Source organism: Triturus cristatus, chromosome 12 (genome assembly GCF_964204655.1).
Source record: "Triturus cristatus chromosome 12, aTriCri1.1, whole genome shotgun sequence".
Classification (NCBI taxonomy): domain Eukaryota; kingdom Metazoa; phylum Chordata; class Amphibia; order Caudata; family Salamandridae; genus Triturus; species Triturus cristatus.
In genome coordinates this window covers 89,455,176-89,569,654 of record NC_140595.1, presented here as the reverse complement: position 1 = coordinate 89,569,654, position 114,479 = coordinate 89,455,176, and the positions used below count along the sequence as shown (strand labels likewise).

General features: G+C 44.3%; 1 protein-coding gene across 2 annotated transcripts; it reads left to right on the top strand.

Annotated features, from left to right (window-relative positions):
- Window positions 1–5,917: 5,917 nt before the first annotated feature.
- On the top strand, window positions 5,918–98,963 carry SCAMP3 (secretory carrier membrane protein 3). 2 transcript variants are annotated; one of them, XM_085638496.1, is made up of 9 exons: window positions 5,918–6,139; window positions 35,581–35,658; window positions 43,554–43,718; window positions 54,092–54,212; window positions 70,412–70,540; window positions 70,654–70,813; window positions 80,071–80,172; window positions 88,146–88,263; window positions 96,043–98,963. In XM_085638496.1, exons 1-9 carry the CDS (start codon window positions 6,080–6,082, stop codon window positions 96,187–96,189), a joined length of 1,080 nt encoding a protein of 359 aa, XP_085494622.1. In that variant the 5' UTR covers window positions 5,918–6,079; the 3' UTR covers window positions 96,190–98,963. The 2 variants fall into 2 exon arrangements, with proteins under 2 accessions (XP_085494622.1, XP_085494623.1); XM_085638497.1 differs by lacking the exon at window positions 5,918–6,139 and adding an exon at window positions 28,724–28,792.
- The last annotated feature ends 15,516 nt before the right edge of the window (window positions 98,964–114,479 follow it).

The window sequence follows — 114,479 nt, the reverse complement described above, 5'->3', positions numbered from 1 at the left end:
GAGATGAGTAACGCTAGCTATTAGTCTCTGGAATACAGTCCTTGGTGGGGTTATAGGGATGTTATTAAAGAGATAGAGAAGTTTGGGCAGAATGACCATCTTGACAATGGCCATACGATCTGCTAGGGATAGTGGCAACCGGATCCATCTCTCCACTTTCTCTTCGAGTTTACTGATAGCTGTCCCATAATTTGTGCCGGAGGTAACATGCAATGGGACCTGATGATATGCAGACCACAAATCCATAATACTGAATAACTTTGCCCCCAAAAGCATCGTCAGAACCTGTGAGATATTAGGGAGTAGCTGATGGTCCACTCCAATGTATTTGTTCAAGTCTTGTAGGTCCACACACATAATTATTTTTTTTCTCTCCTTCCTTAGGTGCTGATACAACTGGGGCAACCCACTCAAAGGACGCAATCTCCTCCCTAACACCCTGTTTTAGCAGCTTCTGTAACTCATCCTTCAGTGGATCATCATGTTAGGGACTTTTCCAACCCTGTGCACGCATTGCACGGCACTCTTCTTGAGGATGATCTTGTCCCCAAACCACTTTAGTAATCCTAGTTGCATTCTAAAAACATCTTAGATATCAGAGACTATGCCTATATCGCAGTTAGACACTACAAGGACTTGTTCATGTGAGTTGTGATTCATCATAATTCCCGTCTGGCCTGGCTGATGCCAGATTATCAAGCTGTTTTGCAATGTACACCTTGCCAACACTCTATCATGAAACTGAATCTTCTTGACCGTGTAACCACATACATCAATACCACCGTCCACCCTTACACCCAAAATTACTTCCTCACACTTTCAGTAACACATTCAAAATTGTGTATCTAACACTACGACAAACGACAAACCCTGGCATAATTCCAGTCTTGAGGAAGAAAAAAGTCTGCTCTTCTGGGGTAAGCCAGTGGCTCTGGAGATTGTCTGCATGGTTTTAAGTGAGAATTACACAGCTGGTAAGGATCAATGTCCAACATCTCCAAAGCTCTCTCTCAGTGCTAACTGATCAAATTTCTAATGCTGTTTTTACATTGCTGCTTATTAAAATCTAATATGAACCCACCTGCACAGCAGAAAAATACACTCTGTGCAATTCATTTCACTGAACAGAGATTAACCTGTCTACCATTCATCATGTTGTTTTTTCTACCTTCTGAATGTTGAAAGCGAGGACTCTCAGATTTGAACATTGCTCTTGCCTTGCTGGGGGTGCGGCAGGAGTTTGAGGGGTATTTCTACTTTCAGAGATGGCATGCACTACCCTTGATCTCACCCTATACATCTCTCAATATATCCTATCCCTCCATTCTCCGACTCATCCCAAACCTCATTCTACTACTCTCTCCAATGTACTACCCTATTTCTCACCCTATACCTCTCTCAATATATCCTCTACCTCCACTCTCTGACTCATCCCAAACCCCATTCTTCTACTATGATCCCAAAAATAACCCTTTCTAGACTCTTCCCTTTTCAACCCCTCCTTACATCATCTCAAACATCTTTTACTATTCAGATCTCCCCTCCACCTTCCCTTTACTCATCCTAAACCTCCTCCTACTGCTATGATCTCCAAATAAACACTTTTGAGACCCTTTCCTCTTCTATCCCCACACTATCCTTTTCAGTCCAACTAACAGACTCAAATGTCCATAGCTCAAATTAATTTCATATTTGCCTATGCAAATTCACCCCTAGTGCTGTTTTTGGATTCCAGAGTAGCTTGCTACTCACCAAAAAGCAGTTTGATGCCTCATCATGGATAACAAGCACTATATTAATGTAAACCCTTCTCTCTTCTACCCCTCCACTATCCTTTTTCAATCCAAATAACACTCACATGCCCACCACTCAAATTAATGTCATAATTCCCTCTACTAATTCACCACTAATCCTTTTTGGGTTCCAGAGTAGGCTGCTACTCGCTGAAAAGTGCTTCAACACCTCATCAGGGATAGCAAGCGCTTTATAAATGCAAACTCTTCCCTCTTCTAGCCCTACGTTATCCCTTTTCAATCCAAATAACAAACTCACGTCCACCGCTCAAATCTATTTCATATACCCCTATGCTAATTCACCACTAATCCTTTTTGGGTTCCGGAGTAGCGTGCTACTTGCCGAAAAGCACTTTGATGCCTTGTCAGGGGTAGTAAGTACTATCAAAATGCAATAACAATTACAATAATGGCCCCTTTTTCCTTATTTCGTGCACGTAGCGTTTTTGTATAAAAGTGGAACAATTGGATGAATTGTTTTCACAACTACATTATGTATGCAGATGCTAAGCTGCAGCTTAGATTAATAAAGATATTTATATTAGTACCTACCCCATGTCGAGTGCTATGTGGGGTCACCTTAACTACAGGGTACTCCATACCCTAGACAATTAATCCAATATATTTGTTCAACAAAAGAAATAAAAAAGAACAGGATGTTGTAGTGCCTACTTGGAACAAAAAAAACACTCTCAGGAGAGGATGTGGTCTTACAGCCAGACTGCCGACTTTGGAGCTGGGAAACCAAGGTTCGAGCCTCGGGTCGACTCTACATCCTGTGATTCTGGGCAAATCACTTAATCTCCTCGTGCCTACCAAAAAAATGAATGTGTCCTTGTGTAACGTAACTGGTGCTCATGTAAAGCACTCCAATACCTTCGGGTCCAGTTCGCGCTATATAAATCTCCAAATAAAACAAGCATTTGCAATGCAATAGGTCTCGCATTAGGAAAGTTTGAGCTTTTTGTATTGTAAATTGACTAATTTTTTATTTATGTGTTGGTATTGAAAATATTGAAATTACTAGCTTTCTCATGTACAATGTCAATAGTTTTAACTGTTGCAAATGTGACAACTATAGCATTTGTAATGCAATATGTGTTGTATTTACGTGACTTAGATGTATTGATATTACAAATAATAATGGCTTTTAATTTTTGCAAATAATTAATACTTAAATAAAAGTTAATGTAAATTATAATGGCAATTGTTTAAACTTTTGTTAATAACTCTTGTGAAGATTATGTTCAGTGTATTTAATTGCGCCTAAAATCCAAGAACAGAATTAAATATTATCATTTTTTTGTGCCATTTGTAATAAAGCCTAGATATTGAGAGAACATATTAGAGCCAGTTGTTGTTGAATGGTTGTACAGATTGATACTGTAGTGGCGGTGAGTGATGTTGTGGTGGTGTCGAGTGATGCTGTGGCGTTAATTGATTCTGTGGTAGCGCATAGTGATGTGGTGGTGCCCTTGAGTGATGCTGTGGTGGTGCTAAGTGATGCTGTGGTGATGCGATAGATAGATAGAGTGCAATAGTCCGATAGATAGATAGATAGATAGATAGATAGATAGATAGATAGATAGATAGATAGATAGATAGAGAGGGCGATAGATAGATGGAGTGTAATTATGTAGAATATAATTATGTGGCACTGAGTGGTTTTGTGTGGAGTGTATGTTGATTTTAGTGGCATGTAATTATGTGGCATTGAGTGTTATTTTGAGTGTATCTTGCATTGTTTGCATTGTAATTAATTGCCACTGAGTGTTATTTGAAGTGCATGTGGCATTGAGTGTAGTGTAATTATGTGGTGTGTAATTATGTGGCGCTGTGTGGTATTTGAAGTGTATGTGGCATTGAGCGCTGTGTAATTATGTGGTGTGTAACTATGTGGCACTGATTGGTTTTTGGAGTGTCTGTTGTATTGAGTGCATTGTAGTTATGTGGCATGTAATTATGTGGCTCGGAGTGGCATTCGGAGTGTATGTTGCCTTGCCTTGTATTTCTATGGTTCCTTAAACCCTTAGAGGCAATTCTTTTATTTTAACTAAAAGGATGGTAGTTAAATGGTGTTTACGGCAGGATGGTCGTTAAATGGTGGCTACGGAGAAGCTGTGTGCTGAAAGGCAAAGAGAACACAGGCATGAAAGTTAAAGCGAGGATGAAAATGGAATGAGTGTGGCAGGATGGTCGTTAAATTGTGGCTACGGAGAAGCTGTGTGCTGAAAGGCAAAGAGAACACGGCATGAAAGTGAAAGCGAGGATGAAAATGAAATGAGTGTGGCAGGATGTTAGTTAAATGGTGGTTACGGGGAAGCTGAGTGCTGAAAGGCAAAGAGAACACGGGCCAAAGCTGGAAGAAAACACGAGATGCGAGAGGCATGTGTGTGTGGCAAACACTGGTGGGGCTCAGAGCATTCTGTTGCTGCCTTGATGCCTGTGTGTGTGAGCAGTGGGGCTGTGTGTGTGAAGTGCCTAAAGTTGCAAGAAAACATATGGTTATTTAAATCCTTAGACGCAGAATTAATGGAGCTAGCGAATGAGCGCGGCATATGTTAACTTTGTAAGCGTAGAAAGCGTGCAGGGCAAACTTATTATTTTGGTTGTTTGAGACTCAGATCTGGGCAAAGCTGCAAGAAAACACGGAGGGGGGAGGGCGGGCTGTGTGCTGAAAGGCAAAGAGAACACCGGCATGAAAGTGAAATCGATGGATGGCAATGCGTCCATGAGACTAGCCCTGTGGTGGGGGAGGGACAGTTGTGAGAGGCGCCATGAGGAAACAATCTCTCGGCATGCTGTGGTGGGGGCGGGGGAGCGCATTCCAGGTGGGGGAGCGGACCCTTTGAAGTATGATGCCGAGGCTGTGGCTACATGTGCACTCGCTAGTGGGCTGAAGCGCTTCCCCAAACGGATTGCATGGCGGCACGATGCACGTGATTGTGCGCGTGCTCGCCATGCAATCCACTTTTGGGAGCATTTTGAAATGCCCCTCTTACTAGAGTCTCGCATAGCGATTGCGTAAACGTAATAGCTAGGCGAGACCTAAAAAATTATGACGGGGTAAATTATGACGAACAAAGCAAAAACCAAAGGAAATGATGGACGGAGTGTTGAACATTGCAAGCACTCACTCCCAGTCAACTGATCTGGGTTTAATCCATCACCGTTCTTTAGCCCACTCTGCCACCCCAGTTCAGACATGGCCAAATGCAAATCAGTCTGACCCTGTGCCTCATGGGAACAGTCCAGCTCGAACTGCCAAGCCATGTCTTCCCTGGACCGGAAACAAGCTTCCTAGGACCGGTTTCTGGAATTTCAGCCGTCTTCAGCCAGGCTTGCTTGAATCCAGTGGCAAAGTGAGCAAGGGACTCACGTCTGAGCATACCCTGCCAACTTATGGCGAACAAAGCAAAAACCAAAGGAAATGATGGACGGAGTGTTGAACATTGCAAGCACTCACCCCCAGTCAACTGATCTGGATTTAATCCATCACCGTTCTTTAGCCCACTCTGCCACCCCAGTTCAGACATGTCACCACCCCCTTTTGTACCGCGGGGTAAATTATGAGGCAAAGGGCCAAGAAGTTACCATATGTAATGTAACTGGTTCTATTGTAAAGCGCACTGACACCTTCAGGTAAAGCTCGCGCTATATAAAAACGCATAAATAAATAACTAAATAAGGAGGATTAGAATGGTAAATGGGGTTAGAAGAAGCTTGGCTTGAGCTCCTAGTGGCACCAATTTACACCCTTGCAGTGTGTTCCTGGACCACAAACAAGCCCTGAAAAACATAATTGAATCGTTTAAAATTTGCTCAGTTGAACAGCCGCTAACGAATTAATGTTTTCAGACCAGTAATAAGTGTTATTTATCAAGCATTACCCACTCAAACGCTAATCACGTGACCAACACCTAGCCTCTCTTCTATTTCAATTATTAGCGCAGAGCCTCTGTCAGAATACGGTATTAAAAAAAAAAAAAGTCCTGTACTTCCGGCATCCTTGAATAGAGCATGCGCAGAGCAGCTTGCACTTCGGCTTGACTGCGTTACAAGCCTCGGTCTAGATAGTAACCCCGCCCTTCGCTTGGGATAGTCTGTGTTATGATTGGATGTTCATTGGCAGGTGTGATTGGCATGGGCGGGCGGGTCCTAATGGACCCTCGTGACTGGGGCGGAGGGGGAGTGGAGTCAGGGAGAGCCGGGAGAAAAGCAGGGGGAGCTTAGGACAGCGGAAAGAGCCTGGGGCAAAACTAGGGGAGTTGGTGACAGGGGCCACCATGGCTCAGAGAGACATGAACCCCTTCAGCGATCCCAGTGAGCTGGATAACCCTTTTCAGGTGAGAGGCGGTGGCAGTTTGAGAGATGGACGTGAATGAGATGCAAAGGGGAACGACAACAGGCCAATCCTTTTCAAGATTATGGAGTTTTAAATTGGCACTGGGATGGGAGGTGGAAAAACCATGCATGTCAGGGGATATTTAAGAGAGCATGAAAAATTGACAACCCTTTCCGTGTAGGTAGACAGAGTGGTGTAGAGAATTCAGGTAAAACTCGGGCTAATGCGTCTGAGAGGAGCAGGGGTCACGGTCAACCCTGTCAAGTTCCCAGGTCCATGAATAACCTTCTGCTCTAGTCCAGGTGTTTTCTTTGAATTCTGGGACTTGTAGTCTTGTTTATTCCATTATAAAACAGGACTACAAATCCCAGAATCCAAAGAAAAATATGGACTAGCTCAGCACATCACTCATGGACCTGGACAACTTGGCTGCTATAACAGGCGCCAGTTACTCTGGGGCTCAGGTTTCATCTATATTTTCAGTGGGGCTGTTCAGCTTTTGAAGAGAGGGCAACACTGGTGAAGCTCATCCTGCAGCACATGTATCATCATGTCACACAAGTGCTGCAGGTGAGGCATTTGAAAGAACACCAAAGCTTGAGTCTGGGACAGTGGGGCCAGCAGAGGTTTTCATTTGATAGGAACTGCACTGCATGGGAGCTGTGGGCTCTCACTGTGATGGGTAGTAAGGTTTGTGACATACCTCTGTTGTGTTTTGAGAACTTTCAATGTTTGCCCCTCTGCATCAAAGCAAGTCCTTGTTGTGGAGATGAATGAGGTTCTGTCAGTCAATCTCTGTACATAAAACACTATGCTGACTGCTCAATTTAGTGCCAGAATCTGTAAAACATATATGTATATCTTTTAGGGACTATCAGGGGATACCAAGATATGACATCAATTTAAAACTTCCTTTATGTAAAGCTATTGGTAAATGATTGATTTGGCGTAAGCACTTTTATTGTGTTAAGTATAGGTGTTATTCTTTTTATATATTTGTGAATCAGTTCTGATAACTGAATAGTGGAGTCAGGAACATCTGGTAGCGTCATCGAAAAAGTTTTGAATGTGCCTTTGTTGTGTACCATGCCATCCCAGCGGAAAGCAGAGAGTGCAGTGAGTGTTCAGAAGCAGAGTAACATGTGGTATGTGAGCTGAAGGGAGAGGGAACAGAGAGGGCAGTGAGTGTTCAGAGGCTGCCGGGAGCAGCTGAGGCATTGTGACAGCAGAAGTGGAAGGGCACAGAGGAGGCAGTGTGTATGCACAGCAGAAACCAGAGATTTGGCAATCTTATTAGTAGTGTGGTCTAATCTTGAAAATGATTGAATTGCATATATCTTACAAGTGGATATGTCCTCCTCACTCCCTCCAACCTGCGTTTCATCCTAATTTATATTCAAAATTGGTCTTGTGACCAAGGCCTAAATAATAATTTTGTGTATGCGCCTTCCATTGAGGGGGTGTTGGGGTAATAGCAGCAATTGGCATAGACATGGGTCAGATAATTGTCAGGAATGATGCATGTCTAAATGTGGATTTATTGATAGTGGGAAAGGTCCAAAACAGAAATTATCCTATCGGATGAGGGGGCATTGTAGTGGGGTTCTGGTTGGAGGTTTAAAATATGTCACAGAGATGTACAGTACCCAAGCAGGAGAGAGGTTTCAAATACTTCGGGATATACATCACCCGAGATCCAGGTGAGTACTACAACCAGAATTTAGGGCGACAGTTAGATAGACTCATAACTGATGCAGAACACTGGCGCACGTTTCCACTGACGTTGATGGGACGTGCGGCATTGTTCAAAATGATGGCTCTTCCACGTCTAATATACATGTTACAAAACTCACCGTACGAGGTGCCTGCCTCCTTCTTCCGAAAGTGGGACTCGGAACTCTGTGCCCTACTATAGAGTGGAGCAGCCCCACGGATCGCTCTGTGTAAGCTCCAAAAGGGGGTCTTCGAGGGAGGCCTAGCGGTGCCCGACATTCGTGGTTACTACTGGGCCCTGCAACTGGTGAATGTAAATGTTCAGATAGTTCTAGATAGGACCGAACCAGCATATAGAGTTGACCGATTGGCCATGGGTGCATGAGGCCCACAGGGACTCCTGTACACATAGCAAGTAGATAAACACCTCCTGATACACACCAAAAGTGTGGAGAGCGGCCACAAGGTACCTGGGGTGGGAGAAAAAACATTCAGGGATGACGCCACTTTGGGCCTTCTTAGAGAAGTTAGTAGATTAGATGGCTTCACCAAGTGGGAGCTTTTGGGACTTGAAACGTTAGGGAATATCTGGAGAAGAGGAGAATACATACATTTTACTGATCTACAAAGAGACTATGAGATGGGAAAAGGGGAATGGCTTAAATACATCTAGTTAAGTCATGCACTATGAAAGCACATTATTGAAGGGGAAATATCAGCAGAGGCCTCCCTACTAGAGGATAGGATACTGACTGAGCAGATCCGGGAAAAGACCATATACCTATTCTTTAAAAAGATAGTCAATATTGCCCCAGACCCCACCAAAGCGCTTCGGTTGGCATGGGAACAAGATATAGGCATGTTGGAGGATGAGCAGTGGGTGGAGATGCTCAGGACCCAAGAGGGGTGGCGATCGGGGTGAGATTCCGTCTCATACAGCTTAGTGTTACACAGAGTATATTACTATAAGTCAGCGTTATTTAAGATGGGACGAAGTGAGAATACGAGATGTCATAGGGGGTGTGGGTCTGAGGGGTCCTTCTACCACCTGCTCTGGGTATGCCCGGTCCTGCAGGAATATTGGACAAAGACAGCTCATCAAATGTTGGAAGTACCAGTGGAACCCAAATAGCTCCTCCTGATAACTAGGGCACATGAGGATTGGCCACGACATGTAAAACAATGGCTAACATTGGCTGCAGTGGCCGCAAAACGAAATGTGGCAAAAGCATGTGGGGTGATAACTACTCATACACTGGAAAAATGGGAAAATTATTTAGACTAGTGCTGGCAAGCGGAATTAACGATGTATAAAAGCAGAGTGTGCTCCAATAAAGGAGTGAAAATTTGGGGGGCATGGCAGGCATATCGGGGACTGTGAAAGGGTAAAATAGAACAACTTGTTCACTACCAAATATGATTATGCAGTACTAGAGGATGAGATGTTATCAGCCTTAAAATGGGGTTGTGGTGGCACTATTCATGCTCTTTGTATGTACAGTAATTTTATATTTTAATAATAAAAGAGTTAAAGAAAATGTCAAAGAGGAAGGTGTCGGGCATGTTGGAGGTCTACTGTAGGAGTGGTCCAGAAGAAAGTATAAGCAAATGAACAGGGTCCGAAGAGGGTTTTTGGAGTGGGGTTCAAATGAGAACAGTCAGACATGACTAAGGACCAACTAGGATATGGTAACACAAGGCCAGGCTTCCCCAATGAGTAGCTTGTTAACTACTGGTAGCTCTCCACCTGCCTGTGAGTAGCTCTCCTGTGTGCAACCCAGCCGATTTAAATTAGAAACATTTTCTTTGTTGAATTAATATATGTATACCAAAATTAAGTGGGCGTATTTGAGAGGCAAATGTGTGGCATTGGACAGACTTCTTCCTAAGATCATATACCAGGGGCATTGCCGCTATCGCTGCTATGTAGAATCTATGTTGAGGCATTTGAAATTGATAAAGCCTTTTTTACGTTACTGCTGGCACTCCTGCTCAATGTACGGAGGTAATGACTGCTAGTAATCGTCCATATGGTAGCCACTAATGTAATCTTTTCTGATATGGTCACTATTATGTATTAAAACACTAATAATATTAGTAGCTCAGGATGATTTTCATTGAACAGAAGTAGCTCTTGTCATAGAAAATGTTGGAGACCCCTGCGTAAGGCGATTAGGTCAAATATTTGGTGTCTTAACTGGATAATGGATTACATTGATGCAATTTTATACTGGGAAATGTGATGTTGATTGGGTCCTTAGGGTGGAGGGGCTGGTTGAAAAGTCAGTGGCCAAATTGAATGACCAGAAGTGTGATAGATGGTAGGGTAGAGGCAGACTGGGTGAGGATCAGGGGAAGGATCAGGCAGCATGGCTGCTTTACGGAGAAGTGGTCTGCTACTGTGTGGGGTCAAATGGTGGGGCTCGTACAGGGTGACACATCACAATTGTGACGCTCAGACAGACTTAAGGTTCCGTGATCGGGGTAGAACAGGATGAGTGTAACAGGGCAAGAAATCAAATTTATGAGGTACCAAGCAGGATGAGAGGTTAGACTATGTGAAGTGTCCTTTGTTCGTTTGACAATGAAATGTGGCTTGTATACCATTGTTATGTTAGACTTGTGGAGAGACATCCCACACTACTAAGGGCAACTGGAAACAAGAGTATGACGTGAGTATGAGTCTAGAGTTGCCAGTAAATGTTGTTTTTATTATTTATAAATAACTGTGTTGCTTTGCGCTAGTATGTCACTTAGCAACCAGTTTCTCATGCTGACTGCCAAAGGCATATTACCGAGGTGAATTTGGATGTTTTGTTAATCAACAAGATTGTGGGCGACTGTCAGTTCAGTGGCTATCTTCAGCGTCGTACATCAACCTGGCCAGACAGTGGATTTCAACCTTAATATTTAACACAACACAGAGAAGAGGGTGCTGGTATGGTGTAGTTATGTGCAGTAGGCCTCCTTGAAAAGTTGAGTTTTTCGTTTTTTTGCAGACAGGGAGGCACAGAAGTTCTCTGGTTAACATTCAAAGAGCTCTAATGCTGACAGCCTTGCACCTTGATGATTTCACAAAAATACTTTTTCTCACTCAATTTAAGATTGCAAGTTACTGATGAGGTTAGAAACTAAAGACAGTGCTGTAAGGGAGACTCTATAGAATAAGTGAAAAAGTCAGTCCTAGTTAGTGAATTGCGGTGGATGTAGTAATTCCTTGGACCTGATCTTTTAGTGTTTATAAACGGGCCTTGATTCCTGGGCAGGATCTCGTAGAAATCGCTTATGTATAGTACTGGGTTGTTTGGTATCAATATGATATAATTTGGAATGTGCATGTTCCAGATAAAGGCTACTGGCGTCACTTAGGTGGCTATTTCAAGCCTGGTAGTAGTTCTTGGATGTTTTTTGTTAGAACATGCAATTGTTTTGTTGGTGAGCTGGTTCTGTGTGATTGGTTGGACTACACCTACTCACAGATTACTGCTTTATTCATTGGGCTCTAGTAGATACAAAGTTTGTACTGTGTAGTTTGTGAGTATGATACTTGGTCAGGAGGTATAGGGAGCCCCAGCAGAGGTGATAAGGTGGGCCTATGATCACTAGTAGATTTGAGCAGGTAAGCTGGCACAAGCATGGGTCAGGAAGTAAAAAGGCAACTCCTAATGTAGCTGTGGTGAAGAAAATTTAGAAGACCCCACAGTGCTACTTTGCTGTTCTGTTTTGGAGTGCACTACATCGCTTTCAGAATCTTTGCAGCGCTTGTTTATACCGCAGACTGTATGATGAACAAAGTTTGTGGACATTTTAGATTCCAATCAGATTAGAGCTAGATTGCTGATGCCATATTCCCCAGTCACTACTCTTAACGTTATGGTATTCAACTGGACCTGAACAGATCAGAAGGTTACTGAAAGGAAAGGCGTTTGTGTAATTAGACGTGGCGTCAATGAGATTGAGTCTGGAACTCCTGCCTCATGACAACACTACCATTCTGTGATGTATGTATGTATGTATTTATTTATTTTTTAGGTCGAGCCAGGGCGCATGCGCTGCTCTGCGAGACTTGTTGTGGTTGAGTAGCGAAAAAAGCCCCGCCCACTCTCCACCCATATTTGCCATTGGCTTGTGTCATTGTCTGTTGTCCTAAATGCTGGCTTCTGATTCGTAAATAGGCTTGTTAGTACCTCCTTAGTACCGCCTCTTCATTTGTCACCTCCCATGGCGACTGGCCCCTTTACTTCGGTTGTTACACGGTACATGTTATTTAGACTGTGAGCACCATTTTCTTTATTCAGTTTCTCTTACTGCAGGCCCAACATGCTTTGATGCCTTCTTTAACAACCCCCTGCCCCCCCCCCCCCCCTCTTCCTGTTGTCGTGCCTTCTGTACTGTAAGATCTACAGTGATGATTCAGGTGGAGCGAGTAATAGAAGATACCGCAAAGCAGATGCAATTTTGGACCTTGGGTAGCAGACCCTATTATTTTAACTGAAGTGGGGCCATTGGTCTGGTCAGTCAGTAATGGGAGACCCTACAGTGCAGGCAAGAAAGCATATGCCCTTATTCAGGAGGCAGCAGGAAACCTATCATGCAGGTAAGTCAGAAACACAGATCCCAGGTCAGGGAAGACATTAGTCAGTGCCCTGGTCAGTCGGTAGTTAGAGACCCTTCAATGCCAGAAAGCAAGCCAGGTTGGCTAAGGGTTTGCACAAGACCAAATTGTCCAAATATAGTGGTCATTAATATTCAGGAAGCTTTGTAGTGCAGGCATTATGGATTTAGTTTTGATATAAGACAGTGGGAGACACATAACCATGGTATGAGTGCTTTTAACCCTGCAACGTGGCCCCTTGACATGTTATGCCTTCAAATATTTTTGTTTTATAAGCTATCAGCACTTTGCATATGATGATATTTGAACCTTTACAATGTTAAAAGCAAACTACGATACCCAGCATGCTACTTGCTGGTGGCTAAAAAGCAAGATTGATTGAAAGTATCGCGCATAACTTGGCCTTGTGTTTTGACGATTCGCTGGAGATAGGGTTAGGAGTTTACAGTTGAGGTACATTTTAGCTGAGCAGTGGCAAATGGCTCATAGCAAACCTTATGTGTCAGAAAACCTCTGAATTCCATGTCTTGGAATTCTTCGGCAAAGAGATCATTGGAGAAGGTCTCTCTAAACGCTTCTTTAGCAACAGTGGTCCCCACTTTAAGTCTCCACCTGTTTCAGATACAATGAGATGTCTTGTTCCATCACTTCTCTTTACCATACCTCAGGTAACGGTACGGTTGAGAGATTTCATAGTGAATTATGGTTGTGTTACAACTGGCTAGCATTGGTAAGTAGGGTTGGGAAGAAGAGATTAAGAAAATGATTTGGGCTCACCAGGTCGCACTTACATTAACTAGGTTCAACCTCTTTGTAAACAAGAGCGTGAGAGTAGCCTTTATGGAAGACAATTTGTATTGGAAATCAACTCTACCAAACTTAGTGGTGGAAAATTGTGGCATGTGAGTAGGTTGGGCAAGTGACCTGTTTCTCTAGTGGTTAGAGAGGCAGCCATTGACTCAGTTATGGTGCCGGATGTAAATAAGAGTGTGAATCAGAAAGAGAAAGGATCTTGGCTGACCTTAGCACTGAAGCTTGTAATGCTCCGATGGGTGGTTTGCCAAGATCCAAGAGGAAGAATTTGGAAAACTGTAGAGTGTGACGTCTTGTGAAGGCATCACATAAGATTAAGGCTTGTGTAGTGGGTTAGGTTAGGCCTATAACAAACACATCCTATAGTAGTTAACCATTTATTTGTTGTTATTGTAAGTTATGTTTTTTTGGGTTGTTAAGAGGAGAAAGGTGTGTGTAGTGTTGGTTACTCGTTAACCGTTTGGAATGTTGCTTATATGCTCCTTCCCGTTAGAATACTGGAGAAGAGTTTGGATTTGAACTTCCCGCCAGTTACATATGTACTTCCCTTTCACCAGTGCCAGTTGTGTCTCTGTCTGTGGGACTGGCTTTGCTCCTGCTTCCAAGGTGCAATAGGTGCTTAAAGTTGAGATGCATTTTAGCCGAGTCCTGGCAGCACAGCAAGGCCACTGGAATTGTTATTCTTCAGCTGCAGCGTTTTCCACATAATTATGAATTTGCCAAATAATCTATCATTTGCTGAATAATCTGCAGATTTTACCAGAATATATGTTTTTGATTCGAGCTCAAATGGATCATATGTACTAAAAATATGGTGACACTTGTTCCCGTGCAGTAGACGGCCCTCCGCAAAAGTTGGCTGTCACCTTTCATTTGCTTATAATAGTTGAGTATTAAACGGGTTCTAAGGCGGTTATATCTTCTCCCAGTATTGATATGTAAAAAACAAAAATGACAAAATAATGAAGTAATATTATCACCACATGTGCCCCATTAGGCCTCAAAATGTTCATTTACTTGCTGCATAATTTAATTAACCCTGCCTCATAATTAGGCCCTCTTGCCGCATAATTCGAGTGGCCCTGTTTATAGGTAGGAAGACCTCTTAATTGACTTCCATTCCTACCCAAGTGCTAATTGCGTTAGGAATAGCCTTCCTTCCGGCTTTTGCTGCCCAAACACCCATTCGTGCCCAGTAACCGTTAAATCAAATAATATTTTTCTCGGCAGTGTTTGTCTTAGATTGAGAGGGGCTAAAGTCTGACAGAAGCCGAAAAGAAGAAAGGCGCGCTTGATTTTTAGCAGCCGGGCTCGGAATCTGATATCAGGGGAGCGTGCCGAGACTTTGCAGTTTTGGGAATGTGTCACAAACGTGATAAATGTTAGAGATCCCCGCGGCCACACCTATCCGAGCCTGGTCCGTCCACCCTGAGTCAACAGCCCTAATCAGAGGCAACATTTCCCACAATGCTTTGTGGCCGGGTCAGAGCACGCGCTGCGAAACCGGACCTTGATTGGGGCAACCGATCCCAAAGTGATGACATGAAAATGAAAGTCACTGGCAGCGGTTGGAAAACCGAGACAAGTTGCTTAAGTGGCTGCATGAAGCATTGCAGGTGACGAGGGCGTTGGCCTGATCCTACAGCTGGAGAACAGTTAGTGCAAAGGCCTCACGTGAACTAGGACATAAAATAAATACTTAAACAAGCATTGGCAATGTCTAGAGGTCTGGCTTTACTAAGTATACCTAGCTTGACCGACGAATACAGAGTTCGCACTACACGTTTCCCTATACATCGGTTTAAGTGACTCAATAGATATCAATGTTGCTTAAAACCACTAAGTATTTCTACTTAATGTGGAGAAAAAGCTTAATTCCCGCATTAAAAAAAAAAAAAAATTAGTACTCTCCTTCACTCTGTATCGGTTCTAAATAACAAAGTACAAAAACCTGAAAAATGTGGCAGAGATGACGTGTGAAGGGACAACATGTTTAGTTCATAAATCTTATGGTTGCTTACTTACTAAAGGAGCTATTCACATCCCTAAAAGTGCGCATTATGGGCGATGTGCTATCACATTGATGCATAGAGGTCCTGCGGAGAGAAGTGGCACCTTAGAAAGCATGCACCTGCTCCAGCGGAAAAGGGCTCATTTACATATCCTTCCTGCGTCACAGACCCGTCACCACCTTTACTTATTCACGCATACATTCATTGGTGGGGCCCATAACACCAACACTCACACGTCTCACTTGAGCCTGCACCCAAGAGGAAAAGAAGCGCTGGACATGTGGGAGTACATCAGTACCCATAGGATCCTGACTTTAACATCAAGGCACTCCACCACTTGGTCGATGGACCAATTAGTTGGACTGGTTGATGGTGATTTAGAACCAGCTAAAACACATTAAAGTTTCGGAACCTTTGGTTAATCAACACCTTATTAAAAGAATCACAGTCATTTTCTGTTAATCAATGTTTAGTTTATCTAACTAATTCACTTTCATTGGCATAGTCTGTCTTTAGTCAAATCAGAGTTTTCAAAGAATATAAGTTTGGCACAAATTTGTGTAACAATTATATTTACCTAAGTTTTGATACCGGTGACCATTTCCCGAAACCTGTCAGCCCTGCATAAATCAAATCCCTTCTGGTGAAATCGCCCAATCAAATGCAGGCTAAGACCCAAATAAGTCCTGGAAGAGTTCTTTCGCTCGACAGTCCCAAAGGTATCCAAAGGACCAGGCAATCGTGGTAGCAAATCGACCCTCCTCACCAGCAGTCACCAATGGAAATTCGGAACGCACTTCTACACCCTCCTCTAAGGTTCCCCTTATATAGTAAATTCAACGATAATCTACAACATTTTCTAGGAGTAGAAGAGTCCTGACTGGCTAAATCCCTAAAATTTGAAATACTGAACTCTGTTCCCAGGTTTTCTTGGTTCTCAGGGAATTGAATGTCATCCTTTTTAATTTGTACAGTTCTCATGCGAAAAGTTCAACATGTAGACCTCTGGATACAGGTTGCTATTGTATTTCCAGTCATTCACACTAGCTGAGTCCTGGCAATCCTCCACGTTCCTATCCTTGACAAGGGACACGTAGTCTGAGTTAGAGGTTGCCTGGAGATCTTCGGAGCCATCCGAGTCTGCACAGTAGACATCGCGCTCAAATGACGGTGGCCACTTCCGAACTCCATTTTGAATGTCGCGGCCTAGTGGGCCCGAATGCCAGCTTAAGCAAAACAAACATAAAAATAATTAATATACGGAAATGAAGATTCTAATGTTTAAACCCACACTAATCCCAATATATTTTAGTATTTTCCTAGCTTATAGCAACATTTAAAGCAATAATATTCACCATTCCGCACACCAGGAGCACAAACCATTACAAAAGCAAAATAACTCATGCAATTTTTATTACAACACATTCTACAGTTAATATGCGTACCACAGTTCATCATTAGAAATATTGGCCATGCAATTAGCTTTTTAGTCCCACGTCTAATTTGTATTTATTAAGGTGTATATATTGATTAATAATAACACTCCAAACAGTTAATACAGGTTAATATTTAGAATAGTTACGTAGTTAGTATTTTATCATGCAAATAGAGAAGGTATACAACATTTTTGCTTTACCTGCTCCACCACACCCTTCACTGAATGTAATATTTCACTTGCCACGGATTCATATTTCTTGTCTGACTGTTTGACCTGTATTCACCACACCCTTCACTGAATGTAATATTTCACTTGCCACGGATTCATATTTTTCGTCTGACTGTTTGACCTGTATTCATATATCTCCATGACTCTTTCTGTGTGCTTCTCTATTCCAGTGTCTCACTCAGAGAAAGAGGCAAAACATTCAGAAATTGGTGCGCAAATTCCTAATTCCACATTTTGTGCCTCATTCTGAGCTGGAAAAATAAAACTCTCAGAATGCGGTAAAACCTCTCTAATGGAAATTACTGTAATAATTGCAACCAGTGATAATGCTTTACCGGGTGCACTATTACACCGTCCTTCTACCAGGAGACTTATAATGAGGCTTCCTCCGTGTTCCTATTTCTCTCACTCTTTAACCTCTTCTCGCTGCCTCATTCGGCTCATTCACAAGTCTTTTTCTATCTCTTAATTCTCTTTCTTGCTCTCACTCTCTTCCAATTTTTGATCTCCCCATCCAACCCTCCTTATTCACTCTGCATACCCCAGCTCACCACCTAAGGTTCCCCTCTCTTCAGTCTTTTACCCTCAGTGCTTAATGTTTGGCCTTATTCCTTGTCTGCTGTTTCTCCTCCCTCTCCAGCATTAGACATTGCCCTTCTTACTTTCTGCTTCTCCACCTTTCACTTCATCTTCTTGCATTTTCTCTTCTTTCTATAAAATGATCACCACTAGCTTTTTTTCTCAGTCTTTACCCTTTCATTGTATTTTACTTTTCACCCCCCATCTTCCCTCATTGCGTCTCCATCTTGTTCCACCATTCTAAGATTGTCCCTCTGCTGTTCTAACCCTTTTCCTCATTTTTTTCCCCTCAATGCGTACAATGTCCCTGTCTCTCCACCCCTTTCTTCTCTCAAGACAAAAAATAGCCCTTTGATACATTCACCAGCGTTGGTTCTTTTGGGCTTTCTAATGCACTGGGAGAGTGAAGACAGATGCCCTCTGGGCTCTCACCTGTTAAACCCCAGAATAGAGTTAGCAGCTTCACAACTATGTATCCATAAGAGGCTGGTCTTAGTCAATGGAATTCAAGTGTTGTCTATTTGTGAATGAACCTTCAGTTCACCCTTCTTCAGTCCATTTAATTGCAGACACAGTGTGTACATCTGTGAGTGGTGGTGTGCGAGTAATACTGTACTCCTATGATCTGATGGAGAATGGGCATTTGCATTTTCACAAAGTACTCAAATTCCATATTTTGCAGAGCTTGAGCTGTAGGTAGGTAGGTTTCCCCCCCCCTTTTTTTTTCCCACTGGTAGATACGAACTTCTAGACAGAGGTGCACTGCTTTAGCTGGGATCCAACCATTTGATATATTTGAAAGCTGGGATTAAAATTCAGGTATGCACGTTCAAAAGGCCGAAACTTAGCTACTAAACAATATCTCCTCCACAGCTAATCCCCATTGCTAACTAACAGCTGTCAACATATAATGCAGTAGTTGGGACAGGCACAGAACCTTAGCTAAGTAGGCTGAATCGGTTTTCTTCCATTGTAAATGTCAAGTGCCTCCATGGAAGATTAAAGTTCTGTAACATGGTGCAGTTCCTGAATTACATTTTAAATATTTCCCTGATGAATTCCCCACAGTTATATTAATTGTGTGTGTGTGTGTGTGTGTGTGTGTGTATATATATATATATATATATATATATATATATATATATATATGTGTGTATGTATATATTAGTGTAGATATATCATTGTGAAACGTATTTATAGCAATGTTGGTTAATAACTAATTAGTTGGTGAACATTTAATTTGTTTGTCTTTTAAAAGTGAATTTGAGGGTAATTTACTTAAAGTTTGGCTATGTGCTGGATCTTATTATATGCTTGCTGTCTTCGCTGCTGTTCTCAGCAGATCACATTGACAAACAAGATAACGGACTGTTCAGATTAATTCAGGTCTAGCAATGAAAATACACATCACTTTGCTAAATTGTTGCATTTATCATTCATATTTATTCGAATTGTCTATTTTATTATTTTTTTAAAAGGAATTTGGGGGCAGCGGAAGGTGTTATGATGCAACCATTGGTCACTAAACATTTCTCGGAAACAGAAATGGTTATCTCTGAAACTGACCTTTCTTTTGAATCCATTTTGCTCTGATACATTCAAGAGTATAAAGCATAGAGGGAACCCCCCTCTTACCCATACTGCACCTTAGCAAGTGCAACACATACCGGGTCACTTACACTCTAATTCGACTCACTTTTCAATCACTTTTAACACATAAAGGTCCTGAAGAAAGCCAGTTCATATCCAAGGCCTGGCTGAAACCTGTTGACCACACAGGATGTGGGATACCATAGATAACTCCATAACACATCCACCGCCTTGCTTTTAATACTGCCAAAGGCCCACTAATAAAATATCCATGGTGGGAAATGGGAACCAAGGACAGTTTTTAATTCACACTTGCAAGCTATCACTGCACACTCGCTCACTACAATACCAGCTCTGCTGTAAACGGGCGTTGAAGCCTACCCGGGGCACGCTCGGTGCCACCGGGTGGAGCCCGATGATAAAGCATGCCACCAACTAGGTTGGTAGGTGAAGGCTTTCATAAGAAATAATATTTCTTCCTCCTGAAAAAAACACACAATTCCGATGCTTGTTCAGGCTAGTTCCTTTTGATTATACATATACTTTACACAACCATTTTGTATGTTAATCGGACCTTCCACAAAAGGTGCTGAGCCTGAAATATTACTGGGCCTCATAGTTCCATCCTCTTGTGCTCACTTAAAACCTATTGTTAGTGTGCCTGTAAAGCCGATGGAACTGTGGAGTGAGTACTTTGGAGAGAAAGTCACTTTCCCCTACCCATCTTCCTCTCTCTGTATTCTTCCGATAACTGTGATTGGGCTTGGAAGTGGAAAATGTGGGTGACCGCTATTGCTATAAACCCTGTAACCCCTGATAAAGTCTGTATGAAGCCCAAAGTGACCAATACAAGATATAAGTATTTTTGAATTGTATTTTCAGTCCTTCAAAAAACGCGCACAGGAAGGATTTTGACAGTGCATCCGAGACCACTGGCACTTGCCTGTCCCCGGATACTCCTAATGGTGGCTCCACTCTACCTACCCATTCTGTACTGCTCACCCTGGATCTCATACTTCCCAGGCTTCAAGCAATCATAGTCCGATGTGGCAGAGTCAACCAAAGGTACAGAAACCTCGGAAAATGTCAGTCTGCCGTAGGGCGAAATAAGGTTGTGGAAGGGCCAGGAGAAGTGAAATCCAAGTATGCAATGTCTTCAGTTAAGGAGAGGGCCTCACTAGGTCTACTTCGATTCCTGCCTTGAACTGCGAGCAGCAGAAAATAAATCTTATACAGTGCTTAATTTGTAGAAAAATAACAGTTGGAATTTAGTTTTCGTCAGAAGCCCGCAGCCGGCACTATTGAATGTTGGCATGCTGAGTACTGTGTTTACATAGTCTTGATTCAACCTCATGTCTCTTTAATCCACCACCAAACACTTTACCACTTTATCTCCCCCTTGCAGGCTCCTGCTTGCTCCTTAGGCCACTGCCATTCAGTCTTCCTCCCCCCCCCCCCCCCCTTCCCCACACGTGTGTGTTTTTTCACTCTCCAAAGGTGAAAGTCTGAAGAAGCAAAATAAGTGCCGGTCCCTAAAAATAATTGCAGGTGAGCCTCATCTGTAACCACTGGCTCAAATTATGCACTGCCCATATCGAAGGTCGAGCTTTGAGAGTTCTACCTTCACGTTAACGTAGATGTGACGTCCTTTGGAATAGCTTTGCTAAAGTCTGGAAACAGTCATTTGGGCTTCCACAGCCATGGGCATCTTCTCCCTGTCACACTAGTCCATGAAGGCAAGCAGGCTTGTCAATGGCTGAGCTCCAGCTCTGGGAGGTCATTGGACACCCAGCGCTTATGGTCTTTGGTTGAGGACATCAGCACCTGGATAGTGAAAACCTCCAGGCGTGAAGCATCGGTAAGTTGACGGCACCACCACAGCAGTTCTTGGAGAGGATAGCACGTGTTTATCTTGGAGAGGATGAAACCTGTTCTGATAACACTTACTCTATGTTGCGCACACATAAGTGCTCTTTTCGGAAACAATAATTACAAATTACTGTGAAATGCTGTCCATTACTTGGGCTAAAGAGCTTTAAAAAAAAATCTTAAGATCTTTTCTTTGTTTGACAGTTTCTTCTCTGCGACACTAGTGCTTGCCTGAGTTCAATGATACTGTTCTGTTCCTGATTAAACATTGAAACAGAATTGTTTCCATCTGACGAACCAATTAAGTGCTGATTAAAACCTGCTGGACTGAATGGGAATACTGTCCCTGGCAGAACAGTTGCGTAGATCCGTTTACTAAGTGGCACGTAGCAGTCAAACGAACACAGCTCTGAAAATAGAGTCCAGTTCCCAGCAGAAGACCACTTCTGCCGATGGCCCCCCTCCTTTGCACCTCACTCCGTGGAAGATGCCTTTGCTCGTCATTGAAGGGAGGGGTACAATCACCTTCCTCTAACCAAGAATCTGTTCTAAACAAGTAAAATTGATAAATATTCCAGAATGACTTCTAGGAGAAGCCAACAGTCTGGTCACAGGCAGGAGTAATGACTGTTTCCATTTTATAGCATCATCACAGATGTGCCTGGGGATGCGAGGTTCCTGAATCTTATCCTTAAACTCCAGGACCTACAAACGATGATGAGATCCTCAAACACTGCCTGCGAAGAAAATAAAGGGGTGCCCTTGTAAGAGGCTGGTATTTGAAAGGATCGGGCCCTGTCCGGTAAACCTAGCGGGATGATGTGAATATTTATTACCCGGGGCCAAATCGTGACATAAATATGGACGGCTGATGGAGAACCACAGGCACCATGTTCTATCCATTCCATGAAGAAAAGGACCAGAAGGCCTGTGTTTACTGCAAATACCGACTATGCAACAAATAAAGTATTTAAAGTCCATTCTTCTGCTCTAGGCCAGTCCACTCTCCCCGTTTCTATGTAGCCTGCTTTAAAGCTTTGTAAATCTTGGGTTAGGAGTAGTCCTCATCCAGTTTGTAAGGGTCTTTCTTCTGTGAAGTGGAGATGCCCCATCACCCTCAAAGTCATCGAAAGTTTAAGGCCTCTGTCATTATTTATGCTTTCCTGGTTTGCCTGAAGGCTAGTTTTTAGTTCATGTTTGAAAGTGGGTGAAATGATCCATCTTTACATATTTTAGATATACCCCCAAGAACAGAAGGTAAAAAACTGGAAGGGAGAGAACGTGGAAACTGAGTTTGTGGAAGGACCTGTAATGAGAAGTTGTGTAGTGATATACTGCCTATAGGTCAATAAACCTTTTGCACAGTTTTATACAATACATGTCTAAACCTCAGTTGCTATGCACACAAATGGACAGAATGCTGAATAAATCATACATTCACCCCAGTCAAGAGATCTGGGTTAAATCCATTGTTCTTTTGCTCACTATGCCACCCCAGTTTAGACCTAGCCATATGCAAATCAGTCTTGACCGTGTGCCTCATGGGAACAGTGCAGACCGAACTGCCATGCCAGGTTCTCCCTGGACCGGAAACCAGCATCCTGGGACTGGTTTCTGGGTATTACCCTTCGTCAGCCAGGCTAGCTTGAATAAAGTTTATTTTGGATGTGCTATGATGGCTTGCCCACGCCTGAATGAACAGTATAATCTCAAGTATATCCTTGTGATGCTAGGAGTGCAGAGGCACACAAGCTTTTAATTTCTCTTGCACATTTCCATCCAGTTGATACCTGGCATTCAGTAAGGTGTCTGGAAAAATACTCCCTTTAACCACTGTGAGAACAACCTTGACGTGTTTTTAATTATATACATATTTAAGAGTGATGTGTTGCTGTAACAAACTAGCCTCCACAAGGGGTACCCAAAGAGAGCATTTCCTTTTCCTATTGGTATAAACTGAGTCTGCCAGCTGCAATGCGTTCTTCCTGTTTTGTTTGACAGTTTCATGAGCCTATATGGTTTGAGGTCCATTGTTCGTGAAATCAAATGATACCTCGAATGGTGATCTGGAGCTAGGAATCTCGCGATAAATTGAGAAATCTAGCCGATGTTGGAAAACTGATTCAAGTAAATGGACTCAATGGAGAGCTCTCCCCCACAACAATAAGGAGGCTTCTTTATTTTGCATGACTGCGTGTGATTGGTCACATTTTGTAGCCAGAATGTTGTGGCGAAAATCCAGCATGGCTACAGTGGGACATAAAGTTCATAATTGTTGGTGATCATCTTACAGTGGTGCATTGTTCTGAAAAAAGATGCTTTGCGGATCCACTGTACCCTCTTAATTCCATTTAGAAAACACCACTTGCGTGTGAAACGCATACGGTTCCATAGTGACTACCATAGATCAAACACCACAATCAGTTGGTCTCTGCTAGACCAGACCTTGCCTTTATAATGAAAGGACTACCACAGTTCATCTAAGATCACTCTTTGGTACAAAGTAAATTTGAGCTTGTCTTTACGCAGGACATTGTATTGGCTTATAGGGGTTATAGTCAGTGGCAGCATAGCCCAGAGGTAAGAGGTGGGAGTCCTTTTTTGTAAATCTTCTCTGAGCATTGTTACGCAACATCAGACTTTAACTTAGTTGTGGACCTTCTTTTTCCAAATGAACTGACCACACACTAAACGGTGTACACTGGCTTTTTCTGTGGTACATATGTGGGTATTTATTGGTATTTCTGTAACACAAGCCTTGTTGGGAATCAACTGAACTACTTGGCATGGAAATGGGCCCAGGTGTGGAAATTGTTTCAAATCATGCACAATAGTAAGTGGAAGTTGAGTGAGGAGATATCTATTCACGTTCAGCATTGGTAGAGCTGGGTCAGTCTGAATTGCTGAGAGTTGAAGTGCTCCTTGAAGGAGTGACTTGTGAGATTTGTTTGGACTGTTGGCTGAGGATATATGCACAGCAAGATGTTATTCCAAATCTGTGATACATAGTGGGATATGGTTTGACTTCTGTGGGTTTTTTTTCTGCCTGGTTGTATTTCTTGTCTTGGCCACCAGAAGTCTCTAGTTTTTCAACCAGATGTGTTTGGGTGTTAATTTATATAACTTTGTATGGTGGTGCATCTAGTTTGAAGATGAAGAGGGATTGTAGCGGTCAACCAGCGCCGACTTTTCATGGTAGCTTTATGATGCGATCATTTTTCGCTTTTCAGTGAGTTTCATGGTGACAGGTACTTTACATTTCAGAGGAACATTCTGCAGCTAACGATACTGTTAGACAGGACATTGCATCATCCAGGTGGGAGAAGACCAGGGCTTGCGCAATAAGTCTCAAGTGTGCATCCGAGAAGTAGTGATTTGGTTTCTGCAACAGATTGGTACCATGCGGTCTGGATTTTCTTGGCAGTGTGTGTTTTAGATGAAGTAAAGTTTGTGTCCAGTGTGAATCCAGTCCTTTTGGCATTCACTAAAGTTGAGGTTTGAATCTACTAAATTTTCATGTTTGATACATATTTTTGGGTTTGAGCCTGTCAGTTTCTGTTTGGAATTCGGTTTGTGGCAGGTTCCATTTTAGGTAAACACTTGACATCCACTTCTGTATGAGAATGAGGCAGCTGTTTAATTCAGTAATTGACATCATACTGATGAATATCCATGCTGTTATCAGCCAGTAAGACCCAAAAACCCTCCGTACACAGTTCGAAACTGATCAGAGAGAGATTGGTCCCTGTGGTAATTTGCCGATGATGGGTAGATGTTTGGATTTTTAGGCCAGAGGTCGCTGGGGCCCAGGATCTGTTTTTTAACTGTTGGTAGAATCTGTCTGAGTTTTGCTCTTTTATGGAAGATGCCTTGGGTGACGGGGCTCTCACTGGTTCTCTGGTCAGGTGTCTCAAACAGTTGAGTAAAATGTGGTCTTCTTTCTTGGTGGCTTTGAGAGCTGCATGAATATCAGTGACGTATCCGAAGGCGAGTGATTTTAAGCAGCTCTGCTTGAGGATGTTCCATGAAGCGATTTGGTAGCAAGCTCGTGCTTTGCTTTCGGAGTGAAGTCTGAATTTAGCTATTTTGCTTGTTAATTGAATATCCTTTGGTGATGCATTGTAGTTTGGTTTGTTCTAAAGCTCGGTTGGTGCAGTATTATAGCACTTTAATGATGGCACTGATTTGTTTGATTCTTCCATAATGTTTGTAATAGGTAGCTTTGGCTGTCATCGATTGAGGCATCTAAGAAGTGGAGTGTAAACGTTTGTGATGGGTCATTTTGTGAAATGTTTTTCCTTTTATGGAATATTTGTATGCTGGATCGACAGAAAAAGAACTCCCCAAAATCAAATGGCATGGTTTCATGGGTCTTTATTGGGCCATTGTATCCATATTTGTTGTTTCTCAGGGTGGAGTGCAGAGAGATGAGGAGTGTGCTGATCACTTTTAGCTAGATCAAAGTTGCTAGTGTAGTGAGGCCTTCTTCTTCAAACCCATAAACTGATTTTTAAAAAGGTGGAAGTGTTTTTCTTTTTTTCTAGTTTAGGTATTGTGCGTTCAAGAGGTGGCATGTGATGAATGAAGGTGGCCTGACCAGGAAGATTGAGGTCTCGCTGAATCATGGTGGTGTTATAAATAGAATTGTGGATGTTTGCGTAGAGGTGGAATATTTCCTTGATGAAATCTTTGTCGCATCCAGGAGTTTGTAAATCAAGCAGAAGATATCTGTATTACGTACTCCAAATGTAATCCTGCTGCGTAGGCATTTATATTATTTAGGGTTTTTGTGGGGCAGGATTTTTTTGCTTGCGTTGTGAAATGCAGAAGAAAGCAATGAGAGTGCAAATCTCCATTACTATCTGTCTGACGTGGCTGAATAGCTTATTCTTTTTGCAGATGGCTGGCTACTGAGGCAGGATGCTAGCAGTCATGGGACACGAGATTATCAAATGCATAATGTGTTCTGGTTGTTTTTGGGGGTAATTTGAAGTCAGTCTGCAGGCTAGTGGACATTTAAGGATTGTATAGGAGTACTGCAGTGCAGATGACACTCTGGTTCAAACCTGTTTTCATGGAACGATTCAGCTATTCGGAATTTTTATTACGTTTATCATTGCAGATGCATATTTCGCTCTTTTGCAATCAAGGGGATCGAAGATGAGTGACAAATATATTTATCAATGTAGATGATTTTTGATATTTTTTTTTAACTTCCTTGCCTTGTTCGGAACTTTGGTGCTTTCGTAAGTGGCAATAGCATATTATGGTTATGTACATGTAATGATGGATTACATTCAGCAATATATTAAAGTTATTAGGAATGTTTTGTGTAAAGAGAGAACATTACACATACCTTGACTTACCCTTGACTTGCTTCCATCTTTTGTTACAGTAACCATAAAGAGCAGACACACAAAATTCGCAAACATTACAACTCCATGCTGCCACATCCAGTTCCCAGTCTTCACACGTTACCACAGATACACGTACTGGAAGTGGGCAGTTGTGCCCAATACCCCCACCTGAAACGTTCATAATATCATCTGAGTAACTTGGCAGTAAACCCTTGAGGCAAAAAGTCGGTGTCAGAAAGTGCACTATTAAATTGGGAAAGGGAAATCCTTCGAACTTAATGAACATACTCTGGTTAGGTATCAATATACGCCTCTGTGAAACTCTCCCAAACCCTTGGTAACTATGCCACTAGTAGCAGGCAATTCTTGCAGCAGCATCAATTTTTAAGTTGGTGGTGGTGGGGGGGGGGGGGGGGACACAACATTTCTAAAGCAATTTAGAGAAATGAAAATATTTTAATTAGTGTGATTGAACTAGGAGAAGGGGAACTGGCGATGAGAAAAAGTAAATTGTTATTTAAAAATATCAGTTTGCAGTTGATTGTGGCATAGGTGATATTTGAAGCAGACCATGATGAAGTGGAAGCTGGATACAGCAAAGGGGTCAATCTGGTCAAAGTTTTTACCTTCTGATCTTGGTTACTTTCTGCAAGTCAAGATCCTCCAACAGAGCAAGGTTCAAAAAGCAGGGCTGGTTAATGTCCGTCAATGGCTGATATGTTGCTGTCGAGCTCTTGCTGAAACAGTTGGTTTTGGCTCCAAAACCTCTAAGTAGGCAACACTGGACTTCCTAGCTGTCTAGGTTGCTTCATTGCTGGATTGATATGCCATCTTGCCCAATCCGAGGTCTTACTTTTGGACCTAGTCTCTTTTTTTGGTTCTCTAAATCCTCCGGCAGGGCAAGACTGTAGGCTGTAGCCAGCCGGGTCTCAATGAGACCAGATGTCTTTACCATGAATCTTCTTTGAATCTTTCCACGTGACAAAATGTACTGAGTGGGACAAACATGGCTTTGTCAGCCTACAGTGAGATCTTCCTTTGTAACCCTCATCACCTTGTCTTAGTCTCCCAGAGGTGGAAAATTAACTTAGTCTCACTTTTCTCTCAATCGTGGGGAAAATCCCTCCTTACCTTGTGGTCTTCAGGATAGGGCTCTAAGAAACCTGTCTCTTTGCAGCTAAGGCTCCTGCCGGGTCCAGTACTCTGTGGTCCGCTGGTCCCTCTTGGTGTTAGGAGTCTGTGGTAATGTGCAGACCCTAAGCTCTAGGCTTAGAATGTTATGAGGTCACTGGAGCACAGCATTCTCTATGTACATTCTTTCTACTGTCAGTTGCTCCAGTGCCCCTTCAGGAGAAGATGCTTGTTCCACAATAAACTTGCTTCTTCCACTACAAGCCTTGTAGTGTCATCATTACAGAGTCCCTCTGCCATTTGTGTCACGGGAGCAGAAAAACAGGAAATCTTCCATTGGAGAGCAATTCCAGTCTCCGGGTCCCTGCAGGAGTTAGGAGTCCTTGAGTCTTCTTTCTTCTTGCAGGGCCTTCTTCAGATGTAGTCTTCCCAGGATCAGGAATGTTCTGAGGAGAGTATGGATAAGTACTAGTATTGTATACTATCAGTGATTGGAGACCTTTTCCTACCAACTCCTGTCTACAAATATCACCCGTTGCCCAATTTATTTTGCACCACTTCCTCCTTTCTTTACTGTAAATGTTCCCAGAAGACCTAAATCCAAAATGGCTAATCTATTGTTCAACTTGAAGGGGTTCTGATTGTCCCTATACCACTTTCGTATTTACCTAGGTCATGGTCAAGAACAGTTTCCATCCTGCTGGAACTTGAGCCAGAGGGTTAGGAGGGCCCTGTGGATGTATGGGAGCAAATCTTGTCAGACCCATTTAACATTTCCAAGTCATGAGGTCGTATGAAGGCTGTCCTTTGTTATGATAGCTGCTTCCGCCCCTACCCAAGAGGCTATTCTCTGCTAAACAGCTAGTCGTTGACCACACTCGCTTCCTTCTTTCCTAGGCCTGGAGCATAGGCTATTGTCCTATGGCCAACAGGGTGAGTAATTTTGGTGAGGAATGCGTATTAGGCCTCCGGAGATGAGATAAATTTAAAACTGGTTGTAAGCCAGTTTTGGCTCTGGCAGGACAAATTCGTTTTATATAGTTAGCTTTCCACTAAAAGTCCTAAAACAATCTAGATTTTAGGATTGCCAATTGCAGTTTTTCTTGTAGCCCTCTGGCCCTAAAGTCGTCATATGAGAAAAGGGATGATCCTTATACTTGTAAAATGTGAGCTGCTGTGCTTGAACCATAAATAGTGGAGGGGGCGGAATTGACGTGTCCATTTCAGGACAGGCGTGTGAGGGTGAACTGATATGATTGAAGAGAAACTAGCACTGCAGAGGCAGCGAGGACGAGCTGCCTAATCATGTGTAAGTAATGTGTGTTTATTTTCTCTCTCTTGATTTTTATCCTGTGATTAATGTTCTCAGCTTTTTGTCTGGAGAAGGGTAAGGGATTTGGACCACAGCTTCTAGCAAAATCAGACTCTGATAGTTTATCTCCAAAAAGATTTTAATCGTTTCTGAATTCAGCAAGAACATCAAATGTCCTGCAAGTTGTTTATGATCTGTTATATTGAATACCAGCGGGTTCTCTTTATAGTCTTGTGGATTTTATTATGGTATTTTTTTTACTTTAAAAAAAAAAATCCTTTTTGATTGTACTGTATTTAATGTTTTTTATTGTGCATAAAAAGTTGGAACTAGTATAGTCTACATTTCTTTAACTGATGAAAGTACACCCCCTCTTTGTATGATGTAAAAGCACTAAGTAGCAGTATACAAAAACATCAAAAGTACCTGAAAATGTAGCATTTTAGTCTTGATACCTGTGTACAAATTCCGCTCCTTCAGCCTCATTCTTTGTTTAAATCTCTTTGGTATGCTACAAAAAGGGGGATTGGAGGGACTACAAAAACTGCTAGGTACCATCAATATGTGGAGCGACATTTATATTTTTTGTCATATAGAAACCTATGCATATTAGTGCTAATGTTGGTCTTCTTTATAACGTCATTGATCATCTAAAGTCTGTTATTTACTTCTTTCCAAACGGACATCTTGCTGACTGTAACAAATCTGAAAACTATTTTTGTGACACTTCGGAGATGCATGGCTTGGTGATAGAGAATTACCTGGTACCGTTTGTTTCATCATAAGCATCCAGATGGTCCGAGAATGTGTTTGTAAGGAAGAAAGATAACATTTGCAGGGTTGTGCGGGGGCGGGGTGTGGCTTGCATCTGTCCCTCGCATTAGTGTGGGGTGTGTTGGTTGCTGGCTTAATGGTGCATCGTAACTGGACAGACCTTTTCTATAATCTTGACAGATGTACATTACTCATTCTCCATACAATAGAAACTCAAATATTACAATTATTTAGAGTCCCATTCCAATATTTTATTTACAGTTCACTGTCACTCTTGCATGATTAAAAAGTGGAGAACTATTGCTGCACGCCCTATGTAGCAAGTAGGGTCCGAATGGAACCGACGTGAAACAAGTTGGGGGCAACAGAAACGCAATATTGTCGGGGCAGTCATGGGTCATAGCATGGAAGGACATTCGAATAAAGACAACATTTCAGTATTTTTCAATAAAAAAAATAAAAATATATAATCTAATCGGGAGCAGGTGCATTCTGTCCCTATGTATATGTAAAAAAATCTTGAAAAACCGAAAACTGGGCGTCCTAATCATAATATATCAGGGTGTGAAATTCTTGTCTCCCAGCCTATTGATTGGGTTAAGAACAAAAATATATTACCTATACAAGTGAGGAAAGCTTTGGCACCGGGATATCCGAGTCCCCCCCCCCCCCCCAAAAAAAAAGGAATCTTGCCTTCTTTTTACTGGCCTTATATATTTTTGTAATAACTTGTATTTCAACGATTCCTAAATGTGTCAAATACTACTTTAAATTTATTTTTAGAGGGCGATATTATACATGTCTTATCGACTTCCAGTGACAACACCAAAATAAGACCGTAAAGGACTGCCTCCCCAGACAGCCTTTGGAGCACTAGGGCAGGGTTGCAACCCAACCATTCTAGGTCTGCGTGGGGCACTGTATGTAAATAAGAGTATTATTGCGGTAAAGTTGAATAAGATCTGTCAAGCGATGTAAAGGATGGTGTCCTCCAGTGGTCACCCATGTAGCACATGGGCCAACTATCGCAGAATATCGGTGGCTGCTGGAAAGGTTTTACACATGTGGACCATCGGCTTGGTTTTCCAACCCTCTACATGGCTCAGCAGTGCTTCACCCAGAGAGATTCTGCTCAGTATCAGTGCTTGTCACTAAACTGGGCCTTCCGGCTGCTTCTAAAGGATGGTGCTGTGTTCCACCGATGCTGGAGACCGAAGTTGAATAATCATCCAAGCTGGTCCTTCACAGCACCATCAAATAGGCTTTGAAGCCTTCTTTAAGTCTCAGAAGGACTGTTCAACTTTTCCTGGATGCTCATTAGCTTGTATAGAAATGGAGTCTGGGGATTGATGCTTTCGTAAAAGGTTTGAAGGCAGCTCCATGCGGCATATGTGCTGAAGCGGCAGCTCCACGAAGAATTTTGGGAATATCCACTGATGATGTGAAGAATTTCCACTACGATTTACATATTTAAATTGTGAAAATCTGGCATCTTCCAGCTATGCTGAAACTAGGGTTGGCGCCTGTTGGGTATTTACGGAGATCGGCGACAAGACAAATTAAATGCCCTGCCCTGTCATTGAAGCATGCGTACTAGAGTGGAAATGAACAGATACCTTACCTAAAATCAGACACACCGAAACTCAGTCTAACTAAAACTCCCATTTTCTTTTTCAAAATGTTACTTTTATTTGATTGAATACTGACCAAGGCAGTCACTCCTAGGTTTAGTGCCTCTTCCCTTCTGCCAGTCATGTTCCATGCTCAAAACTATGGAGTTACTGTAGGCGCAGAGCCACTCAGGAGGAAATAGTAATTTACCTACTGTATCTTAGTGTGTTAAAGAACAGTGTCTACAAACTCAGCTAGCCCTAGCATCCCTTGGGGTGGATGGTAGCCTTTTACCCATGGGAGCCATCTTAAACTGTAGCGGCGGGAGTCATTTCATACGTGCAGCTCTACCCTGCTGGAACAGTGTGGCCGATGCGCGTAACACCTAAACGGATGACCGGAAATGACAAAACACTCCAAGGCCTTGGAAACTGCACCAGCCACCCTGGATGCCCGCCATTGAGTCCAATAATGGGTATGGTCCAAAAAGGATGTATTTTCACTGGGCATATATGTTAATATAGATGGGGATATTGTTTCAACAGTGGACCTAAAAGGGTTCTTGTAATCTTATCCATTTAATGCAAAATGAACTCCATTATGACCTTTTAAGTCGTTTAGCCTATCAGACATGGGAGTTAGACCGTTTTGTTTCTTGAGTCACAAAGAATAGACTTGGCGCAAGAGGAAAAACTGTTCTCTGTCTGTGCCTAGACTCTTGTATTTGGGACGCTTTTCGCTATATTACCGTTCATCTTGTTGTACTGTGGTAGCGGTTTGTACTTCACCATACAGTATTGAGTACACATATAGCTGCAAGAATGTGCATATATTGATCCCTCAACTTCTCGAACTGGCCATTTATTTATATTGAGTTTATGGTTAGCTAAAAGTTTAAAAAGCAGAAAGGATATTTTGTTCGAGTACAAACCAATCATTTTAATTGTGTTTTTGTATTTTTAGGATTAAAATTGTACCTGGGCAGATGTGCGAACATTGTAGCAATTCAATAAATAATATTAACTGATCAATTCAACTTTCTGAGACCTATTTAATCGAACAAGAAGTGATTTAAACGTGTGTCGTTTGCCTAGAAAGTCACATTGACTTATTTTTAGTGAATTTGACGAGACTAGTCTTTGTAGGAGGAAAGAGAGCAACCTATGTTTGAGCAGATAAGGCCCAGCTCGGCCTGGACTTCAGAGAGAGCCGGACAGGCTCAATAAAGTGAGTCAGCCGGCACATTTGTAAATGCTGTCCTGCCAGTCCCACCCTTAAACATGAACTTTTGGGGGGACGCGAGCTCCTTGGGCCAGTACAAAGTAGTGCCCATGCCACCCACATCCCTGTCCCCCCTTCTAGGTTTGATAGGCTCATTAGCTGGGCATGTGCAAGGGAACTCTTCACTGAGGCTGTTTTTTGGTTTTACTGAAAGGCCTGCAGAAAGGCGGAGATGGCTACTGCGCACACTAAAATGACCACCAGATAGCTACAGAGTTAGGCTGGAAGCCTAAGGGCTAAGTGCTGCCCTGCCTCATTCATGGCAGAATGTTTTTAAATGCACTTTGCTGACGTCTGCATACATTTCTGGAGATGTGCACAGTGTTTCTTTTCTTGCAGGCTCACTGGGTCTTTGCCAGTGGTAATGCAAGAGGAGGCACTGCAGTGCTGGCGCTGCGTCAGGTGAAGGTGTGATTCTCCTGATGCATTATGATCAGGGCCACTGGAATCATGCGGCAGGGGAAGGTCAAAGTATGTGGCATTGAATGCCAAATTATGTGGAATTATGCGGTGCATCTTGTGATAGTATTATTCCATTATTCAGTCATTTTTGAACTTGTTAACACTGTCTGGGCATTACTTAAACCTCATAAGTACCAATTTAGCTCACAAATATAGCAATAAGCTATAGAAAGGAGACCAGTCAACATTTGCAAGGGTTCTTCCACTGCGCGGAAAACCTACGTCACTGTGTGTTTTTGCTAACTTGTGAACTGTTTGAGCTAGAAATAATTTTTTTGTTAAAATCTGGAAATTATGTGGCAGATGATGGGTTATGCGGCAGATATACAATCATGAGAAAACTGCCGCAGCTGCACAATCTCATACTTCCAGTGGCCCTGATTGTGATATGGCTGGACTAAGGGGCACTGAGTTACAGGCCTTTTCCCTCGGTCTTCCTTTAAAGTGGTTATTTGCATCCAGGACCCCTGTGCACCATGGTTAGACTCTTGCCTGAGTCTGGTCTTATTTAGTTGTCAGCAGACCTTGGGGTGGGTGGTAGCGCAGAGGCAGTGGAAAAAATCTAAATTTATCATGGCATGGGTTGCCCCTACAAAATGGTGGATTGCAATGTTTGGATAGACCATCCATCCTTGCTTATCCTGGAGGAGGGTGTTGGCTTAATGCCTCTGTAGTACTGGTGTTGGGCAGGCCCAAGCACTTATCTGGAGATCTCTGCAGCACCTGGTATTGTTGGGTTTCTGCTGCACTTCATACAGGGGGTTGTACCCTGAATGTGGTGCCTTCGCCCTATTGCTTTCTCCTGCAAACACTGGACATAATCGTTTGATGGCGCTGCGTGTTTAGCAAAATATTCCCTCCCAAGCCCTTCGCATCCTGTCAATTTGCCCAGTCTGCTGAGCAAACCTGCAAGAGATTGCTTCCCGTCCCTCCTACCTCCACCAAGTCCTTTCTTCCTGCATTGTCTGAACACTCCGCCTGAGTCAGCCTCATGCAGTTTGTATCTGAAGTGCAGCCTGCTAATTACCGAATTGATCCCTGTACTCCCTCCTCAGTCCTGCTCCATAATTTATTCATCAAGCGTCTGCACACTCGAGGGAGGCTTCCTGAAAGAGAGACTGTCTGCTGGCCAACTGTGGGACTACATGCTTTGAATTTACTGCCGCATGCATATCGCTTCAGGCGTGAAGACCAGCTTGTCGGCTCTTGGCCATTGTGGCTCAGTGGTCTACGGTCATAAGACTAATTCAGCCTACGCTGGCTTATTAGCAAACAGAGCTTTTCCTTCTGTGGCATGAAGTTTCTCTTTTGGCATTTATGAAGGGTTCTAGGTTTTTTTTGTGGCATATATGGGATAGGGCGGGCTGGAGATGTTGTGCATTGTACGGCCAACTTGGCAGCTAAACATTCGGCTAAGGGGATAGGGCGGGCTGAAAATGTTGTGCATTGTACGGCCAACTTGGCAGCTATGCATTTCAAAACCCATTGAGATGGAAAGAAAAATGTATGCTCTTCCCCTAAAAAGATTACAAGTATCCTGTTGGCATGGGGGCCTTATTAGGTTTCAACAGGAATGGTGTTCTGTCCGACCTTGTGATTCTTGAATATCCAAGTTTTTTTTTTTTAACAAATTGTTCAGATTTCACAAGTAGTAGTGCACAGGTATATAGTAGCACGTATGACGTTAAACATCTTATAGTCAGGTTTATCTCTCGCTTATCGTAGTTTGGTGCGGAAAGGAATATTGTATACATAGGTATGCATCCAGCACACTAACATGGATTTGGAATATCCTTAAGTTGCGCTTACTAGTAATAAGCATTAGTAATCCATTGGGTTCGCCTATCTGATTTATTAAAAGCTGTTTTTATCAATCATCGTCCGAGACGAAGGTAAGATCTGCCTGACAAGTAACACAGGAGTGGAGAGGATGTGGCGCAGCAGGCAGAGCTGCTGACTCTAGAGCTGGGGATCCCGGTTCGAGTTTCTGCAACGTAACATCCTGTGATTCTGGGCAAATCACTTAACCTCTGGGTGATAAGTTGCTATATAAATGTGATGCAAGACCAAAAAGATGCAAAACTTTATGAAAAAATAATTCTAGTTCACCAAAGCGGATGTTAACAGTATTTCGGCTACAGGAAACTAAGAGAAGCAGACTAGGAACAAGCATTGGAAAATGCAGGAAAATATGATACAGCCAATAGAAATGGAGGAAAAGTAAGTGAAGCGCAGGAACCAATGAAAAGCCAGGAAAGAGAGGAGGCTGGATTTAAGCATGCGCTGTGCAGGCGAAACCTAAAAAGGTATTCTTATTCTCCAACCCAAATAAGGAAAGCCATCTGATATCTGAGTGGGGAGCTACCTTGAGAGGACACAAGCCTATCTAGGTAAAGCTGCGGGCCTGTTAAATGGCCACCACCTTTAGAGGCCTCGTCCTTCTCCGACATACTGCAGTTTATTAAAATAATTCTATTTTAAATGGGTCCTATATAGAGGAAATGTATGCTAGAATAGGTGCCTTGTGTAGCTGCACTTTATTGGGTTGGGAGTATTGTCTTTTTTATTTTCTTAGGGAAAGGCTACTCGCTCCCGGGGAGGGTTTATGTGGACACTGAGCTTTATATATTGACATGGATTGCTGTTTACTTTCTTAGGATCCAGCCGTGACCGAGCACAAGCCCAGCAACCAGTATGCGACCCTGGATGTGTACAACCCCTTCGACGACAAAGGGGTAAGAAACGCCTTCGTTACTTCAAGTCTCCTGCTGCCAGTTCATTATATTGTAATGGTAATTGTGGGTGGTCGAGGTGACTCACAAGCCTCTGCAACCTCCACGCTATCGTGCCTGACCCCAAAAAAAACTAAACGCAGCCACTGCCATCAACAAATTGAAACAGCGGCAATTAATCTTTGTGTATGTACAACAAAGAGTGGTCGCCTATCATTCACGTTTTAAGCTTATTGTTCTTAAATGTAGTTTCAACTTCTTTAATAGAATCCATTTGCCACAAGTAACAAAATCAGCGCCTTATTAAGCAGTTTGACCACATGAAGCGGTCATAAGGCCAATGCTGTGTCCCCTCCCTTAAACTTGATCTGCTTTTTCATAGCCCTCGGCATGTGAAGCCCGCTGGACTTTCAGTTCTGTTCTGCTTAGCAGCCTTCATTCCTCACCAGCATGGATCCTGCTCTAGGCTGGTAAATGGGGGGGAGTTTATACTCTGATGCCCTCCACATAGTTGTTGATGCCACTGGATGATAAACTAGTACCATTTCACCATCGGTGCCAATGGCGTCCATGATTGGCTAAGCAGCCACCAATGATAATTTCCTTGCCAGAAGAGAGAGACAACCAGGTGATTTACCTGTCCTGAATCTACACTAAAGGCTCACATATCTTGCGTCTTTTAAAGCTACAAGGAAAGCCGAGCTATGTAACAAATTTCCCCCACACCCTTAATGGCAATCTGTTAAGACTGAGATGACGATCCTTGTGCACCTGCAAATATAGAACTGCCCTCGTTGACCTCCTTTATTCAGCACGGTACCATGTTACTTCAACCAGATTGTGGTATGTCACATAATAACCCTAACCTAGATTTCTGTCACCCTTCCTGTACCTTTCATATATTCTATTCTGGCCAGCCTTAAACCAGCGTCTATATTAAAGTATTCATCCTGGTCTCCATAATTGAGCCAGCTCGTGCCTTTTTCCGACCATTCGCATCACATGGCAGATTAATCTTTGCTCTCATTATTGATATCTTATTGTAACAATGCCACTGCACTAAGTCCAGGGCCAACATTAGGCATGATTTAGTCCATTCTTCCTGCTTCTGTGATGCACAATGGATCATCCAAACCTACAATTTGTGACAATTGGAACTGTACCATCTACTCTTCATAACCTATTCTGCAGACAACCCTAATGCTACCCTTCTTACTCTGTCCTGCACCTAAAAGAATGAGTTCCAAACTGTTGATATCCCTAGCCACATTTGCACAACGGCACCTTCATGATTATCCTGAACCGGTGAGACTAATTCCTTCTTTATGATCAGCCCTTGACCCGGCATTCTCTCACCCGAAGTTTGCTGGGGTGTCTCCATATTGCCCTAGAGTGGATTCCAGAGCCACTCATTGGCCTTTTCTTGTCTACTCTATGTTGGACCTTCAAGGTCCTGAAACCCACCTGTTTTCTTTCACTTAGCAATATTCAAACGGCTCCACCTCACAGGCGTTGACGTTCCTTTTTATCGCGGATACCGGTGACTCGCTGATTCTGAGCAGACCCAACAATGCAGCATCTACTTCAGTCCAAAAAGTTTGGGTTCAAAATACAGCACATTCCAACGACCAGGAACCTATTCATATCCTCCAGCAGAGCTCAGTGAGCTGAAGAGTAGGTTATTCCCTGACCATTACCCATTCCTGCTGTTCTGGCGTTTGCTTTGTACATTTAGCCCATCAGTCTGCTCATTATTTTGCTTTGCCTTTGGAAAATCCCCAACCAAAAAAAGTAGTGGTATCCTCTTTGACAAGCCAATAATGCTCTCCCTCCTAGCCTCTCTACCAGTCTGTATACACTCTTCATACGTATCCCGGGCCAGGGCTGTTCGGTCTATCTGGGAGCACAGAACCAGCAAGTCCAAAGGTGTTCAGGAAGGAGGACTTTTTGTTATCTGCACAAGACAGTTTTCAGAGAGGATTAATGTTAAAAAACAAGAGTGCATCCTGCATTCTCTATCCAATAACCCTAAACAAACTTTCTGTAGGAATTTATGTTCAATTGCACGGGTTCCACGACCACTTCTCCCTGTAGCTTTGAATATTCACCAGCTGGCTCTGTGCTTGTTCTGTACTTACACTATGGATCAAGTGTTAGAAATGCATTGTCGTAGGTGGCTAATGACCACATTCTTTCATCCTTCAAAGTCTGAAATGATTTAACCAATGCAGTGGCTACCCTGATGAGTAACCGCTCCAGAAAACTTATTTTGGAGCCCAGTGACTTTCCTCCCACCACTCTGGCACATTCCTTGTTCTCCAGCACTGCATCCATGTAGTTTTTCTTCACCTTCAAAATGTTTCCCTTTAGAATTCGTTTAGACCCTTAACCCTCACTTTATCTGGGTACTACACCCCAAATAACTTTTTCCTTCCCCCTTTATATTCCACTATAGCCAGCCTTTTATACTTTATAGGTCCCAATTCATTCTTTCTTTCTCCTCTCTATTGAGGACTGGTAACTTCCCATGTTTGCTCTGTCATTTACTTATTGCTGTAACAATTCTAGTGTCTACCTTTCCTTTTTCTCTGCTTCCTTCTTCCCTTTGGCTTTTGCACACTTTTGCCCCTTCACTCTTTTTCTCTGTCGCCCGCCCATAGACTGTCTCTTCCTCCATTTTGCAATGCACCTTTAATCTGTGAGAGTTATTCAGATTGGTTCGAGGCAGACACGATCTTCGTTTTCTCCTATTCATTCCACTCCTCTACCATACCCCGATTGTTCTTATTGTGCACTGGCAGTTTAGTTTCTTCCCTCTTTTGCATTATGGCTTGTCATTTTTGCTACTTATGCCCTGATTTCAACTCAGTCTATATGAGAACAAAAAATTACACAACCGAGAAATGCAATAATGACCAGAAAGGAAGACTGCATGAGGACACATTTTGCGTTGAGCTTTACTCCGAATACAATGATGACACAACAGTGAAGATGATACACTGCATCACACCTATTCCCATCATTGGTCCCAGCTTTATTCCCAAGGTTTACTAATACAGTGGCCATAGCACGGTCTCGACTTCTAAAACTACCCCGTCTAACCCTTACCTTACATCTTCCTAATTTTAACTCTCCGCCCTTAAATTAATCTCACATGGCCTATAAATCAATAATGTACGTATATACAGCAAAAGAAATGTCAGTTTTTATGCATCATGTTTTCATTATAGGGAGTCTATTGTCATATAAGACTGTTCTTCTGCCCCGCTGGAGGCTTTCTTACTAGAGTCTTAACACTCTAAGCCTTTTTTGCCAAAACTCTACTGCTCTTAGGAGACCTTAATTACTCACTGACGATGGCAGCTCAACAGACCCCTCTCTATGTTAATGCTGTAATATCAAACGTCTGCTAAGAGAATTTTGCGTAGATGAGTGAGTTTTTCATTAATAAAATGCTGCTTGAAATAAGAATGTATGTGAAACGTATTGATATTCCTTATTGCTTGAGAACTCTACTCACATCAAATCAAATTAGGAATGTGCTGTTGGGGATCAAAGTGGTGTAAATACAAAAGCTAGTTTGAACATGCCGTTCTAGGAGTCTTCACAGGAGCCCAATATTAGGCCTGGATGGAGAGTCCCTTTGGAAGGAGCTCCCCTGGCTTTGCCTTAATCATGAAGATTGAATTTAGTGTTTATTTCGTTTAGATTAGCATTTCGATAAATGGGTAAAATGTACAAGAGGAATACTCCTCCGGCCTCAAACTTGTAAACATGTTATCAGACCTGCATATCTAGTGACTTAAATAATCTACTCGACCTAATTGTAATGCTCTTGACCCATAAACTGGTCTCAAATTGTGTGATCCTGGACGAATATTTTATTTCATGGAGTCACCATTTTCTTAGTTATCACATATGAGAGCACCTTCAAATATGTAAGTTCAGCATGTCTGCTGTACATGAGCTGTTTCATTTAATAGACTAAACGTTTGCTCCATATATAATACACATTTAGCCACATATAGGATAAGCATGACCCCTGACTTGCCTCTTAGTTCACTAACCCCATTTTCATAAGGACGGGGGCAGGAAAGTTTCTCAGTTCATGTTTGAAAACTTTGACTTTGAAATAATCTATAACTAAAACATGAAGTTGGAGCACAAAATCATTTGCAGTCTGCACGCTTTCCATGAAAATGCCCACAGAATTTGCCACCAACATGCAGTTTTATTGATAAAACTTTATAGCGCACAATGTTTTGAAATCGTTTTTCTGCAAATATTTATTATTTGCACATCACCAAAGAAAGCGTTCTGATTTGTTTTGCTCCTGTTTACATTTTTGTTTCCATCATAATTCTTGAATTACAAAAAATAATGTGCTTTCCTAGTTCCCGATATATTTTTTAATACTTATACTGTTCATATGCAAATTATTCCATCGCTACCCCCGAAGTATATCATCCATCTACTACACCATCTATTGTGTGTGTATATATATATTTTGTTTAACGCGGTATTTTTCTTCCTATGTATTCCTTGTATATGTTGTTTTGTAATCTCTGTAAAGCGCTCTGGTATCTAACTGGAAACATGCATTTAAATGTTTGTTAGAAAAAAACTGACATCCTACAGCCTTTTGCTTCCCAGTGAATTTCCGACAGTTCACATGACAAAATCCTCTAACTGCAGTCAGAGAAAGAAAAGTAAACACCAATCCCCATGATAAGATAAGCAGCGATTTTTAAAAAGACACAAGCTGACATTTGACCTCTCTCTTTAAACAGACATCAAATGTGTCAAGATAAAAACAAGATTTAGAGGCATCTTTAAGGCTTATTAACTTTCTGAATGAATAGAACATCTGTTCTTTTCCAGCTAAAGTTCCCTCACCAGAACAGACCAGTAGGCCCAAATAATAGCTCAACTAGATGAACACTGACTCACGGTAGCAGTGGATTTTTCGAGGCTTGCTTCTATAAGGGCGGTCCTCGTTTTCTGCACCCGGCAATGGTTGAATGAATCGACGTCGGAAAATACCTCCTCTGCAGACTGGTGCACTTTCAGGAAAAGAGCCTCCAACCTTATGGGAGCTTGCAAAAACCCATAAAGATGAGGTTTGTGTCTTGAAATAAAATGCAAACCTGGTCCTTGTGCTTAAAATTGCCTAAGGAGGATATTTCTGCTGTGAGTGCCTCTTTTGTGTCCAAGTAGACAATGTTTTTAATAAATTATGAATGGGACGCCTGTTTTAGTAGTTAGGAAAATACTTATGTTAATTATTTTCCATTTTATCCTTTGAGGCAAGCCTGAACTCCTCGGATTCAGTTAAGGCAAATACATAAAGCAGAATTTTGAAAAAAGCTCCTTTTCCACAGTTTGCTTCTGCTAAGTGAATGGTTTACAGAACAGCCCAACCCAGGCTTGCATGTCGATTGTCACTCGACGTGCCTTTTTGTTTTGATGTTATCTGTGTATTTAGCGCTACGCGTTGAGGCTTTTGTTAATCACTTTCATGTCCTCTAGAGATAGATGTCCCAGCTGAAGAGTAGATTTAAAAAAAAAAATGGATGATCCAGAGAATGGTTTGGTTGGAACATGTCTTTTGTTTTGCAGGGGTTATGCATTGTACTGTTTTTTAACATAGTCTGTCACTGCAGTTTTCTCTGGAGCAGTTGATGGTAGAGGATGTGCTCATAGAAGTAATGGCATCAAAGCGAATTCAGGGTCATGGAGAAGGAATCCTATACTGTGGTATTCGTTGTGCCCCAAACACCAAATCTGCCCAGGAATTTGGTGGTAGGGTGGATGCTCCACTCCTCACTAGCCTGGCTCAGGTGACAAGCGAGTAATTAATCCTAGCGGTGAGAACTTATGCTCCCTGTTATTCACCTCCCGAAGACCTTGAATATCTTGTACTGGCGGTCCGAAGCAGTAGAAGCCTCAGGCACTTGCAGTCTCCATAGCTCTCCTTTGGCTGTGGTGATGCAGCCCAAGGGCATCCATTGACCTGCAAAAGCCTGCTTTGTGTCGCCAACACCGGCTGGTGTTGGCACAACCTAACTATTGAGTGCATAACACTCACCAGCCATTCTGTGGCCTCCCCACTATCGGTAGGAAAGCCAGAAGGAGTTGTAGTGGTTTGTTAGTGCACATTCAGATTTCCTCCTGCTATAAAGAGAAGGGTGAGGCACACGGAGCATGGTTTTTGACAGCTTCATCCGTCTTCACCAGGTTTGGTTCGGACTAAAGACTCTCAAAGCTACATGGACTCTTCAATCCAGAATAGTGGGAATAAACATGGCATCGCACCTCGCCTCTCACCCATTATTGGAGCAATCTCCTTATTCTTATATCTGGTCATGTCAATGACAATAAGAAAATTAGTGACTGACATAGGACTAGGCCCTTGACTATCCAGCTGTATTCTGTATGATACTTTGAGGAAGTCCCCACCCATTTCTGTAAGTTTCATACCTGCTTTGAGACCTCCATAGCTCTTTGGTTACCAAAATATAATCTGTTAACAGAGTGGGTTGAACATACTACATGAACCATGTGACCTGAGAATGCTTCCAGATTCTCTTGCGATGACAACAGGAGAGCGAGCTGATCATCAACTTTTACAAGAAACGCCTATTTAAAAGGCTGAAGCCAGAGCGAAGATTTAGTGCGCCGCTTGAAAAGCATACATTTGAGGGAAAACAGATTTCCTACTTGAGTTCTTTAATGTGAATTGGAAATCCTACAATGAGTGTCAGAATTGAACTGATGCAGAGATTACGGAGAGGCATCATTATTGAAATAATAAAAGCCAAGGAGAGTTGGCCTTCTCATGGAAAAACATCTGGCTCCTTTTCCCACCAGGAAGTGTATATTTTCGGTGGAAAACAGATCCTGAAAACTGACAGATGTGGAAGCCAATATCAGACTTTTCTGCCTTTTTACTTACAATATCAAATGCTATACATATGCTTTGGAGTTTGATGTTTACTCCTTTTTCATTGACCTTCTTTCTCTCTTTAGTTATTTCATATGTACTGTGAACAGTTTTTGATGTCAGCCACCAACCTCAATCATGATGAGTCTTTCATCTGACTTTGTTTGTGTAAGGCAAATAAACCAGCCATAAAAGTAATCTGGGTTTTCCTTCATGTCACTGGGTTTTAGTTGGAGGGCGCGGGCTATCATATATTTTTTAAAGTTTGCAACGTGTTTTGAAAGTCTGCTATATTGGTGTTCTATAAATTAAGGCAAGATGACTTTGTAGGCCCACCTGAGTAAGGAACAGAGCAGTGCCTGATAATCTAGGCAACATGACCTTGTGAAGTCCAATCGGTAAGCACCTTCACTGTTCAAACAAGGAAGTGATTATCATTAAGGGTGCTGGCTGGAGGAGGGTGTCACCTTGTGTGTAAATGATCAGCAATACACTCTCCCTCAGCAGGTCCAACCACGGCTACTTGCCCTTCATGCACTAGGCACAGGAGCTGCAAAGCTCAAATAATGAACTTTCCACTTGTCTTCTGTTTAACAGGCCAAACAAAGGGGTTTGTTCAAGAAATACATACTCAAAACATTTTTTATACTATTTCAGAAAATGAACAGGACAGTTGAAATTGTCAAATTGGGCCTTTTTGTTGCTTGCTTAAAATTAATACAATCCTGGATGTCTGAGAATTTATAGTTGAACCAAACCTTGGTGAGCTCTTGTTAGGGCCTAGATAGGTTTAAGGGCTTTAGTAGAATTGGGGGCTGCTTCTGTGCTGTAGGGTGACAACCAACTTTTCACTTTTCTTAGGAAGCCCATTATCCACTTCAAAGTGTGCGATCTGCGGGACAAAGGGAATTGGATTACCTCTTTCACAACCACATCATGTTGCTTCTCTTTGCAGATGCCTCCCCCGTATCATCCACCCACAGGGGTGCCACCAGCACAACCAGCTATGAATCCTCCATATCCAGCAGCTGGCATGCCACAGCCTGCACCTCCAGCCGCACAGCCACCTAAGAAGACCAGCCCTACAGAACCCAAGAACTATGGGTCATATGGTTCTCAGGTATATGTGTGCATATGGTTGCAGAAAGTCCAGCAGTTACATTGATCACGTGGTGGGTTAATTGTTACAGGGAAGTGTGTGTTCTGGCAGAGCGAGCAAGAGAGTGCGAGATGTAGTAGCGGCTGACACTGAGCATAGGGGACAAGAAGATAAGAGGTTTTAGAGCACATGGAACTAAAAGTAGAGATGAATGGGACTTGCTGTGAAAATAGAACGTTGTGTACTAATGGGTGTTGTGGCGGGCAGAGGCCAACACTTGAGTAGGCTGGTAATGTGAAGTAAGCTACACGATGGACATCGGACGTGCAGCAGCACATCACGTGAAGTTTTCACTACCTGTGCTCCTTAATTGATGCTGTGTGCTGCACTAAAGGGGGGTTCCAGGCAATTTTTCTGAGCCTTCCTGGCTCCCTTAATCCCCCATGTTTCTTCTATTTGAAGCCAAAGAATGAGATAAAGACCTTTGTAAAGTCCTGCATGCTGAGCTCATGAGGTGACATTGTTGTGAAGAGCTTATGATCTCCGTATTGAAAACTGAATCAGCCCCGCCATTTTAATCTCACTTGTGTTAGTCAACGGGGTGGATGGATTGTTAGAGGGTTCCACATCTATAGAGGTAACACATTAAACCTCCAGTTTTTCAGTAGAATCGGAACGATGAGTTGGACAGCTTCCATCCAGGCAAGTGCTGGCTTTATTATTATTATGATTTATAATTATTTTTATTATTATACATCTTATATTGATAGTTGAAAACATGCTCTTGCACATTGAGCAAAGAGACATGAATTGGCACATATAAGTAAAACAAACTTTATTTGTGGATTTTGGGGAGACAATAAGTTCACCACCGAACCGGAAGGAGTTGAGGCTAGTTGTGCGGTTTACTATTTAAAGTCTTTTTTGAATCCTATATGGATTTCATGAGTCTTTGGACAATTTGAACGAACACCCTTTGTACACTGGAGCCTGTGAGCCAAACATGATGCCAATTTTGTCCCAGCCACTTAGCAAGGTAGAATGGGAAGGCTTTTGTGAAAGTTGGGTTGAAAGCCTCAGAGATTACAGAGCATCAAATTTCACTCTGTCTGGTAAAAAGGTAAACACGTTTTTACCATGCTGAATGAACCAGAAAATCTTCATCAAGAAAATCTACAATGTTTGTTCCCATATGTGAGGTTAATCAATTTGAATGTGTGGAGATCAAAAGGCACTACTTGGTGACAGGAAAATGTATTAGAGATGTGTAATGTGGCTGCAGTCACTACAAGCAGGATTGAGAGCAAACTGTAAATGCATAGACTGTAATGCTGTACAGAGAAATAGAGTAACAAGTATAGTAAATATGGCAAGTTGCTCCACTAGGCATGGACACGTGCATGATGGATGCTAGCAATCGGCACGATTGGGCATTGCCACTGGCTGGGTGGATGTTAGATAGCAACCCCACAGGTCATGGATATTTGTAGTTTGTGGGAGCCTTTTGTGCCGATGTGTGGTTCTTCATGAAGAATAAGGTAGTCAAGCCTGTTCCCAGACAACAGATGAACAACCATATCTTCTCCTGGTTCCTCCTCATCAAGAAGAAAGGCCCAAAACAAACATTTCTTCAGTTTTTAGGTCTTGCGAGCCAAAGGCTCGAAGAGACATTTTATATGTGGGCTTTTCAAAGTGCTGCCGTGGCCTAAAGCTACAGTGCACGTGAACGTGCACGCGCGCAGCGCCATGTGTCTTTCCTCCGTAGCGATCGTAATCACTATCACTTTCACTTTAGCGGGCTCCTCTGTTGCTGGCATTCCCCCCTCCCTTCTCGCCCAGCCCTTCTTGTCACCTCGGCTTGTTGATTACTTTCACTTTCGCGGCCGCTTTGATGTTTACCGCGATCACTTTCGCATGTAGTTCTTTCCCTCGTGTGCCTCTCCCCTCGTACCATGCTGCTCTTTCCTCATGTCTATCTCCCTCAGCACTCTGGTCACCCTAGCTCAGTGTCAGGCCACCCAGCGCATGACAAGGCAGTGACCGCAGCTACGAAGGCAGACAAACCAGCCAGCAGATATGTGCTACGGACCAGTGCACTGCCACAGCTGCTGCCGTTCTGACGTCTAATGTGCAATCGAATGTTGAGCCGACTCCCTGGTGTGGCACCACATGCCCTGCAGCCAGCTGCAGCAGTGTGAAGGGGCATCTGCAGTGTACACAGGTGTGTTTCGTTCTTTTCTATTTTTATGCGTGTTGTTGCTTGTTTTATTTCCTTCAGGCATAAATTGCGTTCCGATACAGGTTCGAGTGAGGTTCGCATATTCCGCCGGGCCATAGAAACAAAACTGTCTCTCAGTCGGTTCTAGAGGTGCACAGAGGCAGCCGCCCCACTCTCGCTTCTCACCCACGTGTTTATGCGGACCCGCCATTTAATAGCGTTAATTGCCTTCAAGTTAAAATGGCCTGACTGCAGAAAGGGAAGCAATGTGGCTGAGCGTTATCCGAGCATCAGCTGGATTGTTCTCTCCTCACCTCTGCAGAAAGGAGAGTGGTTAGGCCACCAAGCCTTGCACACAAATTAACCCAGGCTACCTGGCATCATTTGGGGACGATACAAAGGGCATTATTCCGACCGCTTTGAATAATTTAATCCGGCAGTTGAAAGCCACTCTCCCTAAAATTGTTACATTTTTTTTTAAAGGATTAAGAGTTTTCCGCAAACCATTCGTGTGTAGAGGTTGTAACCCTGGTAAGTGTGCTGCAGCTGCCATTTCTTCCTGCTTGCGACACACCTCCCAGCAGCTTCAAAAGCCCCTTTTCCCAAAATGCCACTGAAGGGTGTGTTCTGCTGCTGCACTCTCTTGGGCTCCCTCCCTCACTCTAACCTCACTTGTACTTATTTTGGCGCTTGCGGGCAAGCACGGGCATCGCCATCCCTGGCACTGATCTCCTTGTGGGACAAGCACAGCTCAGTGCCCGTGCCTACTCCCACCCCCCAGTACCCAGCACATCTTCCATTCCTACATCCATCAGCACCCCAAGTACCTCCTTTACGCTAGCATCCCTAGCTCCAGCTAGCCCCTAAACTTACTGACAAAAACCCAGACAAAAAGCTCCCATACTGATACTGCAGCAGCGGCTGCGTCACCTTCTCTCTAATGATGGACCCTGACTCTCTGACCATCACCTTTACTCTCCAAAGACCCGCACTCTAACTTACAGTACCAAATTGCTACTCTCGCAGGCCTTTGCACTGCACCATTTACCCAACCAGTCCGGGGGTACACCTGCCTCCTCCCCCACCCCCCAGGCCCAAATTATCACCTTGCTTACAACACAACTGCGCTTTTGTTGCACTGTTACTCACCCTGGCCCCAATTTTGGTAACTGACACCATTCCAATTCACATTGATTGCGTTTGCACCTTGCATGAGTTTGTATACACATGTATTTTGTGTTAACATAAAGATCGCGTCAAAGATTAGGTGTGAATGAATTGTGCTGCCTCTGGTCCGCTAACACCCACAACAGCAACAAGGGAATACGTATGGATGGAATTCGATGGGGTGCAGTTCAGGTAAGATGGAATACACACACACACTGGAATAATGTGGAAAGGATTCTTTAATGAGAGCGGTCTGCTCCATCAATACTCAACACTTACCACACCTTACATCCTATAGCTCCTGCCCTCACTAACAAAAGCATAGCAACCAACAATCCAATCTCCCGTAAGTTTGCATGTAAAACTACTCATCACAAAAGACCTTCGACTTAAACTCTGATGTCCAGAAAACTGCCCTAACATATTCTCCCATTATTATAAATCTGCTACCCAGAGGACTAGAATTTGTGAGCGCTTGGCAACTGTAATCACGCTACTAGCGCAGCACCACCTCTGCACCAGCGCAACAACACCTCAGCACTAACACAGTGCAGTGCCAGCTAACTAACAACGCAGCACTACCTCAGCATCAGTGCAGCACCACCAACTCAGCGCCATGACAGCGTCACCACAGCGTCACTCAGCGTCACCACAGCATCACTCAACGCCACCACAGCACCACCTCGGCATCACCTAAGAACCATCACAGCATCACTCAGCACCACCTGAGCACCAGAACAGCATCACCGGAGCACCACTAAAGCAACACTCAGCACCACCTCAGCATCACCTAAGAACCATCACAGCATCACTCAGCACCACCTGAGCACCAGAACAGCATCACCGGACCACCACCAAAGCAACACTCAGCACCACCTCAGCATCACTAAATAACACACCAGTATCACTCAGCACCACCTCCGCATAAACACACCACCACCTTAGCACTATGTCAGTTTAACTCTGCATGACCTGAGCACCAGTGCAGCACCACCTCAGTACCAGCACAGCACCACCTCACTACCAGCACAGCACCACCTCACTACCAGTCCAGCACTACCTCAGCATCAGTGTAGCACCACCACTTCAGCATCAGCGCAGCACCACCACCTCAGCATCATTCAGCACCACCACACCAACACTCAACACCTCAGCACCAACACAGAATCTCCTCAGCATCACTTACCACCACCACAGCACCACCTCCGCATAAGCCCAGCACCACCTTCGCATCAGTGCACCACCGCTAGCGAAGCACCAACTCACCACCAGTGCAGCACCACTTCAGCATTAGAGCAGCACCATTACAGCATCACCTTAGCACCAGCACAGCACCACCAAAGCATCACTGAGCACCAGCTGTGCACAAGCACACTACCACCTTAGCACCATGTTAGTATAACTCAGCAACATCTGAGCATCAGCACAGCATCACCTCAGCACCAGAACAGACAAACTAGAAGACATTCTATATGTTTTTAGGTCTCGCCTGATTCAGCGCTTGCGCTGATCTGGCCGAGACATTTTGTATACAAGCTTTTCAAAGTGCTGCCGTGGCCTAAAGCTACAGTGCACGTGAACGTGCACGCGCGCAGCGCCATGTGTCTTTCCTCCGTAGCACGCGATCGTAATCGCGATAGCGATCACTTTCACTTTCGCGGCCGCGTCACTTTCTCGGCCGCGTTGCCAAAGCTTGTTTGTTTTATTTCACGCATTTTTTAATTGGTAACGAAATGCTGACAGTGTTCCATTAGTTGTCCTTTAGGTGACTCCAGCAGGACGCTTGTGATGAGGTTATTTTGTAAAGTTTACAGCCAAAAAACGAAACTTGTAACCCCAGAGTCCCGATTTCACAAAATTGTGTGATTCTCGGCAAATCAACATTTCGACTAAGCCTCTCTATTCCCTTCTCTGCCAGATTGATAGCACTAAGAAATGGACTGCATAGTTCTTGATTTGTAAAATAATTCAGTGCCAAAGTTTTTTTTTTTTTTTCTGCTTGCCGCTCTTGCTGCCAAATGCCAGATACCAAGACTGCCTAGTCTTGAGTTCACCTCCTACCTCTTTATCGCCTCACCCTTCACATCCTTTCTCTTCATCTTACTGTTGGTTCTTTTCCGCCTCTCCTTTCTCCCTTTTTCACTGTTTATCTAATCTTTCGCCTCTTGTTCCTTTTCCGTTTTTTGCCTCTGGATTAGAGTCCGATTATTGCGGGAAAAGGCTCTGTCCTCCAAAATGAGTGCTGGTCCTACCACTGCAAGCAGATGCACAAATCTAAGCACCGTCTCGAAGCCTATTTGTGTCACTTTGTTAAAAAAAAAACTGGTTACACTTTTCTAACACGTGATGTTTTTCCATTTTCACAAGAAACCACACACTACCCGGGGTGTGTATTTTAGACCTTCATGGGTGACAAGGTGTGTTAGATATGTTTTTTTCACTGTGGTGTATTTACAAAAAAATGCTCATTTTTATGTTACATTATTTATTTTTACACAGGTTAGTCTATCTTGGGGAACATTTTAACGGCTCCATTCCTGAAATCCATCTTTACTACTTAAAATAACGCTGCTTCATTTCTTACCGACATTGCTGTTGGGAGGAGAATACGCAAACTTGTGTATACAGCACGGGTTGTAATCATTAGAGCGCAGTTGTACCGGTTCCTGAGGACCCAAACATGTGTTGCAAAAACGGGCACTGGGCGCTGTCTAATTTCATCGACAGCATCCCAAGTAGAGGCTGTGATTTAGTAGTTAAAGCATGTGATCTGAAGGTTTGGTATTCAGCATGTAATCTGTGTGATCTTGGGAAACCTTGCGCTGGAGAGGACAAGTTGTAAATTGTTAGCGCTCAGATCGGCTCGAGTATGGAGCACGGGACACAAAAAGGTTCCGCACGAATGATGTGTATTCATTTAGACAAGTTGGCGAAAGTTAGAAACCTTATGTGGAACATGTAGAATACATTTTACGTTTTCTCAAAGTAATATATTGCATATGGTGCTCATTTCCAAACGTGGTATGCTCGTTCCACAACAGCTCATATAACCGATTGCCTGTGTCAGTGTTTTATTTTGGGGCATAAACTTTTTTTTTGGTAAGAAGCAAAAATGTCATGTTTGCTGTATACCCAGGCCTTTTCTTGATTCTACCGCATGCTCCTTCCTTCCACCCCTACACTTCTGTCTTTGTCTTACTAACAGTTATTTTTCGATTCCTGCGTTCTCGCTGTTTTCCTGTGCTTCTCTTCCTCCGACTTTCTTCACTGTCTGCCTTTCTCAAGCCCGAAGTGAAAAATAAATTGGGTGCCTCTAAATGAGTGTCTATGCTCAGCACCTGCAACTGCCTGCACAAGTTAACCACCGGACTGTGTGGGGTTTGTGTTCCTTTTTACAGTGCTGCTTTTGTAGAAGTTGTGTGATTCTGCCAGTTTTACAACTGCATCTGTTCCTAAACTGTAGCTAAAACCCGTTGGAGAACAGTCTGTCAGGTCCAGAGAGTTGGCAGATTCACAAAGCCATTCACGGTTGTAAGTTCAACCTAAATGTGTAATGACTTAATTAACGTGTGCAAGGGTAAGTGTCATTCCTCGGCCAGGATACCCAGGGAAGTTTGTGAACACTCGCAAACGTGGGAGTTTGAGAGTATTCATAAACATTTTTCCAATCAATTTCCCCCCTAGAAAGAATCCTAGATTTGCTCATCACCCCAAAACTCTGAAACCTCCACTAGCTCCCAGTTCAGAAGAGATGCCAGTTAAAGTTCCTCATGCACGCCTACAAATACTTAAACAGCCAAGGACCGTCCTACTTAAACCAGCAACTGAAATTCCATCAGCCCTCAAGACACCTGCGTTCCACCTCACTTGCCCTCGCCCCACGCATCCGACGCAGTGCGAGGCGCTCCTTCTCCTACATCTCCGCCAAGACCTGGAACGACCTGCCCCTCTACCCCCGGACTGCACCCACTCTGGAAGTCTTCTAGAAGAAACTCAAGACCTGGCTTTTTGACTAAGCTCCGGCAGTCTCAGCACCCAGATACCCCTAGGGGTGATAGTTGCACTATTGATTGATTGACTCCTGTTGAGGGCAGGACTGAATCCCTTTACACAGAGGTAATGGGAAGGTAACATCCGCAGTTTGCGATGGTTAAGGGCAGGGATCTTCAAACAGGGGGTTGGGCGATTGGGGGGGGGGGGGGGGGGGAGCAGGCTCTAGCCAAAAAGAAGCATTATGCTGCTTCTCACACCACATGTTCTATGAAGAACGTCAATTGTGTATCCATCCTAAGCCTACTTCTTACCTTTTGACTTGCTAATGCATCACTTATGGCTGTACCATATGCTAGGACTGAAAAGCGGGGTAGCGGGTCGTTTTCTTTTCTGGGTCCTTTTGAGCTACGTTCAGAGCCTTCCGTAAAAAGTACCTGGCTATTCTCTCAGCCCTGGGCACCTTGTTTTCTGCGGCCCATCTATCATGCCCTATTTTCTATCTTCTAGTGCCTGGACACCCTCCATGGAGCTGTTTCAACTCTAAAGATATGCCACATAATTACACTCTACTCAATGCAACATAAATACACTTCACATACCACTCAGTACCACATAATTACAAGCCAAATAATTACACTACTTAATGCAACATAAATACACTCCACATAATACCACTCAGTGCCACATAATTACACACCACATAATTACACTCTACTCAATACAACATAAATACACTCCACATAATACTACTCCGTACCACGTAATAACACACCACATAATTACTCTACTCAATGCAATATAAATACACTCCACATAATACCACTCAGTACCACATAATTACACACCACGTAATTACACTCTACTAAATGCAACATAAATGCACTCCACTTAATACCACTCAGTACCACATAATCAGACTAACAATTACTCTATTCAATGCAACATAAATACACTCCACATAATACCACTCAGTGCGACATAGTTACACGCAAATGCCTTTTATTTATGTTTTTAAAATCAACACATAAATAAAAGGCAATGTCATTTACAATGCCAAAACTTAAACTCTTGTAAATGCGAGACCTATTGCATTGCAAATGCTTGTTGGAACTGTGAACAGCACAAAAATTAAGCGGCGTAGAAATTCAGAATATCATTTCTGCATCCCATACTTACTCACCTTAAACAAGGAGAGTGGATATGCACTATGCAATTAGAGGAGGTGTGCTTTCATATCCCTTATGTTTCAGGAGCACAAGCTTTCTCCTGTTTGCAAGAACTGCTATCAACACAAAGTACTTCCCTTATGTTAGAAGCAACCTTCATGAACATTCTGTAAGTTCATGGTGAATTTAACAACAATCATTTGTCGTAAAGGGATTTTAATCTATAAGAAAAAGTTCCAAAAGATATTTCATATGGTAAAGGAACTTCTTGAAGAACTAGATCTCCGTGCTAGGTCTAGAGGCTACATGTCACTTCTAGCTGGCTTCGTTGAGACCCTCAATCTCAACATCATATCTTGCGCCAGTGGTATCCAGCTCATTTTCTTGCTCTTAGCAGACCCCACCACCACAAAGAACATCTTCCACAACTGCATGAAGAATTTCGCAGACTGGATGAAGGCCAACTGTCTAAAGCTCAACACTGAGGAGACCGAGGTGCTGATCTTTGGCAACAACGCCTCCCCTTTTAACGACACCTGGTGGCCCGCCGAATTCAGACCTCCACTGACCGATCACGCCCCTAACCTCGGCATCATCCTGGACAACAAACTCTCTATGAAACAACAAATCCATGTCGTCTCCTCAGCCTGCTTACACTCTCCGCATGCTCCGAAGAATTTTTGAATGGCTTCCTATTGGCACGATAAACTCGCTCTCAAGTCCTAATCACCAGCCGACTGGACTACGGCAATGCACTGTATGTAGGAACCACTACCGAACTCGTGAGAAGGCTCCAGATGATTCAGAAGTCGGTGACAAGACTCCTCCTCATCCTGCCCAAAGGGACACACATGACCCCACACCCGAGGAACATGCACTGGAGGGGTGTGTGGAGTACATGTGAACTTCACCAGCTATCCATCCTACCACACTGGAGGCTTCTATAGAGTGCAGATATTCTCACCAGAGTATCTGACAATATGCTGCACTACAGCGTTGTATCTCTAAACTCAACTGATCGGCCCACAATACAGCCATTTAAAACTTGGAGATGAATGTATGATTATACTGAAGGAAATCGAGCATCTCTCTGCAACATCTGTAAAGAATTCAAGCAGAAGCAGTTCTGCAGTTGAGTGTCTGAAGAGGCAAGGGGGTCAAAGCATGCCCCAGTAAGATGTAGTCCTACCATGTCTTGTATACCTATCTCCATCTGACTTACAATTTGCTCTGTGGTGACATCAAAGTGGTCATGCAGCTATGCTGCCTTATTTTCCTCTGTGACCGATCCATCATTATTGCTTGCCTTCTCCGAGCAGGCATTCAGCAAAGTGATTGTGGGCAATGCATACGATGCTATATACTTGTCTTGTGTGAGCTACTCATCAGTGGAGCTGGTCTTCTGGGACATCATTGGGTGGATGTGGTCATTGTGTCAGATGCTGCATACTGACTTTCTGTGAGCTAGTCATCAGTGGGACTTATAAAGGTCAATTATGCAGCATCAGGTGCTAATCACCCAATTGTCCCACTGATAGCTTGTTTGCATATAGTTTCCTCCTGTGCTGCATACCTGCTTTATTGTTCGTTACCCATCTGTAGATAGAATGTGGATAATGCGTTGAACGGTGTATACTGATCTTCTCAAAACGTGGCATTGTAGCATGAATGAGGCATGTGCAACTCATGTTGCATCACTGTATTCTTTAAGGTAGGCTTTGATGGGTCAAATGGGTAATGCATATCTGATGTAGCAGACCTCTTCTTGTATCATTGGGCTCTCTTGAATTGCAGAAGCTTTTTTTTAATGTTTTTTTTTTTTCCATTGTCCCTGTTTTCGTATGGCTTAGGAGACCGCGGCAGCAGCTACTGCTGATCTTCTGCGACAGCAGGAAGAGTTGAACCGGAAAGCGGAAGAGCTCGATCGACGGGAGCGGGAGCTGCGGAACGCGAGCCTTGGAAATGCAGCAAGTACGATGCTATCTTCTGGCAACTGAAATTGATATTCCATTGTGTGGTAACAGGTGTCCGAGAGGGAGTCCGCTCAGTTATATTAATGTTGTAGAGTTTTCTGTTTCACATGCTGTGCCCAAAGTGTGGCCTTGCTGTGCTGTCCGAATTCAGGTACACTAACGGCCCGTTACAAGGACTCTATCGCAGACTGAGGTGTGACTTCTAAATGTTTTTGATGGATCATCAGTATTGTGAGTGTGATATGCACATAACTTGATTGTTAGACTGTGCCAACTGCTTCTGATAGCCGGCGCTGATGCTGGACGAATGATCAGCTAGTTGCAATACGGAGCTTATGTTGCCTGATGTATTTAGCGCTCATGTTCTCTGCCTGGAGCAGCTTGTAAAAAGATGGTTGCTATACTGTGTAGCATGAATACGAGAGAGCAAATGTCCCTGTTGAATATGCTTGGTGCTGCTCAACTAGGAGACACTTGGGAAATAACATTTATCAGCCGGTACAGTACGGTAAAGTGATCTCTCTGCATCCCTCACGTCACAGGTTTGTGGACTGGAGAGTTTTAACTCTTCATGAATTGAGTACCATCAAGTTGGGCATTACAATGGTCTGTTATTACTGTGCCGCCAATCCTTTGAGGTTGCATTGTCGGACATGAACATGTCTGATAGTGTTTCTTTTTGGTTTGCTTCACACTGCTTTCTTTTCCTACATAGTCGAGACATCTGCATTTTTTTGTGAGTTTTAGAACAAAGGTACTTCTGCAGGGATTCCCTGCTTACCCTACCACTGGGATATAAGCACAACCTTCTGATGGATACATCTGCCAGTGGATTCCTCACCTTGTGAATATCCCCTGCGCCAGCATTCCACTGAACTTTTTTTCCCCAGCTCTCTACGCTCAAGACTCCGTATGACGTCACTGGAGCCATAAGAGAGCCACGTCGGCGTGATGACGTCAGTTCCCTTTTTTCCACGCCGTCGACGCGCAACGGTTTTTCCAGCACTCTTCTGCTACTTTGTAGTCGTTTGGTGTTACTGTTGGAAAAAATTTGTCATGTCTTCGACAAGGAAGTCTGGTTTTAAACCCTGTAGGGAATGTGGGGGCCACATGTCTATGACAGACCCCATGATTGTTTGTAGTGCCTTTCATCCGACCACGACGTGGAAGATTGTTCCAGCTGCAGGAGGATGAATCCAAAGGCGTTGAAAGAAAGGGAGGCGAAGCTCTTCATGGCCAAGGCCAAAAAGGAGAAGAGAGGTAGGAAGAAGGAGAGATCGAAACCGGAGTCGTCGACTTCGCATTCTTCGAAGTCGAAGAAACACCATAAGAAGAGGAAGCATTCCTCTCGGCGCCGGTCTTCGAAGAGCAAGGCGTCGAGATCGACTTTGCCTCGACACCGAAGTAAGGGTATATCTTCTTCTCCTTCTAAGTCTCCTGGGGGATCTCCTTCTCCGAAGCGGGCTCCAGCGCAGTCCCCGGCGCAGTCACCGGCGCCGTCACCGGCGCCAGTGGAGTCTTCGGCTTCTGAGGCTGAGCAAGAGCAAGGAGAAGAGCCTTCTCTAGAGCCTGATGAGCCTGCGGCGCCTGTGGAGGATACTGCGGCGCCGGTACCAGGTACTCCGCAGACGGATTCGGGACCAGGCCATTATCCGCAGTTTTCGGCTCCGGGTATGGATTTGTCTCATTTTTTGAATACGATGTATGGAATCTTCCAACGGGCTGCCTTCCCATCCGGTGCACCTGCTGGTCCCGTGGGTCCTATGGCTTATACTCTGGGGGTGCCGCAGCATTACGCTCAGGCCCCGTTTATGCCCTTCCTGCCGATGGCGCCTTCGTGGCAGTTTCCGGCGCCGACTGGGGACCCATCTCGGCTTCGAATGGATCGACCTTCTTCGGAGCCTTCCTTGTTGCCGTCTACCTCGGCGCTGCGTCCGGCACCGCCGACCCCCGACTCCGGCGCCTCCGGCCTTGACACCTCTGGCTCCACCGACTCCGTGTACGGCGCCGGTGACGCCGGTTCCACGGATCCGCTCAAGAAGAGAGGCCCAAAGGGTCTTGGATGAAGAACGATATAGAGTGGAGGTGGAGGAAGGTGAGGTTGACACGTCCTCTGATGAGTTTGAAGGGATTCAGGAGGCTTGTGGCCTGGACACGACTCCGGAGTGGGAGCATTCTTCTACTAGGTCCTCTCCGCCGCAGGAACTGGCTCCCTATCATATGGTGATTAAAAAAGGCCGCAGAGCTGTTGGATTTGCAGTTGCCCTCTGCAGAGTATAAGCCTAACCTTTTGACGGAGGTGTTACACCCTCCTTCCTCGATAAGTGAGCCTTTGCTGCCTTTCAATGAGGCTATTTTGGAGCCAATTGTGGAAGTCTGGCGTAAGCCGCTATCTTCACCAGCGGTCTCTAGGCAGGTGGCAAGAAGATATAGGGTGGCTCCTGGGGATCCAGATTTTCTATCTTCGCACCCTTCGCCAGAAAGTCTAGTGGTGCAGGCGTCATGCTCGAAGCATGCTTCAGGGGCATTCCCTCAGACTCCTGCGGACAGGGAGTCCAAAAAGGTTGATCAAGCCGCTAAGAGAACCTTTTCATCTGGGAGCATGGAGCTTAAGTCCACTAATGCCACGTGCTTGCTAAGGCGCTATGTTCATGCTTTGATGGACTCGATGAAATCTTTAGCCCCTAAGCTGCCAGACGGTGATAAGGCGTCCTTTATGGAGGTGGTCGCAGATACTCAGGCCGCTGCGAGACAGGTGATTCAGTCAGGCCTTGATACGGCTGATTTGGTGGCGAGAATAATGGGGTCGTCTATAGCCGCTAGGAGGCAGGCGTGGCTTCGTTCCTCTGGCTTCTCTACGGACGTTCAGGCCACCTCGGTGGATTTGCCTTTTGACGGACAAAAACTTTTTGGTGAGAAGGCTGACTCTGCCCTACAGAGAATTAAGGAAAGTAGGGTAACTGCTAAATCTTTAGGTCTGCAGGCTCCTGCTAAAGGATTTGGACTTAAGAAGTTCAGGGGTTTCGGGAGGTCTTCGTTTCGCTCCTACCGGCAGCCTCAGCAGCAGCAGCAACAACAGCAGAATCCCCTCTACAGGTCCTATAGAGGGAGACAAAGAGGTCGGAGAGGTTCTGGCCGCAACCCCTCTTCATCTTCTGCCTCCTCTGTTCCCAATGAAGCTTCAGGGAAGCAGCCCTAGATCCCCCATCCTGGAACATGTAAGGCCTGTGGGGGGTCGGGTGTCCCCTTTCTGCGGGGTTGGAAATCTGTTACAATAGACCTTTGGTTTTTAAACCTCATGGAGACTGGGTACGCCCTTCCCTTTTGGGAGTTTCCTCCCCCTTACCCTCCTTGCCAAGGTTACTGCTCGGAAGACCATCTGCTTCTTCTGCAGAAGGAGGTGCTAGCTTTGCTTCAAAAAGATGCGATAGAGGTGGTTCCGGAGCAGGAAAGGGGTCAGGGATGCTACTCCCGGTATTTCCTGATTCCCAAGAAGGACGGCAGATTGCGTCCGATCCTGGACCTCAGAGTCTTGAACTTTTACCTGAAACAGGAGAAGTTCAAGATGCTGACCCTTGCACAGGTTCTTCAAGCGTTGCAGCAAGGAGACTGGATGGTGTCGCTCGACTTGCAGGACGCGTACTTCCATGTCCCAATCCTGAAGTCGCACAGGAAGTATCTCCGTTTTACGGTTGGGTCGCAACATTACCAGTTTGCGGTCCACCCGTTTGGTCTTACTACCGCACTTCGAGTCTTCACGAAGGTGATGGCAGTGGTAGCGGCCCATCTCAGGAGGTCGGGGATTCCGGTTTTCCCCTACCTGGACGACTGGCTTCTGAAGGCAGAGTCCCCAGAGATGGTGCAGCATCATCTGCAGGTTACATCTCAGCTGTTGTTCGAATTGGGTTTTTCGATAAACGTGCCCAAATCTCACCTGGTGCCCTCTCAACGCAACCTGTTCATAGGGGCGGTACTGGACACTACTGTGTGTCTAGCATTTCCTCTACCTCAAAGAATTCTCGACATTCAGGAGATGGTCCCTTTATTCCACAATGGAGCGGTTGTTCCAGTTCTGAAGGTCCTTCGCCTGCTCGGTCTGTTCGCTTCCTGCATTCAGTTGGTCAACCATGCACGCTGGCACATGAGGGCGCTCCAGTGGTGCCTCCGCAGACAGTGGTATCAGCACAACGGAGATCTCAGGGAGTCGATCAGGATCTCCAGAGAAGCTGCAGCGGATCTATCTTGGTGGAGCGTGGAGGGCAATCTGTCTCAAGGAAAGCCCTTCCATCTAACTCCATCGGTGGCCACAGTGATAACGGATGCCTCCACCTTAGGGTGGGGTGCTCATATGGGGGATCTGGAGATCAAGGGTCTTTGGTCTCCAGAGGAGAGGTTGCTTCACATCAACCTTTTGGAATTGCGGGCGATTCGTTTGGCACTCAAGGCCTTCCTCCCTTCGCGATCAGTCTGTTCAAGTCCTGACGGACAACACTACCGCGATGTGGTATGTCAACAAGCAGGGAGGAGTGGGGTCGCATTGTCTCTGCAGAGAGGCCCTGCGTCTTTGGTCCTGGGCTCAGGACCATCGGATTTTTCTGATGGCAAATCGTCTGGCCGGGGTGCTGAACGTGCGTGCGGACAGTCTCAGTCGGCAGTTCTCCGCCGACCACGAATGGAGGCTCCATCCGGAGGTGGTTCGTTACGTTTTTCGGACGTGGGGAACCCCTCGGGTGGACCTGTTCGCCACCCGCGAGAACGCGCACTGCCCGTCATTCTGCAGTCTCCAGTTTCCGATGCAGGGGGCGTTGGGGGACGCGATTCAGTTGAGTTGGGGCTCACAACTCCTTTACGCGTTTCCTCCCATACCCTTGATTCCTCGGGTTCTCAGGAAGATTCGCCAAGACCGGGCCCAAGTCATATTGATCGCCCCGGATTGGCCAAGAAGGGTGTGGTATACAGATCTTCTCCACCTCTCCTCGTGCCCTCTGCTCCGTCTCCCTCTGAGGGCAGACCTCCTCTCGCAGTCGGAGGGGCAGGTTCTACACCCCCACCTCCAGAGCTTACACCTTCATGCCTGGAGATTGAACGGGGCAACCTGAGTTCTTTCCTTCTCCCACCTGATGTGGTGGATGTTATTTTATCGGCCAGGCGACACTACACCAAGTCCATTTACTCCTACAGGTGGTCCAAGTTTGTAAAATGGTGTGGAGAGAGATCCATTGACCCTTTAAAAGCACATCTTTCTGAGGTGCTCCAGTTTGCCCTTTCCTTGGCTCAGCAGGGCTGTGCTGTGGCCACGGTCACGGGCTATCTATCAGCCTTATCGGCTTTTCTATGTCTACCTGATCAACCGTCATTATTTAAATCTCCGGTTGTACTGAGGTTTATCAAAGGCCTTACAAACCAGTTTCCACCTACTCCTTTTGTAATGCCACAGTGGGACCTTAATCTTGTCTTAACTTTTCTGATGAGGTCCCTGTTTGCGCCTCTTCATAGTTGTCCTATGAGGCTGTTGTCCTTTAAGACTGTCTTTCTTGTAGCCATAACCTCGGCAAGGAGGGCGAGTGAGCTTCAAGCTCTTAGTTCTAAACCCCCTTTTCTAACATTAAATGCTGAAAGGATGGTACTCAGGACCAGGGCCAGGGCTGCTTTCCTGCCCAAAGTCGTTACTCCACCTCCTCATCCCTCAAAGGAGGAGAATTAATGAAATAAAATTTATATTGCGCAACTAAAACCCGAAGGCATCAAGGCGCCTACAAAACAAATCAAAATCAGAAGGCAGAACACAACTACAAGTATGACCTCGCAAAAAGACGGGTTTTCAAAGCATTTCTAAATAGCTGTAGAGTGGGAAGGGACCTAAGTTCCAGTGGGAGATCATTCCACCACTTAGGTGCCAGAATGGAGAAGGCTTTGCCCCCCCATTTAGTTTTCCGGATACGGGGGACTAATAAGAGAAGTCTGTTGGAAGAGCGCAAGTTCCTGGAGGGGTTATAGAGAGAGAAAATAGATCCAACTCCGGAGGAGCTACCATTAGCTAAAGCCCTATAGGTCATGCACATGGTCTTAAACAGTATCCGGTCCTCTATAGGAAGCCAGTGTAACAGTTTTCTGGCAGAGGTAGCCGAGGCACGCCTGGGCAAATCCAGGACAAACCTAGCTGCTGCGTTCTGGGCCATTTGCAGGCGCTGCAGCAGACTTCTATTCAGTCCCGCATATAGCGCATTGCAATAGTCCAGCCGGGAGCCAATGAGAGCAACAGCAACTTGTTTCCTTGCCTGCTGCGAGAGATAGTGCCTAATTTTCCTCAGTATGTGTATAATGCCCCAACAGGTAGAGACAGTTCTATTAACTTGTTGACACATGTTGAGGGTGGAGTCGATCAAAACTCCTAGGTTCTTGGCCGACGAGGCGGGAACAGGACACGCTCCCAATGAGTCCGGCCATCAATCGGTTGACCATGCCTCTTCCTTTCCTCCAAACACCATCACCTCCGTCTTCTCCCCATTCAGTTTCAATGAATTGTGAATCATCCATTGGCCGACTGCCTCCATACAAGATCTAAAATTGGAGGCAGTCGAACTAACTGACTGGGAGAGAGAGACGAGGATCTGTGTGTCATCTGCATAGGAAACTACCTCCATCCCAAAAGATCTAATTAGTCTGGCAAGGGGGGTCACGTATATGTTAAGAAGGGTCGGACTTAATGCCGACCCCTGAGGGACCCCACATTGCACAGACATGGATGGAGATAGGAACTCCCCCCAACTTCACTCTTTGCTCTCTTTGGTCGAGGAAAGAGGTCAATAGACACAGGGCTGCTCCCTCAACCCCAATCTCCCTCAACCCCAATCTCCCTCAGACGAGATGATAAAACTGAGGGAGAGAGGGTATCAAAGGCTGCCGTGAGGTCCAGCAGGATCAGGAGGGCGGTCTGACCCCCGTCCACACGTGTGCGGATATTATCCAGCACTGTGGTGAGGGCCGACTCGGTGCTATGTTCCCTCCTGAAACCATGCTGGGAATAATCAAGGCAGCCTGAACTTTCTACAAAAGCTGCGAGATGTTTATTCAGATGAGTTTCTAACATCTTTGCAGGGGCAGGGAGCAGTGAAATGGGGCGAAAGTTCTTTAAGACCCCAGGATCAAGAGATGGTTTCTTGAGTAAAGGCTTCACTACCGACCTTTTCCATTGAGGGGGGAAAATACCATCCCTCATAGCCCTATTCATGATGTCAACGAAAGGGGGCAAGAGGGTTTCCCTGCATTGCTTAAGGATCTTAAGAGGACAGGTATCCAGTGGTGAGCCTGACTTGGTATTATTCAGGAGGATCTCTAAATCCTGCAAGGAGAGGGGAGGGAAGGATTCCAAACGTCCCAGAGAGGAATTCTCAGTAAAAGCAGTGGGAACCGGAGCCACATCCCCAAGTACAAGGGGCTCAGTTGTTAAAGTCCTCTGCAGCTCTAAAGCGGAATAAATGTCAGAGATCTTCGTCTGGAAAAAGACAGCTATGCTGTTACAGAGCTGCTGCGAAGCAGTAACAGGGTCCGGGGTTTGAAGGGACATAAGAGAGTCCACTATCCTGAAAAGCTCCTATGGGGAGGAGAGTGAGGAGGTAAGGGCCGTGAAATGTTCCTGTTTACCCCTTGTCACTTCCATCTTATATTTCCTCATCAGGGTTTTGTGGGCCTCCTTGTCCACCCGATCCCAGCTAGTATGCCATAGCTGCTCCCGTCTCCTAACTTCCTGTCTGAGAGATCTTAAATGCTCCGAAAACCAAGGGGCAGAAGGCTTTTTTCTCGCTGAGTAACATGCCCGGATAGGAGCCAACTCATCCAGCGCCTCAGTGACAGCCTTTTCAAATTGCGCGACCGCCACCTGGACATTCTCCTCATGAGGAATGGACAGGCTAGAAGCCCAAGGAGCAAAGGAACTATTAGTGATTTTCTTAAAATCCCTAAGTAGTTCCATTTTGCTCAGAACTTTTTCGTACCTGTCGACGGTCGAGCAAGACACCTCAAACGGGACAGCCAGATGATCGGACCATGAAAGGAAAAAGGGGTCCTTTACCACCAACCTCCCATCATTCGAAAAAATCCCATCTAGCGTATGACCCGCTCGATGGGTAGCACCTCTGACCAGTTGAGTCAGTCCACAGGCTGACATAACATCCAGCAGGGAAAGAGTATCAGTGGCCTCCAACAACTCTAGGTGATAGTTTAGGTCTCCCAGAACAGTTAAATTTTCGCGGCCAAAATAGGGTTCTAAAATATGGAGCAGCTGTTGTCCAAAGTCCCCTCTAGGACCGGGGGGACGATAAATCAGAATCCCATTAAAAGTGGTCTCATGAACACCTTTTAAAGAGAAATACAAGGCTTAAAAGTTATCCTTGGGGTCTGATAGAGGTAGGGTATGGCAATAGAAGCTGTCTTTGTACAAAATCGCTAAGCCTCCTGCCACATGACCCATTCTATCCTGCCGGGACAGGCAGTAGCCCACAGGGACCGCTTCAACAAGATCTGGACCAGAGGAGTCCTTTGCCCACGTCTCCGTGACAAAGACCCACGAGGGTTTCCTGTCCAGTACAAGCTCCTTAAAAGCAGTATTATTATTTATCAGCGAGCGGGCATTAATAAGAATACAGTCTTCACTCACCAGACTGATTCCTATATCAATATTGTGTCTTGACGATGGGGGAAGGATCGGATCCCCAGAACCTACCAATGAGCATCCACAGCCTAGAGGAAGTAGAAGATCATCCGGAGCGTTCTTGTGGGAACATGAGTCCGAATGGTTTCAGCCTGAGAAGGACGTGCCTAGTGATTGGGTCTATCATATCCGGAAAGTGATTAACTGTTTGTGATTAACCGCTTATTGTTCTATTTGTAATGGTTCTATTTTAAGTATTCATGAGTATTGTTTCTACCATTGGTAATGTTATGTATCATTATGTTTTGTCCTTAGATTGCCCCTGACGAAGGGACGCAACGGTCCCGAAATGCATTGGGCTACTTCTTTTTCTCTTGTGTACTGAAATGAATGTACTGGAATGCAATTCATTACTAATTTACATGTATTAGCTTCAAGACTGTTTTTACTGTGACATGTATTGTCTAAAAAGTGATGCTTATGAATATGTGTACAAACACTTCACATATATGAATCAATATATGTTTTGTCAATTCAATTGATTTGTTCGAGTATCATTGTTCAAGTGATCATCAATCAAGGGTCATAGTTACCCCCAGCACTGTGCGCAGTGGTAACTACCCCATGGTTAGTTATCTATCTCTATGACTTTTATGCTTGAATGACAGCAAGCATACCGCTGCAGCACCTTAGTCAGTAAGAATCAAAACAAAGTTCAAGTTTGAATTAAATAGGTGTGCGCTGCCCCCTTGTCACTTATCTAGAATATCTAAAGGACATAGGATTCCCCCTGCGATGACCAGACGGCTGGCCGGCCAGCCGGCCAGCCCGTCCTCAGCGCGGACGGGCGCAGACGGGCTGGACTCTGGCGTGACTCCGGCGTCACTGTGGCGCACAAGCTGCACGCAAACGCAGCGCGCCATGATGTCCAGTTAAAATAGGGCTCTGTCCGGACCACCTGACTGCTAGAGCGCAGAGTGAGGAGAGAGCTTCCCTAGAACCCACCCAAGATGGCGCCCAGTACTTGCAGAACGCGAAGGTCAGAGCCGCCAAATAGCGGTGAGGGGCACGATTATAGTGCGGCAATGCGGAGGGTGAGTAAAAGCAAGGAGAAGCAGTAGACAAAACTAAAAACAAAATAAAAAACAAAACGGGATAATTAAAATCGCTGAGGCGTCTTAATGCAAGCGCATCGCGCAGTAGTGTGGAGCCTAATGGGTTGTTCCTACCTCAAGCCGTGCTTATAAGAGTAATGCCCAGGAACTGCCTCTATCCAGTCCACCTGACTGCTAGAGCGCAGAGTGAGGAGAGAGCTTCCCTAGAACCCACCCAAGATGGCGCCCAGTACTTGCAGAACGCGAAGGTCAGAGCCGCCAAATAGCGGTGAGGGGCACGATTATAGTGCGGCAATGCGGAGGGTGAGTAAAAGCAAGGAGAAGCAGTAGACAAAACTAAAAACAAAATAAAAGACAAAACGGGATAATTAAAATCGTTAAGGCGTCTTAATGCAAGCGCATCGCGCAGTAGTGTGGAGCCTGTGGAGGAAAGGCTTCATCGCCTGGACCCAAAGAGAGCTATAAGCTTTTACTTGGACAGAACGAAGGACTTTAGTCTGGATGATCAGCTCTTCGTGGGTTATGTTGGACATTCCAAAGGAAGAGCGGTGCACAAGCGCACTCTATCAAGATGGATCATCCTTGCCATCAAGATCTGCTATGCCCTGCCTGGTAAGGTTCGTACTGAGAGTATTAGGGCTCATTCAACTAGAGCTAAATCATCTACATCTGCTTTGGCCCGGGGTGTTCCTGTGGCGGATATTTGTAAAGCCGCGACTTGGGCCTCCCTCCATACTTTCGCAAAGCATTATTGCTTGGACTCTGAGATGAGGAGGGAGGGCCACTTCGCGCGCTCTGTTTTTCAAGACTTTCTGGTATAGGAAGGTGGACACCCTCCTCCGGGAGTGGGCACTGTTGTGGGAATCTATTCACAAGGTGAGGAATCCACTGGCAGATGAATCCATCAGAAGAACAAGTTACTTACCTTCGGTAACGCTTTTTCTGGTGGATACAGTATCTGCCTGTGGATTCCTCACTGGGCCACCCGCCTCCCCGTTGTCCACCTGCATGCCTATTGGGCCGTTATTTCCATACACTATGGGATTCGGTTGCATAAGTACTGCTCATAGTCCCTAAGGAGGCCCGGACAATACTCTCAGACTTTTACAGAACGGAGAGAAATGCAGCAAAGTTCCCCATCAGATGTGGGCTTGACATGACCGACTCGCTAGGTAGATCGATTTCATCGTGTGTGGCCTTAAGGGTCCATGCCTGGCTGAGAACATCTGTTTTTTCAGGGATGTCCGGGCTTCCCTCAACGGCATACCATTTGATGGCTGTCGCTCTTTGGAGACAAGGCAGATACAGCGCTAGAGCGCTTCAAAGACTGCAGAGCTACGGCCAGGTCCTTGGACTGGTCTGTGGCCCCTCGTTAACTCTAAACCGCCTTGTGGCTACGGAAGGGATCTCCAACCAAGTCCATACCCTTCCAAATAATCACGGCCAACAGGTTTCCAGCATTTTCATGGCCGATGTCGTCTTTCCCAGAGACCACTTGGGACAGGCGGTCAGTCCGCATCCCCCACCCCCTATCAGCCACTAACTCCAAGCATCTTTAGTCTGCCCTCAGACCATCATAAGCACAAGTGGGAGACAAGATACGCCATCTCCTCCCCCATTGGCGGTCAATAACATCAGACCATTGGGTACTACAGACAGTCCAAAGGGAATACTCCCTTCCCTTTGTGAACACCAACCCACCCATGCCACCCACTTACATTTGGCTTACAGAGGACCATCTCTTCTTGCTCTGTCAAGAAGTGCAGGCTCTCTTAGCCAAGGGAGCCATATAGAGGATGCCTGCATCAGAAGGTAGGTCATAGTTGCTATTCCCTGTACTTTTTGGTTCCAAATAAGGACAGAGGACTTCATCCTGTCCTAAAGCTGCGTCTTCTCAACCTCTTCTTGAACTAAAAATTTAAAATGCTCATGCTCGCTCGAGTTTTGTCTGCACTAGATCAGGGAGACTGGTTGGTAGCACTGGACTTGCAGGTTGCTTATTTCCACATCGCCTTTTTGTCAGCCCACAGATGCCATCTGCGGTTCACGGTGGGCCACAAGCAGTTTGTTTGCTGTGCTACCTTTCAGCCTTACCATTGCCCCTCGGGTGTTCACCAAGGTAATGGCAGTGGTGGCAGCTCTTCTGTGGAGGTCTGGGATTTCAGTCTTCCCCCTACCTAGACAACTGGTTGTTGAAGGCAGGCTTGCCCCAAACAGATGCCACCCACCTTTAGACTACGGCGAACCTCCTGCACTCAGGGTTAACTATCAACGTGCCGAAGTCACGTTTATTTCACTCTTAGACACTCCCTTTCATCTGAACCGTTTTGGACAAAGTGTAGATTCTGGCCTATTCTCCTGATCAGGGAGTCCAGGCTATGATACAGATGTTTCAGTATCTATCCTGGATTTCGGGTGAGACTGACACCGACAGTGGGGCTCCTGGCCTCCTGCATCCTGCTTGTGACACATGCCCGCTGGCATATGTGGGCTCTGTAGTGAAAACTGAAGGCCCAGGGGGTGCAGCATCAGGGAAATTGCTGCGACACGGTCCCAATCTCAGAGGGACGGCAAAAGACCAACAGTGGTGGCTAACAAACCACAAGTGGGTCAGTGGCAGGCCCCTCTCCAACCGGAGCGATCTGTAGTGACCGATGCGCAACTTCTGGGCTGTGGTGGCCATTGGGGTTAGGTAAAGATTAAAGGACTCTGGTCTCCAGTGGAGTCCGAGCTTCACTTAAACCTGTTGGAGCTTCAGGCGATTCACTTTCTTTTAAGGCATTTCTTCCTTCGATCAAGGGAAGGCTGGTGCAGGTGTTCAGACATCATCACCGCCATATGGTACTGCAACAAAAAGGTCGGTGGGGTCGTAGATCCTTTGTCAAGAGTCTTTGCGGTGGTGCAAGGCCTCTTTCAGCAGTGGGATGAGCCATGGCTAAATCTGCTCTAGCCTCCTGTATGTTTTCCACCAATACCACTCTTGCCCAGAGTTCTTAAGAAGATCAGGAATGACCTGGTCCAAGTCATTCTTGCGGCTCTGAATTAGGCACAGAGTCTGGTATCTTGAGCTGTTGAGCAAGACCATATGCTCTCCAGTCAGGTTGCCTCTTTGGGAGGATCTTCTGTCGCAGCAACATGGCAGGGTTCTGCACTCGAAGCTACGCACCCTCCACCTGCATGCGCGGAGATTGAGAGGTGACAATTGACAGCTTTAGACCTTACTCCTCAAGTCTGCAATGTTATTCTGGCAGCCAGGCATCCCTCCACCAAGTCGGTATCTGCCTGCCGTTAAGAGAAATGTGTGTCCTGTTGGGCTTCCCACAATGTTGACCCCCCCCCCCCAATCTGTACCTCTCTCACGAGTTCTGTTGTTTGTATTGTGTTTGGCCCAGCAGGGCTATGCTTTGGACACAGTTAAGGGTTATCTGTCTAGTATCTCGGCATTCTTGCGGTTACCAGATCAGCCTTCCCTCCAATTCACCTGTTGTGGCTAGGCTCCTTAAAGGCCTGTAGCATATATTTCCACCTACGCCCTTTAACATGCCTCAGTGGGACTTCAACCTAGTCCTTACCTTTCTCATGTGTGCACCATTTGAACCTCTGCACGATTGCCCTCTTAGGCTTTTGACCATAAAAACTTCCTTTTTAGTGGCCATAACATTGGCTAGAAGTGTCAACGAACTGCAGACACTCTGTGCACCCTCCTTTTCCCCTAACAAGCTGGTTTTCCAGACCCATGCCTCCTTCCTTCCAAAGGCTGTGACTCCATTCCATGTAGGTCAGAACATCACCCTGCTTACTTTCTTTGCTCCACCTCATCCCTCCAGATAAGAGGAGACACTTCATTGCCTGGACCCAAAGAGAGCCTTGTTCTACCTTCACCATAGAAGAGCTCTGGGTGGACTATCAACTCTTTATGGGCTATGTGGGAGCAAAAAAAGGAAAGCTGTACATAAGACGATCATCTCACGATGGATTGTCCTGTGCATTAAGATCTGCTACATATTGGCCAAGGAACAGCCCCCTGAGGGCTTGCATTCTAACTCTACCAGAGACAAAGCTGTTACCACTGAGTTAGCGTGTGGCGTTCCTCTCCTGGACAGCTGCCTGGCAGCGACGTGGGCATCATTACACACATTCATAAAACTTTAAGTCGGGTCCTTCATGATGGCCATTTTGCTCATTCGGTCCTGCATGTCTTTTTGGTTTAATCGCATTTGCAGACCCCCCTCCAGGGAGGTATTGCTTGGGTATCTATTCAGAGGTAAGGAATCTGCAGCTAGAAGTTGTGCACGCGTGCTGATACTATTGTTTCTTCTGTCCTTCCCAATGCAGGTTTTTTTTAAATATATAGTACCCCTGGCGCAAACCTTTACCTTGGAGCCTCCCTGTTCCTTTCTGTTTTGCAACTATACGTGCATGTTTGCTAATTAGCCTAATAAGTATTACCTGTTGAGACATTGTTTGTTACACATATTCACTACCCAGGTCTCAATTGGGTATACGCGTATACTCCTGTAGCCTGATCTCTCCACTTATTATTGTAACTTGCCATCAGTTGAAGCATATTGGCAAGGTAGGTTCTGGTATTGCTGGGATCATCTGAATCCGTTCCACTGAAATTTGAGGGTATAGTTTTTGCAGCAGTAACACTTGCTATATTCCAAACTGCAAAAATATGGGTACTAAAAAATCCATCTACAACTGTGTTTTGATTGTATATAAAAAAGAAAAATGTAGAGACGTTTTATTTCATAGAAATGAAAGAAGTCAGGACATGACATTTAATGTAATGGAAAAATAACACACAAGTGTCCTTAGGTGAGATTTAGAGATTTTAGATAAGTAAAGGTCACTGTTTAGGCGTAATATCCTCAATCAGCGTTTGAGGAAATGCCTTTGTCAGAGCTTACATTTATTTTCTAACTTTGCTTCATTGAACAACTTAATTTTTTTTACATTCTAACAGTCTTAATTTAAAAAACAAATCTTTCCATTTTAAAACACATGCAAGTAAATTCTGCCTTTACAATAACAATATTGTAGTTGCATCAATTTCTTTGTTTTCATTCTAAAAACAATGGGAACAAGTGCGTGTGTCTATAATACCCATTTTGTACAGATCACTGGTCCTCGGAATAGCTCTGCGCTGACTGGTCATCCTGTCCTCTAGCCATTCATGTGTATCATTTTTTTGCTGGACTTTGATCTGACCGGACAAAAGTCCATATGTGTCCCAGTCTCAGAAAGGTGTCTCTGCTTTCACCTTAACCACCACTGGCAGTGCTGCCTGCTACCGGGATAAAAATGACTGGCTGTTTAATGCGGTGGGCAACTTTACAAGCCAGTCCCTGTGAGCATACCTGTAGAATAGCCCTGTTCTCAGGTATAGGGGTATTTTATCAGCTGGGCTTTTAGGCCACAGGTGAATTAATAGGCAGCTAACTTGGACATAGCACCCATTTTCGTTAACCAGGGCAACTTAGAGCTGTGTATGTGCCTTACAGCGGCAGCCCTAGCGACCCTGGCCTGGGTATTGGCCAGGGCTGCACTTACCTCCATATCTTTAGGACACCACATTTCCAGTCCTGGGGTTTTCTATTAACATTTATGTTAACAGTTGGTTCTGTGGAAACAACCGATTATTTGATTCCCCAAGTGCTTTAAGCTGTGAAGTTAAACTGTAAGACTAGAAATAAGGTGTCTTGATGACCTGAAACTAAATGACAACCATCATCTAGTATTTCATTGACTAAAACACATGCAGACTGAATACTGCATAGTGTACTCTATGACGACATTCTCAATTGTATCAGAACACTTGTAATAGTCTCTGATTTTGTTGGGGATCTTATTACATCAGGTTTTGGGTTCTAGCACAACTAATGTTGCCACCTTTTGCAAATCTACATAAAGGGGCTAAATGTAGGTGAGAAACAGTAGTTTCACGGATGGAATGCCTTGTGAGTCTGTGCCAACCCACAAAAGGATATGTTTAAGGGTATTCACCACCTAGTCTCCAATCTCTTCCCACATTTAAAAGGTTGATCATTTACCCCTGACAGGGTGGGTGGGTGGGTGAGTGGGTGAGAGAGAGAGTGAACACACAGAAAAGAGAGACAACGAACACATTAGAGTATTGCACAAATCATGACTCCTGGCTCCTTGTCTAAATGGTAGTTTTCTCTTTATTTAGGGTTTTCATCCACGTTACAAACACGCAGCCAACACATTTCACCTTAAAAAGGCTTCCATCAGGGCAATAGAGAGAGATAAAATAGGCTCATGTTAGTCTCCCAATAGTAATACTGGAAGTGTCTCCTGCCACAATAGTAATACTAGAAGTGTCTGGATGTGTATTTCAATAATAGTTAATGGTAGAATGAACCCCAAGCCATGACTTTCTTGTTAAGTGTTCCTTCTGATTTGCAGCGAGGCAGAACAACTGGCCCCCATTGCCGTCCTTCTGTCCAGTACAGCCGTGCTTCTATCAGGACATCCCATTGGAGATCCCGTTACAGTGTCAGAAGACTATGAATACCATGTACTACCTCTGGCTTTGTGAGTACGGCCCCCGAAACGTCAATCATATCCATCAAAGCAACAGATACTGAAGTACTCTATGGCGTTTTATTTCTCTCTAACAAACTGCTCTTCTTTTTGTACCTCTGCAGTTAGCACAGGAACGCTGCTGATGAATTTCATAGCCACAATGGCGTGGTTCTGCGTGGAATCTTCTGTTGGATCAGACTTTGGCCTTTCTATCCTCTGGGTTCTCCTGTTCACTCCTTGCTCCTTTCTCTGCTGGTACAGGCCATTGTACAAGGCCATCCGGTACGTATCCCCAAACATCAGAGACCGCGTCAAACTAACCGCTATACCCTCAAATTATCTAGACTAGGACACAAGTTTCTGTCTAGCATTCTAATATGTGTTATTGTTTAAGGTCCATGTTTATTAGCGTCTCTGTCCTAGCAGAGAAAGGACTGACAGGTTACTATTTAGGTGTGCTTTTCCTCGTATTGGAATGGCAGAGCAGTGACGCAGGGCTAGAATATGGTGCATTGAGAGAATGTATGGATCCAACTGCATGAAAAGCATGGGTGCTGCAGGACTGGGGTGCATTGGCTGAGCTGTGTGATCTAACACTAGAATAGCAGTGGATGTTGAAAGGTGCATTCATAGATATGTGTGCGGATGACCATCTAGAATTACCTCTTGTGTGTTGGTAGATTGCTGTGTGATATTAGGGACTGCTGCCAGTTCACCACCGTCTTGACCCACTGCTAATCTGCTCTGGGACTCACAGTTCTACCACCTAATCCTGACTGGCAGCAGTTCTAATTAGATCACACAGCTCTGCCAATGCATAAAGATGATTTATGCATACATTTGACTCAAGTGACCAATAAATGTGTGCCACATTGTGGCAGCCCTATAAACTACCATTTAGCAATAATCGCAAAACAACTTGTGCGCAATCAGTACCTGTGGATGTACATACATCTGCACCAACATGCTTATCTTGTCTACGCTTTTTCTGTGTATCTTTCAGCACTCTGAGCCGCATGCTGCTTCGCAGTGTCCTTTGCCATGTCCAGTAGGGTAAACTTGTCCCTTATCTCCAAGGCACCCACATCTTGAAAGTGCACAGCCTGTGGGTTGATTTTGCTCATTGGACCAATACGACTTGCTTATGCATCTCAATGAAGATAAATGTCAGAAGTAGCTAAGACTTGTGCTCAGGGAATTGCCGATGGTTCATCAATACTCTGACAGGATTGTGACCCTAAGGGTGTGAACAGCACTCAGTAAGGGTTTAGCTGTTTATCATAGTCTTGGCCATTATATCTGTTTAGCATATGCCTTAATCTGTCCCTGAATAACCGGCCCGTTGTGACTACATCTCAGTTGCAAGCCCTCCGTAGTCTTCGGATAATTATACACTTGATTAAGGATGTTCCCTTTTCTGTTGCTTCTGTTCTGAAAGCTGTCCTGCTTATCACAGTTTTCCTATATTTCCAGGGGCTTCAAATACTTGGAGATTATTGCTCATTATTAAGCATAAGGCAAGATGCCTGTTAGCTGGTCTTATGCATAATGGTATCCGGCAGTGATGTAGAAACTCGTGATAGGCAGGGAATGAAAGAAAAACATAGCCAACTCCATCTTCTGTGGGGTAAAAGAAGAGTCCTTCAGACAAAATAGCCTCCAGGTTCTTCTATTTTATTGGACACTATTCTAGACCCACCTGCATCTTGGAGCATCTTTTGCAATTTCAACCATTGGACTACCTTCACCATTAGCTATTTTGGTGGAGATTCCTCTTTCTCTCCGGAACACAGTCTCTGGTGTAAGAAATGTACTTCATTTCTACAAAGCTCAGTGACCTCTTCCTGGTGAATGAGATTGTTCCTCATGGTCCTTCAAAAGCGATGTTCCACCTGAAACTACAAGAGGGCACTCACTCCTATCCTCCACCTAGCCACTTAGGTCTTGGAGTGGCCAGTGACACGTGTATTAAACTTTTTTCTTTCTTTACACAGATATTTAGTATGCCTTCTAACCTATATATCAAGCATTTTTTACCACTAATCATCTTCTGTGACACTTGGGGCCCTATTACACTGTGAGTCGGAAAGCGTCCGACCTCCGGTTTGAAGCTTTCCGACTCACATCATCTGTTTCACTTCCGACCGCCTAATTACAATCTAGGTGGTCGAAAGTGAAACTGGCTGGTCATTCCGGCTGGATTCCGACAGGCTCCAGGAGCCCGTCGGCCGATCGGAGACCGCAACGTAATCCCATATGACGCCATTTCCGCCTTCGGGATTACGATGCTCGGTTTACAACAGGCTTTCTATGCCAGGCTTTTTGACATGGAAAGCCTGTCTGAAAGCTAGTTTGGGGGCCCCAAGCAGGGCCCCATTCACCTTGCGGCCTCCGGTTGGTGCCCCCCTCCTTGAGGTGCCTGCCATGTGGTGCAGTAATTAACAGAATCTCCTATTTCTCTATGGGAGCTTGTGTCATGGCCGGTTTACGGCCGCAGCAAAAGCTCCCATAGAAAAATGAGAGTATGCAACTGCACCATGTATGGTCGCATTGTAATTGCTTCATCGGAACCGCCGCACGAGGTTGGTGGGTCCCGAAACCGCGACGGTGTTGGTCAGAGGCAACTCCGACTGACATCGTAATCAAGCCCTTGGTGATTTTTTGGGGACCGCCGGTTCGTATCATTATTGTTAAGATTAGCCACTTCCCTCACATAAGCTAGAGAACATACACGTCTGTATAACCCGTTTCTGTACCTCCATCTGGGTGTGTTATTGTAGACTTCCATGACCGTGTGGACATGTATTTTGGATCTTTTCAAATACTGTACATAATAACTAACTGGGGATGTAGAGGAATTATTGTATCCCCTCCCTGTCAAGGTCATAGGCGCGTAAAAAGAACATGTGAGCATGTAACTACCATGAAAAACTAAACATGAGAATACGTATCAGTGGTGATAGTGCAAGTATTTAGGGTGCCATTAGTCCTAATGAAAGCCCATTAATGTGTCTGCACACTTGTGATGACTGAAACATGTTAACTATTTTTAGATGCTGAGGCAGGTAACGTGTACTAAGTTACATCCGCTTCTAGTTTTTGCTTTACATTTTGTAAAGGATAGGTGAACTCTATAATAAAAGTCCAGTCCGGCCGTGAATAAAAGTATATCAATTTAACCTACCTGAATACAACTTTAACAGTTACTCAGACAGCAACCATTTACAGAATTAAAATACTCCCATATTAACTTTACCAAAAACTCTCCACAGACTCCAAGAGCTCAGGATGAGTCCACTTAGCATCATTCATGCTGGCGAGGAAGCAGATCCGATGATGAAGTATGCTTTCTAATGTATGGCTGAGGGTGGGTACGTTCCTTTTTAAGTACCTCCTTAATATTGGGAAATGCACGTTTGGCATTCCAGGGACATGAATTCGTTCTTACCATCCAACAGGTTTTTTTCTGTCATTGCCAAGTTTCCCAGAGCCCACAAGTTTCGAAGATAGTGACTGCATTCAATTTATTCAGATAAAAAAATGCATGGGCTGGTACCATTCATGCACCTTCTTGTTAAATACCAAAATCGCACATAATACGCACAAAAGGTGATGGAGAAATGCTTGCAAAAAGTCTAACCATTGGCAACCGCTCAGGGTAGCATTCCAACTCATTGTTTTTCACCCATGGTGCAACTCATGACAAAGGCCTGCCTTATACAGACCAGTACCATGTCTACTCCTCATGGGAACAATCCACCCCAAAGTGCCAATGGTTAGTCTATTTGCAAGCATTCCTCCTGTCATTGTTTGTGTGTTTCAGGTCCACCACAGACCCATGCATACCTTGCTCGTGGCATTCAGTGTCAAGATACAGGTTAAACAGATAACTGGACAGGGTACGGGAGGAGGCAAAAGAAGAAAAATTGAGGACAAAAAAACCCCCAGTGTTAGCATCAAGTTAACTTATGATACTCCTACATCTGATTCAGTCAGAGACGTCTAGATAATCATTTAACACCAGTATACCAATACGTTGCCACAATAACCTCAAGATAAATAAGTTCAATCCTAAAATGGTTTGTTTCTAAAAGGAAGCTGGAAAGGGAGTTTGGAGGATAAACAGCCAAGAAAAATCGAAGTTGTGAACGAATACGCTTATCCTGAGATTACCCATTTGAGAAATGACCAGACATATAGGTGTTAATGTCTTATTGCATACATCTAGGATACATCCGATGTATCTATATTGTGGGCTTGGTTAGTTGGAGTGCATGGTTGTGATGTAGTGCCTGTGGTAACTTGTGCATGAGCTTCAGGGATGTGCTCTGAACTGGTCTTTGATCCGATGATACGCCTGTACATGCATATGTTATGAAAATAAGTAGTGTGTGTAGGAAAGTACCCTCTTTGACATGTTCAACACCGCTTTTTGCCTGGTATTTGATGTAATTTTGACAGAAGTGCACTGGGGTCATGCTATCCAGGTCCCCAGTGCCAGATCTCAATCCCTAAAACTGTATAATTGTTCCCATAATTGGCAATTCCTTTAGCACCCCTTAAAAGTCACTAATAAATGGGACCCCTGGTACATCGAGCTAGGAGGCTAAAGGGGGTCCCTAAGGGCTGCAGCATGAATTGTGCCACCCTAAGGGACCCCTCAGTACACTCACGCAAACAGCCATTGCAGGCTACGGACATGGTGCAGAGAAAAGTGAAGACACAGCAAGGCACACCTCCTGTGTCCCATGCCAGCTGACACTGCATGTAATAGTAGGAAGTCACCCCTACAGCAGGCCTTACAGTCCAAAGGCAGGGTGCATTATATTACATGTGCGGACATATCTGCATGCGCAGATATGCCCCAGTGATGTCCATGTTGATTCTTGGACTTTGCCAGTGAACAGGGAAGCCATCTTTAGTATATGTACTGGGCAGTGGTGATTATGTGTTCCCCCAGCTCCATGATGGCTTGACTGAAACTAAAGATTTTTGGTATCAAACCTATCATATTAATAAGCCCACACCGATTCCAGTGAAGGATTTATCAATACATGCACCTAGAGGGCACCGTAGAGTTGCACCTGAAAACCTACCAACTACTAGTGTACTGGCTGCTGACTGGTGTAGACCCGCCTGCCACCACAGACAGGTTTCTGACCCCCTACAGGTGAAAGACTCTGCCACCTTTCATATGCGACCAAGACCCCCCCCCCCCCCCTGCTGAAATGCCACTCCCCTGCCCTAGGTCCATTTGACATCAGGACAGGCGGGATAATTAGCTCATCAGGAGGCGTGCTCCCATCAGGCCAGTTCACACCCCTAAGGTGGGCTACCTGATGTGAACACGAAAATGAGAATTTCACCATCTTGGTTTTTGGTAGAATTGGGCACAGTGGGTCAAGATTATGCCCACTTCCCACAGGAAGTGGTCATATACTATGTGTACTCACCCTAACGGTTAGGAGCCCATTGGCTACTGCCTGGCACTACCTAATGCATCTAAATTGAATAGTTAGAAGGCACCCCTGATGCAAGGAACTCCGATTCGACTGATCCAGAAGAAGAGGACAAAGAAGAGCCATGAGTCAACGAGAACTGAAGACTACAGTGGACTTTTGGTGCTAAACCCTGCCTGCCTGCACCAGCCTTGAAAATCATGACAAAGTGTACTCCCCTGCGGTATGCAGGCACCAAAGAAGCAGAGTCCAGTTTACCATGTTGCCACTCCCCAGCCAGCCCGATGAATCTGCTTCCCAGGAAGAGGCACCTGTGACCCTGAAGGTCGGATCTGTCCCACCACCGAGTGAGAGGACACCAGGACCGACTGGAGCTCAAATACCTGGGGTACTGGACCCCTTGCAGCAACCAAGACCTGTTTAAGTCTAGTCCGAACGCTACAGCAACGAGTCCGAGCAGCTGTCTGGGGGCGTCTGCACCACAGAGACCCACTTTTAGAGTAGCCAAGCTGTCCTGATTTCTGCACCTGCAACCAGCAAGACCAACAACCCCGAGGACCTTGGATGCACAGAGCCCAGTCAACCAACCTAACAGCCCGGGTACCGACAAACTGGCTGTGCCCGCTTGCTCCCAAGACCTTTGTGACCCGAGACCCCCGTTGGGAGCTTCTGGACTTGAACCTAAGTCTGACCTCTGCAGCATGTGTCTAGGTGGCTCCCTTCTTTCCACTGGCGTAGCGCGCAAAGCTACCGACCCGACCAGCACCTCTTCACTTAGACTTCCCACGGCAGGTAACGAGTAACGTCTGGTGGTATTTTGGACCTTAGCCACCCCCCCTCCCCAAGTCTCAAGGAGGCCCCAGAGAAACACTGTAAATAATTGTATACAACGTATGCCTTTTTCCCCATGGGAAAGCAATGCTGCATAATGATTCTTTTAAGTGAACATTTTACTTACCTGTAAAAATCAATATTTAGAAAAGTATTTACTTGATAACTGGGTTCTTCTATCAAGATGTGTATAAAAATACGACTTTAGTTTGAATAACTTTATTCGTTTTTTTTCTTAAAACCATCGAAGTACACAAATGCAATTAAGACTTCTTGTTTTAGGACAATTAAACAAGATAAGTCATCAGACATATCTAAAATAGGTAAAAGAAAAAGGCATGACTAAAATTCTAAAAACAATGATCAACTAGTATCATGTGAATCATGCATTTAAACTGAACACAACACTAGGAACATTTTGATTAAAAAAAGATTTTAAAAAGTTTTTGTATACAACGTTCATTTCATTTGTGCTAATAAATCAACTTTTGGAATCACAAAGGTTTTAATTTTTAATGATCGGCTCCAGCTATGTGCAAAAAACTTTTCTCGTTTGATCCAGAACGAGAATAGGAAATAACTGACCACATAGACTATTGGTCCTGTGTTATCAGTTTTCAGGATTCTATATGCAACCTGGTGTTGCCTGGCTCCAATGTTCAAGCAGGTCGGTCGTATCTATCTCCTATGGATCTTTTGATATTTTATACAGAAAAAGAGGATGTGCTGTTCTGTCTTCATTGTTTTGACACATGCGGGGCAAAGTTCTAAAGATAGTCCTGTGGCCTGGTTACTGGGAAACCGTAATAGGAGGATACCATACCTAAATCTAACATATAAGCTTTTTGCAAGTGGTGGCGTGATTTGATCCAGGAAGGGTTCAAAGGAAGGGCATGGCTTAGCACATAAAAACGGTAAAGTTAATTGGCCGTTTGCTGACCTAGTAGCGTAACGTTCTTCCACGGCCGCCCAATACCTGATCTTCAGCTTTGGACAATCTTCTCTTTTTGCCTTCTCTGGGTGTTCCCATAGATCTGTCATACCAAGTGTTGTAAACCAACTTGCAACATGCTTAAACCAAGGTAGGCTTTTAGCACCACTGATCTTCAAGACCTACTTTAGAGAGTTGCAATAATCAGAAAGCTGTGGTGTTCTTCACAAGCGGTTTCAATGAGGCCATATCACCAATTCTTTTCGTCCCAAGGTAAAAAAAACAATGGAATTAAGGGAATGGTAATAGGTACTGAAATGAGTGATCTAGCAAAGATATTTTCAGATGTCGTCAATTTATATGTATTGATTTACCCCCATATCTCTGCTCCATACAAGGCACCTCTCGGAGCTTTTGCTCGATACACTTCAAGTGCTGGGTCAGTTATAGAGTATAAGATTGCCTGTAATGTCTCAGTATTGATTTTGACCTGTGAACGAGAGTTAGATGGCTCTTTTCCAATTGTTTCTCCCAGCCTAGTGTATTGCTCAGTCTTATCGCCAGATAGTCTAAACTTTTCACCTGTTCTGATGGTTCCAGTGCGATCCTAACCTCTCTTGATTTGCCCTTAGTTTTCCTGAGCACCATAAATTTAGTTTTAGCAACGTTTAGTTCCAAACTCCTGCAGAAATCCAAAAACGTATCCACTAGGATTTGCAAGCCCATTGGGGTTGTGGAAATAAGTAAGGAATCCTCTGCAAAGAGCAGGATTGGGACCTTCGTGCCATTCACAACAGGGGAGTCGTTCCTGCACTCTAGCTGCTTGCCATATCGTTAATAAACAAGGAAAATAGTGTAGGAGCAAGCGCACATCCCTGACTCACCCCACGTTGTATTGGTATTTTATCAGTTAATTTGCCTTGTGTTCCCCATCTGACCTGGGCATAATTATCCTCATGGAGTCTAGCTATCAAACTCACCAGTTCAGTTGGGGGTCCCTAGGTCAAGCATTACTTCCCAAAGCAATTTGTGTGGCACTAAGTCGAGCGCAGCTCTTAGGTCGACAAATGCCACGTAGAGCTTTCGTCTTTTCAGTAGCACATACTTCCAGGTAAGCAGAGTAAATCTAAAAGCTTGGTCACACGTACTAATTTTGGAGCGGAAGCCTGCATGGTAGGGGGACAGCACCATCTTCTCCATCCAGCTCTGGAGTTTATCCAGAACTTGGCGGAAGAAGATATTTTGCAAATTATCTATTAAACTGATTGGTCTGTAGTTGGATGGGACACAAGTGTCCAAATACGACTTATTTTTCTAAATTGGTCCTGGATTTATTCTTCAGTGTGTCTCATTTATTGCCTTTATGAGCACACCAAATGCTTAACACTACCCTCTAATATGCCTAAACTGCTCGCCCACACTACCACAAAAGGGAGCATGTAGTGTCATTTTTGCTTTTGTAAACCAATAAGAGTTGCCTGTACTCTTTACACAGTGTACCTCGTTTTGGTTCATTATATAAAGAGCCAGCTTCCTACCGGGTATTTGGACTAGCTTGCAATAATACATACCCTCACTGTTTCTTTCCTTATAGGGAAGAGTGGCGCTGCAGTATTTCATGTGTACAGTGAAGTATTTCTATCCATTCTACTTTTTGTTTTATAGCGGTATTAGGTATCTGTCAGTATACCTAAGGATAACTGGTTAATAGGTTTGTTAAAACCTGAGTAATGTAGCAAGACTGGGTACAGATATTTCACCATGTGAGAGTGTGTTCTATGTGTGACATGTTGTTGTTGTCTCTCTTGAGTTACTCTATAAAAAGCTCTTGGAATAGTTAAAGAAATCAGGAAACTGTATTAAAAGGTGCAGGTAAGAAAATAAGAGCTAAAAGTAAGGGTAATACGAACCGAACGGTGTCACTTATGAGAAAATTTTACTTAAAGGAAAGTGATAGGGAATGGAATTGTGAGCATCTTTCTATAGAGAAAGAAATTGGTTAGGGAACTGAATATTGAAAAGGATATGGGGTAATGGGGAATAAAGGAAGAATAAACCTAAAAGGCATGTATGTGGTGTCTACTTTAAATAAATAAAAAAAACGAAGGGATCTGAGATTAAGTCCGGATTAAAAATGCATAGAACAGTGCCTTAAAGTAGGTCTGTGTCCCAGTGGTATGCTATGTATTGTGGAAGTTAGGTGGTAAAACATGGGGATATTCTCATTGTTTTGCTCTGCAAAATGTATGTTTGCTTAATTGTTCATTGAAAGTATTAAATTCTACCTATTCATTTTTTTATTTTTTTTTCCTACCTAGGAGTGACAGTTCATTTAATTTCTTCGTTTTCTTCTTCATCTTCTTCGTGCAGGACATTGTATATGTCTTGCAGGCAATTGGCATCCCAGGTTGGGGCTTCAGGTAGGTCCTAGATTAAGCAGAGTAAAAAGAATGCAGAAAAAAGATTGAAGACTTTGAGTAAAATACATTTTGCCTGGACAGTATTGCTTCAAGTGTCTTGGTTGTTTGCCATGTTTCTTGGTGCTGATCCTTCCATATTGGACTGGAGCTGGATGTTGACCGAAACCGATGATTTGTAGTTCTGCTTTCTCATTTTAATGAAACACTAGGCACGTTTGTTTCATTTGGTTTTACCCAAAAAGTACTGAAATCAGTTTGCACAAAAATGCAACCTCAAACATTATAATTTTCAGAATTATAAAAAAATAGAACACTATTGAGATTCAACAACCTGACCAAGGATACTAATACTTTGAAACATGGGCAGTAAACCACAAATATAGTTTTCCCAATTAGTTTGCACACAAAGTTCTTTAAAAGGCAATTGGCAGATTTCATTATTTTTTTCAAGGTAAACAGCTCTCATAAAGCATCCTTTCAATTGACAAAGAAAAAAAACTGCAACACAATTTCTTGAACTTAGGTTTAGTGTTTGTCTTCTGCAGCATAAAATGTAGTTACTTTACTAATCAATGTTGCCAGATTAAGACAAGGCAATGAAGATCTTTTGAAGCATGCATCTCATTATTATAATTCTCCTTTAAAATGTAAGTTCCCAGAAAAATTGTAGTGTTTCACACGTTCACATTTTATGTCCTAGGGTACCGTCTTCCTTGTTACCTGCCCATCCTTTGTTTGGTATAGAGACAACTTGGACATCTTGACTTTGAACCAGTAGATTTGAAAAAATATTGAATTATTATTGTGAGGATCATACATTTAGGTAGATGTTACTTATATGCATACGATTATAAGGAACAAGGAGACCCTAGGAGTCAGAAGGGACCGAGGGTATATACATTTTTGTAAAGGAACAATGGTCCCATTCAAGTAGAGTAAATTAAGATGCCACAATTAGTACAATGGAAAAATTGGGTTTTATGTTTGAAGACAGTGCAGAAATTACTGGTAAATTACAGTAAATAGTGAGGGAGAAAAATATAAAACAGTGAGTGAGTTGGTGGCAGTGTAAGAGGAAATCAGCCGATTTCCGGTACCCAGGCAAGTGATTTAAAAGGTGACTTTTTGGTGCACGAAGGTAGTTATTAACAAAAAGTCAGTAAGACATTTCATACTCCGACATTTCAATTTGCAATACAATGGAGTTTAGAAATGGTTGTCGACGACGTTTCGATCCCTTTGCGAGTGGTGGGATCTCTTCAGGACAGGAGAATGACAATTAGTTGCCTGGGGGGAAGCCTGGTAGGGAGGGGGAGAAGAATAACAGTATGCAGAGTTAGGAAAGGAGGTTAAAAAGAAATAAAGAAGGCGCAAGGAGAGTGGAATAAAAGGGGAGCGAATAGTAATATACAAGGAGAGAGGAGTGCCCCAGAGGTGGTGGAGAACAACTTACTATCAAGGGGAAAAGAACTTACAGTGCAGGGAACGTGAAGGGGAGATGAGCCACACTAGGTGGTGTGTGAGGCGCAATTCCGTCTCATACGTCCGAACCGAACGCTGGTGTTGAAGGCGGGGACTCGTTGGATGGAGAGAACTCCGTGGAGGCGGGAAAGTTAACCTGCGGGGGAACCGGAGGGTAAACAAAGAGGTAGGGAAGTGCGTGAGCGCAAGGTAAGGAGTAGTGAGTCCTGCTAGGGCTTACCAGTGATTTCAGGTGAGCCACTATTTGAATAATATGGCCCGTCGGATACGAGTCCGGCCAATTCCTGGAAACGTAAAAGGTTCCGAGGGAGCCGGCACGTCCGTGTTAGTAGCGTTAGGAAACGCGATGAAGCCTGCGGGGAGGAAGGAGGGGTAATGAGCAGGGGTAATGAGCAGGGTGGGGGTTGGGGGGTAAAGGACACGAAGGCGGGAAAGTGATTTGGACTCACCTGGGGGCGAGAGCCCAGGTACTGACAACGTAATAGTTGCGATGTAGCCGGCACATCCGAGGCAGAGGTGTGTGATAACGCGAATAACCTGCGGGGAAGAGGGAGGGAAAATGAGCAGAGTGGGGGGGGTTTAAGTTCAAGGGACAAATTATGGGAAGAGCGACGTGGACTAACCTGGGGAGCTTGCGAGGATCCGGGTAGAACGAAGGCTCGGGCTGTGTGATCGAGGGGAGGGCCTCACTGGGACAGAAGTAAAAATAGAAACGCCCAGTAATCGAAAGAGAAGACAGCCAGAATAGGCCACGAAAGCAGCCATGATGGAATGGTCATATCCGCCCATGGATATATATGTAAATGGGGGAGAAGGGGACACAGGAGAGTAAAAGAAGGTGAAAGGAAGGTTGAGAAGCCGGAATAGTGGCGGCTCGGAATGAGGGTCGAGGCCCAGTATAGAAGAGGGGAGGTGGGTAAGGAAGGAAAAAGGGGAATTGTTAGTATAGAGAAAAGGATAATTAAAAAAATTAAAAAATTAAATTGTGAAATAATTAGTAATTGGGAAGGGAAAGAAGAGGGGTACAAAAGGCATGGGGACAACGGAGACATGCTCAGTAGTTGGTACATAAAAATTACAAAAAAATTACAAAAAAAATTATTACACTGAAGGAAGGGAACACATCAAAATTACGCAGGGCTAAATATACAAATTGAGGATGTTAAAAGGTTAGAGTAGATTGGACCAGTCCTCAAGTCGGTTCAGTCCTGAGTGATGGCTATCACAGCGAATTATCCATTTGAGTTCCTCTTTGTTGAGGACAGTCGCAATGTTCATGTTCCTTGTGGACTGTATGATAACGCTGATCACCTGCCATGTCATGTCGTCCTCGGTGATGTGAAATGTTCAACAAGAGGAGCGTTAGCCGTCTTGCAGCGGATTCTGCTTCTATGTTGACAAATGCGAACTCTGATTTTTTGCGTAGTTTGCCCCACATAGATCAAATTACAGGGACATGTTATGGCATATATAACATTATTAGTGTTACAATTAGAAAAATTATACAAGGTGATGTTAATGTTACCATGCACGAAGGTTTTGGTGTCCAATGTGAGGCAGCAGACGCTACAACTGGTACATTTGAAATGGCCCACCAGTCGTGGTAGATTACAGAAGGTTCTAAGGGTGGGATCCCTTTTAGGTTCTGGGAGTGCGGCCCTGACTAGATGGTCCTTAATGCTTTTGTTCTTTTTGAATGCAAAGAGGGGGCATTCTATATGGAGGTTGCCAGCATTCAGTGTTGGCCAGTGTCTCTTGATACATTTTTTCACTACGTTAGAGATGGGTGTGAAAGTGGTGACACAAACAAGTTTGTCGTTATGTTTCTTATCCTTGGAGGTGAGTAGAGTTTCCCTCGGGCAATACCAGGCTCTCTTGAGCGATCTCTTGACTAATTTTCGTGGGTAACCTCTGTCAGTCAATTTTTTGAGTAGCAGGTTAGCTTCAGAAAAATAGTCTTGTTTGAAGAAGCAGTTGCGCCGTATACGCAAAAATTGTGAGTAGGGAAGTGAGTCGCGAAGGGCTCTGGGGTGGTGACTGCTATATGCCAAAAGAGTGTTTTTCTCGGTGGGTTTGCGGTAAAGGGTGGTGTAGAGACCCCCATTGTAAGCAATGATTGATAGATCCAGGAATGCTATTTGTTCTTTGCCGCTGTTGATAGTGAATTTTAAACCATTACTGTGATGATTAAGCCAGTTATGGAATTGGGCAAGGTGGTCTGTGTTACTGTTCCATATGAGGAAAATATCATCGATGTAACGTTTCCATTCTTGAATGTGAGGCCTGAAGGGGTTGTGGGGGGATAGTATGGTATTAGTTTCTAGCCAATCCATGTACAGTATCGCAAAATTTGGAGCGAAAACTGAGCCCATGCTGGTACCTTTCACTTGTTGGTAAAAGGTACCATCAAAAAGGAAGAAATTCTTAGTGAGGCAAATTTTAAGAAGGTGAGTGATAAAGGAGGTGGGGACGGAATGGGGTTGTGGCCTGGTATTGAGAGTGGATCTTATAACGTCAATGCCTTCATCATGGGGAATGTTAGTGTAGAGTGCCTCCACATCGAGGGTGCAAAGGAGGTTACTGAGGGGATTAAAGGGGAGCCCCTCTATAAGGTTAACCATAGCCATGGTATCCTTAATGTAACATTGAGTGGTGGGGACGAAGTCTCTGATAAAGAAATCAATGTACCTCCCCAATGGTTCCAAAATTGAGCCACAACCGGACACAATGGGGCGACCCGGGGGGGGGGGTGGTAGGGTTCTTATGTATCTTAGGTAGAGTGTAAATTACCGGTGTCCGGGGGCTTTTGGTATTGAGAAACTGGAATTCATTCTTGGTAAGAAAACCTTGGGCTAGGCCTTCTTCAGTGATATCCAGAATGAGTTTTTGAGTTTCTTTGGTGGGATCAGAGGGCAATCTAAGATAGTGATCTGTTCTTGAGAGTTGTGTCAATATGCCCTATTTATAGGAGTCAGTGTTTTGGATGACAATCCCTCCACCCTTGTCTGCTGGTTTAATGGTCAGATTATTCATTTGCTTAAGATTCTTCATAGCTTTTTTCTCGGACAGTGAAAGGTTGTAAGGGATGTACGTGCGTTGGTGTTCAAGTGCAGCGATTTCATTGAGAATCAGCTTTTCGAAAGTAAGAACTTCAGGCGGGACGCTGTACAGCGGCGGGGAGAAGGTAGAGGGAGGACGAAATGTGGTAAATGCTGTGGTAAGCCCTAGCAGGACTCACTACTCCTTGCAGCTTGCGCTCACGCACTTCCCTACCTCTTTGCTTACCCTCCGGTTCCCCCGCAGGTTAACTTTCCCGCCTCCACGGAGTTCTCTCCATCCAACGAGTCCCCGCCTTCAACACCAGCGTTCGGTTCGGACGTATGAGACGGAATTGCGCCTCACACACACACCACCTAGTGTGGCTCATCTCCCCTTCCCGTTCCTTGCACTGTAAGTTCTTTTCCCCTTGATAGTAAGTTGTTCTCCACCACCTCTGGGGCACTCCTCTCTCCTCGTATATTACTATTCGCTCCCCTTTTATTCCACTCTCCTTGCGCCTTCTTTATTTCTTTTTAACCTCCTTTCCTAACTCTGCATACTGTTATTCTTCTCCCCCTCCCTACCAGGCTTCCCCCCAGGCAACTAATTGTCATTCTCCTGTCCTGAAGAGATCCCACCACTCGCAAAGGGATCGAAACGTCGTCGACCACCATTTCTAAACTCCATTGTATTGCAAATTGAAATGTCGGAGTATGAAATGTCTTACTGACTTTTTGTTAATAACTACCTTCGTGCACCAAAAAGTCACCTTTTTAAATCACTTGCCTGGGTACCGGAAATCGGCTGATTTCCTCTTACTCTGCCACCAACTCACTCACTGTTTTATATTTTTCTCCCTCACTATTTACTGTAATTTACCAGTAATTTCTGCACTGTCTTCAAACATAAAACCCAATTTTTCATTGTACTAATTGTGGCATCTTAATTTACTCTACTTGAATGGGACTTATATGCATACAGCTAGATTACCTTACTCAAATCACCACTTTGAGATATATTAGATTTTCAATTAATGTTTATTTTTCCTGAAGTGGGGGTTGAATATATTAATTCTGACTCTCCTGCAGTGACTTCATCACAACTGTCTATTCCATTTTTCTAGTTTCCTAGTAAGTTTAAATATGCACTTTTGAAGTGCCTTGATGCTGGCCCTGTCCCATTTATGATGGGAATTTAATTACAAATGCCCATAAGCACTCTGTTACTTTGCTTGTCTGTTCGTCCCAACTGGTTAGGATTGCCTGCAACCACAGGTCACATATGAAAAAGCTATTCGAAAAGATGCAATGTTCTTACCATTTTTCTGTAGGACTCAAGGCCAAGTGTTTCTCACCACACACCCAGCCTTATGGCATGATCAACTATGCTCACCCCTTTTCCATTCTTTTCCTTCTGTTATCAAATCTCAAAGATTGGTTGTGATATCTGCCTTTCCGTTTTATAGGTGTTGTTAAAAATAGATATTTTGAGAGGCAAAGTGGGCGTTACGGACTTTTCTACCAGGAGCAGACACTAGATTTGCGTACTGAACTCTAAGAATGTTTCTTCATGCGGTTTACAAACAGGAGAATGATTCTAAAGCTGACACTTAGACTTGAGATTTTCCTCCAGAAAGGTAGCATTGTGATATAGAACAATTAATCCGGACACAGAATGCCTCATCTCTGGGAGCAGTGGACACACTCCTGTTATATCTGTGTGCTCTTACAGTTCCACACCCATGCCGTAATCTACAGAAGTTCCGATTGGTACCAAACTTGAGGGACACCTAAAGATCCCATATGGTCGACCATTCCCAACTTAAATTTAGGATTTTGGTACCCCTGTGGTTTAAATCAGTTGTGCCTCCAAAACCTCAAGGGCTAGAGAAGTTTGAGATGGTTGTGGAATCAGTGCAACCAGCAACGGACAACAGAGTGCACACCGCTCTGGAGACATTGGGTGAAGACCAAAGGTCTCTGTCACTATTGATGTGGATGTAGGCAGATGTCTTTCTAGAATACATTTTTGCAGTTCCTTGACCCCTCAATGCCTCTGATCAGCTGGAGTGGAAAGAGGTCTAGGCTTCTTGACAAATCGTTTCTCAGGGGCGCATTGCATGCAGTGCTTAAGTCAGCTGGATCTTGCTGGTTAGTTCAGTATCCTCCTTCTCCTGGGCAGGTCGCAGAAGCAAAATTCCTCATGAGGCCCATTCACATGGGGAAAATAGCCACCTGCAAGACCAGGTCTTAAATCAACACATACGTGTACAGATGAAGCGTGAAAACCTACCAAGTGGGACAATATTTATTTTACAAATCATCCAAAGTGCTAGTTGATAGCTTCACAACACGGCATGCAGGGAGGGAGGTTCTATAACCGGAAGAAGGAAACTGGTTGTGAAGGGAGAGTTTGGAGACCACTAACTCGCAATGCAGCTGCAGTGTCGGGAACAAAGGATCTGAACATTGTCGGATCCACATAATCAAACCAAACCTGCAAGGAAATCGCTCTCTTTTGTGTGCATACACTGTTTCTATGCGAGGACACTCATTAAGAACCCGCCAAACCACAGTGTAATCATGCAAAGGCAAGGACCCCAGGTATGGAGAACTGGGAACCTTTACTCTAGGATGCAGAGTTCCTAGAAGCAGTACATGTAACCTACAACTAGCCAACTAACACTCGAGTTTCCTGCTGGGTCTCTCGATGTTTTTCACCAAAATAGGTTGTATCTCCCTTGTGAAATCCGCTTTGGTTTAAAAAAAAAAAAAAAAGACCTTGTCCCCCGCAACAAGGTGGACCTGTTAGCCCTTTCTTTGTTCTTCCAAGAGCTGCCCCAAACAAAAGCAAAAAATAACAAATTAAAAAGTTTCCCTGATGCGCTTGAAGATATATGTAGCATTTTTGCACTTTTCCTATCTCGGACCGTCGTGGTACATGATAACATGAGTAGGAGAGAAAAGTCAGCAGACAGGATTGTTGGACGAGCGCCTTTGAAGCATCGCCCTCTGACCTACCTCTAAATGAGGCTGGAGTGCTAATGGTTGGTGAAGGAACTTCTGCCAGTTTTTGCCCAACTGCCTGGTACCACCCATTGCTGAAGTAGGCCGTAGACCTTGCAGACCCTCAACTACCCAACAGTTGCCATACATACGATGGAATTTACCAAAACATATTGGAACGAGGAGGAATGGACAAGTGTGAACTGGATTGGAAATGTTGGTGATGAAACGCAAAATGAAGTACCTTGTAAGCACTTGTCCTGGTAAATTGTTTTAAGTGATAATACTTTAATATTTTTTTTTAAAAACAGCACAACTCCCGCTTAATGTTGCCCCCCAAACCCTTTCCACCCCCGTTAAAGGACTATGAGCGTTGCATTCTGACATCACGGTGGGAAAAACCCCTTGAAAACCCTTCTTCTGATTTGTGCTTTTCTTCTGTTGCAGTGGCTGGATAGCGACCCTCAGTGTCTTCAAAGCCAACACAGGGGTTGCAGTCCTAATGCTCCTTGTGGCCATGTCCTTTACTGCCACAGCGGTCCTGGGAATCATCATGCTGAAACGGGTGAGTACTGCTCCGTACATGTGACGGCAAACGCTTTCTGCAGATTATCGAAAGCTTGACAAGGAGGAGTTCGACTATGAGTCTGTTAAAATTGGGGCGACATGAGGTACACATGGCTCGGCCACGGGGAAGGCTTAAAAATTGAGAGAGTTTCTAAATGGTATGATTGACTTCTGAAGAGGCAGAAGCTAGAGGGGACATACTGAGAGAATATTGTAAATATTGAAATGTCATAGGTCTGTGTAATCCTGCGCTCTCTGAACTCACAGCTGGTCCACCAACCCAGCTGCGTGAGCATTGGTCGATGGCATTGCCTTACAGGTGATGAGTCGGCATTACAAAAGAACAACCTTGTGTGCAAATTTAAGTGGACGTATATTTATTCTCCATATGGTTTGTATTGTCTTGCTGACTTGTAGTGTTCTCATTATTTTTCACTTTTTTCTTTTCTGTATTTGCCTCTGTAACCAATGCAGTAATTTCTCATCAAACATAAGGGGGTGAGAGGCTTGGGTGAGAGTTTATCGAGAAGAGTGACGTATGCTCCCAGAATAATGATAACCTCGGTAGTAGTGAACTCATCTCAAAAGCCTTGGGCCAACTGTATCCAACGCAGCTTCATCTATCTAGTGGAAGATTCCACTCAAGGTGGAAGACTAAAATTACTCAATCTAATTATATAGTGTATACACATGTACCACTTTTTTTTATTATTAGAAAATCCTCAACCAAAGTCGTGAATGAGAAACTGGTGGTCCAGAATGTTTAAAAAAAAATGTATCTTCTAGTGCAGAATTTGGTAAATGGGATGGGAAAGAATTGGACAAAAATAAACAGATTCATAAAGTTCCCATGTATATCTAACTTTTGCCTTTACATTGTTAGTCCTAGCAACGACAGTGAAGAAGTGTGTGCCCATATACTCTGCAATCCATAAAAATCACAAAATGTGTGAACAGTCACTGGAGAAAATGGTTAGGAAACAGAGCACCTGTAATCAGGTTACATTTGTGGTAGCTAATCTATGATGTGTTGAGAGTGACCTTTTAAAAATAAATAAAACATTAGCAATCAAATGATGGAGCTTGTAAGAAAAATAGCAGTAATTCCACAATGTTACCTTGTGTCATCCCAAGAGATTAACAAGTTACTTAAAGAAAATCATTGCTTTCATATATGCACCACATACAATTAGTTTTTAAAGAGGACAGTGGTCCTTGGTGTACAATTGTTCAAACAGGGAAATGAATCTAGAGCAAAATCGTCTATATAGTTTCTATCCAGCCGGATAGTACGATTTAATCAAAGTAAATGAGTGTCAAAACGCAAGACCATGTACAGTGGGATACTATCCTGTATCCAATGACATAAAGGTAAGTAGTGACAAGGTGTACAAGTACAAGTAAAACAAAAGACAATTTTCAGGCAAAGCAACAAAATGCTTGTTGTGTGATCAGAGCAATAAAACAAGCGTGATACTTAACACAACCGTTACACATGGTATATAAATAGTTTGTGTGCACGGTGTTTTAAGCAGTCGACGACGTTTCGATCCCATTTACAACAATATCGGGATCATCAGGACAAAAAATGCTGTTTGCCTAAGCATCATGAGAATTTTCACAACTATATACACAGTAATAAAGAAAAAAGATGGAAAAAAGGAGGAAGAGAAACAAAGTATGAGAATTAGTATGAGAAAAGCTTCCCTATTAAACATAATGGTGGCGATCTATTTAGACCTACGCAAAGTGCAACTAACGAGTAGTAGCAGTGGTAAAATGAAGAAATTACCAGTTAAAAACCTAGGGTAGTGAATGTAGCGCATATTGGAAGAGGAGATTATGCTGTGGAGGGTAGCCAATTTGCGCCACGCTAGAGAGAGAAGGGCGTGTTGAGAGGATGGGAATGGGCCGTGATGTTTGATGAAGTGACCTAAACAGTGTAGGTGATGTTAAGCATTGAAAATAAATTATATTAGACCACGCAGTGAAGGCTCGCTGTGAGAGAAACTTAGAACACCGGAGAAGGTAGCTGGACAGTGTTGGAAACGTTGTCCGTTTGAATTAATTGAAGGCCGCGTTGTGCGGGGAGTGAAATCTCGTAGATAATTACCACGGAGTGCAAGAATAGAAGCATAAAAAGCTGGTCATACCGGGAGGGCTGCATACGGATGAAAGTAAGCTAACCGATCGGTTGTTGCGGCGGGGTGGGGTGCTAGATAGCGGGAACCAGGCGCAGTCGGGGCCCGGTGATTCTGGATCTGAAAAAAGGGGGGTTGTATTTCAATAATAACATAAGGAGGCAAGAGAAGTAAGCAATACAACACGCGGACGGGCCTTACCTTGAACGTCCGTCAGGAGACGGTGCCCGTATCGGGGCGTCACGGAGGTGAGAACGTGCGAGTAGGCGAAATTGCTCACGGGATGGACTGAAGCGGCAGTCCGGTAAACATGTGGGTAGAGGGATCGGGTTGGTAAAGGGAAAGTAATCGGGGGGCCGTGGAAAAAGCAGGATGCAGGAGGAAGCCTTACCGTATTATCTATATTTGATGCGGTGCCCAGTGGCCGGGGGTCTAGAAACGGTGAGATACAGTCAGAGGAACAGCTCAATGGCTCGGTGAAAGTCCTAGAGGGGAATGTGAGCAGTGCTCTTTTTGAAGAAACGCGGGAGGTCACGATTATGCGCGAACGCCAAAATGCGCATTGTGGGCGGCCATATTGAGTGCATGCATCTTAAAATGTGAGCCTCTGAGGAGGGAGCAACCAATGGTGCGTGTTACTAGTAAAAAGTTGGCAAATAGAAAGAGGGGTGAGTAAGCATGGAAATAAGCGTGATAGTTACTTAGTAGAATTTCTGACAGAAATAACAAAAAAACTTTTGATTTGGGACAGTGAATGGATTAAAAGGTACTGCATGGACTGAGTTTATGGACAAGATATATGGCAACATTTTATAAAAAAGAAGTTTAAAATTTAGTAAAAGTAAGTGCACTTATTACTAGAAAAAAGAGGTATGCATAACATTTGGACATTGAGGAGAGTCAGAGTAGAGTTGTCCAGTCCTCATTTCTGTTCAGTCCATTTTTAATACTCTGAGTGTGCAAAATCCATTTTAACTCTTCTTTGTTGAGTAAATTACCAATGTCTGCACCTCTGGGTGGGGGCTTTATCTGGCTGATGACCGTCCATTTGATGTCATCTTCGTTGTGCCCTGCATTGGAGAAATGTTCAACAAGAGGTGCATTGGGCGTTTTACATCGAATGCGGCTGCGGTGCTGGCATATCCTGAGGCGGGCTTTCTGTGTTAGTCCAATATAGACTTTTTGACATGGACATTGAATTACATAAATCACATTACATGAATTACAGTTGGTGAAGCTTTTTGAAGTAATCTTTACATTATTGAATGTGAATTCGGTGCCTTCAATAGTGAAAATGCAAACACTGCAACCCCCACATTTAGTATGTCCTAGGACGGGATTGAAGCCCCATAGTTCAGTTAACGTGGCTGCTGGTTTGGAGGTAGGAAGTGCAGCCCTGACTAAATGATCCTTTATGTTGCGACTTTTGCGGAAAGCATATAGGGGGCGATTCATGTTCAGTGTGCCTGCATTTAGAATTGTCCAGTGTTTGAGGACAGATTTACGTATGGCATTAGAGATGGGTGAAAAAGTGGTCACAGATACCATGCGGTCTTGGTTGGTTTTGATTTTAGGCGAAAGAAGGACATCTCTAGGGCAATACCATACTCTTTTGAGTGCATTACGTACTAGACGTCTAGGATAGCCACGAGTTTGAAGTTTGGATGAAAGGACAGATGCTTCACGAAAATAGTCTTCCTTAAGATAACCGTTCCTCCTGATGCGAAGTAATTGGGAGTATGGGAGGGAATCTCTTAGAGCCCGTGGGTGGTTGCTATTATATTTAAGCAAAGTGTTTCTTTCTGTTGGCTTCCTGTATAGGCTGGTAATTAGTTCACTGTTGTTTTGATAATCGTGAGACCCAAAAATGGGATACAGGAGCGACTGTGTGCGAGTGTGAAGGTCAAACCCTGACAGTTGTTGTTAAGCCTATGTAGGAACTGATTGAGGCTTTCTATTGTGGAATGCCAAAGCAAAAAAATGTCATCTATGTACCGTTTCCATAAAGTGATGCCTGACTGAAAAGGATTCTGGCTGCAGAGGATTTTGGAAGTTTTAAGCTGGTCCGTGAACAAAATGGCTAAATTTGGTGCGAAAACTGCACCCATGGATGTGCCCTTTACCTGCTGGTAAAATTCATTATCAAAGGTAAAAAAAATTCTTGTCAGGCATAGTTCCAATAGCTGTAGTATAAAGACAGTTGGCACATTGTGGGGGCGTGGTCTCTGATCAAGGATATGCTCGATGACCAATAATGCTTCGACCTGTGGTATGTTTGTATATAGGGATTCGACATCCAATGTGCATAGGATGTCAGAATCTGTTTCAAAAGGGTGATGCTCAACTATGTTGATCATGGCCATGCTGTCTCTGATGTAGCACTCGGTTTTGGGAACGAAATCCTTTATAAAATAATCTACATACTGTCCCAATGGTTCGAGAATGGAACAACATACAATTAGAGCAAATGTCACCACTTTTTTGTATGTTGCAAATTTTCTCTTATAAATATAGACACAAACTCAATTCCATATGTTTAAGTTCATATAATTTAATTTAACATGCTATTTTGCAACAAAAATTTTAAGAGTCATATCGTCAACATATGAAGTCATGTGGTTTTGCGGATCAGTTAACTGGGCCTAGTGCAAATCGTGATTCTAATGTATTCACAAATAGTGTTTATAATGAAATACAAATCTGTTAGGTGACAGTACGCAAAGTTCTCCGCTTACCTAAGCTCATTCAAAGATTAATCTCGTCTTGCCTTAAGGCTTAGAATTGCGGGAGCTAGCTCTATTTAAATGAAAAATACAAAATAAAATCTGCAGAACTTTGAGCACATCTTTTGGAGCGTACAATGCAATGCAGCCCTGGCAGGCAGTGTTTGCCTCAGGTGGCTTGGTTTAAACCGTGATCCGAAGTACACAGTCTTCTGTTGTTCACATCCTTTTTTTCAAACTGATTTTTCTTTTTCTTTTTTTTTTTTGTTCGTTGTAAGCTTGGGAAAATAAGTTTGTGAAGAAAAGTACTGTGGCGTATGTTGAGACTGCAGGCAGTATGGGCTAACTGGTAGAAAATGTAACTCAGCTGAGGTAAAAGTACAGCGAACAAAAAAATGCTACAGGCTGTGGGACTTGTGGTTTGGTAACATGCCAAAGTAAATGACACATATTGAAAATATACCACTCAGATTATGTACGAAGTAGAGGTAACGTGAACATGTGTAAATAGTCCCAACTAGTGGTGTGTTAAGTAGTTCATGTGACTGTGACCTTCCTAAGCTGCCAAATATTTGAATCTCACTATTGTAAAAGTGTACAGGACGGAAACCCATGTTATAGATTGTTGGCGGTGGGCTTTGGGAACGTGCCCTACCAGACTTGGGCATATCATGGAAATACACCAGTCGGGAGTTGACTAGCAAGTGTATATAAAATGTTATCTCTAAATGACGTGCTTGTCAAGTGATGGAACATTTTCTTACAGTTCCATCCTGGGCTCACAGAAGGTGTATTCCTACTGCTGACTTAATGGAATGGAATGCATCGAAAGGTGTAGTGAGAAGTGAGGCTAATCATTGGTTGGTCAGTTGAATCCCATCTACAGAATCATTTAATCCGATCTCATGTGTTTTGATGGTGTCAATCCAATGTTCTTCACGCGGATGACGTATACGATTGGTCGTGCTGGCATCACTCTTGGGCCAAAGTTTTCAATGACCGGATACCTCAAGTGTCCGCTTCCTGTTTATCAACAAAATGTGTCATATCCTTAGGAGTCAGGTTGGTGCAAAAGATGCTATTCTTGTGTTCTCTAAATCAAAGGTTAGCCCTGGACATGCTGGTCCCGTGTGTCCAGTAGGAGATTGGTCCCCCAAAAGGACACCTTTCTGATGGCTTGCACTTTATGCTGTCCTTAGCCCAGCAAGGCTTTACAGTGAGCACAGCCAAGACCTGTCTTTCAGCCAGTTTTGTTTCCAAGCTACCCCGAAAAGGTCCTAGCCACAATGGTCACTCTTCTGTACTGCTTCAATTATGCCATTCAACGAACGTATGCCTACCAGCCCACCTACTGCACAGACTCCAGTTCAAAGCGACGCAGACAAATTGCAGCTACATCGCCGCCCATGAAGTTCTATCACCACTGGGAAACATGTTAGTCTGACTCCCTGTTATATTTCAAGACTGCCTTGAAATCATTGTGCATAACCTTCAATCGGAGCCATCCACTGAACTGATTCTGTATTTTCGCACCCTGAGTAAAAAACAGACTTTGTGGAAGAAATCTCTGTACTCCTCACCACCTCATGCATCCAACACACATACACCAACCACCTCGGACCCTTCAACCCTCTAGACACCTCTGTTATAAAGAAAACTGGAGAAACCCTCCTCAACCTCTTCAAAAGCCTAATGTGGGTCAGCAGGTCACCAAATCTGCATGTAACAGGATGACTTTAACCCACAACTATCACTGATACTCTCTGTCCCGCTCTCAAGGACTCCGCCCCGCCAATGCATGATGGCACCTCTCCATCTTTAAAGAAAGTGAAACCGTACCTCCTTCGAGTGACTTCAGACATCAAAGCACTCGTAGTCTAACCTCTAGAAGGAAGTAATAGCTTGACTGCCTGCCGGATACCTCACTTGGTTCCCTTAAAGGCATCTTTCAAAGAGCAGTCCATCTCCTCAAGGGCCTGAAGGAATTTGGCCAGGTCCTCGTCACCTTGATGGAACTTTACTTAATTGCACAACCACCCCACCCCCCCTCGCTGCCACCATGTACACTTCTTCTTCAGGACCAGTTGCCTCCTTGATTAGGAACCCTTTAATGGGGACACTGATCTTGTCGACCCCACAACCAGGGCAGTGCCAGACAGGAGGCCAAGAAATGTAAGAAATAAATAAAAGGAAACGGGCCTTTTCCATCTCAGCCCACAGGACCTGGAAAACCGTATAACATCAGAACTACCCCAAATTCTCTTCCAATTCAGGAAAGAGCTGAAGACACCTTTTCAAAGTCCCCCTACATCGCAACACTTTAAATACTGTATTTCCCTTCTGGCACCTCTGTAGCTCTGTCTCTTCCTTTTCTAAACAATCTTGGATTCTAGTTTTGGCCTCTGGCCCTGTGCTGCACTCCACTGCCCCTTCATAATTTCATGCTACTAAAATACCCATACATATTACAAACCTGCATCGAAGATGAACCCCTTAAATGCATGCTCCCTGGCCCAACTAGATGCAGATCAGCCTGACATGCAGAGCCGTACTAACTGGCACACATCCAGATGCTCCCTACCAGCTTGTGTCCATGGAAGGACATTCAGGCGTGCTTGGTGTCAGCCTCATGCCGGTCTCAAGACTGACTGGTAAATCACTTTGCTTGTTTTAGGCTAGTAAGGGGTTGGGGGATGGAGGACCAGTGGGGACATCTCATACACTGGCCCTTAAACGCCTTCTGACTGCAAAAAGCTTTTATGTCTACAAAACGCTTCTTTTCTGACAGCCTCATGACCATTGTTTGGTATTATTTTACAATGTCCTATTTGTTGAGTCCTGCCTATAAAAAGATTTGGCTAACACAGTAGATTCCCTCCTTATTGAAAACCTTTCCTTGTTTCCTTGTTCTAGATCCACTCAATGTACCGCCGGACCGATGCAAGTTTCCAGAAGGCGCAGGAGGAGTTTGCAGCTGGGGTCTTCTCCAACCCGGCAGTTCGCACTGCTGCCGCCAATGCTGCCACAGGGGCTGCACAGAGCGCATTCCGGCCCCAATAAGAAAGAAGTGGCCGACGTTGAATATTAATCACATAACCAGTAATCGTAAGGTTCCAATCTCGTGGTTTTTCGTTTGAAAGGAAACTGAAACGTGGCACTTTAATGTGTGGAAGTATTCACATCAGAAGTTGGAGATATTTTTCACTCTTGGTTAAATAAGTGTTTAAGAGGATGCAAGGACTGTTCCTGAACAGATCTGTTACACGATTGTGAAAAATTTCTTTGAACCGCTGTAATCGACCGGCCCATTCCTACACCCTTAAATTGAGGATGGGAGAGAGACAGTGGTGAATTGCTCTCACCCCCTGATTCCAAGCAAACGATTCATCATTTGAAATCCAGATCCCTGTGCCTCGCGTTCAGAGACGGCTGAACATTTGGGGTTTCAGAAGGCGTTGAAGACCCCAGAACGGATTGAATTAAATTTGACATTGTGAGCATCAGACATTTACATTGGACGCTGGCATCTACATTTTTTTTTTAATCTATGTATGTGATATGTCCGGAGGGTGGGGAAGGGAAAGATGCTTTGCATGTTGTGACCACTGTGCAGAAGATTGCGCTGATCCGTGCAGGAGCAGTAAGGGAGCCATCTGCATTGGGAAACTGGCAGGCTCTCCGTACCATTGTATATAATTTAATCCATTTCTTCCACCATCAGTTGAAAAGAGGAAAATCTGGATGATGAATTTATAGTTATTTTCAAGGTAGAAACTACCACACTGTATGGAGGAAGGTTTCAGGAAACCTTAAAATTAATAAATTCCTGCTCAATTTCACGTTTTCATAAACTCCTGTGCAGCTTGCCCCCTTGGCACAGCATGCATTTAACGGAACCTTCACAGAAAGCTTAACAAGCTATTCACGTAAGCAGAGCACATTGATTAATTTAATTTCACGAATTAATATGAAACTTTTACCCTATAAGATTTTTGTGTTTGCACTGCCTGCTGCACCATGCAAGATTCAAGGATTCAGCCTTCAAGCTAGGTCGGATGTTACATTCTTTGACACTGCTTGCCTGTCCTGCCGGGAAGGAGCTCTTACAATAAACACTGGCATAATGTTTAAGAGATGCAGATTTAAAAAAAAGCACTATTTAGCTTGATTTGAGAAAGGAGGAGCCCATTCTCCCAAAAGGAGTCTTGTACTTTTTATACCGCATATCTTACCAAACGCCCAAGCTGCCAGTGGTTTCCTGAGCCTTGTCTGCTAGAGGGTCTGCATGTCAAGTGCCCGTGGCCTTATTCATCTCTGTACATGATAGTGTTAGTCTGTAGTGATGCCCAGAAATCTTTGCAGCCTGACCATGAATTCTCAAGATCTTTCGTAACCAACCCCAAGAGTCACTGCTATAATTTGCTGACCCTTCTAGTCTCGTCCACATTCACAAATCCTCTTACCTGTGTCAGCGATTCTAGTTTGAGGGTTGGGAAATTGGCATACACTTACGGTCTACCCAGATCTGTGAAGACTAATGCTCTCAGGAGAGCAAAGGTGCCCGTCTGTGCATCCTGAACACATTCATCATTTAAGGGAGGCCTTGCACGCCTGTCTTGGATTTCCTAGTTGCTCAAGTAAATATAGGTCAATCTGGTGTGGAGTCTAGTGGCTTCACAGGAATGAAATTGTTATATTTTTAGGGTAAACGGGCTTCAATGTGCTTGTTCACCACGTAGATTACACCAGTGCAAGCCATCCAGCAAAAGAGGTAGCATGAGTGACCTATAACAAATCTCTCATCTTAATGGGCGCAGCATATCCACAGCTTTTCCCAAGCAAGGGGACTTACCAACGAAGTCAAGTACCTGAAACAAAATTGATGTAAATACCACTGGGGCCCATGAGAAGAAGGGTGTGACTGTGAGTAGCCCACTGCATGAGCTAGATCCCCTGTTGGTTAGTTTTTGCTCTTACATGCTATTGCGTGTTCGGCTCTTGGCCTGTATTTCTCTTTAATTGTCTACATCTCTTTCTATACCACCCCTTCTCCTTCAGTCTTTAGATCCCTTTTCTCACCTTCTGTTCTTCGATGACCTTTTTCTTGGATCCCATATTCCATACAAACTGATTACACCGATACTTTATTTCTGAATTAACCCCTTTTCCCCTCCACTGTCCCTCACTCACTTTCACGGTTTCATTTGCATGGCCTGCCTGTATTGTTTCCTGTGTTTGGTCATTGATGGTCAGTCTCCCCTCAATGGACCTAGAGGGGAACATGATGCAGCTGAAGAGAGATATGCTGGCGTACACCAGTGGTCCCGAAATGTCCTGCTGCCATTTCCATTATATTTCTTATTGGTCAGTGATGTGTATGGACAGCTACTAATGTGTGACTCTTCACTGTGCATGCCTTGGACTGCCTCACAACCTATGAAAATATATATATATTTTAAATGTCTTGCCTATTGACTGCTGCTCTCCCACATGAAGTTTCCTGATTTTTGCTATGCTAGCAGCTCTGAGAGTAAATACTGAATGCAATCAGAAACAGAGAAAATGTGAACATTTCTTTAACTTTGCTTTTATTTAGGAGCACCCAGCATTGTGGCAAGTGACCGTCTGTGTTTGTTGGTGGGTGCCGGTGGGGTGGATGGTAGGGGGATGATCCTATTTACACACCCATCCAGGCGTGTTACATTTTACTAATGACTCCTGTGTCTTCGCTGAAATTAACTGGACACCACCCCTCCTTTTCATTTTTTTTTTTTGCTGTGCCAAAATGCGCATCCCATTTTATTTAAAGAATTAAAAAAAGTTTAGCTATTGTTTTACTTTGTAAGTGTATTATGTTTTGTCTGAAAAAGGTCTGTCCAGTTTAAGGAGAGTACTACAAGCTCTTGGACGTTGAAGGAATGGGAGACCCTCTGCATAATGGGTCATTTCTGCCTTTGCTCTCTCATGTATTCCAATTTCTGTGGGTGTTCCTCACATCATGAGTAACCTGGGCTTCCGTTGGGCGGACTATCCACATCTAAGACCAGGCAGCCTCCCCCTTTACCATCAGGCAGGCAGGCTACTAGTCAGACCCTCAGCTCCTCCAGAAGAAAGTGCATATTTAAGGTGATGTCCCATTTCCTCTGGTAGACTAGCTGACCAGCAGACACCAACACTAGTCACTCAGCAGTCCTTCCGGTACTCTGGGGCACGCTCTTCTGTGATTGTGAAGAACATGGAATTAGAATTAAGTAGGATTTTTTAAGTCCTGCTTTTATGCACATCCTCCAAACTTGGGTTGTGGATCTATTCTGTCAAACATCAGAACTGGTTTGGGGTCTTCTCTTTCAATTGTCCCTCTCAGACTGCTATCCAGAGTTTGTGTAAATCAGTGCTTCTTCTAGCAGGTAGCATTAGGGCTGTGTCCAAACTCTGGTACCCACAATATTGTCACTATGAAGTGTGAGGTTTCTGTGCCTGGCTGTTATCAGCCATTCTGAACTAGCAGTAGAGAGACTTAACAAAATGGCAGGTCTGAGCTAGAAACTTCCTCACCTTGAACAATAGAAAATGCACTTCTACGGTTCAACTCTACCACCTACTAAATGGCAGAGCTCAGGCAGAACTAATCGACAGCCTCTTGAGTAGCTTTATTTGCATTCTCCATTCTTCAGTGACCTGTTTTCTACCCTCCAGGCACAAGAATGCAGACAATACACTCCCACTGCCTGGGAAATCTGTCCTTATCCTCCATTGTATACCATGCTAAACAAGTGCTTCCAAAGCTGATCCCATTGGGTTCAGTACTTAGACTCATACACACAGCGAGGCCTACTACCAGCCGCTGTACTGATTGCATACTATACAAGCACTCAACATATGCACCTGCTGTCAGTGCAAGGGGCTGGGTTTCACATAATAGCAGAGTGTGACATAAGATGACCAGTAGACGACATGCTCATTAACACTGATTAAAAGGTCTGGTCCGCTATATAATGCCATAAAACATGGTATGCTGCAACCATCAACTTGTGTGCTTAATCCTGGACAGGGGGAGTAGCCCTCTATCCACTATGAGGGCACACTTGGTGTACCCCCTTAAGCTGCTCGTACAGGTCCTGGACCTTGCACACTGAAGGGGCCTAGGCCTCTGCACACACTAGTGTGACACCAAAATAGGTCGGGATAACAAATACACATATAGTCGGTGCTCGGAGAAGGAGTGAAGCCCATATATCATTCAGGAGCCCTGTCCATCTCAACTGTGGTCAAGACACAGCCAAATAGATTCTTCATTCTGGCCTAGACAATATTATGTAGCTCATTCAGGGGGCACCAATATTACTTTTATTAGCCTTGTCTGAATGCAGATCACTGGACTTTCTGGAGGTGCCCAGGCACCATTGATTGAAATATCCATTGATGGGGCCACTATTTTTGGAGTGAAAGCCAGTGCTGCTTTGTGGTGGGCTTCAGACAAAGTCTTGTTGGCATCTTACAGCCTCATAGGAAGTATTTTCATGTTATAGTACAGTGTTTCCATTTCCTGTTCACCATCCTGACTTCTGGCTTTACATTGACCTCTCTGTTCTTCACGCAGAACTTCATGATGGTTGTGATCCATCTTGGTGGGTGAGGTATACATGCATCTTGAGTGGGCCAAGCATTGGGAGTGCCTTTTCGAAAAGATTATCGTGTCTGATGATGCTGCGGAGGGCCAGCAGTGGTGGATGGTGTATCCCAATCTGATGTGTGGCAAGCTGTTTTCCTCGCCCCTTACAGAAGTCATAGTGGTGATAATTCACCATCTCTCAGCCAGGAAGGTCACCTTGACTATATGGAAGTTCAAGAGCCTTTGGTCTTCAGTGAGCAGTGAAATCATATACATTTTGTAGAGCGGAGAGTCATCTAACTTGATCTCATCGCCTTTCTGCCTTAAATCAAGGGCAGGTCTATCCAGATGCTGTCAGACCTCAAGACCACCAAGCAGTACTGCAACAAACAATGCAGCGTTCTCTCCAGAAGCGCTGAGGCTGTGATGCTGGCAGGCTTGTCACTGGATGTCTGTGATGCTCAATCATCGGTGCAGGGTACTTAAACATCAGAGTAGACTTGCCCAGCAGGCTGTATCTTGCAGTTCATGGGTGCCATCTACACCTGGAGGAGGCACTGGACATCTCCGCGCAGAGTTGCAGGCCTTTGGTAGTCCTTTTTTTTTACCAACTCTGAAAAAGCTCAGGGCCCAGCATTTTGTGCTCTAGAGTTTCCCTCTCTGGGACATTTGTTTCATTGCCAATGAGAGTGTGGCCTGCTGTAAGCATTTCCACTGCTGCTCCTTATCCCATGCGTGCTGAAGACTGTCCCTGAGCATATTCCTTGCCATGTAGCTTCCTCCCCGTGAAGATCAGCTGAGCCAGCAGCAGGGCAGAGGACTGCACCCAACCTCCACAATCTATTATACGTCCATATGCTAAGACTGAGCAGAGTCAACAGAGGTTTCCACCTTCCTTCAGATTTGGTGGTTGTCGTTCTAGCTGCCTGCTATCTCACAGACAAGTCTGTTGAGCTAGGTATCCCCCTAGAGGCAAAAGTATACTTTTATTTTGTTTGTGCTGCATCTGGGCCAACAGAAATGTGCTGTAGACACGATTAAAGTTTACTTATTAGCCCTTTCAGCTTTTTTTGTTGTTTGCCTGTTCACCCCCCATGATTAAAGTCCTCCTTTTGAGATGCATTCCATAAAAGGGCCTTCACATATTTTCTGCTGCTCTTTATTTCGCTAAAGTGCGATCTTATTTAAGTCTTATTCTCTCTGATATATGCCTCCTTTGAGATTCCATTAGGGGCTCTTGACCTTGAAAACTATATTTTAAATACCTTCACTTCAGTGTCCTGTTAATGAGCTGCAGGTCATGTCAGTTCAGTCTATATAAGATCTTAATCCTGACAAGCCGGGCTCGTCCATACTTTCATCTGAAAGGGGTTGAATCTTTTCACTTTGATTATCCAGTCATGCTCTCTGCGTTCTTTTCTCCAGTGCATCCGCTAATAGGGAGAGGCCACATGGGATGGACCAGTGGCACGCCCTTAGCTTCTACTGTAATAGGCTAGAGAATACCGTCTTGACAATTTAACTGTTTTTTGGGTGAACTGGTACAAATAAAGGAAAGGTAGTCCTGCAGGACTTCGAATGCAAGTGCAAACCCCAGAGCTACCGCTTACGAGGGTGCACTGCTTTGGTACTGATTCATAGGGTGAGGAATCTCTGACTAGAATTATCGCTCAGAAGAATGAGTTATTTACCTTAGTTAGTGCTCTTTCTGGTTGATACTCTGTCGGACCACGGATTAGTCTCCACCAGTCTCCCTGTTAGGTGGAGTTGACTTCGGAAGAAAGGTTTTCATTCTTGCTGTCAGTACAAGCTCAATTTTGCAAACCTCGCTCTGTGTCTGAGGATTTGGGAAAAAGCTGATATTCACCTGCAAGGCTTCACAAAACCTATGCAATACATTTTATCTCCATAACCAAAGGTCTCCGCGAGGATATGGGGGGTTGTAAAATCTGGGGGTGAAGATAATCTACACTGGTCCGCATGCGAGCATTTGTTAGTGTGGACCGTAACCATAGCATAAGACTTACTGCAGGTGTCTAAATCAATGATCCGTCCCTGTGGCCAGGACTTGCTAGCAATGGGTTTCTGTTTACTGACTCAAATGCAGGGCAAAGTTGTTCAGAGTTTTAGGGGCAACCCAAGTATGTTGTATTACCTGAAAAAGATGGAAATTAATGTATTCCCTCTATCCCAATGATGCAATAAACTGAATGAATGAATGAATAGGGTTTTGTGAATTGCTTTGGTATCTGAAAAGGAGTCCTGGCGCTAGGAAACTTAGATCGGTCAATAATACATGTAAAAGAAAAGTGTGAGAGGTGCCAGAGTGGTAGGGAAAAGAATAGATTGAAAGAAAAGTCTACAGAAACTGGAGTGAATGATTTTGCAAGTGAAGTGCTGTGGCAGAGAGTTTCAGTGCATTAATACCAAATAGAGGCTTGAGCTCCCATGTGACATTTGCTGATGACAAGCGCTTTGGGGGTTATGCATTATTGTACTAAGCAAAGTGATAGAACACATGTATTGATGAAAATTCACTGAAGACACAGGGGTCCTGAACGAAGAACTGAGGGCCATAAAAATGTCCTGGCGGCCAATGGGAAGTCAATGAAGAGAGGCCAAGATAAGACAAGCTGCTGTGTTCTGGATGTTTGAAGTCTGGAAAGAAGATGGTTGGGAAGACCAAGATAAAGTTTCCATAGTCCAGGCATTTCTAAACGACACAGCAGAACTCCGGGAACCATTTTGAAGTTGTACGATGCACCTCCTGAGCATCCTAAAATAGGAAAAACAGTGCGAGCGACCTGAGATCATGATCAAAGGAGAAGCCAAAATATTGAATAGACTTGGAAGGGACTAAGGGGTGTCAGACTGACACTGGGCAATCAACTCTGGCTGGTGGGGTGCAGGCTGCAGACACACTTAGCAGGGAGTCCAAAGAGGTTCATCAATAGGATTTAAATTAAGCGAACCGTCTTACTATCTTTGACAACTTGGGCTTTTTCGGAACAAGAGAAAATGCAAAAAGCGCACTCTACATGCCTGGTACCTACAGTCAAGGGGTAAACAAGCTGTGGGTCTGTTGGTGCAGGACATTTTCTTCTGTTTTTACCCCGTCCCAGAGGTCGCCAAGACTTTTTCACTTTACAACATAGCACTCTTTGATATTGGATCCGATAGCCATGATATTAACACTTGATTGACATGCTGAAATGAAATTAAATCCAGTATTTTCTAAGTGCACAATTACCCGAGGGTGTCAAAGCGCTGGGGGCCATCGGGAAGGTTAAGCGAGCTATTGCCCAGAGTCACATGGTGCTGGGCTTACCTGCCGCCGGCACCAGGGATCGAACCGTGAACGCTGTGGTCAGGTGTCGGGCACCCTGGCCGCGGCGCCACACCTCTTCCACTGCAGTCACCACACAAGAGAATGTGAAAATACTTGGATCTTGCTGATCCTCCCTTGCCTGATGACGTGCCCAGTAACTGGACTCGACGGCATTGCTCCTGAAATCTTTGGTTAATTGAATTGCCTGCAGAGACGCAAGTACATTCTGAAAGACACTTGAAGGCCAGCTCCACGAAGCTGTAACTCGCCCAAATGCACATGATTTGTGGAGTGTTGTCCAGAAACAACACTCCATTCGTAGCTTCCATTCGGGCACATTGCCGTATTTTTACATTAGTTTGCACATTTAAGTGTATTTAATGCAGAAGAGCACTACTCCGCTGTTACGAGGAGCCAGTCCTACATGCCTTTTTGGAGTGTCTTTGGTCCTTTCACCTTTCTGCAACTTGTATATGGTCATCAATTCCTTTTCCTATTCCTGCCTTTTTAGGTCTCGCCTGACCTAGCGCATGCGCTGGTCTGGCGAGACTTTTAGTAAGGGCTTCAAAAAATGCTACCATGGCCGGCCTGCAGCTTGCGTGCATGTGCGCGGGCGCGCGCTTACGAGCAGATGGCTTTCCTCTTGCTCTCCCGCACGCGCCTCACTCTGCCTCTGTCTTGCTCGCCCCTCCACAGAGCGCGTCTCACGGCCACGCGTCTTGCGAAACACGGCCAATGCTTGTTATTACTCCCATCACCTCAGGCTCCTCCATTGTCCTCTGCTGCTCCTCCCATAGGACCCCGCCCCCCACGACCTCCCCTCGCAAGGGTAGTCCTTAAGGGTTTTTTTTCTCCCCAATTTACATCTTTTGGTGGGCCCAGTTGCTGCCATTTGCTGTAGAGCCACTCAGTTTGTGAAGCGCAATTTTGTGTGCATTTTCTTTAACTTTTTTTTTTCCACCTCTCCAAGTGGCGTCTGACATCTTGCAACTGTAAAACAAAAAAAAATCAAAGTAGCAGGCGTGTCATGCCGCATGAGTGTGGCGCATTCACATTCACAGGCGCACAATAACGCTATAGCGGTATTGGTTTTATTTTTGCCGAGAGCACGGTGCTGTAGAACGTTGCATTTTATCGTGCTGAATGTTTGCGGAGATTACGTCCTGGGACTGGGTGATATACGAGCTTTGCCGATGTTCCTCTTGCAATGCTTCCAAATGTAATCGCAGCCTGACGGCGGTGATAGCTTCCTAATAAAAATAAATGTAAGAAACAGCTCTGCGTTCATATATGTGCTTTCATGAGTCCTCGTTATCTCTGTCTCATTATGAGCAGCCGAGGTTTCGATGCAGTGGTACTGTAGAACATTCCCTTCTTATTACTGTTTCCCTTTAGCGCTTCATATCGATGTGTGGAAGTCAGATCGCCTGGTGTAGTCATTTATTTTGTATGCAGGTGAATTTTACAAGCAAGTTGCTCTTTTGCACCTAAGAGCATGGACAGGTTTGCTGAACTCACAAGCGAATATTTTCCAGTAAAGCTGTCTGAAAACGTCTCCACATTCTCTGGTAACGTTTTGTCACCCGACTGCCTTTGGCTAGGATCTTGTTTTAAAACAGCTGCAATATTTCTGAGATCAAAAGGACTTTTTATTCGCCGCTATGCTTTTTTCCCTTTTAGTGCTGTGAAAACTTATGCGCTCATATATTGACAAGAGTGGAGGGGACTGTGCAAACATTCAAGCGATGTTCCGAACTTCCAAAATGCCATGTTCACAACTGTGTCTTACGCTGTGTATTGGTGGGAACTCACAGAATAGCTGCAGCTGGGTCCAGGAACGTGGCATACAATCTAGTGTGCATGCCAGTGGGAGTGACATAACACCTCCAACAGAGGTGGCACATCTGCAGGGGCGTAGTTTGGTCAGTATGATAAGAGCATGCAATAGTAGAAATCAAAAATGTTTTGTAATCAGCCCAGGAAATGGAGGCGGTGGAAGAAAAAGGCCTGTGGTAGAATCAAGATTGCCAGGGTGCACGGCAACCCTGGCAGCTGACAGTGCTGCAAGACTTTATGTAAGGGCTTCAAAAATCTGACCACACGCTTGTGCGTGTGCTTTTGTCACAGGCTATTGGCCTTTGCGTGCGTCTTTTCTACCAAAGACAGCACACAATTGGGCAAAGGCGGGTGCATGTCCCACCTTTCTCCACAAATGTAACCGCCCATGGCCTATTGCTGCGGTTATGCGCAGCAGCGGCATCAGTTTCTCATTATGACCATGTGTTTATAATTAGCGCGTTCGCTTTGCTGCCGTGCTTGCTCGCCCCCGCTCCTCTCTTGCGTGTTCTGGTATTCTTTTTTCCCGCCCCTTTTTTTGCTTCCTGCCCGTCCCTTTAATATTGCACCGTGCTCGCTCACCCCTGCTTCTCTCTCGCGTCTTCTGTTATTCTTTTTCCCCGCCTCCTCTTCCTTCCTGCCCATCCCTTTAATATTGCACCATGGAACTGCTGTCTCATCCGCATGTGCTCAGTAGGCACAGAGGCACGTTAATACTAAATGCCAAAAAATACGCTGCTGCCGGTAGCCTAACAAATGCAGGGAAACGGGTATAGAATACATTGCATTGCCATACCGAAAATGCACAAAAAAAGCCGCAAAATACCCCATACAATACATATAGGGATGGCTTACACACATTGGGCATTATAAGGAAAATAAATGGCAGAGTCTTAGAAAAAATACACAGAATAACACGCAAAAACAGGCCCCAGCAGGCTCATTGTATAAGTAGCTGTGCCATCTGTTTTGCTTTTTTTCACTTTCCTTATCTCTTGTGTGTTCCAGAACTCTCCCCTCCACATCCTGCTACCATTAGTTGTTATCTACATATTTTAAACAAGTCCTCTGGCTCTTTTTCGCCCTTGCAAGAACTGTTAACAGGAAGCAGACCAATGGCTGTATAGTAACAGTATGCAAACTCGTGCATTGCTGCCGCCCCCTTACAAGTTACAAAATATACTGCAGGGGCCTCATAATAAGGTATAAAATAAATTGCAGTGCCTTAAAAAAAATTTACATAATAACACAGAAAAAAAGGTCTAATAGCGGATATAGGTATGGCTTGCACATACCATGTCTTTCTTCAAGGCAAACGCGTTAAAGTGTATTTTGGAGTTGTTTGTTGGCCCCTACCTACAACTGAGTGTGTTTTGGATTTGTTCCTTGGCCCTCACCTCCAGCTATTCTGCAGGCACAGAGGCAGACTGTTTATGTTGCACGTGAACAGTAAATGCAGAGAAATAAGCTGCAGCTGCCGTCCTAACAAGGCAGAACTGCCCGTATTTAAATGTAAAAAATACATTGCTTTGCCTTACCGGAAATGCATAGAAGAAGACGCAAAATACAGAACGCATATAAGTATTGCTTACATACACTTACAAAAATATTGCACACAACTAAAAAATTAGAACATCCAAAAGGCGAGACCTATTGGCTATGCCAATGCTTGTTAATTAAGATTGTGGGATCAGTCGTTTCTCTTTTAGCATTGTAAGTATGGGCACAATATCCGTATGCAAAACTCAGTCAGCTAAACATCCAGGCTGGGTTGAACGTGTCGCAGATTACACTGGGCCTCTCGTTATCTTCATATTTGCATTACCTCCTTGTCCGTATTGCTTCTCCCAGACCTTAAGACTTAGAAGGGTAAGGCATGTTATTTAATCCTCTTCCTTGTTTAAAATTCCTCAGGGGAGTTCAGGCCAGTCCTCGGCCTTAAAATTGGGGAAAGAAACCTTATCGACGGTTCAAAATGCTGACCCTGAAATAAATGCCACCATTGTTGAAGATGTAGGGCTTCCTTTCCTCAATAGATCTCAAGGATGCCTACCTGCATGTGCCAATGAACAAAGAATCCCAGAGCTTTCCAACTTTCTATATTCTGGAAAACCATTCTCAATTCCAGATACTCATTCGGGTAGGTGTCTGCTCCAATGATCTTTACAAATTAGTAGATCCAGAAGAGACCAAAATTCATGCAGAAGGTATTAGAATGTTTCCCTATATGGCTGTGCTTGGCAAAGGGGACCCCTTTCTTTTTTGCAAATCTAAGGTACCCCAAACCAGTTCCTACGATCCCAGCTGTGTTGCAAGAAATTTGGATTAAACATGCATCGTTTTGGTTAGAGGTTCCTCAGTGGCTCGGACATCCCTGGTTTCCACTCCTCCTCTGACTTCCAATTGTCCCTTCTTTACCCCTTCCGTTGGAGCTGTCTTATTTTCCTTTGTGTCTCCAGTTCTCAGCCCTCGAGGGTCTAACTCGGCTCCAACTATGGGTCTAAAGCTTCAAAGGTTGAAAGTTTAATGCTCAAATTGTTCTCTGGAGGTCACCACCTCAACCCAACAATTAGATGCCCAGCTACTCTAAGGCGTTATGGGCGATATTGGAAATCCTTATCAGTCTGGTGTGTAAAAAGGTTTTTGGACCCAGTTAGTTGTGGTCCTGTCAGGTTATCTGTATATGTTTTTTGAAGTCATCTGGATGCAATGAGGGCATTTTGAGAAGGTAGTGTGTGAAGTACACAGGCACTTGTTTGCAGGCATCTTAGGAGGCTTTTTTTCTGAAAATGCCATTAATCCATTTCCCTATTGCACCCTGGTGTTTACCATTGGTTTTGAAAGGTCTGCAGTCTCCTCCTTTCGACCATTTTGCACTTTATTTTCATTTTATTTGTTTCTTTCAAAATGCTTTTTCAGGTGGCTGTCTGTTCTGGAAGGAGGATTGGGAAATTGGGGACTCTTATGTGCTGACTGACCCATTTCTTTGTTTTCATCCAGAAGAAGTAACTCTGAGACCTGGGCGGTCTTTTCAGTCCAAGGTCCTATCTGATTTTCATACATACCAGGACTTGGTACTGCTGGTATATTTTTCTTGTCCACCTCCTACAGAAGCGTTACATACTTTAGCCTTACGTAGGATGTTCACCAAACCGCTGCCTTCAGGAAGGTACAATCTCGGTTTGTGACCGTTTGACCTTCTGGTCAGGGTTTGACACCATGATGCGCCATCCTGAGTAACTGGCTAAAGCACGCCATTATTCCCTTGTGTGAAAAGGAGACTCTGGTGCTGCCGGGTGCTGTTCGGAGAAGACGAAGTTGAGGCATGTCTGCATCATGGACCTTGTTAGAAGAAGCCAATGTGAAAGACATTGCATGGCAGCAACCTGGGTATCACAACATACATTTATTAAACATTACCATCTCCAGGTGTAATTTCGGCTATGTTTTGTGAAAAAGATTCTGGAGGCAGCATTGCATTCTATTTGAATAAGGTTTACTTCCTTTCATTAAATGTTTTGGGGCGTTGCAGAGATTTGCCTAGAGTGCTTTCAGTTTGTGTAATCAGCATTGGTAATGTCTCCCCCAGTAAGGACTGGGCAGGCGAAGACTGAAGAGGAGATGGTTCTCCAGTTACTTGCCCGTCATTTTCATTAGTTCAGGTCTAACTCGTCACAGTCCTATGTTGCCCTCCCAACCAACCTTTGGTAGGAGGTACATGCAGAAAATGTGGTAATATTTGTTTTTCTTTGTTAAGCACATGTTTGGTTTAGTCAGAAAGTGTTGTTGGTCGACATCCGAAATATTCTGTTCTTTCAGGAAGCGAACGATTTTTGTATTTTTATTTACTTTTTATGGTCTGCCCTCAGAAATGTTATCTCTCCAAGTAGGGACTGTAACCAGGGAGACCTGAACGCTTACTAATGAGGAAAACTGGTAAGTAACCAGGCCATTCGGTTGAAACCGCCCGGTATTGCTAGTCTTACTGAGCGAGGACTCGATGATGAAACATGCCACACACTTGTGTGGGTACGAGTTCTTTAAAAAAAATAATGATAATGAAGTCAAGATAATTATTTTTTCTCAGTAGAAAATGTTTCACTAATTTCTCTAGTGGCAGACTCCTTTAAAAAAAAAAAAATGTTTTATTAGTTGCTTAATACATCTTCCTGTTCATCATCAGTACAAGGTATAGTAAGGCAACATTGGTTGAAGGAGTAATACAATTTCAAACAAGCAGGTCTCACAATTCCAGAACCCATTATCTTGGCTTCTAACCTCTTCTATTGTGACAACTCCCTAGCTCTTATACAATTAGCTTCAACATTTTTACCAATGGGTCTAGATTTTTCCCACTTCTTGGGGCATCCTCTACTAAGATAAACCACTTTCTATGCCTGCAGACACCAGTCTAGATCTCGTTTCCAGGCCCCCTCTGTTGGTGGATCAGCTGCCCACCATGATCTTGCGATGTTCCTCTTTGTCACTCCGAAGACTAGCATAAGGCATGTTTTAGTATGCTTGGGCCAGGTTAACTCCCCTGTCACTCCCTATGCCATCGTGCCTTGACTGGGACCCGCATAACCCCTACTGTAGCCATCACCCGGGATACCCTTTCACAGTATTGTTGAATTTTAGGACAGGTCCAGAGGATGTGAAAAAAGGTTCCTACCTCCCCACAGCTCCTGGCGCATTGACCTCTGTTGAAATGTTCGAGTAATTAATGACCTGTGCAAAATCCTAAGCTGGATCGCTCTAAATCTTGCTCAGATAGCAATTTCCCTGGGACTCTGTATGGCCTCAGCCCAGCCGTAATTTTCCAGTAGTCCCAGGTCCGTCTCCCACGCCCCCTCAAGGGACCCAGTGGATCTGGTAAATTGTTCATGATATTACGATATGTAAGAGAGACAGCCTTGCCCACCATTGGATCTAGCAGCAACCTGTCCTCTAGTGGGAAGTAGTCTGGTAGCAGCTCTCCCTCCGGTATTTGGCACCTTAAGGCATGCCTCAGCTGTAGATATCAGAGCCGCTCTCCATCTGCCAGCTGATACTCTATCTGCAGATCTTCAAATTTAATCATGGCCCATTCTGCCAGACCTCCCCAAGGTGGTCAATCCCGATAAGGTCCCACCTGCGGAAACCCAACAAGCGACCCACTACTCCTAACAGATCACGGTCCCATAGCGGGGTTAAGTCTGTTAATTTGGATTCCCACCCCAGCAATATTGTGGCCACCCGCCATGCCTGAATCACAGTCCTCCTGTGTGCAGGGAAATGCGTCTTGTGTCCCTCCCCGATACAATGGCCCTGGGTAGCCCCAGGACGGTCCACCCGGTACGCTGGTTCAGTATATGGTACAAAGACCCAGTCATTTATGTTAATAAGCTGGGACACCAAGTAGTAGTTCTTGACGTCCGGTACCGCCAGTCCACCCTCATAAATTCCCTGTTGCAACTTACGCAGGGAAGACTCCTTTTTGGTTGTTATGTGAGAGAGAGTCCCTGCTTCTACAAGTCTCAGTACAGCATCTCCCTCCTCCGGTCCAGCTTCTGTCTCCTCTTGTGTAGCTCTCTGGTTCGATGGTGTGGTTCCAGTAGTCTACAGTGCAGTTCGCTGGTCCAGAAGATCAACCAGTAGCACCTATACCCTGATCCAACCAGCACTGCAACCAAGATCCAGGTATTGCCTCTGACTTTTTTGAAGACTTTCAAAACATAAAGGGAGTGTGCATTTTTGTCTGTGTGTTAACATTCCTGGTGAAATCCGACAGACACCTCACCATACCTGACTGAAGGCATCAGTACCCAAATATGTACCAAAAAATGTACTGGGTGGCATGTAACACATCCCCCCCCTCCCCCCCCCCCCCCCCTCCACACAGCTACATCCTTGTACATTCTGCTTTGACTGGGATTGATTAGTAATGCAGGTTGTGACAGTACCAAAAGCAAGCATCCTACCAGTTTTGGCTATTGAGTGCAGATTGCAAGATACAAATGTGGCTTAAGTTGGAAGAAGGTTTGGGTGATTGGTCAATTAAAGAGGGGTTGGAAGGTTGCAAGACTCTAGCATCCTGCCATACCATGCTCTTGTAGGTCTTCTAGCGATAGCTTCTGGGGCGTTATTAGCAACGTGATAGTTCTAACGGCCCTGCCAGACCCTCTCAACGTGTAATGTTGTATGTTAGGAGTCTGCTTTGACGTCCATACTCGGCATTCTTAAATCTTTATTCCGGACTATACATTGCAGCTCCCTGGTATTGTATTTGCATTTATATAGCGCTTACTGCCTCTAAAGAGGCGTTGAAGTGTCTTTTCGGCAAGTAGCACGCTACTCGGGGACCAAATCTTTTGTTGTTCCTCTGAGTGTAGAATTCCAGTTAAAGTATTTAACACCTGATCTGTAGACCATGCTAGGACTTCTATCTCTCCTATATATGTTGGTGATACAATAGGTACTTTGCCTACGTCGCCTTAGGAATATACTCCTAATATTTTCTAGGTATGTTGGAATCAAACATGCTTACTCAAGGCTTTCGGCAACCTGGACACATGAATGGAAAACTGCCTTTTGTTTTGAGGGTACATTGGGCAACTGTCTAACATGGGTCTTGAAATGACAAATGATTCAGTAGCATCCTCCTATTTGGAGTTAACTGGCAGGCAGATCCAATGGGATGATGTGTTGGCAACCCTACTGTGTTGGGAAAATGTTAGCTGTAATCTCCCCCTTCAGGGAAGGGAGGAGGCACAATATGCAGCTTAGATGCTTCATTGGCGCACAATAAGACGATTCGGTGGGAAAAGCAGATAAATATAGTGATCTTGGTGTCCTACAGAATAAATCACTTTACAAATATGCACTTGGGGTGCGGGGGCATCGCACCTCACAGGGTGCTTGTGGCCTGGCATAAGTCCACCTTTTTGAGGAGGTGATTGAGTGTTACTGCTGTAGTTCTAGTAAGGACTTAACGGATCATACTCTTTCTTCCCAGGGCTTCAGGGTTGATACTCCTGGGGGTATTTGGTCAATTTATTTCTTCTCTGCTTCTCACTACATCCTTGTCCGTTTCTCACTACATCCTTGTCCAGTGATGCGGCATAGTTTATGGTATGCTGGTTGATGTTATTTCTGGTTGGCACTGTGTGCTATCAAGCTGCTTCATCAGGATCATCTAGTAGGCTAATCTTGTGGTGTAGAGGAATCATTGTATCAGATGCTTTTAAATGTTTATGGGCCTTGGCAGGCTAGCATAGTATGCAGAGGTCTGTTATGTGGCACGCATTATGGCAGTGATTGAACTACTGTAGGGTTTCCAGCTAACTTGGAGTGCAAGGCACAGTAGCAGAAGGCAAAAATATGGAGATGTGTGCAGAATCTGAAGGGGAGGCCTGATGGAAGATGAGTTTTTAAGACAATCATAGAATGGTTAAAGGGACAGTGAGATTGGGCGGGTAGTGTACGTTCACATTTAGTTGGGTATGGGGAAAGGCGGGGAAAGGCTGGACAAGGCAGAGTTTAGTGGATGGCTGGTGCGGGCTGGAATTGTTAGCAGGCAATTTAGTAATGGGAAAAGATTTGTTGTCCATGTGGGTCTCGTGGAGCATGGTACTTCGTGACTGGCCATTTGTTTACATTTTCTGGCCTGCTTGGAGCAGGCTTCTGAGCCACAGAAGCCTATGGTAGCTGTAGGCAGGAGCACTGGAATTATGCGTGTGCATAGGGTTACTAAATCCTGCAACGTGTTACTGTACAATGGAAAGCTCATCTTTCTGTTACGAATTGCTGTATTTGGACGTCAGACTAGTACTAAGGAGGTTAAACCTTTGTCTGGCTAGTGTTAACATGTGTAACACCCATTGGCAAAGCCAATTGGTCTAGCGTATGCAAGAGCTATTGGCTTGCCAATATTTTAGCAATGTTGTACACCAGAGTGACTGTTGTTCAGGATAGCTAAATGGTTATAGGGTGGAGTGGATTACAGAGTGGAGTGGATTACAGAGTGGAGTGGATTACAGAGTGGATTACTGAGTGGAGTGGATTACTGAGTGGAGTGGATTACAGAGTGGAGTGGATTACAGAGTGGAGTGGATTACAGAGTGGAGTGGATTGGAGTGGATTACAGAGTGGAGTGGAGTGGATTACAGAGTGGAGTGGATTACAGAGTGGAGTGGATTACAGAGTGGAGTGGAGTGGATTACAGAGTGGAGTGGATTACAGAGTGGAGTGGATTACAGAGTGGATTGTGGAGTGGATTACAGAGTGGATTGTGGAGCGGATTACAGAGTGGAGTGGAGTGGATTACAGAGTGGAGTGGATTACAGAGTGGAGTGGAGTGGAGTGGATTACAGAGTGGAGTGGATTACAGAGGGGGGAAGTAGTGGAGTGGATTACAGAGGGGGGAAGTAGTGTTGTTGAGTGGAAGTAGAGTGGCATAGTGTCAGTGGCATAGAGGATTTAGTGGCATAGAGCGGAGTAGATTGTCGTTGAGTATTGTAGAGTTGAGCGTCATAGTGTCAAATAGTGGAGTCCAGTAGTGTCAAAGAATAGAGTGGAGTAAAGTGGCATAGAAGG

Bases quoted from the DNA above. Each gene is read 5' to 3' on its own strand.
- SCAMP3 (XM_085638496.1), top strand. From the start codon at position 6,080: ATGGCTCAGAGAGACATGAACCCCTTCAGCGATCCCAGTGAGCTGGAT. The intron at 35,659-43,553 runs GTAAGAAACGCC...TTCTCTTTGCAG, and splicing joins ACCCCTTCGACGACAAAGGG to ATGCCTCCCCCGTATCATCC. The intron at 54,213-70,411 runs GTACGATGCTAT...TCTGATTTGCAG, and splicing joins GAGCCTTGGAAATGCAGCAA to CGAGGCAGAACAACTGGCCC.